This window comes from Pristiophorus japonicus, chromosome 3, assembly GCF_044704955.1.
Source record: "Pristiophorus japonicus isolate sPriJap1 chromosome 3, sPriJap1.hap1, whole genome shotgun sequence".
Taxonomy (NCBI): Eukaryota; Metazoa; Chordata; class Chondrichthyes; family Pristiophoridae; genus Pristiophorus; species Pristiophorus japonicus.
The window spans coordinates 82,524,263-82,668,441 of NC_091979.1; the positions used below are offsets into that span (position 1 = coordinate 82,524,263).

At 45.5% G+C, this 144,179-nt stretch overlaps 3 protein-coding genes across 6 annotated transcripts in view; 2 read left to right on the forward strand and 1 right to left on the reverse strand.

The window, feature by feature from the left end:
- The first annotated feature begins 28,221 nt into the window (after positions 1 to 28,221).
- On the forward strand, positions 28,222 to 39,092 carry atp5f1b (ATP synthase F1 subunit beta). The gene is made up of 10 exons (XM_070875502.1): positions 28,222 to 28,356; positions 32,895 to 33,077; positions 33,260 to 33,434; positions 34,528 to 34,649; positions 35,126 to 35,310; positions 35,743 to 35,901; positions 36,013 to 36,135; positions 36,317 to 36,529; positions 38,504 to 38,705; positions 38,847 to 39,092. The coding sequence occupies exons 1-10, from the start codon at positions 28,251 to 28,253 to the stop codon at positions 38,942 to 38,944; spliced, it is 1,566 nt and encodes a 521-aa protein (XP_070731603.1). The 5' UTR covers positions 28,222 to 28,250; the 3' UTR covers positions 38,945 to 39,092.
- Positions 33,099 to 110,480, reverse strand: LOC139259776 (coiled-coil domain-containing protein 89). Of its 4 annotated transcripts, XR_011592653.1 has the most exons (8): positions 110,369 to 110,480; positions 97,955 to 98,427; positions 66,963 to 67,093; positions 66,301 to 66,446; positions 65,380 to 65,456; positions 56,558 to 56,657; positions 33,652 to 33,732; positions 33,099 to 33,178 (listed from the first exon to the last, which is right to left on the reverse strand). XR_011592653.1 is itself a non-coding variant. In XM_070875505.1 (7 exons), the coding sequence occupies exons 1-7, from the start codon at positions 110,435 to 110,437 to the stop codon at positions 33,709 to 33,711; spliced, it is 1,020 nt and encodes a 339-aa protein (XP_070731606.1). In that variant the 5' UTR covers positions 110,438 to 110,480; the 3' UTR covers positions 33,638 to 33,708. The 4 variants fall into 4 exon arrangements, 3 of the variants coding, with proteins under 3 accessions (XP_070731606.1, XP_070731604.1, XP_070731605.1); XM_070875505.1 differs by lacking the exon at positions 33,099 to 33,178 and having other exon boundaries at positions 33,638 to 33,732; XM_070875503.1 differs by lacking the exons at positions 33,099 to 33,178; positions 33,652 to 33,732 and adding an exon at positions 54,798 to 55,559.
- A 30,632-nt stretch (positions 110,481 to 141,112) lies between these two features.
- lrp2a (low density lipoprotein receptor-related protein 2a) overlaps positions 141,113 to 144,179 on the forward strand; it is a 522,167-nt gene continuing 519,100 nt past the window's right edge. Inside the window, exon 1 of the mRNA XM_070873618.1 lies at positions 141,113 to 141,322. Within this exon, the coding sequence (XP_070729719.1) occupies positions 141,113 to 141,322 (210 nt within the window). The remainder of the gene's footprint in view (positions 141,323 to 144,179) is intronic.

Sequence of the window (144,179 nt, forward strand, 5' to 3'; positions counted from 1 at the left end):
ATTCGTAATGGTCTTTTTACAAATTGAGACGGTCCGGGGCTTTCCGTTCCCGAATTGAACGTCTCAGTTCAACTCCAGCCTTGGGCGAGCGTTCTGAGTCTGTTATGACTGGGGGCTTGTAAGCCGATTTGATGGGAGTGGTAATGACCACGGCAGGGATTGAAAGTCCAGATTCATTGACCATGTCAGTGATTGAAATTCCAGCTTCATTGATGATAGCGGAGTCCTCTGATGACTGAAGGTAGGTTGGTTGGTCACTGATTGGGTCTTCCTCAGACTGTTCCGGTTTATCTGCGTGCCGCAGCTTTATCTGATCAACATGTTTCCTGAATGTTTGCCCATTCTTGAGCTTAACGATAAACACTGTTACCCTCCTTGGCTGTAACAGTACCGGTGATCCATTGGGGACCTTACCATAATTCAGTACATACAGAGGATCATTGATAGAAATGTCGCGTGACACAGTAGCACGATCATGATACCCTTGATGACTTTGATGACTGCATTCAAGTCAGGGTGGACAAGACAGCCTGGTCTTGAGACCTCTCTTCATCAATAGTTCAGCAGGGGAGACCCCGGTAAGCGTATGGGGTCTTGTCCTGTAACTAAGCAATATGCATGACAAGCGAGTTTGCAGTGAACCTTGAGTTACATGTTTCGTACTCTGCTTGATGGTTTGGACCGCACGCTCTGCTTCTCTATTGGATGCAGGTTTGAATGGTGCTGACCTCACATGTTTGATACCATTGAGTTTCATGAACTCTTGAAACTCCGTACTGGTGAAGCAAGATCCGTTGTCACTTACAACGGTAGCTGTGGATGTGCTGGATGACATGATAATACACTCTATCCACTTGGAATAAGCACCCACCACAACTAAGAACATCTTTCCCAGGAAGGAAACTGCAAAGTAGATGTGGATCCTGAACCATGGTTAAGATGGCCACAACCACAGACTCAGCGGCGATTCCCTGGTGCTTTACGAAGCTGCATGCAAGTGTTGCACGGATGCACACATGATTCCAGATCAGAGTCAATTCCAGCCACCATACATGAGACCTGGCAATGGCTTTCATCATGACAATACTGGGATGCATGCTATGTAGATCATGCACAAATTTCTCTTTACCTTTCTTGGGCATAACAACACGATTACCTCACAGTATACAATCTGATTGAATGGATAGTTTGTCTTTGCGACGGATGTAAGGTTTGGTCTCCTCACACATTTGCTTGGGCATGGCAGACCAATCACCACTAAGGATACAACGTTTCACAACCGACAAGGTCGGAGAGGCGCGAGCCCAGGGTCGGGGAGAGGCCTATAAAGGCCGCGAGAGGCGTCGGGAGGTGCGTCGGAGAGGCGGGAGTCCGGGGTCAGTGAGAGGCCTATAAAGGCCGCAAGAGGCGTCGGAAGGTGCGTCGGAGAGGCGTGAGTCTGGGGTTGGCGAGAGGCCTATAAAGGCCGCAAGTTCAGCAGTCGGGAGGTGTGTCGCTGAGGCGTGATTCCGGGGTCGGTTTGAGGCCTATAAAGGCCGCGAGTTCAGCAATCGGGAGGTGCGTCACTGAGGCGTGAGTCCGGGGTTGGCGAGAGGCCTATAAAGGCCACGAGTTCAGCAGTCGGGAGGTGTGTCGCTGAGGCGTGAGTCCGGGGTCGGCGAGAGGGCTATAAAGGCCGCGAGTTCAGCAGTCGGGAGGTGCGTCGCTGAGGCGTGAGTCTGGGGTCGGTGAGAGGCGTATAAAGGCCGCGAGTTCAGCAGTTGGGAGGTGCGTCGCTGAGGCGTGAGTCCGGGGTGGGCGAGAGGCCTATAAAGGCCCAGCTTGTGCAGCTACAGGGAGAAGGCAAAAAAGAAGTAGAAAGAAAGAGAAAGGTGACGTCACAGCCAAGGGGGTAAGTGATTGGTTGGTGATTGGCAAGTAGTTTTTCTTTTTTCTCTTCGATATCAGCGAGTAACTTTTAGCATTGTTGTTGCCAATTGAAGTTAATCTAAGTCATGGCAGGAGAGCTCGGACACGTGTTATGCTCCTCCTGTACCATGTGGGAAATCAGGGGCGCCTCCGGTGTCCCTGAGGACTACGTGTGCGGGAAGTGTATCCGCCTTCAGCTCCTGACGGACCACGTTGCAGAATTGGATCTGAAGGTGGATTCACTCTGGAGCATCCACGATGCTGAAAATGACGTGAATAGCACGTTTAATGAGTTGGTCTTACCGCAGGTAAAGGGTCCACAGCCAGATAGGGAATGGAAGACCAACAGGAAGAGCAGTGCAAGGAAGCTAGTGCAGGGATCCCCTGCGGTCATCCCCCTGCAAAACAGATACACCGCTTTGAGTACTGTTGAGGGGGATGACTCATCATGGGGGAGCAGCAGCAGCCAAGTTCATGGCACCGTGGCTGGTTCTGCTGTACAGGAGGGCAGGAAAAAGAGTGGGAGAGCGTTAGTGATAGGGGATTCAATTGTAAGGGGAATAGAAAGATGTTTCTGCGACCGCAACCGAGACTCCAGGATGGTATGTTGCCTCCCTGGTGCAAGGGTCAAGGATGTCTCAGAGCGGGTGCAGGATATTCTGAAAAGGGAGGGTGAACAGCCAGTTGTCGTGGTGCACATTGGTACCAACGATATAGGTAAAAAACGGGATGAGATCCTACAAGGCGAATTTAAGGAGCTAGGAGCTAAATTAAAAAGTAGGAGCTCAAAAGTAGTAATCTCAGGATTGCTACCAGTGCCACGTGCTAGTCAAAGTAGGAATCGCAGGATAGCTCAGATGAATACGTGGCTTGAGCAGTGGTGCAGAAGGGAGGGATTCAAATTCCTGGGACATTGGAACCGGTTCTGGGGGAGGTGGGACCAGTATAAACCGTATGGTCTGCACCTAGGCAGGACCGGAACCAATGTCTGAGGAGGAGTGTTTGCTAGTGCTGTTGGGGAGGAGTTAAACTAATATGGCAGGGGGATGGGAACTAATACAGGAAGACAGAGGGAAACAAAACGGAGACGGAAGCAAAAGACATAAAGGAGATGAGTAAAAGTGGAGGGCAGAGAAACCCAAGACACAAAACAAAAAGGGCAACTTTGCAGTAAAATTCTAAAGGGTCTAAGTGTGTTAAAAAGGCATGCCTGAAGGCTCTGTGCCTCAATGCGAGGAGTATTCAGAATAAGTTGGACGAATTAACTGTGCAGATAGCAGTTAACGGATATGATGTGGTTGGCATCACGGAGACATGGCTCCAGGGTGACCAAGGCTGTGAACTCAATATCCAAGGGTATTCAACATTTAGGAAGGATAGACAGAAAGGAAAAGGAGGCAGGGTGGCGTTGCTGGTTAAAGAGGAAATGAATGCAATTGTAAGGAAAGACATTGGCTTGGATGATGTGGAATCGGTATGGGTGGAGCTATGGAATACCAAGGGGCAGAAAACGCTAGTGGGAGTTGTGTACAGACCTCCAAACAGTAGTAGTGATGTTGGGGAGGGCATCAAACAGGAAATTAGGGGTGCATGCAATAAAGGTGCAGCAGTTATCATGGGTGACTTTAACATGCATATAAATTGGGCTAACCAAACTAGAAACAATACAGTGGAGGAGGATTTCCTAGAGTGCATAATGGATGGTTTTCTAGACCAATATGTCGAGGAACCAACTCGGGGGAGGCCATCTTAGACTGGGTGTTGTGTAATGAGAGAGGATTAATTAGCAATCTCGTTGTGTGAGGCCCCTTGGGGAAGAGTGACCATAATATGGTGGAATTCTACATTAGGATGGAGAATTAAACAGTTAATTCAGAGACCATGGTCCAGAACTTAAAGAAGGGTAACTTTGAAGGTATGAGGCGTGAATTGGCTAGGATAGATTAGCGAATGTTACTTAAGGGGTTGACTGTGGATGGGCAAAGGCAGACATTTCGAGACCACATGGATGAACTACAACAATTGTACATCTGTGTCTGGCGTAAAAATAAAAAAGGGAAGGTGGCTCAACCGTGGCTATCAAGGGAAATCAGGGATAGTATTAAAGCCAAGGAAGTGGCATACAAATTGGCCAGAAATAGCAGCGAACCCGGGGACTGGGAGAAATTTAGAACCCAGCAGAGGAGGACAAAGGGTTTGATTAGGGCAGGGAAAATAGAGTACGAGAGGAAGCTTGCAGGGAACATTAAAATGGACTGCAAAAGGTTCTCTAGATATGTAAAGAGAAAAAGTTTAGTAAAGACAAACGTAGGTCCCCTGCAGTCAGAATGAGGGGAAGTCATAACGGGGAACAAAGAAATGGCAGACCAATTGAACAAGTACTTTGGTTCGGTATTCACCAAGGAGGACACAAACAACCTTCCGGATATAAAAGGGGTCAGAGCGTCTAGTAAGAAGGAGGAACTGAGGGAAATCTTTATTAGTCGGGAAATTGTGTTGGGGAAATTGATGGGATTGAAGGCCGATAAATCCCCAGGGCCTGATGGTCTGCATCCCAGAGTACTTAAGGAGGTGGCCTTGGAAATAGCCAATGCATTGACAGTCATTTTCCAACATTCCATAGACTCTGGATCAGTTTCTATGGAGTGGAGGGTAGCCAATGTAACCCCACTTCTTAAAAAAGGAGGGAGAGATTAAACAGGGAATTATAGACCGGTCAGCCTGACATCGGTAGTGGGTAAAATGATGGAATCAATTATTAAGGATGTCATAGCAGCGCATTTGGAAAGAGGTAACATGCTAGGTCCAAGTCAGCATGGATTTGTGAAAGGGAAATCATGCTTGACAAATCTTCTGGAAGTTTTTGAGGATGTTTCCAGTAAAGTGGACAAGGGGGAACCAGTTGATGTGGTGTATTTGGACTTTCAGAAGGCTTTTGACAAGGTCCCACACAAGAGATTAATGTGCAAAGTTAAAGCACATGGGATTGGGGGTAATGTGCTGACGTGGATTGAGAACTGGTTGGCAGACAGGAAGCAAAGAGTAGGAGTAAATGGGTACTTTTCAGAATGGCAGCCAGTGACTAGTGGGGTACCGCAAGGTTCTGTGCTGGGGCCCCAGCTGTTTACATTGTACAATAATGATTTAGAAAAGGGGATTAAATGTAGTATCTCCAAATTTGCAGATGACACTAAGTTGGGTGGCAGTGTGAGCTGCGAGGAGGATGCTATGAGGCTGCAGAGTGACTTGGATAGGTTAGGTGAGTGGGCAAATGCATGGCAGATGAAGTATAATGTGGATAAATGTGAGGTTATCCACTTTGGTGGTAAAAACAGAGAGACAGACTATTATCTGAATGATGACAGATTAGGAAAAGGGGAGGTGCAACGAGACCTGGGTGTCATGGTACATCAGTCATTGAAGGTTGGCATGCAGGTACAGCAGGCGGTTAAGAAAGCAAATGGCATGTTGGCCTTCATAGCGAGGGGATTTGAGTACAGGGGCAGGGAGGTATTACTACAGTTGTACAGGGCCTTGGTGAGGCCACACCTGGAGTATTGTGGACAGTTTTGGTCTCCTAACTTGAGGAAGGACATTCTTGCAGCGAAGGATCACTAGACTGATTCCCGGGATGGGGGGACTGACACATCAAGAAAGACTGGATCAACTGGGCTTATATTCACTGGAGTTCAGAAGAATGAGAGGGGATCTCATAGAAACATATAAAATTCTGACGGTTTAGACAGGTTAAATGCAGGGAGAATTTTCCCAATGTTGGGGAAGTCCAGAACCAGGGGTCACAGTCTAAGGATATGGGGCAAGCCATTTAGGACCGAGATGAGGAGAAACTTCTTCACCCAGAGAGTGGTGAACCTGTGGAATTCTCTACCACAGAAAGTTGTTGAGGCCAATTCACTAAATATATTCAAAAAGGAGTTAGATGTAGTCCTTACTACAAGGGGGATCAAGGCGTATGGCGAGAAAGCAGGAATGGGGTACTGAAGTTGCATGTTCAGCCATGAACTCATTGAATGGCTCGAAGGGCTGAATGGCCTACTCCTGCACCTATTTTCTATGTTTCTTTGTTTCTATGACAATATCGGGTCCTGGCTGATCCAGGTCTTAACTTGTTGGACCGTGACAGGGGTTCCTTGACTTTCAAAAGCATCCATGACTAACAGTAGGTCTGCCGGTCGTGGCATTTCCACCTCCGATGTGGGCAACGGCAGACGGCTCAATGCATTGGCACAATTCTCAATGCCAAGTCTATGGCGAATGACAATCATAGGCAGATAATGTCAGTGCCCACCTCTGGATGCAGGACAATGCATTGGTATTGATACCTTTGTTTTCCGACATCAATGAAATGAGTGGCTTGTGATCTGTTTCCAGTTCAAACCGAAGACCAAATAGGTATTGATGCAATTTTTAACCCCATACACACAGGCTAGTGCTTCTTTCTCTACCATGCTCTTGGAACACGACGGTTCTGGGGATGGACTTCAGTAGACTGTCCCTGTTCCTCTGAAATATGGCTGCAGCCGAGCGAATTCTAAAAAGGCACCTGTTGTAGATAAACAGCCTTTTATTAGTGTTGATGCAAGTAAGTTTCTTCGACATGTCACCCAGCTCCTGTGTCATGTAGGCCGATGGCAGATCCAGTTTTGTGAACGACTTCCCCCCGGCTAGCGTTGCAAACAGGTCATCAGCCTTCGGTAATGGGTATTGATCCTGTTTCGAAACTCGGTTGATCGTAACCTCTCCACAAATCCTGACAGTGCCATCACTTTTCAACACAGAAATAATGGGGCAGGCCCATTCGTTAAATTTGACCGGTGATATGATCCCTTCACGCTGGAGTCTGTCCAGTTCGATTTCGACCTTCTCCCTCATCATGTATGGAACTACCCGAGCTTTATGATGAACGGGTCTTTTATCCGAGTCCACGTAGATCTGCACTTTGGCTCCCGTGAAATTGCCGATGCCTGGTTCAAACAGCGAGGGGAACTTGCTGAGCATTTGAGCACATGGAGTATCCTCCTACGATGACACCACTTTGATCTCGTTCCAGTTCCATTTGATTTTTTCTAACCAGTTCCTGCCGATCAACGTTGCACCATTTCCTGGAACAATCCATAATGGTAAATCATAAGCTGCACCATCATACGACACCTTGATTATTGCACTGCCAATCACCGTTATGAGTTCTTTACTGTACGTACGCAACTTGGCATTGCCTGGACTTAGCTTAGGCCTCACAGCTTTAGTATCCCACAGCCTGTCGAGTATCCTCTGGCTCATTATTGATTGACTTTCACCCATGTCCAATTCCATCGATACTGGCACACCATTAAGTTTTACATTAATCATTATCGGTTGGCTCTTTGTTAGGAACGAATACAGTCCATACACTTCCTCCTCTGGTATCTCGGATTGCATATCTGGATCCGCGCTAGACTGGTCATCATCCTCCATGTGATGTGTCGCAGCATGCTTGCTCAGTTGCGGACACATGCGCTGGAGATGCCCCACTCTCGAACAGCCTTTACAAATATACTGTTTAAACGGACACTGATGATGCCAATGATTTCCCCCACAATGCCAACATGGTGATATCGGATTCATTCCCATTGGAAGACTTTGAGCAGCAACAGGTTTCGTGTACGCAGTTGGGTAGCCCCTGCCATATGCAGCTCTGCCAAACGACGATACTATCTTGTTTACAGTACTTGCCGAGTTCTAATTTTTCAATTATATTTGCTTTAAGCTTTTGTCCATCGTCATGCATGATTGGGCAATCGTGATGGCCTTGCTCAAATCTAGCGTCTCCACCTCCAGTAGCTCACGTAGGATCACCGCGTGGTTGATGCCAATTACAAAGAAGTCCCGCAGCATGTCTGCCAATGCAGTTTCGAATTTATACGGTCCAGCTAGACATCTTAGGTCGGCAACAAATTCTGATACATCCTGGCCCTCAGAACGAACGTGTGTATAGAATCGATATCTTGAGATGATGATGCCTTCATCTGGTTTCAGATGGTCACGTACCAGACCACACAATGTTTCATAGCCCTTGTCCGTTGGACTTAAGGGCAAGAGGAGATTCTTTATGAGTCCATAGATTTTCGGACCCCAAGTCGTGAGGAGGACCGCCCGGCACCGAACTGCGTCTGCCTCTTTCTCCATTTTGTTGGCCACAAAGTACTGGTTCAAGTGGGCTACAAAGTCTTGCTAATCTTCTCCCTCGAAGAATTGCTCCAGAATTCCAATCGTCATCATTTTTGCATGCGAAGGTTCTTGTTACCTCGTCGCCAAATGTTGTGTATGCAATAACTCAATAGACTGAATACTGTAAACTTCGAACAGGTATAAACCTGGCTCTACTTTATTAGGGCCCAAAGTGATTACATTACAAGATGGCTGGCCTTTTATACCTGGGCTGCACACACGTGCGCACAGCCCAATGACCTCCGACAATGGCGCCAGCTGGTGGCTAGTAAACCCAAGCATACATACATGACAAACGGCTTTCCAATTAACACAATACGCAAACAGCATGCTGGAGGTCTGTGAGTTTCTATTTTGAATCTTTCAAAACTGTCTTTTAATATAGTCTACACTTACAACATTTATACATACACAGAATCAATTTTATTACTAAACACTTTTATTCTTACATCACTGGTAAGGCCAGCATTTATTGCCCATCCCTAATTGCCCTCGAGAAGATGGTGGTGAGCAACCTTCTCGAACCACTGCAATCCATATAGTATGGTACTCCCACAGTGCTGCTAGGGAAGGAGTTCCAGGATTTTGACCCAGCAACGATGAAGGAATGCTAATATATTTCCAAGTCAGGATGGTGTGTGACTTGGAGGGGAATGTGGAGATGGCGGTGTTCCCATTCGCCTGCTGCCCTTGTTCTTCGAGTTGGTAAAGGTCACGGGTTTTGGAGGTGCTGCCGAAGAAGTCATGGTGAGTTGCTGCAGTGCATCTTGTAAATGGTACACAGTGCAGCCAAGGTAGACCGGCGCTGGAGGGAGTGAATGTTTAAGGTGTTGGATGGGGTGCCAATCAAGTGGGCTGCTTTGTCCTGGATGGTGTTGAGATTCTTGAGTGATGCTGGAGCTGCATTCATCCAGGCAAGTGTAGAGTATTCCATCACACTCCTGACTTGTGACTTGTAGATGGTGAAAAGCCTTTGGGGAGTCAGGAGTTGAGACAGTCGCCGCAGCATACGCAGCCTCTGACCTGCTCTTGTTGCCACGGTATTTATGTGGCTGGTCCAGTTCAGTTTCTGGTCAATGGTGACCCCCAGGATGTTGATGGTGGGGAATTCGGCAAAGGTAATGCTGTTGAATGTTAAGGGGCGGTGCTTAGACTCTCGCTTGTTGGTGATTGTTATTGCCTGCCACTTTTGTGGCATGAATGTTACTTCCACTTATCAGCCCAAGCCTGAATGTCATCCATGGACTGCTTCATTATCTGAGAAGTTGAGAATGGCACTGAACACTGTGCAATCATCAGCGAACATCCTCACTTTTGATCTTATGATTGAGCAAAGGTCATTAATGAAGCAGTTGAAGACACTGCCCTGAGGAACACCTGCAACGATGTTCTGGAGCTGTGATGAGTGACCTCCAACCACCACAACCATCTTCCTTTGTGTTAGGTATGACTCCAGACAGTGGAGAAATTTCCCCCTGATTCCCATTAATTTCAATTTTACTGGAGCTCCTTGATGTCACACTCGGTTAAATGCTGCCTTGATGTCAAGGGCAGTCGCTCTCATTTCACCTCTGGAGCTCATGTCTTTTGTCCATGTTTGGACCAAGGCTGTAATGAGGTCTGGAGCCAAGTGGTCCTGGTGGAACCAAAACTGGGCTTCGGTCAGGTTATTGATAAGTACCGCTTGATAGCATTGTCGATGACACCTTCCTTCACTTTGCTGATGATTGAGAGTATACTGATGATGATGATGATGACGATTGATGGGGCGGTAATTGGCTGGATTGGATTTGTCCTGCTTTTTATGGACAGGACATACCTGGGCAGTTTTCCACATTGTCAGATAGATGCCAGTGTTGTAGCTGTACTGGAACAGCTTGGCTAGAGGCACGGCTAGTTTTGAAGCACAAATCTTCAGCACAACAGCCGGGATGATGTCAGGCCCATAGCCTTTGCTTATCCAGTGCAATCAGCCATTTCTTGCTATCATGTGGAGTGAATTGAATTGGCTGAAGACTGGCTTCTGTGATGGTAGGGACATCAGGAGCAGGTCAAAATGGATCATCTACTCAGCACTTCTGGCTGAAGATACTTGCAAACACTTCAACCTTGTCTTTTGCACTCATATGCTGGGCTCCGCCGTAATTGAGGATGGGGATATTCATGGCGCCTTCTTCTCCCTTTACTTGTTTAATGGTCCACCACCATTCATGACTGGATGTGGCGGGACTGCAGAGCTTTATTGTGAGATCACTTAGCCATGCTGCTTTTGCTTTTTAACCACACGTAGTCCTGTGTTGCAGCTTCCCCAGGTTGGCACCTCATTTTTAGGTACGCCTGGTGCTGCTCCTGGTATGGTCTTCTACACTCCTCTTTGAACCAGTGTTGGTCCCCTGGCATGATGATGATGGTATAGTGAGGGACATGCTGGGCCATGAGGTTACAGATTGTGGTGGAATACAATTTTGCTGCTGCTGATAGCCCACAGTGCCTCATAGAGGCCCAGTTTTGAGCTGCTGGATTGGTTCTAAATCTATCCCATTTAGTACATAATGACTGTGCGGTGGTCACTGCTACCAATGCTGTCATGGACAGATGCATCTGCAACAAGTAGATTGGTGAGGATAAGGTCAAGTAGGTTTTTCACTCGTGTTGGTTCTCTCACCACCTGCCACAGGCCCAGCCTGGCAGCTATGTCCTTCAGGGCTCGGCCAGCTCGGTCAGTAGTGGTGCTAGTGAGCCAGTATTGGTGATGGACATTGAAGTCCCCCAGGCAGAGTACATTCTGTGCTCCTAATACGCTCAGTGATTCTTCTAATTGGTGTTCAACATGGAGGAGTACTGATTCATCAGCTGAGGAAAGACAGTAGGTGGTAATCAGCAGGGGGTTTCCTTGCACATACTTGACCTGAAGCCATGATAGTTCATGGGGTCTGGTGTCAATGTTAAGGACTCCCAGGGCCACTCCCTCCCGACTGTATACCACAGTACTGCCACTCCTGGTGGGCCTGTCCTGCCGGTGGGAGAGGACATACCCAGGGATGGTGATGGAGGAATCTGGGATATTGACTGAAAGGTATGCTTCTGTGAGTATGACTATGTCAGGTTGTTGCTTGACTAGTCTGTGGGACAAGTCTCCTAAATTTGGCACAATCCCCAGATGTTGGTGAGGAGAACTTGGCAGGGTTGACTGGGCTGGGTGTACCATTGTTGTGTCTGTAGCCAGTGCTGAGGTCGATGCCGGGTGGTTTGTCTGGTTTTACTTCTTGTTTGTCATAGACTTGTTACAACTGAATGGCTTGCGAGAGGGCAGTTAAGAGGATCAGGAGTTACATACAGGCCAGACAAGTTAAGGATGGCAGATTTCCTTCCCTAAAGGACATTAGTGAACCAGATGGATTTTTATGACAATCTAATAGTTTCATGGTCACCATTGCTGATACTAGCTTTTTATTCCAGATTCATTTAACAAACTGAATTTAAATTCCCCAGCTGCCGTGGTGGGATTTAAACTCACGTCTCTTGATCATTATTCCAGGCCTCTTGATTACTAGTTCAGTAACATTACCACTATGCTACCGTTCCCGTAACAAGTGACCTCCCTATTCTTACCACCAAAATATAATACCCCGCATTTATCTGTGTTGAACTTCATTTGCCAATTATATGTCCATTCTGCAAGTTTATTAATATCTTGCGGTAATTTGTTGCAGTCCTCCTCAGTATTGACTATCGCCCCCAATTTGGTGTCATCTGCAAATTTAGAAATTTTGTTTTGGATTCAAGTCTAAATTGTTTATATAAATTGTGAACAACAGTGGTCCCAGCACTGACCCTTGTGGAACACCACTACCCACCTTCTGCCATTGTGAATAGCTACCTTTTCCCCATACTCTCTGCTTTCGGTTTTGCAGCCAGTTAGCTATCCATTCTTCTACTTGTCCCACGACTCCGCATCCTCTGACCTTGTTCATCAGTCTAATATGGGGTACCTTGACGAAGGCCTTTTGAAAATCTAGATAAATTACATCTACCATATTACTATTGTCTACTCTCTCTGTTACCTCTTCAAAAAATTCAATGAGGTTGGTCAAGCAAGAATTTCCCTTTTGAAATCCATGCTGACTATTCCTTATTATATTTTTGGTTTCTAGATGTTCTTCTATTTTCTCTGTTAGTAGGGATTCCATTATTTTTCCTACCACCGATGTTAAGCTGACTGGTCTATAATTCCCTGGACATGTTCCAGCCCTCTTCTTAAATATAGGTATTATGTTAGCTATCCACCAGTCCTCTGGCACTACACCTTTTTCTAATTAATTATTAAATATGTGTAGTAATGCCTCTGCTTTCTCTTCCCTAGATTATTTTAAAATGCGTGGATGCAATCCATCCGGACCAGGGGATTTATCTTTTTTGAGTTTCATTAGTTCATTTAATATATCCCCTCTTTTTATTTTAAATATACTTATCTTATTACTAACCTCATCATCCAATGTCACATTCACCTATTTTATCTCTCTGGTAAATACTGAAGCAAAATAATTATTTAATATTTCTACCATCTCTCTATCGTTACCTGTGGTATTATCCTATCTATCCCTAATGGCACTATTCCCATCCCAACTTTCTTTTTTTTTAATTGATGTGTCTGTAAAATATTTTATTATTTTGTTTTATGTTCCTTGATAACTTATTTTGTAGTTCCTCTTTGCCTTCCTAATTGATTTTTTGACTTCTCGCCTAATCTTTTCATATTCTCCTGTATCATGCACTCCCCTGCTGTCTATGTACTTAATGTATGCCTCTTTCCTTACCCTCAATTGTTCCCTTACGGCTTTATTCATTCATGGAGTCTCATTAATGTTTGTTCAGCGCTCTGCCACTACCGTCCCGCTCACATACTTTAGCCCTCGAAGGGAAGTGGTAGCACTTGATTTAGTACTCCACTTCCCTCTTGTAACACTAAAGCTGAAGTTCCGGCGAGCAGGAAATCATTTTTGCCTGGTGATACTTTTGCGATTATTCAAGTTATCACCCCAAACGGGGTGCTACGCAATTTCTAGCCCTTTGTGTTCTCCTCAAAGCTTACTGTCCCATCTAGCTTTGTATCATCAGCAAACTTGAATACATTACACCTGATAACTTCATCTGGGTCATTAATCTAGATTGTAAATAGCTGAGGCCCCAGCACTGATCCTTACGGCAGGGGCCGTCGGCGGCGGATCAGGGCCATGGAAGAAGGAGCAGTGTGGCATTCCAGTAGAAGGTACAGCGTGAGGCAGTTCAGGAGGCGACTGGATTGGATGTCACCATATTCCAGGTTGCTGATTGGAGCTTGGGCAGGTACAACAGGAACGGCGAGGTCGGGGCGAAGGAGTGGCGAGAGATTGTAGAGCGACATGATCGGGGCCCAGGAGAGGCATGAGTTCAGGGCCCAGAAGAGGCGAGGGGCCAGAGATAGCACAGGCCAGCCCACACTGCAATATGTGTGCGCACAAGGTCCATGCAGCAGAGCTGGTCTCCAATTGTCTTGGTTAGTACTTGCCACTTGACCAAGACTAGCTCTGTCAAGCCTGTGTGGTGGCTGGTGTGCAACGTTCACCACACGTTAAAAAAATCCACGCACAGGCATCTTCCACCCTTCAACATGTACATAAGAACATAACATAAGAAATAGAAGCAGGAGTATTGGTGAGGCCCCTCGAGCCTGGTCCGCCATTTAATACAATCAAGCCTGATCCAATCATGGACTCAGGTCCACTTCCTCGCCGGGTCCTCATAACCCCTTAATCCCTTATCGTTTAAGAAGTTGTCTATCTTTGTCTTAAATTTATTCAATGTCCCGGCTTCCACAGCTCTTTGAGCAGCGAATTCCACAGATTTACAACCTTCTGAGAAAAGAAGTTTCTCATCTCAGTTTTAAATGGACTGCCCCTTATTCTAATATTATACCCCCTAGTTCTAGTCTCCCCTATCAATGGAAGCATCCTCTCTGCACCAACTTTGTCAAGCCCCCTCATAATCTTATATGTTTCGATAAGATCACCTCTCATTCTTCTGAATTCGAATGAGTAGAGGCCCAACCTTTCCTCATAAGTCAATCCTCTCATCTCCAGAATCAACCTAGTGAACCTTCTCTGAACTGCCTCCAAAGCAAGTACAGGGTATATCCTTTCATAAATATGGAAACCAAAACTGCACGCAGTATTCCAGGTGTGGCCTCACCAATACCCTGTATAGCTGTAGCAAGACTTCCCTGCTTTTATACTCCATCCCCTTTGCAATAAAGGCCAAGATTCCATTGTCCTTCCTGATCACTTGCTGTACCTTCATACTAACTTTTGTGTTTCATGCACAAGTATCCCCAGGTCCCGCTGTACTGCAGCACTTTGCAATTTTTCTCCATTTAAATAATAACTTGCTCTTTGATTTTTTTATGCCAAAGTGCATGAGCTCACACTTTCCAACATTACACTCCATCTGCCAAATTTTTGTCCGCTCGCTTAGTCTATGTCCTTTTGCAGATGTTTTCTGTCCTCTTCACACATTGCTTTTCCTCCCATCTTTGTATCATCAGCAAACTTGGCCACGTTACACTCGGTCCCTTCTTCCTTCTTCCAAGTCATTAATATAGATTGTAAATAGTTGGGGTCCCAGCACTGATCCCTGCGGCACCCCACTAGTTACTGATTGCCTACCCGAGAACCATTTATCCTGACTCTCTGTTTTCTGTTAGTTAGCCAATGCTCTATCCATAATATATTAACCCCAACCCCGTGAATTTTTATCTTGTGCAGTAACCTTTTATGTGGCACCTTGTCAAATACCTTCTGGAAGTCCAAATACACCACATCGACTAGTTCCCCTGTATCCATCGTGTTTGTCACATCCTCAAAGAATTCCAGCAAATTTGTCAAACATGACTTCCCCTTCATAAATCCATGCTGACTGCCTGACCAAATTATGCTTTACCAAATGTCCTGCTATTGCTTCTTTAATAATGGACTCTAACATTTTCCCAACCACAGATGTTAGGCTAACTGGTCTATAGTTTCCTGCTTTTTGTCTGCCTCCTTTTTTAAATAGGGGCGTTATATTTGCAGTTTTCCAATCTGCTGGGACCTCCTCAGAATCCAGGGAATTTTGGTAAATTAAAACCTATGCATCCACAATCCCTGCCGCTACTTCTCTTAAGACCCTAGGATGCAAGCCATCAGGTCCAGGGGATTTATCTGCCTTTAGTTCCATTATTTTACTGAGTACCATCTCCTTAGTGTTTGTGATTGTGTTCCTCCCCCTGTATAGCCCCTTGACTATCCACTGTTGGGATATTGTTTGTGTCCTCTATCGTAAAGACTGATACAAATTATTTGTTCAGAGTTTCTGCCATCTCCATGTTCCCCATCACTAATTCCCCGGTCTCATCCTCTAAGGAACCAACACTTATTTTAGCCACTCTTTTCCTTTTTATATACCTATAGAAACTCTTGCTATCTTGCTATGTAGTTCAGGATCTGGAATATTAGGTCCTTCATTGAAACTCCTGTGAACTCATCTCTTTTTGGCGTGGAATCACGACATCCTCGATACGAGGGACCGTCTAAGAGAGAGTTACAACAACAACTTGTATTTATATAACGCCTTTAACGTAGTAAAATGCCGCAAGGCGCTTCACAGAAGTGTTTTAAGATAAAACAAATAAACTTGACACCAATCCACAAAAGAGGAAATTACTGCAGATGTCCAAAAGCTTAGTCAAAGAGATAGGTTTTAAGGAGCATCTTAAAGGAGGAAAGAGAGGTAGCGAGGATTAGGGAGGGAGTTCCAGAGCTAGGGCCAAGGCAGCTGAAGGCACGGCCACCAATGGTTGAGCAGATATAATCAGGGATGCTCAAGAGGGCAAAATTTGAGGAGCGCAGACATTTCAGGGGGTTGTGAAACTGAAGGAGATTACAGAGATAGGGAGGGGCAAGGCCATGGAGGGATTTGTAAACAAGGAGGAGAATTTTGAAATCGAGGCCTTGCTTAACTGGGAGCCAATGTAGGTCGGTGAGCACAGGGGTGATGGGTAAATGGGACTTGGTGCAAATTAGGACATGGGCTGCCGAGTTTTGGATGACGTCAAGTTTACATAGGGTAAAATGAGGGAGGCCAGCCAGAAGTGCGTTGGAGTAGTCGAGTCGAGAGGTAACAAAGGCATGGATAAGGGTTTCTGCAGCAGATGAGCTGAAGCAGGGGCGGAGACGGGCAATGTTATGGAGGTGGAAATAGGCGGTTTTAGTTATGCCGCGGATGTGTGACCGGAAGCTCATTTCAGGGTCAGAGTGGGAGAGCTATAGTGATGGGGGATTCTATTGTAAGGGGAATAGATAGACATTTCTGCAGCCGCAACCGAGACTCCAGGATGGTATGTTGCCTCCCTGGTGCAAGGGTCAAAGATGTCTCGGAGCGGGCGCAGGACATTTTGAAGAGGAGGGTGAACAGCCAGTTGTCGTGCTACATATAGGTACCAACAATATCAGTAAAAAACGGGATGAGGTCCTGCAAGACGAATTTAGGGAGATAGGAGCTAAATTAAAAAGTAGAACCTCAAAAGTAGTAATCTCAGGATGGCTACAAGTGCCACGTGCTCGTCAGAGTAGGAATCGCAGGATAGCTCAGATGAATACGTGGCTTGAGGAGTGGTGCAGAAGGGAGGGATTCAAATTCATGGGATATTGGAACCGGTTTTGGGGGAGGTGGGACCAGTATAAACCGGACGGTCTGCACCTGGGCAGGACCGGAACCAATGTCCTAGGGGGAGTGTTTGCTAGTGCTGTTGGGGAGGGGTTAAACTAATATGGCAGGGGGATGGGAACCTATGCAGGGAGACAGAGGGAAGTAGAATGGGGGCGGAAGCAAAAGATAGAAAGAAGAAAAGTAAAAGTGGAGGGCAGAGAAACCCAAGGCAAAATGCAAAAAGGATCACATTACAGCAAAATTCTAAATGGGCAAAGTGTGTTAAAAAGACAAACTGTAGGCTCTGTGCCTCAATACGAGGAGTATTCAGAATAAGGTGGACGAATTAACTGCAGATAGCAGTTAACAGATATGATGTAATTGGTATCATGGAGACATGGCTCCAGGGTGACCAAGGCTGGGAACTCAACATCCAGGGATTTTCAACATTTAGGAAGGATAGACAGAAAGGAAAAGGAGGTGGGGTGGCGTTGCTGGTTAGTGAGGAAATTAATGCAATAGTAAGGAAGGACATTAGCTTGGATGATGTGCAATCGGTATGGGTGGAGCTACAGAATACCAAAGGGCAGAAAACGCTCGTGGGAGTTGTGTACAGACCACCAAACAGTAGTACTGAGGTTGGGGACAGCATCAAACAAGAAATTAGGGATGCGTGCAATAAAGGTACAGCAGTTATTATGGGCGACTTTAATCTACATATTGATTGGGCTAATCAAACTGGTAGCAATGCGGTGGAGGAGGATTTCCTGGAGTGTATTAGGGATGGTTTTCTCGACCAATATATCGAGGAACCAACTAGAGGGCTGGCCATCCCAGACTGGGTGATGTGTAATGAGAAAGGATTAATTAGCAATCTTGTTGTGCGAGGCCCCTTGGGGAAGAGTGACCATAATATGGTAGAATTCTTTATTAAGATGGAGAGTGACACAGGTAATTCAGAGACTAGGATCCTGAACTTAAGAAAAGGTAACTTCTATGATATGAGACGTGAATTGGCTAGATTAGACTGGCGAGTGATACTTAAAGGGTTGATGGTGTATAGGCAATGGCAAACATTTAAAGATCACATGGATGAACTTCAACAATTGTATATCCCTGTCTGGAGTAAAAATAAAACGGGGAAGGTGGCTCAACCATGGCTAACAAGGGAAATTAAGGACAGTGTTAAATCCAAGGAAGAGGCATATAAATTGACCAGAAAAAGCAGCAAACCTGAGGATTGCGAGAATTTTGTAATACAGCAGAGGAGGCCAAAAGGTTTAATTAGGAGGGGGAAAATAGGAGTATGAGAGGAAGCTTGCTAGGAACATAAAAACTGACTGCAAAAGCTTCTCTAGATATGTGAAGAGAAAAAGATTAGTGAAAACAAACGTAGGTCCCTTGCAGTCAGATTCAGGTGAATTTATAATGGGGAACAAAGAAATGGCGGACCAGTTAAACAAATACTATGGTTCTGTCTTCACGAAGGAAGACATAAATAACCTTCCGGAAATACTAGGGGACCGAGGGTCTCGTGAGAAGGAGGAACTGAAGGAAATCCTTATTAGGCGGGAAATTGTGTTAGGGAAATTGATGGGATTGAAGACCGATAAATCCCCGGGACCTGAAGGTCTGAATCCCAGAGTACTTAAGGAAGTGGCCCTAGAAATAGTGGATGCATTGGTGATCATTTGCCAACAGTCTACTGATTCTGGATCGCTTCCTATGGACTGGAGGGTAGCTAATGTAACACCACTTTTTAAGAGATGGAGAAAAAAAAACGGATAATTATAGAATGGTTAGCCTGACATCAGTAGTGGGGAAAATGTTGGAATCAATTATTAAAGATGAAATAGCAGCACATTTGGAAAGCAGTTATGGGATCGGTCCAAGTCAGCATGGATTTATGAAAGGGAAATCCTGCTTCACAATCTTCTAGAATTTTTTGAGGATGAAACTGATAAGAGTGGACGAGGGAGAATCAGGGGATATGGTGTATTTGGAAAGGCTTTTGACAAGGTCCCACACAAGAGATTGTTGTGCAAAATTAAAGCACATGGTATTGGGGGTAATGTACTGACGTGGATAGAGAACTGGTTGGCAGACAGGAAGCAGAGAGTCGGGATAAACGGGTCCTTTTCAGAATGGCAGGCAGTGACTAGTGGGGTGCCGCAGGGCTCAGTGCTGGGACCCGAGCTCTTTACAATATACATTAATGATTTGGATGAGGGAATTGAGTGTAATATCTCCAAGTTTGCAGATGACACTAAGCAGGGTGGCGGTGTAAGCTGTGTGGAGGACGCTAAAAGGCTGCAGGGTGACTTGTACAGGTTAGGTGAGTGGGCAAATGCATGGCAGTTGCAGTATAATGTGGATCAATGTGAGGTTATCCACATTGGTGGCAAAAACACGAAGGCAGAATATTATCTGAATGGTGGCAGATTAGGAAAAGGGGAGGTGCAACGAGACCTGGGTGTCATGGTACATCAGTCATTGAAAGTTGGCATGCAGGTACAGCAGGCGGTGAAGAAGGCAAATGGTATGTTGGCCTTCATAGCTAGGGAATTTGAGTATAGGAGCAGGGAGGTCTTACTGCAGTTGTACAGGGCCTTAGTGAGGCCTCACCTGGAATATTGTGTTCAGTTTTGGTCTCCTAATCTGAGGAAGGACGTTCTTGCTATTGAGGGAGCGCATCGAAGGTTCATCAGACTGATTCCCGGAATGGCAGGACTGACATGTGAGGAGAGACTGGATCGACTGAGCCTGTATTCACTGGAGTTTAGAAGGATGAGAGGGGATCTCATAGAAACATATAAAATTCTGACGGGACTGGACATATTAGATGCAGGAAGAATTTTCCCGATGTTGGGGAAGTCCAGAACCAGGGGACATAGTCTAAGGATAAGGGGTCAGCCATTTAGGACTGAGATGAGGAGAAACTTCTTCACTCAGAGAGTTGTTAACCTGTGGAATTCCCTGCCGCAGAGAGTTGTTGATGCCAGCTCATTGGATATATTCAAGAGGGAGTTAGATATGGCCCTTACGGCTAAAGGGATCAAGGGGTATGGAGAGAAAGCAGGAAAGAGGTACTGAGTGAATGCTCAGCCATGATCTTATCAAATGGTGGTGCACACTCGAAGGGCCGAATGGCCTACTCCTGCACCTATTTTCTATGTTTCTATATGACACCTAGGTTGCGAACAGTCTGTTTCAGCCTCAGACAGATACTCGGGAGAGAGATGGAGTCAGTGGCTAGTGAAAGCAGTTTGTGGCGGGGACGAAAGACAATGGCTTTGATCTTCCCAATAGTTAACTGCATAAAATTTCTGCTGATCCAGTGCTGGATGTCGGACAAGCAGTCTGACAATTTAGAGACCGTGGAGGGGAAGACAGAAGTGATGGTGAGGTAGAGCTGGGTGTCGTCAGCGTACATGTGGAAACTGATGCCATGTTTTCAGATGATGTCGCCAAGGAGCAACATACAAATGAGAAATAGGAGGAATGAGAAACAGCCTGCCAACCTGAAAATGACCCGTTTATCCCTACTTTTTTTTCTGTCCATTAACCAATCCATGCTACTATATTACCCCCAACCCCATGAGCATTTTTCTTGTGTAATAACCTTTTATGTAGCACCTTATCGAATGCCTTTTGGATATCCAAATATACTACTTCTATTGGTTCCCCTTGATCTACTTTGCTAGTTACATCTTCAAAAAGCTCCAATAAATTTGTCAAACACGATATCCCTTTCATAAAACCATGTTGACCCTGCTTAATCAGGTTATGATTTTCTAATTGCCCTGATACCACTTCCTTAACAATGGATTCCACCATTTTCCTTATGACTCCTGTCAGGCTAACAGGCCTGTAGGTCCCTGTTTTCTCCCTCCTTTCTTGAATAGCGGTGTTACATTTGTTACCTTCTAATCTGCTGGGCCCGTTCTAGAATCTAGCGGGTTGTGTAAAGGACACAGAGAGGCTGCAAAGAGATTTAGATAGGTTAAGCGAATGGGCTAAGGTTTGGCAGATGGAATACAATGTCGGAAAATGTGAGGTCATCCACCTTGGAAACAAAAACAGTAAAAGGGAATATTATTTGAATGGGGAGAAATTACAACATGCTGCGGTGCAGAGGGACCTGGGGGTCCTTGTGCATGAAACTCTTTTGGAGTTTACCTGAAAAACATAAACATTAATCGGTGCCCCCCGACCTGGATGACACACCAGACATTTACAAGGCCCTTTTTTTCCTTTTTTTTTTGTGTTTTTCTTTTTTTTGGTTTTTTTTTTTGAGCACTAATATCACATTTTTTTTCCTTCCAGTGCCCCCTATAAAAGGGGAGAGGGACACTAAAAGCACCGGCAATTAAAACAAATTAAACTTTAAAACGTAAAATCAAATTAAAATTTGGTTGCCGGGCGTGATGATGCACTCCAGTCCCTCCGGTGCCCACCTCTCGCGGAAGGCCGCGAGCGTACCGGTGGACACCGCGTGCTCCATCTCCAAGGACACCGTGGACCGGATGTAAAAGCGGAAGAGAGGCAGGCAGTCAGGTTGAACGACCCCCTCGACCGCCCGCTGCCTGGACCGGCTGATGGCACCCTTGGCCGTGCCCAGGAGCAGTCCTACGAGGAGGCCCTCGGACCTACCCGCTCCCCTCCGCACAGGGTGCCCAAAGATCAGGAGAGTGGGACTGAAGTGCAGCCAGAATTTCAGGAGCAGCCCCTTTAAATAATAAAACAGGGGCTGCAACCTCGTGCACTCAATAAAAACACGGAACACGGACTCCTCCAGACCGCAGAAATTGCAGGCGGCCTGGGAGTCCGTGAACCGGCTTAAAAATTTGTTGCACGGCACTGCTCCGTGCACCACCCTCCAGGCCAAGTCCCTGATGAATAGTGGGAGGACTCCCGCATAGAGTGCCCTCCATCGGGGACCCCCGCCTCCTCCGGACGGCAAGATGGTACGCCATGCCGTGTCCGGACGGCCGGCGAGGATGGCAAAGTTGAGAGTGTGCAGGAGCAGCCCGTACAGGAAACCCCTCCGCGCGGAACTGAAAGGCACGGAGGGGATTTCCCCGAGGCGGCTCAAGTTGTGAGGCGTCGGCCCCCGAGGGAGGTTCCGGGGTTTGGCGCCGATGAGGAATTCCGTCCGGACGGGGGTCAGTTCGGACGGGATCTCCCCACGTGCTTGAGCCTCCTCGATGCACCTAACAGAGTCAGGACCCAAAGCTGTTTTTAGCGACTCGATGGCTTCGGCCGCGCGGCGGACGTTGGCTGAATTTAGGCGCCGCGCCAGCATGCCTGGCGCCATCCAGCCCGCTCCTCTGCCATTAAGCAGGTCCCTGACCCTGGTCACCTCACCAGCCACAGCCCTCTCTTCCGACCGCCACATAAAACCTCGGTCGTGGAGGTACGGATTCCCGAGCAGCGGCTCCTGCAGGACAGCCGCCACTCCAGCCGGCGGAGAGCTGCGCTTGGTGGAGACTTTGTTCCAGACCCTGATGAGTTCCTTGTAAAAGACAGGCAGCTCCTGGAGGGCGGTCCTGACACCCCCCCAAGTTCACAAACAGGAGCTGCGTGTCGTAATTGAGGTCGCGCTGCTGGCGGAAGAAATACGTCGCCAGAGCACACCACCTAGGAGGGGGCTCGACGTAAAGGTATCTCTGCAGGGTCTGAAGACGGAAAGTCACGAGCTGGGCGCTGACGCACACCAACGACTGACCGCCCTCCTCAAGCGGGAGACTCAAGACCGCGGCAGAGACCCAGTGCTTCCTGTTGTTCCAGAAGAAGTCCACCAGCTTCTTCTGTATCTTGGCGACAAACGCAGGGGGAGGGGTCAAAGTGACCAGCCGGTACCACAACATTGCGGCCACCAGCTGGTTTATGATGAGCGCTCGACCCCTGTAGGACAGCACTCGGAGCAGTCCTGTCCAGCGCCCCAGGCGAGCGGCGACCTTGGCCTCCAGCTCCTGCCAGTTCGCCGGCCAGGCTTCCTCGTCGGGGCTAAGGTAGACTCCCAGATAGAGGAGATGGGTCGTGCTCCAGGCAAAAGGCCTGAGCTCCTCCGGCAGGGAGTCCACCCGCCATTGACCCACCAGGAGTCCGGAATATTTCTCCCAGTTGATCCTGGCGGAGGACGCGGCCGAGTAAATCACCTGGCACTCACGCATCCTCCGCAGGTCAGCGGGATCCTCTAGCGCGAGGAGCACGTCATCGGCGTAAGCCGAGAGGACGACCTCCACGCCCGGCCCTTGCAGAGCCAGTCCCGTCAACCTCGTCCGCAAGAGGCGCAGGAAAGGCTCCACGCAATTGGCATATAACTGGCCGGACATGGGGCATCCCTGGCGCACCCCTCTCCTAAAGCGAAGGGGCGCCGTCAAGGACCCGTTAACCTTAATCAGACACTCCGCGGCGGCATACAAAAGTCGGATCCGGGCGACGAAATGCGTCCCGAACCCGAAAGCGCGCAGAGTTCCGAGCAGATAGTCGTGATCCACCCTGTCGAACGCCTTCTCTTGGTCGAGAGATAGGAAGGCGACCGACAGACCAGCCTCCTGGGAATGATGGATGAGGTCCCGGACCAGATGGATGTTGTCGTGGATTGTCCGGCCCTCCTTGTGCATGAATCCCCCCAAAAAAAGTTATTTTTCAGGTGCAGCAGGTAATCAGGAAGGCGAATGGAATGTTGGCCTTCATTGCGAGAGGGATGGAGTACAAAAGCAGGGAGGACCTGCTGCAACTGTACAGGGTATTGGTGAGGCCGCACCTGGAGTACTGCGTGCAGTTTTGGTCACCTTACTTAAGGAAGGATATACTAGCTTTGGAGGAGGTGCAGAGGTGATTCTCTAGGCTGATTCCGGAGATGAGGGGGTTACCTTATGATGATAGATTGAGTAGACTGGGTCTTTACTCGATGGAGTTCAGAAGGATGAGAGGTGATCTTATAGAAACATTTAAAATAATGAAAGGGATAGACAAGATAGAGGCAGAGAGGTTGTTTCCACTGGTCGGGGAGACTAGAACTAGGGGGCACAGCCTCAAAATACGGGGGAGCCAATTTAAAACCGAGTTGAGAAGGAATTTCTTCTCCCAGAGGGTTGTGAATCTGTGGAATTCTCTGCCCAGAGAAGCAGTTGAGGCTCGCTCATTGAATGTATTCAAATCACAGATAGATAGATTTTTAACCAATAGGGGAATTAAGGGTTATGGGGAGCGGGCGGGTATGTGGAGCTGAGTCCACGGCCAGATCAGCCATGATCTTGTTGAGTGGCGGAGCAGGCTCGAGGGACTAGATGGCCTACTCCTGTTCCTAATTCTTATGTTCTTATGTTCTTTATCTCGGGAATTTTGGAAGCTCAAAACCAATACATCCACTTTCTCTGCAGCCACCTCTTTTAGAACCCTAGGATGTAGGCCGTCAGGTCCAAGCTGCTGTTATTGATTTACAGTTTTCGCAACAAAAAAATGGTTGGAATTACAGATCTTTGGGCTAAAAATTTGCCTATCTTGCGGCTGTTCTTTTGCGAAAAAAAACGACCGGGGAATTCGGAGCAGTCCTGCACGGCAGTTTTTAAGTACTGCTGGGGAGAGGACCACTGGCATGCAAGACTCGAAATAGCGCTTTTGCCAAAAATTTGGCTCGCAGCGCACCCGTAGTTAGGACGAAAAAAAATGTCTGTGAAAAACCTCCGTTGCAGCCCTTGGATCAGCGGTAGGTATGAAGACCTGCAAAAAAGGTATGTTAAAGTTTTTATTCTTTAATTCTTTTGCAGCAATTCGATAGTTAAGTGTCTCGTGAATGTTTTGTGATTTTTTGCAATTTTTGGGGCGGGAGGGGGGATTCCCTGCTCCCAAGGCTTCTTTCGCAGCGGTATTGGCCTCGGAGAAAAGATGGATAAAATTTGCTGTTTGCGCCATGTTTCCTCGTGCAATGCCGATTTTTACCGCTGGGCGAACTGAAGCCCGAATTTTATGCCTCGTAGCGGTAGCGGAGTCATAGCAGTATTTTTGGCGAAAAAATACCTCTACCTCCAGAAACCAAATTTCGAGCACTTAATCTGTAAAATACTGGCAAAAATTTCAGATTTATTCAGTCCCAATAATCCATTGATAATCCCTGCTCATTCGTACCCAGCTTAAATTTAACAATGACTAGTTCAGCCAGCCGCCAAACAATCCAATCATCCATACAACTATTTTAAATTATACTATTAACCAAGTGCCCCGCACAACTAGAAAACCTAACCTATATCAAAATTTGGTTTACGAGGGTGAATATGCACTCCAGTCCCTCCAGTCGGTATCCACCTGTCATGGAAGGCCAGTGAGTCATACAACTATTTTGGTAGAACGTAAAATCAAGTGCCCCCTTTTGGTAAGGGCATTCGAACCCACAAATTAACAAATAAAACTTTAACGGAAACTTTAAACGATCAAATTTAAACTTGGTTGCCGGGGGTGATTATGCACTCCAGTCCCTCCTGTCACGGAAGCCCAGTCATCCATACAACTATTTTAAGTAGAAACTAACATCAAGCGCTCTCTTTTGGTAAGGGAACGAGAACCCACGAATTTCCAAATAAAACTTTACAGTAAACCAATCAAATTAAAATGTGGTTGCCAGGGGTGATGATGCACTCCATTCCCTCCCCACCTCTCACGGAAGGCCAGTCATCCATACAACTATTTTAAGTAAAACTATAAATCAAGTGCCCCCCTTAAAAGGGGCACTAGAACCGACAAATTCACATTCACTTTGGATTGATGATGCACTCAGTCCCTCCGGTGCCCATCTCTCACGGAAGGCCAGTCATACAACTATTTTGTGTAGAAACAATCAAGTGCCCCCTGATTAAAAGTGGGGGAGTGGCGGCAATCACACTCCAAAAACTTTTCAAATGCCCCTTTTTTTTCTTTTTTTTGAGGGCACCAAAAAACACAAATTATACAAGTGTCCCCTGGCTAAAAGCCGGGGCGGGGTGTGGGGGAGGCCAGTCATGCAACTATTTTGTCGCAACCAATCAAGTGCCCCCTGGTTAAAAAGGGGGGGGGGGGCACACTCCAAAAACTTCAATCAAGTGTCCCCCTATTTTTTTTTTAGGGCACCAAAAAACACAAATTATGCAAGTGCCCCCTGGCTAAAACCGACAAACTTAGACAAATTAAACTTTAGACATTAAGGATCAAATTAAAATGTGGTTGCCGGGGATGATGATGCACTCCATTCCCTTCCCACCTCTCGCGGAAGGCCAGTCATCCATACAACTATTGTAAGTAAAACTATAAATCAAGTGCCCCCCTTAAAAGGGGCACTAGAACCGACAAATTCACAAATTAACTTTGGACTGATGATGCACTCCAGTCCCTCTGGTGCCCACCTCTCACGGAAGGCCAGTCATACAACTATTTTGTGTAGAAACAATAAAGTGCCCCCTGATTAAAGGGGGGGGGGTCACACTCCAAGAACTTTTCAAGTGCCCCTTTTTTTTGAGGGCATCAAAAAGCACAAATTATACAAGTGCCCGCTGGCTAAAAGGGGGAGGGGGAGGCCAGTCATACAACTGTTTTTGTAGACACCAATTCAATCAAATGCCCCATGATTAAAGGGGGCGGGGGGAATAATGTTTCTGCCCAGCTCTACAACTCTTGTTGTGAACAAAATAAAACATTAAATCAAGTGCCCCCCTGATTAAAGGGGGTGGGGGGGACACTCCAAACACTTTCAAACAAATGCCTCCTTGTTTTTTTTTTGAGGGCACTAAAAACACAAATTATACAAGTGCCCGCTGGCTAAACGTGGAGGTGGGGGGGTGGTGAGGCCAGTCATACATCTCCGACGTTCCTCACCAGTTGCAGTCGATTAGCAGTATATTAATTGCATGGAAATAAGGAAGAAAGAAAGAAATTGGGGGCACAAGAAAAATCAGGAGACAAAAGAAAGTTGCAGGGATCAGAGGCAAACATGAATATTGAGACAGATACAAAGATCATTACAAAGCACAAACCATGAGGCTATCCCACAGGTGATCTACACTAGTTTATTCAAAACTTTCTAAAAGAACTTGCATTTATAGAGTAAGTGCATTTCATGACCCCAAGACACCCCAAAGCGCCATATAAACAATTAAATACTTTTCAGTGTAGTTACTATAATGTTGGAAACACAGTTGTCTATTTGTGTCCCACAGCAAGGAAGTAAATGTTTTCAAAACAAAACTTACTTTTTTTTACAAACCCCTCCTTTTTATTCTCTTTCCCATGGCAACTGGTGATTATTCCATCATTCATACCCCATCAAGACTCATCTTTTGTTTCCTAACTTGTGTCATTACCATCTCATTTTTGCCCATCATCCCTTTTGTATCTTAAATCACTCGCCTTCCACCCTATTATAGAACTTCTCTTTTGTTCTTTTCTCCCCTCCTCCTTCCGGTGCCCCTGCACTTCCTTAAGAATCTGTTACATTTCGACTTAGTTAATCCTTGCCACTGGACCAAGGCCTAGCTCTGTCAAGCCCGTGTGGTGGCTGATGTGCAACGGCCACCAAACGTTAAAAAAAATCCACGCACAGGCATCTTCCATCCTTCAGGATGTAGTTCAGGACCTGGAATATTAGGTCCTTCATTGAAACACCTGTGAACTCATCCTTTTTTGGCGTGGAAGCAAGTCATCCTCATTTCAGGGACTGTCTATGATGATGATGATGTTACATTTCGAACTTTTCCAGTTCTGACAGGGTCACAGACCCGAAACATTAACTCTGTTTCTCTCCACAGATGCTGCCTGGCCTGCTGAGATTTCTGTTCTTATTTTAAATGTTTTAGGTGTTGGTTGAGAATAAATGTTGGCCAGGACACCAGGAGATCGTCCGTCCTCCTTTTTGTATAATGCCATGGGATATTTAACGTCCACCTGAGAGGGCAAGCAGGCCTTCCTCAGTTTAACGTCTCATCTCAAAAAGACAGTTGTACTGTACAGATATGCCAGCCTAGTTTCTAAGTGGTACTTGAACCAACGACCTTGTGACTCAAGAGCTGAGAGAGCTTCCACTGAGCCGACGCTGACACCTAGGATTGTTGGATTTCCCCCAAGCTTATAAAATGGTTAAACTCCACACTCCATTCATCCAAAGCTTAGTGGCTTACACAACTTACACAGCATAAAATATGTCTTTTAAGCACGTCCCAACGGCAGCTTAACGCCACATGCCTCGTAGCCGCGCCGACTGACGGGAGTGGTAGTCCGCCTCGCGGCGCTTCCTCCGCAGATGTCGGTAAACGGACTACACGTCCCAGAATACGGCGCGCGGCGCCTGCGTACTCGCGTGCTCGCTCTCTATATATAAGGCTGCTGCCTGCCGCGCGCCCTTGTCCTGATCGCCGTTCGCCATGTTGGGAGTAGTTGGACGGTGCAGCAGGGGCGTAGTGCAGGCTCTCCGGCCTGTCGTCAACTCCGCACAGCCGGTGGCGGCTGCTCCCGGCGCACTCTACTCACGTAGGTATCGCGACTCGGCGATTTCACTTCCATGTTTGCATCGGCGCCGAGTTTCCCGCCGGCGTCGAGGGGCAAAACCGACAGACGCAGGCCTCGGGTTTCCTTACTCCGAGGCCTAACCCCCCGCACACTCTGAAGTCGCGTTGTTGGGTTAATGAACGGAACTGGGGGCTGGCAGCAGTAGCGGGCAGCCAGCCGTTGGTGGCCGTGCTCACTTTGACCTTTTCCCGTCCTCCGAGCGCAGGCCTGGGGCTTGGCGGGCGGGAGTTGCCGCTTCCTCTCCCCCCACATCCGAGGCTTGGTAGGCGGCATTTAATCCCGATCCAGCCGCTCTGCGTTTATGCTGTTTGTTAGGGCTCGCCTGTTTGCATTATTTTTTAACGAATTAAATTTCGGCTTGCCGGATGTCCTTCAACTTCACCTCCATGGTTTGGGCCTTTCACCTTGAAAGTTGATCGCCTCTCTGCTCAATCTTGGGCCTAGTTTCACAGCGCATTCGAGTTGCTGCTTGCGGTTCCGTATCAATGTCCAATAGTTCGCCCCTAGCTGCAAGTGGCAAATTGCATTTTTGATTAGTAAATAATGAATAACAGACGCCAAGGATCCCATATGCATTACAACTAGTCCTGCCACCTACAAAGATTTGGGTACATAAGCCCCCAGGTTGTCTCTTGCATCCCATTTTTAAAAAGTACCATTTAGTTTATATTGCCTCTTCATTCTTAAATGTATCACTTCACAACATTAAATTGCATCTGCCATGTGTCTGCCCATTACACCAGTCTATCTACAACCTCTTGCAGTCTGTTGCTATTCTCCTCACTTTAGTACATCTCCAAGTTTTGAGTCACCTACAAATGTTGAAATTATGCCCTGTATACCCAAGCCATTAATGTACATCAAAGTTGGGCAAGTATTCTCAGCACCCATTTGCACAGCATACATGTGTACTTCAACCTTTGAGTGTTGTGTGCCTCCTTGGCTATCTGCTAAATTGTTGTGACATGTGAAAATGCTGAATGTAACACCATGGAAAATACTTGCAACATTGTATGGAGAGGGGAACTGGCATTATTGGTACCTTGATTAACTGCTCTGGGACAGCAGAAGAAATCAAACCCAACCAGTAACTAGCAGCTAAACCAGGCACATCATGGCAACAGGCAAGCATCAACCAACTTCATTCTGGGTGGAGAGCAGGAATGGGTCTAGTGCAAGTTAACATTCTTGGTAATTGCTCTGAAGTCTTAGCAAAATTAAAGCCCATGGGCTTAAAGGGACACTGGCAGTGTAGACACACAATTGGCAAGGGACAGAAAGCAGAGAGTAGTGGTGACTGGTTGTTTTTCAGACTGGAGGGTAGTATATAATGGTGACCCCAGAGGTTGGTGTTGGGACCACTGCACTTTGATGTATATTAATGGTTTGGGTATACAGGGCATCATTTCAACATTTGTAGGTGACTCAAAACTTGGAAATGTACTAAAGTGAGGAGAATAGTAACCGACTGCAAGAGGTTGTAGACAGACTGGTGTAATGGGCAGACACATGGTAGATGCAATTTAATGCAGAGAAGTGTGAAGTAATATTTTAAGAATGGAGAAGCAATATAAACTAAATGGTACTTTTTAAATGGGATGCAAGAACAGAGACCTGGGGGTTTATGTACTCGAATCTTTGTAGGTGGCAGGACTAGTTGTAATCCATATGAGATCCTTGGCTTTAATAGAAGCTTGGAGTACAACAGTAAGGAAGTTATACTAAATCTTTATAAACCACTAATTAGGCCTCAGCTGAAGTATTGTGTTCAATTCTGGGTACCATACTTTAGAGAGGATGCAGAAAGCATTTACTAGGATGGTACCAGGGATGAATGGCTTCAGTTATATGGAAAAGCTGGGATTCTTGATGCAGAGAATGTTAAGGAGGGATTTAATAGGTGTTCAAAATCATAAAAGTTTTTGATATGGTGAATAATTGAGGCCCCAGAGCAAATCCTTGTGGGAGGCAACTAGTCACTTGCTTCAAATTCAAGAACATTTTAATCATCCCTATTGTCTTCTAAGCAATCTCTGAACCAGGTCAATAATTTGCCTTCAATTCCATGAGGTTTAATTTTAGCTAACCGTCTCTTATGTGGAATCTTATTGATTGCCTTCTAGCAGTCCATATAAACTACATCCACAGACATTCTCCCACTGGATCGAATAGGCTTATATTAAATAGAATTTAGAGTGAGAGGGGATCTCATAGAAACATATAAAATTCTGACAAGATTGGACAGGTTAGATGCAAGAAGAATGTTCCTGATGTTGGGGAAGTCCAGAACCAGGGGTCCCAGTCTAAGGATAAGGGGTAAGCCATTTAGGACTGAGATGAGGAGAAATGTCTTCACTCAGAGAATTCTCTACCACAGAAAGTTGTTGAGGCCAGTTCGTTAGATATATTCAAAAGGGAGTTAGATGTGACCTTTACGGCTAAAGGGATCAAGGGTTATAGAGAGAAAGCAGGAATGGGGTACTGAAGTGCTTGATCAGCCATGATCATATTGAATGGTGGTGCAGGCTCGAAAGACCGAATGGCCTACTGCTGCACCTATTTTCTATGTTTCTTCAATTACCTTCTTAAAAAATCCAGTTAGGTTTGTTAGATATGTCCTACCCTTTATAAATCCATGTTGGTTCTCTAATCCACTCAAAATTCTTAAGTGCTCAGTCACTGTAATTCTAGATTCCAGTAACTTGCCAACAACAGATGTTAGACTTGGGTCTATAATTTATTGGTTTCTCTTGCCGTCTTTGTTTCTGTGCACACCTTCTGATAAAGCCTGCATGAATTCTGATGTTCAAAATATTGGCAATTGAAATCATAGGTGTAGTGTTAGTATACTGACTGCCTTTACAGTTTTGGATTCAAATCCAGTCCCAGAGAGCTGAAGCCTTGCTAAGTTTGGACAATCTCAACCTAATTCCTGGAGGGAGCAACGTGCAGCGGCCGGCCTGGAAATTGGTGCGGTCCTGGCCTACAAGACCATCAGCAGGCCGGGGCCATTAAAGGGAGAAGCGTGCGGTGACATACCACTGCAGAGAGCAGCGTGTGCTGCTGCAGGAGGGCGAAAGCGGACGGCAGTGCGGGCAGATACAGCAGGAGTGGCCAGGTCAGGGCAAAGGAGCGGCAAGAGTCCGTAGAGGAATGTGATTGAGGCCCAGGAGAGGCGAGAGTTCGGGGCCCAGGGGCAGCACGGGCCAGCCCACACTGCGATATGTGTGTGCACTAGGTCCGTGCAGCAGAGCTGGTCTCCAGTCATCTTGGTTGATCCTTGCCTCTGGGCCAAGACCGAGCTCTGTCAAGCCCATGTGGTGGCTCAGGTGCAACGGCCACCACACGTTAAAAAGATCCAAGCACAGGCATCTTCCACCCTTCAAGATGTAGTTCAGGATCTGAAATATTAGGTCCTTCATTGAAACACCTATGAACTCACCCCTTTTCAGTGTGGAAACAAGTCATCCTCGTTTCGTGGAATTGCCTATGGTGATGAATTCCTGGTGGCAGAAGCCTGCAACATAAAAATGGAATTGCTAGTCTTGTACAGAGAGACCAGAATAGCTACTGCTCTGAAGCTGGAGTTAGAGGTACACTTAATCATAGGTGAATTTTACTCCTGAGGGAAGTGTTGGGAACTCTTCACCTAATCTTGGAGTGTTTCATACTGATGGTGTGTGCTGGAAATAGGAAGATTCTTTCTCCATTGCTTACATCCTACACTGCTACATCAAACCCCATCATAAATGTTAATTGTTAAAATCTATATAAATGAGACTGAATATGGTACAAAAGCAAAATACTGCAGATGCTGGAAATCTGAAATAAAACAGGAAATGCTCAACAGCTCAGGGAGCATCTGTAGAGAAAGGGTTAACATTTCAAGTTGGTGACCTTTCAGTTCTGATGAAAGGTCATCGACTTGAAATGTTAACTCTGTTTCTCTACAAATGCTCCCTGACCTGAGTATTTCCAGCATTTTCTGTTTTTATCTGAATATGGTAGTCATTTTCTAATGTAACTTTCATATGAAAATTTGGAATTGTGCTGTTGCTTTTGTATGTAGTGCACCTTTGGCCACAATGCTGTAAGCTTGACTTGGGATCTAAAACTAACATAGGAATTATTTTTTTCTTTGAAAGTGTATTGCAGTTAGATTTGAGTTAGTGATGTAACCAAATTTTGATATGAAATACTCATCTAATCATTCAGTTTTGAGTCCTTTATGCTGTTGTAGCCATTCGAAAGTTCAGTTTGGGGCTTTCGCATTGAAATTGGATACGATGTTCATGTGGAAGATTTAACTGATGCTCATATATGTTGATTGAGTTCAAAATTAAGATTTCATGGTCTACTTTTGTAAATCTAAAAGATGGATTGCTACTGAAATCTGAATGCATTAATATTCAATACTATAATATTCAATACTACTGGAATAGATGGCTTGAGGTTGTTTATTTCAAATTTTAACTTGTATATTTAATTTCCAATTGCAGGGCGGAACTATGTCGCTCAAGCAAATCCTTCTGCCAAGGAAGGTGTGGCGAAAGGTCGAATTGTTGCAGTCATTGGTGCTGTTGTGGATGTCCAGTTTGATGAAGGGCTTCCTCCAATCCTGAATGCTCTGGATGTGGCGGGTCGTGAGAGCAGGCTTGTGCTGGAGGTTGCCCAGCATCTTGGTGAGCGTAGTTTGATTTAGCCTTATTTTCAAATGAGAATTCAGTGATGAGACATCTAAAAGACTTTCGTTCTTCTGAATTGTCTGTAGACCAACTAATATCTGAGAAATAAATGTAAAGAATAGATTTATACTTTTTCTCTCCTGCAGTTGAGACTAACTGTAAAACTTAAATCTGTATAGGTGAGAGCACCGTCCGTACAATTGCTATGGATGGTACTGAAGGGTTGGTACGTGGGCAACAAGTTCTGGACACGGGTGCTCCTATAAGGATTCCAGTTGGGCCAGAAACTCTTGGCAGAATCATGAATGTCATTGGTATGCCCATTGATGAGAGGGGACCGATCACCACCAAACAGTAAGTTTAGACTAAAGTTTGCTTTATACATTTATATAATACTGCACTTTCAAAGTACAACTGTAGATTTGTGAGGACCAAGTATTGGGTATTTGTCTTCCTATTGTATGGCTTTTACACAACCAGGTGAATAGCTTTATTAGAAAAGGAATAGTGTTCTATGAATGCTAAATCCTGGAAGGAACCACCCTAGCTAATCTGACTAACTAATACTTACCATGCATTTTCCACCTCTGGTTACTGGGTATTGATTGGAAGTAAAAATGGAGGCTTTTTAATTCTCCCCATTCCATCCTGGCTGAAATTGGAGCACAGCACATAATTAAAATTGGACATTCCAGTCTGATTTTTCTCTCTGCTGCTTTTATTGACCAGGTTCATATTTCATTGGTGAGACAGATCTGGAAACTGAACTTGCATTGTGATAGAATTTTGGCTGTACCACTGGATAAATACAACAAATGTGGAAAATAATTTGAATTAAAGTTTATATAGTTGAACAAGCCCTGTATCTGACCAGGTCTGAAGTGACTGACTTCAGTTAGAGTAATTGGTACCATCTTTAACTTGTCTTTTTCTTTTTGGACTTGTTAGCCTACTGAAAACTGGGCTCATTGCCATAAATTAATGTGTTGAAGGATAAATTCTAGAGCTACCTAAGATAGATCAATAAATTTGATCAGTAACTCTTCTAAAACGAGCCATTATGAATTTCCTGCAGTATTCATAAATATATATCATTACAAATAGCTGGTATAAGAAATAATACATTGTGCAGATTATTTTCTCATCCTTGACCAGCTTGGTTACAAAAGATGCTTTTATGCACTCTATGACCAACCCTGCAAATGGAAATGTACAGAGCCATGATGTTTTTCCCAGTCAAAAGCTCCTGCAATACTGGATTGCCCAATCTCTGGAAAATAACATGAAGTCCCCAATGTTTTTAAATCCAAGCTGCTGAAGCAAGTCAAGTGTTGCCCCCCAAAAATGTTAGTGGGAACATTGGTTGCCATCCATTCATCTGATTGTAGTGGTTTATTGCTATTTTTGATTCAATGCATGGAGTTTCATGAACCTTATTCACACCTAGATATGCTGCAATTCATGCTGAAGCTCCTGAATTTGTGGAGATGAGTGTTGAGCAGGAGATCTTGGTGACTGGCATCAAAGTTGTAGATCTGTTGGCTCCCTATGCCAAGGGTGGCAAAATTGGTAAGTATGGCTTGGAAATGACTTAATTTAGCTTCAATTTAATTTTTATTGGTGAAGATGTATTTTTATAAAGTAGTACTTGTTTTATAAAACCAATCTCCAAAATATAAGCCCTGCTCTTAAGTACAATTGCATGCAAGGGTGGGAGGAGGAGGAGATTGAATTGCATATATTTACACCACTGAGGCAAGTGTACCAAATTAAAGATTACTGGCTTTAATGAGGGTTGTTGACTATAAATCTATTTGCCCAAACCATATGTAGTTGAGGCTTTTGAAGTTGTGCAGCTGTACTACTGTATGCTGATTTCTGAACCAGCTAACTAGATTAGAACAATTGACCTTGTTTTTGATTTGATTTAAAGTAGATTTTAAAATTTAAAAGTCAATCCCAACCAAGGTAAATGACTCTGGCTTGCATTTTGATACAAATCAGTGGTAAATGTAGGCTAAAGCTTACTACTTGTGTCTGCATAGGTCTCTTTGGCGGTGCTGGTGTCGGTAAGACCGTACTGATCATGGAACTTATTAACAATGTTGCCAAGGCCCATGGTGGCTACTCTGTATTTGCTGGAGTGGGAGAGCGCACCCGTGAGGGCAATGATTTATACCATGAAATGATTGAGTCTGGTGTCATCAATCTGAAAGATACAACCTCTAAGGTAAAAGTGTTAACGAAAACGGTTAAAATATACCTAGTTGTAATAGTGAATGGTGCTAGAAACAGGTTATAACTGATCTATGCACAATGAGAGAATTTCAAAGTGCTGAGAATGTGGAACTCAATACCACATAGAGTGGTTGAGGCAAGTAGTATAGATGTATTTAAGGGGAAGCTAGCTAAGTACATGAGGGAGAAAGGAATACAAGAATATGTTTATGGGAGTGAGATGAAGGGGGGGAGGGAGGTGCTCGTGTACAGCATAAACACTGGCATAGACCTGTTGAGCTGAATGGCCTGTTTGTGCTGTAAAATTCTGTAATTGGGCACTGAAAAAAAAATGTCAACTGTTGTACATTTTGTGGTTCTGGATTTTTTAAGTGTAGATATAGACATCTATATCCTCTGACTTCATTTCAATCTCTCCTCTTAGGTAGCGCTGGTATATGGTCAGATGAATGAGCCACCTGGCGCCCGTGCTAGAGTGGCATTGACCGGACTAACTGTTGCTGAGTACTTCCGTGACCAGGAAGGCCAAGATGTGCTGCTGTTCATTGACAACATTTTTAGGTTCACACAGGCTGGTTCAGAGGTAAGCTTGTTTCTTCTTACAGATAAATTTGAGTGCAACAGCAGCTTCATAAAACTTGTATATGGTATTTTAAACAAATATTGCTATATTCTCCTATGATCTTTCCTTCAGGTATCTGCTCTACTTGGGCGTATTCCTTCTGCAGTAGGTTATCAGCCAACCCTGGCCACTGACATGGGTACCATGCAAGAGCGAATCACCACCACAAAGAAAGGATCCATTACATCTGTGCAGGTAACTGTAAAACTAATGTTGACTTGATTTTTCAACTTCATTGCCAGTGATGATGCAAAATAGACTTTCGTTCTCCTGAATGTCATGAAGCACAAAGTAATTTATCTGATGGTTTCGTAAATACTTTTTTATTTTTAAAAATGCTTCATGAAGGGAAATTCATTTGCTTTTCTTTTTTCAGGCTATCTATGTGCCAGCTGATGATTTGACTGATCCTGCACCTGCTACTACCTTTGCCCATTTGGATGCCACAACTGTACTATCACGTGCAATTGCTGAATTGGGTATATATCCAGCTGTAGACCCACTGGATTCTACTTCACGTATTATGGACCCCAACATTGTAGGACAGGAGCACTATGATGTAGCTCGTGGTGTGCAGAAGATCCTACAGGTTTATGACTTTTTTACTCTGAAGAAACAAAATCCAAAGTTCACTGATACAATGTGTTAATGGTGTGTATATATAGTAATTAACTTTTAAATGAAATCCATGGATTGAAAGATGAGGCGCCAGTGGATTGAGACAGAATTTTAATCAGCTGGAGTTTAGATAGGCTTGAGGGGTGGGCAGACAGGCAAAAAGGCATTTGGAAAGTCGAACCGTGAAAAGGATTCTTTTGAGGCAGAGCAGTAGGGACAAAGATGGGTGTTTTTGAGAAGGCAGAATTGTGAGATTGAACGTAGGCTTTGAAGGTCCTCTCAGCTGAGTAGGGCACCAAAGTTGCATGCTGCGAGTGGGTATCTTGCAGGGGAGATTGGATTCTGGCGAGTGTTTGACGGTAAGATTGCTCGAGCCTTTCCATTGCTAAATGGCAAGAAATTTTGGTTTGTTGACTTGTTAGGCAGTTGTGATAGTGCAGTGACAATTAGAAAATTGTGTGGTGAAGAGGTAATGCTTGGTATTGATACATGAAATCTCACCCCATGCTCAAATCTGTGCAGAGCCTGAACTGGAAACAAATCCTTGAGTTCCTTGCAACTGAGTTATGTGGGTAGAGTAGAAGAGGTCCTGGAGACAATTTGGGATTTCCCTCTGCTACATATCCCAAAGTCATATCTAGAGACATTTATTCATGCAGTCAAACCAAATAGTCAGTGGAAAATAGAGTTGGGCCAGTTGTGAATTCACTCGATGGCTTTAGAGGACAGTAGATAAAAACCTTGAAGGAGGGCTAGTGTAAGATTGTAACTAGAGGAGTTGGGGGTAAGGAGACTGATCAAGATGGAACTCTAGAACCACAATGCTGCAGAGATGGTGATTTTAAGGACTGAACTTACTTTATTGGGTCCAGGATGGCAGTGACCTCATCTAGATGGGGATGGCTTGTTTGTAATGAAGTGGGTATTCACAGGACATCCACTTTGTAATCTACCAAATAAGATTATATAGGTACCCAATCTAAATTTGGCATTTGTTATATATAAGATGTAAACTCCAAAGAACAGTACAATTATTAATGCTAAAGGCAAGCCTTTTGACTAATTTAGCTGTATGGTGCTAAAGGATGGCAAAAGCAGCTGAGTTCTTGAAAGAAGGTTGTGGAGCGTAGCTGATTATTTTTTACTTTTGTATTAAGGTAATCTGTTTGCCCCTATACATTTTCATTTGTGACTGGTTGTAAAAATGAGAAGGTATCGCTTCAGTTGCATAATTAATATCTGACCTAGAATCTTCCTTTTGCCTCAATGTCTCCAGTAAATTTTCTCAACTGCAGCTTTAAAAAAATATATAATTTTATCTTGTAAAAAATATATTGTATCTTATCCAGACTTTCGAAAACTGGCCATTTCGGCAGACATCGAGGTCAGAAATCTGGCATGGATTCGATCCTGAGGAATCCAGATTTCAGACTATTGATTTTCTAGTCAGAAATCCGGCATAACCCAAAAACCGGCACGGACTTAGTCCCGAGGATTCCAGATTTCGTACATTGTACTTGTGTTGATATTTGAATGCCTTTTTCATGGCACAAAAATAGTCAGCAAGGAAGTTTAGAAAGTTGACTTTAGGTCTGAATTATCTGGCATTATGATTGGTTCAACACTACCATCAGTTAAGGATCTAAGGTGTTCACTGGTTACCTTCTGTTCACGTTTCATAGAAAATAAAAACTTCTAGCCTGCAATAACTTTTTTTTTCACACATCTGGAGTCTAATGTGCTAATTTAAGTTTTCATTTACTTTTCCTGTAGTAAAGATCAGGAAATGAATTTGTAGACTGGCAAGTCTTTAGACTGCTTTCACCTGGATTCTTTTGGCACTTAAAACTGCTAGCTTTAGTTATAATGTATGCTTCCTATTCCATTTGTTTCTATGACCAAAAATGATTATTTTTGCTATTCTCATTAAATGTGTTTTTTTTAGGACTACAAGTCTTTGCAGGATATCATTGCCATTCTGGGTATGGATGAACTGTCAGAAGAAGACAGGCTGACTGTGGCCCGTGCTCGTAAGATCCAGCGGTTCCTATCCCAACCTTTCCAGGTTGCTGAGGTGTTCACTGGTCATCTTGGAAAGTTGGTGCCTCTCAAGGAGACCATCAAGGGATTCCAGATGATCCTTCAAGGTGAGTTCTTGTGACACTTTCCCTTTTGCATATGGACTTTAAAATGAATTTGCAGGTTGCCAACTGGTTAAAGACTGTATACTAAATACATTGTAGGTATTGGGCTTTTTCTCACACTTTATTCGATTCACTTTTTTGCAGGTGAATATGACCACTTGCCTGAGCAATCTTTCTACATGGTTGGTGCTATTGAAGAAGCAGTTGCTAAGGCTCAGAAGTTGGCTGAAGAGCACTCTTAACATTGTAACAGAAGTTGGCTGATTGTATTGTAACTTGTATGCAATGTCTTCAGATGTATTGTCTTCATGACAAAGATCAAGATGTTATTTAATGTTTCTACTTCAGAAGATGAAAAATAAAAGTTCTGTCTGAATCTCGAATACAAAACCTGGAGAAATTTTCAGTGACCAATATGGAATCTTTTAAAAAGGTGTATAATTATACCACAACAGCAATAAATTTGACAACTGCAATAATCTAAAGTTATGGGTGTTAACGGCAAGAAATATTTTTTTATTGTTGCAAGGGTGGATTACTTAACAAATGTTGGCAAATAAGTAAATTTAGTGGATAGCCAATTTCTGGTTTCAATGGCCTAAAATTTGAGTAGGGCCTTACTTTTATTTTGAGATCTAAATGATCAGTGCATAGAATAACAAAATTAAAGAAAAAATCGATTTCAAGTAATTGGTCAAGGAGGTAAAAAAAAATTTAAGATGTGTCTTAACGGAGAGGTTTAGAGAAGGAATTCCAGAGCTTGGGGGCCGAGGCAGCCGAAGGCACAGCTGGCATTGGTAGTGATTAAAATCAGAGATGTGCAAGAGGCTGGAATTGGAATGAGCACTGATCTGGGGGTTAGAGGTGTGAAGAGGCAAGACTATGGAGGGATTTGAAAATGAGGATGAGAATTTTAAAATTAAGTTGTTTGACCACGAGCCAGTGTAGGTCAGCTAGTACAAGGTTGATGGGTGAATGGGACTAGTTGAGAGTTAGGATACAGGCAGCAGAATTTTGGGTGACTCAAATTTTAGGCCATTGAAACTGGAAATTGGCTACCCACTAAATTTACTTATTTAACATTTGTTAAGTAATCCACCCTTGCAACAATAAGTTCCAGGGGTACAAGGTATCTTAAGTTATACTGTTTCACTATGATCCAGAGATGGAACAGGGCTATGCCAGTATACTGCAGGTCAAGATGGGTCTTGAAAGGGAAGAAACACAAACAGAAAATAGGTGCAGGAGTAGGCCATTCGGCCTTTTGAGCCTGCACCACCATTCACCTCTGTACCCCTTTTCTGCTTTCTCTCTATACCCCTTGATCGCTTTAGCCGTAAGGGCCATAGCTCACTCCCTCTTGAATATATCCAACGAACTAGCATCAACAACTGCGGTAGGGAATTCCACAGGTTAACAACTCTGAAGAAGTTTCTCCTCATCTCAATCCTAAATGGCTTATCCCCTTATCCTTAGACTGTGTCCTCTGGTTTTGGACTTCCCCAACATCGGGAACATTCTTCCTGCATCTAACCTGTCCAGTCCTGTCAAAATGTTATGTTTCTATGCGATCCCCCCTCATCCTTCTAAACTCCAGTAAATACAGGCCAAGTCGATCCAGTCTCTCCTCATAAGTCAGTCCTGCGAGCCTGGGAATCAGTCTGGTGAACCTTTGTTGCATTCCCTCAATAGCAAGAGTATCTTTTGAGAATGCTACTATAATGTGGAATTATCTCCTGCTGCTACCAACCTCAGTTGCATTAATGTGAAAGAAGGTAGTGAAGTCCGGATGCATATAGAAATGCAAAGCCTTTGGATGGAATATGTTCTTCCCCACTTTAGTCTTCACGTATCTAGCTTAGGATATTGCTACTATCTTGGTGAATGGCTAACGTTTTGAAATGCATATAAGGCCTTGCTTTAGGCTATAGTCTTGATTCCTCCCACCCCACAACAATAGTTTTCTCCCCATTTTTGGTGTTGGTCACATTTCCAGCTCTCCATGTGACAAAAATGACAAACTGGGCACTTTCAGTGACATATTCATTGCTGCTGGTTTGGCTATTGCATAAAATAAAACTGAAGTACACAGCAAGCCTAAGACATAGAGGTTAATATTTTGGCTGTAAATCCTTTGTCAGGGATAGATGTAATTTCCAGCATTAATTTTTTTGTTGCACATTGTGGCTTTTCTCAGATTTGCTCCCATGGGGTGTCTTGGACAACAGCTGCTACATGTGCTTCTGCCTCAGGATCTTTTTCAGTTAATTAAGTGGTTCTCAATTGGGTCTAGTACAGACTCCAGTGATGAGTTTGAGAAAACTGATGCAGGACATTAAGGTTGGAGAGACCAAGTACTGCTAGTTAGGTGCTGTTAACCATCAGTTTTTATTCATTTTTGTTAGAAGGTAAGACTGTCTTGCAGTTCTGAAAGACTGAAATAATGAGTTGGTGATTTCCATACTAGGAGGAAACATGTATAGGATGGTGTATTTAGGGCTTTGACATTTTTGTTTGGACACTAGACATAAGATCAGTAGGAAAGGGAATGATCCAGTGAGATTAAATTGCTCAGAGCTAAAGTTTTATACAATGCTTTTAGCTCCAAGATGTTCAATAATAAATTGGGTGCATTTAATGGTATACAGTTATTTAAAAGTAGAAAGCTCGTAATGTGCACTTGGATAACTAGTATTACCCCAGCTAAAGATAATGGGGAAAATTGCGGTCGGAGGCTTCCTTCGTACGAATGCCTCTGACCCGAAAAAAATCTACGAAAGTACCTGGTGGTCCCGGAGGGACGTAGAGATTCCGGTCGGAGGCCTAGATTCGCTGCGCAGCGCATGGGAAGATGCCTTTCAGGTATGTACACAGGAGCTCTGTACAGACTCCCATTACTATCAAAGAGAAAAACACAAACACTATAATAAATAAATAAAGCGCCTCACATAGTTAAAATTAAGGGCTAAACTTTCACCATCTTTGTTGATTTTCTCGGTGGTATAGCTGTTTTTGCCAGAGAAACTGCCCAACGAAAGTTTCCCCCTTAGTTTTTTAATGGTAAAGCCCAAATCTCAAAATGCCCACCAGGACCAAACTGTCGATGTGCACCCTTGAGAAAATCTCCAAGGTGTAAGTTTGGCCTCAATGGAAGCCTGTTCAGATCGCTGAGGGAACTGCCCTGTGAAAGCTGCTTAAACAGGGCAGGTGGTGAGTACTCCTGCAAAGAAAGGTAAGTTAAAGGTTTGTTCTTTATTTTTTAATTGTAAAATGGCGATTAGCTTTAAAAGTGACTTGGGAGTGTTTTTTAAAACATTTTTCGTGAAATTTTAAGTCCTCCCCAGGCCCAACCGCAACCTTGGACTAAATTTTTTTAACATTTTAAGAACCGCCTGTTTTACTTAGTTTCCCATTTAACCATTGAAAATAATGGTGCAAGATACATTTTTTTACCAGGCAATTATTTTTTAACTTAATGGAAATTTTTGCTAGTGTTACTTGCAAAACGTTATTTTTTTCTGGGCGGGCAATCGGGTGTTGAGGAGCTCTCTGGAAAGTCTTGCCCTAAATGTTTTAGGAAAAATTTTTTTTTGTGTTAAGTGTTAAAAATACTTGTGTTAATGGACAGGGTTTTTAATATAAAAATTAGTGTTTAAATTACATTTTTATGGTTTAAAACATTTTATGCTGGTAAAAGTAAGCTATGCACCTGCTTTTACCAGGCGCAAAATTTTGAATGACATGAGTAGGGCAAATAGCCCAATCTCGTGCTAATGACCTGGGATGTGATCTGGACAGATCAGAAAAAACGGTTTTTGACGTATCCGCATTGAGCCCCAAAAAACGGCTTTTGCGAGGCCTCGCCTGGTCCGTGCGCTGGAATTCCTGTGCAGTTGTACAGAGAAACCAGCATAACCTGGGTGGAGAGTCTCAGCTCACTGCTGGTATTGTCACGGGATGTTGGGTGCATAATGCATCTGCCCAAATACGGGTGGGCATATCATCTTGTGCAAATGGCAAAATATGAACTGGGCAGTTAACAATTTGTTGCTCTTCTGAAACTAGGCTTATACTGGCAAGATGCTGCAACAATTAACCTTTTCCCCCACCTGCCGTGACCGCTTCATTGAAATCATAAGTGGTGTCGGTGCCTGTCTGAAACACTTAAATGTTCCATCCTTGGGATAAGGGGCACAGGGAAATTCTATCCACCACAAGCCACCTCCCTGGTATTTCCATATCCTTTGGTAGTGTTTCACCTGTTGACACAAATCTAATGTTTGCAGACTGAATTTGTTTTCAGAGAAGAAAGAAATTACCCACAGTGGATATATTTTTTTCTCTTCCTTACCAGAACTGCCATTCTGTATTCCAAGCAGCTAGCTTGTTCTGGTGCATTGTATGTGTTTTAACAAACCCTTTTTCCGCAGGCACTGAATCATGCTGGGATAAGATTCAAGACTCCACTGGCCAACTGACTTCATGTAGGACCCTGTATTGTGATTATTGGCAAGCTATTATCATGGGAAGCAATGCAGTTGAACCCAATTCCCCCATTTCTCACAATTGCAATTTTCAGCTGACACAGCAGAATGATCAAAAACAGTGACTGATTTACCCACTCCTGTAACGTTACCACCACCTTTGCTGCCTTACGGCAACTCAGCAAAGATCTAGCCCAAATCTGAAAACTTCCTGGTTCTGCATTGGACAGTATCTACCTATTGAGACAATAGTGGAGTTTCGATATATGCTTTAAAAGTTTCTTTAGTGGCAATTTTCTTCTTTGCAGTACCTGGGCGCTACTCATTTCACAGGTGTTGCATTAGAACTCCACTTCCAGTGTATTGCCCCTGGATTTCCAATGTTTTTCCAAATGGGTAGACCGGTGTAGACCCAGTTGCTAGGGAAATGAGACAGGAGGTGTTGTTCCCTGGCCTTCTGCATGTTTTCTATATGTTCATGACATGCCCATCCACAGGATTGGAGAGTTTGAGGAGCATAAGAATGTAAGAAATAGGAGCAGGAGTAGGCCATTTGGCCCCTCGAGCCTGCTCTGCTATTCCATAAGATCATGGCTGATCTGATCATGGACTCAATTCCATTTCCCTGCCTGCTCCCCATAACCCTTTACCAAGGCATGCCACTTCAGGGAGCAGTGCGAGCTGGTGTAGTAGGGTGACGGCAGTGAAGAGTGATGTCATCAAGGTCCAGATCGGTGATTGGAGCATAGACCGATACAGCAGGAGCGGTGAGAGTGTGGAGGGATGTGATCGGGGCCCAGGAGAAGCATGAGTTCGGGGCCAGGAACAGCACGGGCCAGCTCACACTGTGATGTGTGCGCACTATGTCTGTCCAGCAAAGCAGGTCTCCAGTCGTCTGCTAGACCTTGCCACTGGACCAGAACCTAGCTCTGTTGAGCCTGTGTGGTAGCTGGTGTGCAACGGCCAGCACATGTTAAAAAAAAATCCATGCACATGCACCTTCCACCCTTCAGGATTTAGTTCAGAATCTGAAATATTAGGTCCTTCATTGAAATACCTGTGAACTCATCCTTTGTTGGCGTGGAAGCAAGTCATCCTTGTTTCGAGGGACTGCCTATGATGATGGACTCCCTTATCGCTCAAAAATCTGTCTATCTCTGCCTTAAATATATTCAATGACCCCCTCAACAGCTCTGGGGCAGAGAATTCTATAGATTTACAACCCTCAGAAGAAATTTCCCCTCATCTATTTTAAATGGGTTGACTCTTATTCTGAGACTATGTCCCCTAGTTTTAGTTTCCCCTATGAGTGGAAATATCCACTTTGCATCCATCTTGTCGAGCCCCCCCCCCCCCCCCCCCCCCATTATCTTATGGTTCAATAAGATCACCTCTCATTCTTTTGAACTCCAATGAGTATAGGTTCAACCTATCTTCATAAGTCAACCTCCTCGTCTCCGGAATTAACCCAGTGAACCATCTTTATCGCCTCCAATGTAAGCATATCCTTCCTTAAATAAGGAGACCAAAACTGTATGCAGTACTCCAGGTGTGGCCTTACCAATACCCTGTACAGTTGTAGCAGGACTTCTCTGCTTTTATACTCTATCCCCCTTGCAGTAAAGGCCAAAATTCCATTTTCCTTCCTGATTACTTGCTGTACCTGCATACTAACTATTTGTGTTTCATGCACAAGGACCCCCAGGTCCCTCTACTGCAGCATTTTGCAATTTTTCTCCATTTAAATTATAATTTGCTTTTCTATTATTTCTGCCAAAGTGGATAACCTCACATTTTTCCACATCATACTCCATCTGTCAAATGTTTGCCCACTCACTTAGCCTGTCTATAATCCCTTTGCAGATTATTTGTGTCCTCACAATTTGCTTTCCCAAAGGAAGCCTAAGGTAAAGGCCAAAGAGGAGCACCACTGCCAGTAAGTCAGAAGGCACTGAGGCTATTGGTCCTGACCACAAAATTAGTTGCAGAGACATGTAAAACCCTGCATGAGGGGTGAAAAATTGTCTTGTATTTCTTGCCATGTAAGAGTATGGCCCAGAAATTTGTGGCCGTCACAAGAGTTGCCTCGGGTTAATGGTCGTGGTGCAAGAGAAAATTTCACGCTTGCTTCCAAAGATTTTTAGTCCAGCACTGACTCACTGTAATGCTCTTCTTCGTGGCGTTAATGCAGCCATCAGAGACGAGAGTGCCGTCCAGAAGCGATGTTCCATCTCCGATCAGCCTCTGGAAGCTTGGCATTGTGGGACATTAAAACGGCAATGCATTAAAAGGACAGTGCTTTCTGAACTGATAAAAATAAAAATGAAGTAAAAAAATAATTTTCAGACCTTACTCTCTTAACCACCTCAAAGGACTCATGGCTTGGTTGGTGCGGAGGGCCACCATTTTGTATATTGGCCTCCTTTAGTTTTGGAGTGGTGTATGGGACAGCCCCGCCCTTTGTGTATGCGCCGACCGGTGGCAACTCCCTTTTGGAAATTGCCCTGCAGGAAACATAGAAAATGGGTGCAGGAGTAGGCCATTCGGCCCTTTGAGCCTGCACCACTATTCAATAAGATCATGGCTGATCATTCACCTCAGTACCCCTTTCCTGATTACTCTCCATACCCCTTGATCCCTTTAGCCGTAAGGGCCATATCTAACTCCCTCTTGAATATATCCAATGAACTGGCATCAACAACTCTCTGCGGTAGGGAATTCCACAGGTTAACAACTCTCTGAGTGAAGAAGTTTCTCCTCATCTCAGTCCTAAATGGCCTACCTCTTATCCTTAGACTGTGTCCCCTGGATCTGGACTTCCCCAACATTGGGAATATTCTTCCTGCATCTAACCTATCCAGTCCCGTCAGAATTTTATATGTTTCTATGAGATCCCCTCTCATCCTTCTAAACTCCAGTGAATAAAGACCCAGTCGATCCAGTCTCTCCTCATATGTCAGTCCAGCCATCCCAGAAATCAGTCTGGTGAACCTTCACTGCACTCCCTCAAAAGCAAGAGTGTCCTTCTTCAGATTAGGAGACCAAAACTGAACACAATATTCCAGGTGAGGCCTCACCAAGGCCCTGTACAACTGCAGTAAGACCTCCCTGCTCCTATACTCAAATCCCCTAGCTATGAAGGCCAACATACCATTTGCCGCCTTCACCGCCTGCTGTACCTGCATGCCAACTTTCAATGACTGATGAACCATGACACCCAGGTCTCGTTGCACCGCCCCTTTTCCTCATCTGCCACCATTCAGATAATATTCTGCCTTCGTGTTTTTGTCCCCAAAGTGGATAACCTCACATTTATCCACATTGTACTGCATCTGCCATGCATTTGCCCATTCACCTAACCTGTCCAAGTCATTCTGCAGCCTCTTAGCGTCCTCCTCACAGCTCACACCACCACCCAGCTTAGTGTCATCTGCAAACTTGGAGATATTACACTCAATTCCTTCATCCAAATCATTAATGTATATTGTAAATAGCTGGGGTCCCAGCACTGAGTCCTGCGGCACTCCACTAGTCACTGCCTGCCATTCTGAAAAGGACCCGTTTATCCCGACTCTCTACTTCCTGTCTGCCAACCAGTTCTCTATCCACGTCAGTACATTACCCCTAATACCATGCGCTTTGATTTTGCACATCAATCTCTTGTGCGGGACCTTGTCAAAAGCCTTTTGAAATCCAAATACACCACATCCACTGGTTCTCACTTGTCCACTCTACTAGTTACATCCTCAAAAAATTCCAGAAGGTTTGTCAAGCATGATTTCCCTTTCATAAATCCATGCTGACTTGGACTGATCAGTCGGTGCCCCCACAGGTGTTTCTATCGGTGCCCTTTTTGTGGCTGGGTGGTGCGGCCCTTTATATCAGTTCCATTTAATTTTTTATTGTTGGCCGACTGCCAGGTCGGACTAACAATTATGCCCGTGGGTTCGGCCTGCCAACAAGCAGCCTGGCACTCCCTCTTGACCCGGCCAAAACCCTCCCTGATGGCCCAGTGTTCACCAGTAAAGTGGCTGCAGAGTTCGCAGCAGCCCTTCCCTTTAACTGAAGGGGAGGAACGTTGTGATGGTGGTCACTGAGGCGTGAGTCCGGGGATCGGCAGAGGCCTATAAAGGCCGCAAGAGGCAGCGGGAGTTCGTGATCGCTGAGGCGTGAGTCTGGGGATTGGCAGAGGCCTATAAAGGCTGCGAGAGTTCGTGGTTGCTGATGCATGAGTCCGGGGATCGGCAGAGGCCTATAAAGGCCGCGAGAGGCAGCGGGAGTTCGTGGTCGCTGAGGCGTGAGTCCGGGGATCGGCAGAGGCCTATAAAGGCCGCGAGAGGCAGCGGGAGTTCGTGGTCGCTGAGGCGTGAGTCCGGGGATCGGCAGAGGCCTATAAAGGCCGCGAGAGGCAGCGGGAGTTCGTGGTCGCTGAGGGGTGAGTCCGGGGATTGGCAGAGGCCTATAAAGGCCGTGAGAGGCAGCAGGAGTTTGTGGTCGCTGAGGCGTGAGTCTGGGGATCGGCAGCGGCCTATAAAGGCCGCGAGAGGCAGCGGGAGTTCATGGTCGCTGAGGCTTGAGTCCGGGGATCGGCAGAGGCTATAAAGGCCGCAAGAGGCAGCGGGAGTTCGTGGTCGCTGAGGCGTGAGTCCGGGGATCAGCAGAGGCCTACAAAGGCTGCGAGAGGCAGTGGGAGTTCGTGGTCACTGAGGCGTGAGACTGGGGAGCGTCTGAGGCCTATAAAGGCTGCAAGAGGCAGCAGGAGTTCGTGGTCGCTGAGGCGTGAGTCTGGGGATCAGCAGAGGCCTATAAAGGCCGCGAGAGGCAGCAGGAGTGTATGGTCGCTGAGGGGTGAGTCCGGGGATTGGCAGAGGCCTATAAAAGGGCAAAAGGCAGCAGGAGTTCGTGGTCGCTGAGGCGTGAGTCCAGGGATCGGCAGAGGCTATAAAGGCCACGAGAGGCAGCGTGAGTTCGTGGTCGCTGAGGCGTGAGTCCGGGGATCGGCAGAGGCCTATAAAGGCCGCGAGAGGCAGTGGGAGTTTGTGGTCGCTGAGGCGTGAGTCTGGGGATTGGCAGCGGCGGATAAAGGCCGTGAGAGGCAGCGGGAGTTCGTGGTCGCTGAGGCGTGAGTCCGGGGATCGGCAGAGGCCTACAAAGGCTGCGAGAGGCAGCGGGAGTTCGTGGTCGCTGAGGCGTGAGAGCGGGATCGGCGAAAGGCCTATAACGGCCGCGTGAGGCAGCGGGAGTTCGTGGTCGCTGAGGCGTGAGTCCGGGATCGGCAAGAGGCCTATAAAGGCTCAGCTTGTGCAGCTACTGGGAGGAGGCAAAAAAGTAGAAAGAAAACGAAAGGTGACGTCACAGCCAAGGGGGTAAGTGATTGGCTGGTGATTGGTCAGCAGTTTTTCTTTTTCTTTTTCTATCAGTAAGTAACCTTTTAACATTGTTGTTGCCAATTTAAGTGTATCTAAGGGTTAAGTCATGGCAGGAGAGCTCGGACACGTGTTATGCTCCTCCTGTACTATGTGGGAAGTCAGGGACGCTTCCGGTGTCCCTGATGGCTATGTGTGCGGGAAGTGTATCTACCTCCAGCTCCTGATGGACCGTGTTGCAGAATTGGAGCTGACGGTGGATTCACTCTGGAGCTGAGAATGACATGAATATCACGTTTAGTGAGTGGGTCTTACCGCAGGTAAAGGGTACACAGCCAGATAGTAAATGGGTGACCAGCAGGAAGAGTAGAGCAAGGAAGGTAGTGCAGGGGTCCCCTGTGGTCATCCCCCTGCAAAACAGATACACCGCTTTGTGTACTGCTGAGGGGGATGACTCATCAGGGGAGGGCAGCAGCAGCCAAGTTCATGGCACCATGGCTGGCTCTGCTGCACAGGAGGGCAGGAAAAAGAGTGGGAGAGCGATAGTGATAGGGGATTCAATTGTAAGGTGAATAGATAGACTTTTCTGCGGCCGCAACCGAGACTCCAGGATGGTATGTTGCCTCCCTGGTGCAAGGGTCAAGGATGTTTCGGAGCGGGTGCAGGACATTCTGAAAAGGCAGAATGAACAGCCAGTTGTCGTGGTGTATATAGCTACCAATGACATAGGTAAAAAATGGGATGAGGTCCTACGAGATGAATTTAGACGGCTAGGAGCTAAATGAAAAAGTAGGACCTCAAAAGTAGTAATTTCAGGATTGCTACCGGTGCCACGTGCTAGTCAGAGTAGGAATCGCAGAATAGCTCAAAAGAATACATGGCTTGAGGAGTGGTGCAGAAGGGAGGGATTCAAATTCCTGGGACATTGGAACCGGTTCTGGGGGATGTTGGACCAGTACAAACTGGACGGTCTGCACCTGGGCAGGACCGAAACCAATGTCCTAGGGGGAGTGTTTGCTAGTGCTGTTGGGGAGGAGTTAAACTAGTATGGCAGGGGGCTGGGAACCTATGCAGGGAGACAGAGGGAAATAAAATGGAGTCAGAAGCAAAATATAGAAAGGAGAATCGTAAAAGTGGAGGGCAGAGAAACCCAAGGCAAAAAACAAAAAGGGCCACATTACAGCAAAATTCTAAAGGGGCAAAGTGTGTTAAAAAAAACTAGCCTGAAGGCTCTGTGTCTCAATGCGTGGAGTATTCGGAATAAGGTGGATGAATTAACTGCGCAGATAGCAGTTAACGGATACGATGTGATTGGCATCACGGAGACATGGCTCCAGGGTGACCAAGGCTGGGAACTCAACATCCAAGGGTATTCAGCATTTAGGAAGGATAGACAGAAAGGAAAAGGAGGTGGGGTGGAGTTGCTGGTTAAAGATGAAATCAATGCAATTGTAAGGAAGGACATTAGCCTGGATGATGTGGAATTGGTATGGGTGGAGCTGCAGAATTCCAAAAGGCAGAAAACGCTAGTGGGAGTTGTGTATAGACCACCAAATAGTAGTAGTGATGTTGGGGAGGGCATCAAACAGGAAATTAGGGGTGCATGCAATAAAGGTGCAGCAGTTATAATGGGTGACTTTAATATGCACATAGATTGGGCTAGCCAAACTGGAAGCAATACGGTGGAGGAGGATTTCTTGGAGTGTATTAGGGATGGTTTTCTAGACCAATATGTCGAGGAACCAACCAGGGAGCTGGCCATCCTAGACTGGGTGATGTGTAATGAGAAGGGACTAATTAGCAATCTTGTTGTGCGAGGCCCCTTGGGGAAAAGTGACCATAATATGGTAGAATTCCTTATTAAGATGGAGAGTGACAAAGTTAATTCGGAAACTACGGTCCTGAACTTAAGGAAAGGTAACTTCGATGGTATGAGGTGTGAATTCGCTAGAATAGACTGGCAAAGGATACTCAAAGGGTTGACGGTGGATAAGCAGTGGCAAACATTTAAAGATAACACGGATGAACTTCAGCAATTGTTCTTCCCTGTCTGGAGTAAAAATAAAACTGGGAAGGTGGCTCAACCATGGCTAACAAAGGAAATTAAGGATAGTGGCTAGAAAAAGCAACAAACCTGAGGACTGGGAGAAATTTAGAATTCAACAGAGGAGGACTAAGGGTTTAATTAGGAGGGGGAAAATAGAGTATGAGAGGAAGCTTGCAGGGAATATAAAAACTGACTGCAAAAGCTTCTATAAATATGTGAAGAGAAAAAGATTAGCAAAGACAAACATAGGTCCCTTGCAGTCGGAATAAGGTGAATTTATAATGGGGAACAAAGAAATGGCAGATCAATTGAACCAATACTTCAGTTCTGTCTTCATGAAGGAAGATACAAATAACCTTCCGAAGGTACTAGGGGACAGTGGGCCTAGTGAGAAGGAGGAACTGAAGGATATCCTTATTAGGCGGGAAATTGTGTTGGGGAAATTGATGGGATTGAAGGCCGATAAATCCCCGGGGCCTGATAGTTTGCATCCCAGAGTACTCAAGGAAGTGGCCCTCGAAATAGTGGATGCATTGGGGATCATTTTCCAACAGTCTATCAACTCTGGATCAGTTCCCATGGACTGGACGGTAGCTAATGTAACACTACTTTTTAAAAAAGGAGGGAGAGAGAAAACGGGTAATTATAGACCGGTTAGCTTGACATCAGTAGTGGGAAAAATGTTGGAATCAATTAAGGATGAAATAGCAGCGCATTTGGAAAGCAGTGACAGGATCGGACCAAGTCAGCATGGATTTATGAAAGGGAAATCATGCTTGACAAATCTTCTGGAATTTTTTGAGGATCTAACTAGCAGAGTGGACAATGGAGAACCAGTGGATGTGGTGTATTTGGACTTTCAAAAGGCTTTTGACAAGGTCCCGCACAAGACATTGGTGTGCAAAATCAAAGCACATGGTATTGGGGGTAATATACTAACGTGGATAGGGAAGTGGTTGGCAGATAGGAAGCAGAGAGTCAGGATAAACGGGTCCTTTTCAGAATGGCAGGCAGTGACTAGTGGAGTGCCGCCGGGCTCAGTGCTGGGACCCCAGCTCTTTACAATGTACATCAACGATTTAGATGAAGGAATAGAGTGTAATATCTCCAAGTTTGCGGATGACACTAAACTGGGTGGCGGTGTGAGCTGTGAGAGGATGCTAAGAGGCTGCAGGGTGACTTGGACAGGTTAGGTGAGTGGGCAAATGCATGGCAGATGCAGTATAATGTGGATAAATGTGAGGTTATCCATTTTGGGGGCAAAAACACGAAGGCAGAATATTATCTGAATGGCCGCAGACTAGGAAAAGTGAAGGTGCAATGACATCTGGGTGTCATGGTTCATCAGTCACTGAAAGTGGGCATGCAGGTACAGCAGGCGGTAAAGAAGGCAAATGGTATGTTGGCCTTCATAGTTAGGGGATTTGAGTATAGGAGCAGGGAGGTCTTAATGCAGCTGTACAGGGCCTTAGTGAGGCCTCGCCTGGAATATTGTGTTCAGTTTTGGTCTCCTAGTCTGAGAAAGGATGTTCTTGCTATTGAGGGAGTGCAACAAAGGTTCACCAGACTGATTCCAGGGATGGCTGGGCTGTCATATGAGGAGCGACTGGATCAACTGGGCTTTTATTCACTGGAGTTTAGAAGGATGAGAGGGGATCTCATGGAAACATATAAGATTCTGATGGAACTGGACAGGATAGATGCGGGAAGAATGTTCCTGATGTTGGGGAAGTCCAGAACCAGGGGACATAGTCTTAGGATAAGGGGTAAGCCATTTAGGACTGAGATGAGGAGAAACTTCTTCACTCAAGAGAGTTATTAACCTGTGGAATTCCCTGCCGCAGAGAGTTGTTGATGCCAGTTCACTGGATATATTCAACAGGGAGTTAGATATGGCCCTTACGGTTAAGGGGATCAAGGGGTATGGAGAGAAAGCAGGAAAAGGATACTGAGGTGAATGATCAGCCATGATCTTATTGAATGGAGGTGCAGGCTTGAAGGGCCAAATGGCCTACTCCTGCACCTATTTTCTATGTTTCTATGTTAACGCGGCACTGATGACTTGGAGTTCGGCCGCTCCCACCCAGCCCCACTTCTGCCCCGTTAATGGTTGCCACTCTGATCCGCCCACAGTTCCGCTCCTTTCCTGACACCAACACCGCTCCGACCGGAAACAGAAACCAAAAAGCTGAAAATCGCCCCTTCAGCTCTGAAAGCTGAACTCCATTCTGCACCCCAAAAAATGGCAAAAGTGCTTCAGTGCTAACACAAATGGCTCAGAAATCTAGGGCAGGGCCACCCAGGGTCTCACATGCAGCATCACAGCTTCGTGCAGAAAATCATTACTGCAAGAGAGGTCATCTATCTACAGGCTTCAGGAAGTCCTCCAGAAAGAACGACATGGGAACACATCACCAAGGCTGTCACTGTCAGCAATGTCGCCCCCACCACCTGGCTCCTGTGCCCAAAGAAACTTCATAACCTCAGACCACTGGTCAAGGTCAGTGGATGCATCTTCAAAAGCCATCTCCTACCAACTGAATCACTCACCTCACACCCATCTCAATGCACAACTCCCTCCCCCCCAATCACCTACTAGCAATTTGTACCAATCATGAGGCACACCTCCCATTCCTAGCCTCATCTCACCACCTTGCAAGATGTGGTGCAGGCCAGTGGCGGTGCAGAAAGAATACAAGATGCTGGTATCCTCCTTCTTGCATGCACCTCTTGCTTTCCTGCCCTCCCCTCACAACTCTCCCATTGTGCCTTCCTCATTTCAATGCAGCTGCCCAGCCAGTGGTTGGCCAAGAGGAGGGAGAGGAGAGTGAAGAAGAAACACTGTCACTCGATTTCATATTCCCACCCACCAGCTCCTCAAGGTTGACCAGCAAGCCCATTTTCAGTGTCCCCACTGAAATTTAGCAGCCTCCCACCAACCATGCTACAGCCACTGGGGTAGCACTGTGTGACATCAGTAGGATAGGCAAAGGCACACACAAGACAGTCACTAAGAGAATGCATAAGGGGGATGAGTTGATTTATTGATGTCATATTGGATTGATAGATGTATAAAGTTGGAATGGAATGTGCTTTGTGGTGACTTTTATTTCAGTATTATGGCCAAGAGGACGCTGTGATGGTCAGTAACAGAGGGAAGGTAAGGTGTGGAACAAACGTTGAAAGACGAATTAGGCTTGTGGTCGCTGGTACTGCAGGCGGATGATTCCATTCCGGATATCTTGGCCAAAAAGAGGCTGTCTAGGTTGAATCCTTCCTTCTGCTTCCTCCTCTTCAGCTTCCTGCCCTTTGGCTTCTTCCTCTTCAGCTTCCTGCTCCGGCTTCTTCCTCTTCACCATCTTTGTCTTCAGCTTCTTCCTCTTCCTTCTGCAAGCTGATGTTATAAATCTGAAATGATAGCGTAAAATGCTGGAAATACTCAACAGCTCAAACAGCATCTGAACCCGAGACATGAATTCTGTTTCTCTCTCCATGGATGTTATCTGACCTGCTGAATATTTCCAGCATTTTCTGTCTTCTCAGAGGCTTTCCTTTATCAAATATCCAGCAGCCCTCCCTACTCACTTAAAAAAAAACTATTAACCATGTAGTGCAGCAAGCCACTACTTCAATATAGCAAAAAAAATCCAATCCAAAAGCTTAAATGCAAACTTATCTGAAAGATGTGTATGTCTCTTTAAGAGATGCTGACAGCGCCTCTGTGAGTCTGCTGAACGTTGTTTTTTCCTGGCGAGCGTAGGATCCAGCGCTAGACTTAGCGCTAAGGTCCAAGTTCGCCATGGGGATGTTAAGTCGGCGTGCACCGTCACCTCTCCCTCATTTAAATCTGCAGGGCCATCGATCTTACCGGCAGCGAAGCCAGGCCTTGGAAGATGAAGGACTCCGTGGGACATGCCACCCTCTTTTCGCTATTATTTGCCGGTAATGGGTGGCTTAAAGCTCTCGAATTTTTAGCCCAAGCTTTCTCAACTAAGCATGCTGGTTAACCATGGAAAGATGGTTTTCGATCAGTAAAGCTGAAATGAAGTGTCCCTGTATAGCAGATCAACTGATTACAAAAGGTTTTTTTTTCCAGCTAGGTATGTGAGAAAGACCCTTTTCCAATTTAAAAAAAAATGAAACAGGATACAATATTTTATTGTATGCAGATAAAACACATGCAAAGTGTGACTGTATACAATAGCTACTACACTCTGAAACTGCAGATGCATGGCTCAAAATTCTTCTTGCCCTTAATGAGTATAATTTAAAACAAAAACAGAAATTGGGATGTTTGCTTTCCGATCAATAGAAACCAGAATAAAAAGACAAATATTTTTCATTTTCTACAAACCAGTGGATAAGCAATTATCCAAATGAGCAAATGTTGCTTTAAGACCTCTCATCATCTTTCCGCCTGAAAATTCTTCAGTCACTGCGTACACGGCCCACTCCTTATGATGGTATTAGTTTAGTAGCATAATACAATCTTTGTTTTTCTGAAATTTTAACTTTCCTCGCAGATTTGTTTCAGTTTTTGGTGTTGGCTTTCTGACCTTGGAATGTGCTCTGTGTTTTTCATGTTAAGTTTTTCTGTTGGTCTATGAATGGTTTTCTGCATCAAAGAACTAAGAGAAACCAGAATAAGGTCTTTTGCAGCAAAAGTGTAAGGAAACAAAAGCCCACTGCAAGCAGAAAAGCCCAAATCTGGCCTATGATTTTTCCTGTTTATGGATAATGGCCTATTTATTTTCATGGAGAGCATAAACTATTTCAAAAGCTGGTAATTAAAATGGTCCTTTTATTTGCATCTGGGTATGAAGGGTCAATTTGCAATGTAAAATATACTAATGTTGATACTAATGTTCTGGTATCAGTCAATCAGATGACGTAGTTTGGCATTCAGTTCCTTCTCTTTTGTTAGCAGGTCATTGCTGTGCTTTTTGAAAGCTTCAAATTCCTATTAATGAAAGAAGTGGTTAGCAAATATAAATTAATTTTTGACACTGAGAAATTATGTAATGGGCTAATTACATTCAGATTATAGTAATGGAAGTCATGGATGGTTGGCAGTACATAACGGAAGTTTGTAGAGTAGACCATCCTGAAAAATATTTTAATTTTCGTGCCCTGTGAATCTAAAGTTCTTGCCTCATTCCAGACTTCTACACGTTCACACCTACACCCGAGGTTTTGTGTCAAGAGAGGAGAGATGCACGTGTTCCTGCAATGATTTTGAGACCGCAGTTAGTATAAATAACTTTAACTTGTATCTGTCTGTTTACTTTCACCCATAGCATATAGATAGTAGAGACTTTCTGATTTTCTAAACTACATGTAGAAGATTTTGTGTTTTTGTGTAATCAGTGCTGCTTTAGGCCTGAAATACAAGAGATGCAGACTGAAGCTAGCAAAATATCAAAGGGATAAGTCGGGACTCTTTTGCAAATCTTTTGGCAAAGGTTTTCCTGCCTGCCTGCTGGGGGATGAGAAAAGATAGCAGAAAGGAGGGGAAATAATGTATTATATTGGGTGATACTACTTTTATGAAAGTATTTTCAGTTAACGCTCAAAACACCAATACCATACTGTACAGCTTCCAGGTTGCGTGATACACTAGAAACTCACAGCACAATTTGTCACTAATGGAAGGAGAATATTGGTGTGCTTGAAACAATGTAGAAGTAATTTTATTCTCTAATTAACGTATCCTAAATGCTTTTATTATTGAAAAGGAAATGCATTTTTGTGACTATAGAAGACAGCCACATTTCTGTTTTAAATTAGTAGGTGAGTTACTTGTGTATCTCTTAATGGTTAGTTTCAAAGTAGTATTCATATATGTCTGAGCAGGAAGCCCAACTCTTTCAAGAATAGTGCATGATATGCGATAGCCCATATAACAAAAATATGAGGGTGAGTTGTTCAGGTTTATAGCCAGAGGTTACTTTACTTTACCCTTTCCAAGTCAGTATAAAGCTGTTGAGATTTGTGATTCTGCTGCTGTAACTCCTTGACTTTGACACTTGCATTCACCACTGCAGCTTCATATTGAAATCTGAAATATAAAGCAACTGTTAATTGAAATGTGTAACAAATACAATTATTTCCACTCAAATAATCTGACAGCAATCATTCAAAGGAATGCTCCATAATAAGGCTCAAGAATAGCTTTGTATATAAGCAATTGTATGATGGATGAATAACTGACTAAAGTGAGTAATTGCATGCCATTTTCTTTCTATGCTTTCTTAACAAATTTTAATTTTACTTTGAATGCAAGACTCTTCAATTTCTTTCCTAATTCCTTATTCACTAAATCATATAGTAACTGTAGACAAGAGAGTGGACAGGTACCCTCTCAAGTCTTTGCTAGCCCTGCTGTGGAACTTTGAATCAATTTGTGAGAGTTGTACAAGAGCAGCACGGTGATGAGATTCAGTGAATACAATCAGTTTTAGGGCTCAATTTTCCTCGTTCATTTGCGCCATTTTTTTGGCGCACGTCGTAGGGTGCTGGGCAGGAGGCCTTACCCACCTTGGGTATATCGAGACAGGCGGTCGTACCTGCACCTGAGTGATGCAGACTGTGTCAGAAGCCTGCGTTTCCGCAAAGAAGTTGTAAGTGAGATCTGTGAGTTGGTCAAAGTAGACCTGTAACCTAGAAGCATCAACAGGACTGCTTTGTCAGTTGAAGTGAAGGTTACAGCTGCACTTTCCTTCTATGCCTCCGGATCGTTTCAAGCTACAACTGGGGATGTATGCGCCATCTCTCAACATGCAACACTCGTCTCCATTCGCCAGGTCACGGCTGCACTGTATGCGTGTAGGAATGACTTCAAAAAGTTCTGCATGACCGCACAAGCAATCCATGACAGGTATGTGGGCTTCTCCAGGATTGCTGGCTTCCCAAATGTACAGGGCTACATTGATTGTACCCATTTTGCCTTGCGAGCACCTTTGGAGGATTCCGAGATGTACAGGCACAGAAAAGACTTCCACTCCATTAATGTGCAGCTCGTGTGTGACGACATGCATCATATCATGTCAGTCGATGCAAGATACCCTGGCAACACCCATCCTACGCGACAGCGTTATATCTGCTTTGTTTCAGCAGCAGCAGCCAGAAGGGCAGAGCTAGCTGCTGGGAGACAAAGGGTAGGGCCTCGCCATCTGGCTCAGGTCGCCCCTACACATAACCCGGAGGGAAGCTGACCGTCAATACATGTTGCACATTGTGATGCGCAGCATCATTGAGAGGACCATTGGCATATTTAAACAGCGTTTCCGATGCCTGGACCATTCCGGAGGCGACTTGCATACTCCCCTGAGATTGTCAGTCAGTTCACTGTTGTGTGCTCATGCTGCATAATTTAGCCATCATGAGACAGCAGCATCTGGTAGTGGAAGACCCACCTGCGGTGATAGTGGCTCATGATAATGATGTGGAAGAAGGAGGTGACGAGTAGGAGGAGGAGGAGGACGATGAGGATGAGGAAGCCATTCAAGTGCCTGAGGCCGGAGCACGACGGAGGAGGAGGGCGGGCCATCGTGCCCCTTTAACGATTGCTCGAGCCTTGTGCCAGCAGCTCATCCGTGAACACTTTACTGATGCCTGAGGGCTAAGCAACAATTATTCCATATCGACATGTTTACTGTTTGGAGCTGTTCTGTAATGTTGTGTCGTGTTAATGGAACATGATTCAGTTTTAATGTAAAATATATTTTATTCAAAAGTTTACAATGTACTTAACTTGAATAAAATTATTCTTGTATCAAACTATATTTTAAGATCACTTTTTAAGATCACTTAAAAACTTTAAAATCACATAAACATAGAAACATAGAAAATAGATGCAGGACTAGGTCATTCGGCCCTTCAAGCCTGCACCACCATTCAATATGCTCATGGCTGATCATGCAACTTTAGTACCCCATTCCTGCTTTCTCTCCATACCCCTTGATCCCTTTAGCTGTAAGGGCCACATCTAACTCCCTTTTAAATATATCTAACGAACTGGCCTCAACAACTTTCTGTGGTAGAGTATTCCACAGGTTCACAATTCTCTGAGTGAAGAAGTTTCTCCTCATTTCAGTCCTAAATGGCTTACCCCTTATCCTTAGACTGTGACCCCTGGTTCTGGACTTCCCCAACATCGGGAACATTTTTCCTGCATCTAACCTGTCCAATCCCATCAGAATTTTATATGTTTCTATGAGGTCCCCTCTCATTCTTCTGAACTCCAGTGAATATAAGCCTAGTCGATCCCGTCTTTCTTCATATGTCAGTCCTGCCATCCCGGGAATCAGTCTGGTGAACCTTTGCTGCACTCCCTCAATAGCAAGAATGTTCTTCCTCAGATTAGGAGACCAAAACTGTACACAATATTCAAGTTATGGCCTCACCAAGGTCCTGTACAACTGCAGTAAGATCTCCCTGCTCCTATACTCAAATCCTCTCGTTATGAAGGCCAACATGCCATTTGCTTTCTTCACCGCCTGCTGTACCTGCATGCCAACTTTCAATGACTGATGTACCATGACACCCAGGTGTCGTTGCACCTCCCCTTTTCCTAATCTGTCACCATTCAGATAATATTCTGCCTTCCTGTTTTTGCCACCATAGTGGATAATCTCACATTTATCTACATTATACTGCATCTGCCATGCACTTGCCCACTCACCTAACCTATCCAAGTCACCCTGCAGCCTCTTAGCATCCTCCTCACAGCTCACACTGCCACTCAGCTTAGTGTCATCTGCAAACTTGGAGATATTACATTCAATTCCTTCATCTAAATCATTAATGTATATTGTAAATAGCTGGGATCCCAGAGCTGAACCTTGCGGTACCCCACTAGTCACTGCCTGCCATTCTGAAAAGCACCCATTTATTCCTACTCTTTGCTTCCTGTCTGCCAACCAGTTCTCTATCCATGTCAATACATTACCCCCAATACCATGTGCTTTAATTTTGCACACCAATCTCTTGTGTGGGACCTTGTTAAAAGCCTTTTGGAAGTCCAAGTACATCACATCCACTGGTTCTCCCCTGTCCACTCTACTAGTACATTCTCAAAAAATTCTAGATTTGTCAAGCATGATTTCCCTTTCATAAATCCATGCTGACTTGGACCGATCCTGTCACTGCTTTCCAAATGCGCTGCTATTACATCTTTAATAATTGATTCCAACATTTTCCCCACTACCGATGTCAGGCTAACCGGTCTATAATTCCATTTTCTCTTTCCCTCCTTTTTTAAAAAGTGGGGTTACATTAGCTACCCTCCAAGCCATAGGAACTGATCCAGATTGGAAAATGACCACCAATACATCCACTATTTCTAGGACAGCTTCCTTAAGTACTCTGCGATGCAGACTATCAGGCCCTGGGGATTTATCAGACTTCAGTCCCATCAATTTCCCTAACACAATTTGCTGACTAATAAGGATTTCCTTCAGTTCCTCCTTCTCGCTAGACCCTCGGTCCCCTAGTATTTCCGGAATGTTATTTGTGTCTTCCTTAATGAAGACAGAATCAAAGTATTTGTTCAATTGGTCTGCCATTTCTTTGTTCCCCATTATAAATTCACCGATTCTGACTGCAAGGGACCTACATTTGTCTTCACTAATCCCCATATCTACATAACTTACAAAAAACTTTAAATTTGAGAATAGCGAACAGTTGCAACAGTAACAATAATAATAACAACAACAATAGCAACAGCAGCAGCAAAGAAAGACTGCACACATCTCGCCTCCTCCTTATTCTAAGACCGCTTGCTGCGCTTGGACACTCCACCACCCCTGCCCGCAGGCGGTGGCGCAGTGTTTCTGGGCTTGGTACCAAGCTTATTCTTTCGAACATCTCGGGTACTGCGCACCTCTTGAGACGGGGGGTGGGGGCATGGGGAAGGCGTCAGGCAGCAAGTTGGAGGGCCCGGATTGGGGCTCTTCAGAGGCTGGTGTGGGGATTGGAGTGGGGATGGCAGTCGATTCTGTCAATGGGCGGGGTCTGGGTGTGTTCCCTTATTGCAGCAGCTAACTCTAACATGCCGTCCCTCATGCGCCCTGACAGTGTCTCAACGACCTGCAACATTCCCTCCCTCATGTTGAGCAAAACTGTCTGAACTACCTGCAACATTCCCTCCCTCATGGTCAGTGATGTGGTTTGCACTACCTCTGACATTCCCTCCCTCATGGCCACTATTCCTTCACTGATGGTCCCGGATATCGTTCCCATTTCTCGTGGCATTGCTGTTACTTCTCCCAACAGTCCCGTTAACTTTTATGACATCCAGGAGTGATCGGGTAAGGTCAATGCTCAAAATGACATCATCTGAACCACATCTGTTACATCCTGCACCTCAGGAGAGTTTAGTCGAGCTCTCCTTCCCCTTCTTCCCATGGGTGTGGCTCGCACCCTACCATTGGGACCTGCAGCCTGGGACGGTGGGGCCCTGGTTGTGCCTCGCTGCACTCCACCACTGGGACCGGCAACCTCGGAAGGTGGAGCCCTGGGTGTGCCTCGCTGCACCCCACCACTGGGACCCGCAACCTAGGAAGGTGTGAAACCATGCAATGTCCCACCAACACGCAAACCACTAGTCACGGAAGGGGCTGTCACCTCCATGAGCGGCACCTCCTCCGAAGTCAATACAACAGTGGGAGCTTTAACCAGTTCTATCCCCTCCCTCTCCCCCCATGTTGGTCTGGAGGGTTGGATTGGAAGATATTCTCCAGACTCATCCACGTCTGAATTTTCTTCTGCATCGTCAGGGTTGGCCTCAAGTTCTGCAAAATATAACAGAACAGGTGGGGGCATGAGTAGACTCACACATCAGAGGCCAGGGAGCAGACTGATTTGAAGGACCATGATGAATTTGCAGGACATAGAAACATAGAAAATAGGTGCAGGAGCAGGCCATTCAGCCTTTCTAGCCTGCACCGCCATTCAATGAGTTCATGGCTGAACATGAAACTTCAGTACCCCCTTCCTGCTTTCTCGCCATAACCCTTGATCCCCCGAGTAGTAAGGACTTCATCTAACTCCCTTTTAATATATTTAGTGAATTGGCCTCAACTACTTTCTGTGGTAGAGAATTCCACAGGTTCACCACTCTCTGGGTGAAGAAGTTTCTCCTCATCTCGGTCCTAAATGGCTTACCCCTTATCCTCAGACTGTGACCCCTGGTTCTGGACTTCCCCAACATTGGGAACATTCTTCCTGCATCTAACCTGTCTAAACCTGTCAGAATTTTAAACGTTTCCATGAGGTTCCCTCTCATTCTTCTGAACTCCAGTGAATACAAGCCCAGTTGATCCAGTCTTTCTTGATAGGTCAGTCCCACCATCCCGGGAATCAGTCTGGTGAATCTTCGCTGCACTCCCTCAATAGCAAGAATGTCCTTCCTCAAGTTAGGAGACCAAAACTGTACACAATACTCCAGGTGTGGCCTCACCAAGGCCCTGTACAACTGTAGCAACACCTCCCTGCCCCTGTACTCAAATCCCCTCGCTATGAAGGCCAACATGCCATTTGCTTTCTTAACCGCCTGCTGTATCTGCATGCCAACCTTCAATGACTGATGTACCATGACACCCAGGTCTCGTTGCACCTCCCCTTTTCCTAATCTGTCACCATTCAGATAATAGTCTGTCTCTCTGTTTTTACCACCAAAGTGGATAACCTCACATTTATCCACATTATACTTCATCTGCCATGCACTTGCCCACTCACCTAACCTATCCAAGTCACTCTGCAGCCTAATAGCATCCTCCTCGCAGCTCACACTGCCACCCAACTTAGTGTCATCCGCAAATTTGGAGATACTGCATTTAATCCCCTCGTCTAAATCATTAATGTACAATGTAAACAGCTGGGGCCCCAGCACAGAACCTTGCGGCACCCCACTAGTCACTGCCTGCCATTCTGAAAAGTACCCGTTTACTCCTACTCTTTGCTTCCTGTCTGACAACCAGTTCTCAATCCACGTCAGCACACTACCCCCAATCCCATGTGCTTTAACTTTGCACATTAATCTCTTGTGTGGGACCTACCCTGTCCCTCAAGTGTGGGCTCAGCTTGTGCAGTATTGATTGCTTTTTTCCAGGCAGGACCCATCAAAGCAGCGACCCTCTCTTCTAAGGGTGTAAGATTTGCCAGGACTACAGATGACACTAAACTGGGTGGCGGTGTGAGCTGTGAGGAGGACGCTAAGAGGCTGCAGGGTGACTTGGACAGGTTAGGTGGGTGGGCAAATGCATGGCAGATGCAGTATAATGTGGATAACTGCGTGGTTATCCATTTTGGGGGCAAAAACACGAAGGCAGAATATTATCTGAATGGCGGCAGATTAGGAAACAGGGAGGTGCAACGAGAACTGGGTGTCATGGTTTATCAGTCACTGAAAGTGGGCACGCAGGTACAGCAGGCGGTGAAGAAGGCAAATGATATGTTGGCCTTCATAGCTAGGGGATTTGAATATAGAAGCAGGGAGGTCTTACTGCAGTTGTACAGGGTCTTAGTGAGGCCTCGGTTCAGTTTTGGTCTCCTAGTCTGAGGAAGGACGTTCTTGCTATTGAGGGAGTGCAGCGAAGGTTCACCAGACTGATTCCAGGGATGGCTGGGCTGACATATGAGGAGAGACTGGATCAACTGGCCCTTTATTCACTGGAGTTTAGAAGGATGAGAGGGGATCTCATAGAAACATATAAGATTCTGATGGGACTGGACAGGTTAGATGCGGGAAGAATGTTCCCGATGTTGGGGAAGTCCAGAACCAGGGGACATAGTCTTAGGATAAGGGGTAGGCCATTTAGGACTGAGATGAGGAGAAACTTCTTCACTCAGAGAGTTCTTAACCTGTGGAATTCCCTGCCGCAGAGAGTTGTTGGTGCCAGTTCACTGGATATATTCAAGAGGGAGTTAGATATGGCTCTTATGGTTAAGGGGATCAAGGGGTATTGTAAGAAAGCAGGAAAGGGGTACTTAAGGAATGATCAGCCATGATCTTATTGAATGGCGGTGCAGGCTCGAAGGGCCGAATGGCCTACTCCTGCATCTATTTTTCTATGTTTCTAAAACAGTAAATGAGAAATAGGAGGCCTTCAAAGAGGAGATAGTGCCAGGACAGACTCGACACATTCCCATGAGAGGGAAATGGAGAGCATTGAACGCTAGAACTTCCTGATTGACTAAAGATAGAGATTAAAATGAAACAAAGAAAGGAAGCTTGTGATAAATGTTTGGATTGCAACTCAATAGAACCAAACTGAATACAAGAAGTACAGAGGAGAACTGAAAAAGGAAATAAGAGGGGCAAAGAGAGTATATGATAATAGATTAACAAGTAACATAAAAGGGAACTCAAAAGTCTTTTATAAATATAGTAAAAGGATAGTCAAAGAAAGGGTGGGGCCGATTAGGGACCAAACTGGAGATAATCTTGTGGAAGCAGATGGCATAGCTGAGTTACTAAATGAGTACTTTGCATCTGTCTCCACTAAAGAAGACAATGCTGCCACTGTCACAGTAAAGGAGGTTGTGTTCAATTCTGGGTACCACACTTTAGGCAGGATGTCAAGGTCTTTGATAGAGTGCAGAACAGATTTACTAGGAGGGTAACAGGGGTGATTATTTAACCATCTTGTGATCCTCAATGATCCACTCCCTTGCCCACTGGGAGATTGAGGATCACCATCATTGCTTAGACTAATACTGCTTCTTCCTGCAAGAAGTAACAGCAGCATACCTGTGAAACCTATGACAGTCAGAGCAAGTGATGCTCAGCTTTTGGTTTAGACTTGAAAAGGATGAAGCAGCCTTGGTCTCCATGGAAGCCTATAGAACACAACACAACACAAAATTATTGAAGGAAGGACGGACAGATAGGAGAAGGGGGCAAGATTACTAAGATAAGATAGACCCTGAGTGGTCCTGCTTTTTTTATTCATTCATGGGATGTAGGCATTGCTGGCAAGGCCAGCATTTATTGCCCATCCCTAATTTTCCTTGAGAAGGTGGTAGTGAACCGTCTTCTTCAACTGCTGCAGTCTGTTTGATGAACGTACTCCCACAGTGCTGTTATGTAAGGAGTTCAGTACGTTGACCCAGCAATGATGAAGGAAATATATTTCCAAGTCAGGATGGTGTCTGACTTGGATGGGAACTTGGTGTTCCCATGCACCTGCTGCTCTCGTCCTTCTACATGGTTATAGATTGTGCTGCAATACAATTCAGCTCACAGCGCCTCATGGATGCCCAGTTTTGAGCTGCTAGATGTGTTCTGAATCCATTCCATTTAGCACAGTGGTAGTACCACACAACATGATGGAGAGTGTCCTCAGTGTGAAGATGAGACTTTGTCTCCACAAGGACTGTGTTTCATTCCTACTGATACTGTCATGGACAGATGCATCTGCAACAGGTAGATTGTTGAGGATGAGGTTTTTCCCTTGTGTTGGTTCTCTGTCGCACGCCCAGTCTGCAGCTATGTCCGTCAGAACACAGCCAGCTCGGTCAGTAGTCAGACATTGAAGTCCCCCACTCAGAGTACATTCTGTGGTCTTGCTACCTGTGGTGCTTCTTCCAAATGGCGTTCAACAAAGACGTAGGTGGTAATCAGCAGGAGGTTTCCTTGCCTATGAAACTTCGTGGGGTCCAGTATCAATCTTGAGGACTCCCAGGGCTACTCCCTCCTGACTGTATCTGTATACCACTGTGCTGCCACCCATGGTGGGTCTGTTTCCCCCCCCCCCCCCCCCCCCCCGTTTTCCTACCTTTCTTCTGCATCTTTCTTTGCTTTTTCTGTTAATCTTAATTTCTCCTCAAGTAGCAGAATCTCCTTTTGCTTGTCCTATAGTTCAAAAAGTCACAGTGATGCAGAAATTAGACTTCTACAAATGACAAGTAAAAGTTCCCTGTTGTATCCACATATATCTCCAGAATCCCTACTAAAAGACACACAATTTTATATCCCAAGCCAAGAACGTTTGAAATGGTGGGGCTCAGCTCAAAAAGATTTGAGAACCACTTATGATACAGGAATCTATCTCTGATAAGTGATCTTCTGACTTTACTTCACAAGCACTGCAGCCTAGGGAATGAGGAGAAAAGAGAAAGACAGACAAAAAGGAAAGGAGAGGAAAAAAAGAGCTTTGGGTATGGAGAAGGAAAAATAAAAAATAATTTGTTGAAGATGGAAGGAAGAAAGAAAGAGACCGTCTTGAGGTCCCAGATGATGGAGTTCAGGAGAGAGAGAAAATGAGACACCCTGTTGTGATGGCTATGAATGAGAAAGAGACCCTACTCCGGAAAGGGAGAGAACATTTGTGGAGCGAGAGAAGAGATAATGATACTTGGATGAAAAAGATGGAGACAGAAAAGTCTTGTTAACTGGAGGAGTAGAGGGAAAATAGGAAGAAAATTCCTGTTGCAGATTTGAAGATTTCTAACTTTGGGCACGGGAAGGACAGTTGCAGAGATTAATGGGGCCATCTTATAAAAGAGTGCATCTTCTGAGTGACCAAGAGCAATGCTTCAGGATAGTACATAAGTAATTGTGTACTTTATTTTTTATAGCTTAAGCTGTTTGTTTCTCATATACAAGGAATTGAGTCAGATCTGTTAATATAATATATTTAGAAGTCACTTTTTTTTCTCTACTTAAACTGATATTCTTTTACATTGCCCAACTTAACCTGTATAATTTTTCCTCTCTGCATGCAAAGTTTCAGAAGTTCTTCCTTCTCTTGAGTCAGCACATGCAATTTGTGCTGGAGTTCTGCTTCTTTACGATTTCTAATTTCTGTAGTTTCTGCAGCTTCTTTCTGCTTCAGTTCAGCCTCTTAAAAATAGAGTGTCAGATTTATAAAGGTACGAATGTCAATGTGTCTAGTCACATTTTCAACTTGATATGTAGTTAGTATCTGTTTCTAGCTAGTTTCTTAGCAAGTTACTGTTTCTAACTGATTAGTCCCAATGAAAAGGAATAGATTTTTCAAAAGTATAAGAAAAACAGCATGTTTTGATACTACCAACAATATTATAACTATTTGTTCAATTCAGTCTAAAACTACACTGATAAAATTATTTTAGATGGTTATCAAAAGTTATAATTGTGAATGTACATTGCCACTTACATAAGCTGTTAAAACTCTTTAAAATTAAGGAACTCTTAATAGCGTGGCAAATACAAGTAAAGATTGCATGAAAAGTTTACTAATGTTTAATTAATTTCTTAAATGCTCTTATAAATATTGTTATTGTGCTCCATTGAATTTTCTCAAACTTACATTGATAAATTGGAATTACTTGTAATATTAGTAATATTGAAATATTGCATATCTCTTTGAATACATACCATTACATCTATCTTCTAATTCTTTCAGCTTTAATTTTAGAGATTGCACTTCATGCAGATAAAACCTTTCTGTGCTTGTTTGCTTCTCTAAAAACTCACTTTCTTTTGTCTGTAAATTCTGTGTCATTTGTCTGAAATATAGGAACAAGAAGTATCTATTATAGTTAACTCTTTGGCATTCAGAAAACTAGCCAAAAACATGACAAAAATTAATATTAACAGTTTCAGTCAGGAGATAAGCTTTGGTCCATCTAACGCATCTATCCACAGTACAGTATTTCCTTGGTGCATTTTGAATAACCCTGAATTTACTTATGGCAAGAACCTGTCTAATTTCTTTTTGAAACCTGTTAAAGGTTCTTGTCCCATCACCCATGTCGGTAATCTGTTCCACATATATAGGGCTAGACTTTCCACTTAGATAGCTAGTGGCCAAAAAATGGGCAATGTTCCAGTCTTAGCGATGTTTCAGCCTTCATGATCGCTGGAACATCGCCCATTTTTGGGATCGCGACTTTCGGCATTTTTTTGGAGGCGATAGCCCAGCAATGTGAAATGAGCCCTAGCGATGTGAAACAGGCCTCGGCGATATGGAAGGCGAAGCTTCCCTAGCAACGGCCTTCTGCGCATGTGTTTTTTTTTGGTAAGCAGGTTTTCCCGCGATTCTGGAGGTCAGGGGTCATCACCGCATGTGCAGAAGGTGAGAGAGAGGAGAGAGAGAAAGGTTGTGGAGAGGAGTGAGAGTATTGAGAAATTCATATAGATTCATATATAGAGTACAATTCGATTTTTTTGTGGTTTATTGGGAGAGGAGTATTGAGACTTTCATATACAGAATACAATTTCATTTTTTTGTGATGTCTGGCCATGAGTCTGACAGTGGGCAGGAGGTGGAGGGTAGGAGGAGGGCCAAACCCTTCTCCAAAGAGGCCAACAAGGCCCTCGTCGGGGAGATGCGCTCACGGCCCAATTAACCTGGGGTGGGCGTGGGAAACCTCCTCCCCGGGCCTACAGGAAGATTTAGAGCGAGATCACGAGGTGAGGGGTTCCGACCAGTGCCGGAAGCGCTGGAACAGCCTGGTTGCTTTGGCAAGAGTAAGTATAGATTTTATATTATATTGTAATGATGCAAATTGTAATTATAATTATAAATCTCCAGGATTGAAATTAAGCTGGTTATTCTTACATATATTCCCTGCTAAGATCTGGACAGGGCTATGAATCGGCGCCCTTTTTAAGTCTCTCTGGCACAGTGACTCAGCATGGTTAAGGAGAACTCTAGCGACAACCTTCCCAGTGGCTGATAGCAGGAAAATTCCCCTGTAGTTTCCGCAGTCAGACTTGTCCCCTTTTTAAAAAATGGTCACAATCACTGCATCTCTGAGATCTCCCGGCATGCTCTCCTCCCTCCAGATGAGAGAGATGAGGCCAACAGCGCCTCTCCGCCATACTTTAGCGTCTCAGCAGAGATTCCATCTGCACCCTTAGGCCCCGAGTTTCCACACGCTACAAAACGGGTGCCCCTCCGAGCTGGGCACCCGTTTTTCGCGCCGAAAACCGCGCCTGAAAAAAAACGCGCGATCATCAAGATTCACAGCGCAGCCCTCAACAACGTGGACCATTTCCCATATCTCGGGAGCCTCTTATCAACAAAGGTAGACATTGATGTGGAGATTCAACATCGCCTCCAGTGTGCTAGTGCAGCCTTCGGCCAACTGAGGAAAAGGGTGTTTGAAGACCCGGCCCTCAAATCTACCACCAAGCTCATGGTCTACAGGGCTGTAGTAATATCCACCCTCCTGTATAGATCTGGGATATGGACAATGTATAGAAGGCACTTCAAGTCGCTGGAGATATATCACCAACGATGTCTCCGCAAGATCCTGCAAATCTCCTGAGGGGACAGGTGCACGAACATCAGTGTCCATGTCCAGGCTAACATCCCCAGTATTGAAGCACTGACCACACGCGATCAGCTTCACTGGGCAGGTCACATAGTTCACATGCCAGATACAAGACTCCTGAAGCAAATGCTTTATGCGGAGCTCCTTCATGGTAAACGAGCCAAAGGTGGGCAGCGGAAGCGTTACAAGGACACCCTCAAAGCCTTCCTGGTAAAGTGCGACATCACCTCTGACACCTGGGAGACCCTGGCCGAAGACCACCCGAGGTGAAGAAAGTGCATCCGGGAGGGCATTGAGTTCTTCGAGTCTTAACGCAAAGAACGTGAAGAGGTCAGGCGCAGACAGCGGAAGGAGCCCCACCCACCCCTTCCATTGACGAATGTCTGTCCCACCTGTGACAGAGTCTGAGGCTCCCGTATTGGACAGTTCAGCCATCAAAGAACTCACTTTGGTAGTGGAAGCATGTCTTCCTCGGTTCTGAGGGACTGCCTATGATGATGACCGAGCATGGACTGGGGGAGAGCTGCCCTTGCTCATGGTCTGCCCTGGGACACTTTGGGACATTAGTTCCTGTCATTGCCGAGTTCACCAGCTATCCTGATTCCCACCACCCCCGGGGGCCCTTCAATGGAGATTATAGTCGAGAGAGATGTTTGTGTCAAGCATTAGATTCTAAACATGATCTTTGCTATAACCGTGCATTAATTGTGGATAAAAACCCTATTAGTATATAACGTTGGAGACTGCTGTCTTTCCATGACAGTTCCTAGTCAATTAGCTTATGCCATGCTCTTTTCACATTTGCAGAAGTTATCGACGAATTGGGCTGAGCGGCAGCGCACTGGAGGAGGCCCTGCCCAGCTCGCCATCCTCATAGAGTTGGAGGAACGGGTAGCGGCGCTGGTCAGAGGTCACACTCGCTCGGCCACCCGTGGTGAGGCAGAGCCCTAGCTGGCGTCACGTGAGTAATGGGTCAAGCAGTGTTAAAGTAATGTAACATAATTTCATTATAATATACGAATTATGTCATGTTATAGAAATATAGTAAATAGATGCAGGAGTAGACCATTCGGCCCTTCGAGCCTGCACCACCATTCGATAAGATCATGGCTGATCATTCCGCTTTGAGTACTGTTGGGGGGGAATGACTCATCAGGGGAGGGCAGCAGCAGCCAAGTTCATGGCACCGTGGCTGGCTCTGCTGCACAGAAGGGCAGGAAAAGAGTGGGAGCGCGATAGTGATAGGGGATTCAATGGTGAGGAGAATAGATAGGCGTTTCTGCGGCCGCAACCGAGACTCCAGGATGGTATGTTGCCTCCCTGGTGCAAGGGTCAAGGATGTCTCGGAGCGGGTGCAGGACATTCTGAAATGGGAGGGAGAACAGCCAGTTGTCGTGGTGCACATTGGTACCAACGACATAGGTAAAAAAAGGGATGAGGTCCTACGAAACGAATTTAAGGAGCTAGGAGCTAAATTAAAAAGTAGGACCTCAAAAGTAGTAATCTCGGGATTGCTACCAGTGCCACGTGCTAGTCAGAGTAGGAATCGCAGGATAGCGCAGATGAATACGTGGCTTGAGCGGTGGTGCAGCAGGGAGGGATTCAAATTCCTGGGTCATTGGAACCGGTTCTGGGGGAAGTGGGACCAGTACAAACCGGACAGTCTGCACCTGGGCAGGACCGGAACCAATGTCCTAGGGGGAGTGTTTGCTAGTGCTGTTGGGGAGGAGTTAAACTAATATGGCAGGGGGATGGGAACCAATGCAGGGAGACAGAGGGAGACAAAAAGGAGGCAAAAGCAAAAGACAGAAAGGAGATGAGGAAAAGTGGAGGGCAGAGAAACCCAAGGCAAAGAACAAAAAGGGCCACTGTACAGCAAAATTCTAAAAGGACAAAGGGTGTTAAAAAAACAAGCCTGAAGGCTTTGTGTCTTAATGCAAGAAGTATCCGCAATAAGGTGGATGAATTAACTGTGCAAATAGATGTTAACAAATATGATGTGATTGGGATTACGGAGACGTGGCTCCAGGATGATCAGGGCTGGGAACTCAACACCCAGGGGTATTCAACATTCAGGAAGGATAGAATAAAAGAAAAAGGAGGTGGGGTAGCATTGCTGGTTAAAGAGGAGATTAATGCAATAGTTAGGAAAGACATTAGCTTGGATGATGTGGAATCTATATAGGTTGAGCTGCAGAACACCAAAGGGCAAAAAACGTTAGTGGGAGTTGTGTACAGACCTCCAAACAGTAGTAGTGATATTGGGGGGGGCATCAAACAGGAAATTAGGGGTGCATGCAATAAAGGTGCAGCAGTTATAATGGGTGACTTTAATATGCACATAGATTGGGCTAGCCAAACTGGAAGTAATACGGTGGAGGAGGATTTCCTGGAGTGCATAAGGGATGGTTTTCTAGACCAATATGTCAAGGAACCAACTAGGGGGGAGGCCATCTTAGACTGGGTGTTGTGTAATGAGAGAGGATTAATTAGCAATCTCATTGTGCGAGGCCCCTTGGGGAAGAGTGACCATAATATGGTGGAATTCTGCATTAGGATGGAGAAGGAAACAATTAATTCAGAGACCATGTTCAGAACTTAAAGAAGGGTAACTTTGAAGGTATGAGGCGTGAATTGGCTAGGATAAATTGGCGAATGATACTTAAGGGGTTGACTGTGGATGGGCAATGGCAGACATTTAGAGACTGCATGGATGAATTACAACAATTGTACATTCCTGTCTGGCGTAAAAATAAAAAAGGGAAGGTGGCTCAACCGTGGCTATCTAGGGAAATCAGGGATAGTATTAAAGCCAAGGAAGTGGCATACAAATTGGCCAGAAATAGCAGCGAACCCGGGGACTGGGAGAAATTTAGAACTCAGCAGAGGAGGACAAAGGGTTTGATTAGGGCAGGGAAAATGGAGTACGAGAAGAAGCTTGCAGGGAACATTAAGGCGCATTGCAAAAGTTTCTATAGGTATGTAAAGAGAAAAAGGTTAGTAAAGACAAACGTAGGTCCCCTGCAGTCAGAATCAGGGGAAGTCATAACGGGGAACAAAGAAATGGCAGACCAATTGAACAAGTACTTTGGTTCGATATTCACTAAGGAGGACACAAACAACCTTCCGGATATAAAAGGGGTCAGAGGGTCTAGTAAGGAGGAGGAACTGAGGGAAATCCTTATTAGTCGGGAAATTGTGTTGGGGAAATTGATGGGATTGAAGGCCGATAAATCCCCAGGGCCTGATGGACTGCATCCCAGAGTACTTAAGGAGGTGGCCTTGGAAATAGCGGATGCATTGACAGACATTTTCCAACATTCCATTGACTCTGGATCAGTTCCTATCGAGTGGAGGGTAGCCAATGTAACCCCACTTTTTAAAAAAGGAGGGAGAGAAAACAGGGAATTATAGACCGGTCAGCCTGACCTCAGTAGTGGGTAAAATGATGAAATCAATTATTAAGGATGTCATAGGAGCGCATTTGGAAAATGGTGACATGATAGGTCCAAGTCAGCATGGATTTGTGAAAGGGAAATCATGCTTGACAAATCTTCTGGAATTTTTTGAGGATGTTTCCAGTAAAGTGGACAAAGGAGAACCAGTTGATGTGGTATATTTGTACTTTCAGAAGGCTTTCGACAAGGTCCCACACAAGAGATTAATGTGCAAAGTTAAAGCACATGGGATTGGGGGTAGTGTGCTGACGTGGATTGAGAACTAGTTGTCAGACAGGAAGCAAAGAGTAGGAGTAAATGGGTACTTTTCAGAATACAGGCAGTGACTAGTGGGGTACCGCAAGGTTCTGTGCTGGGGCCCCAGCTGTTTACATTGTACATTAATGATTTAGACGAGGGGATTAAATGTAGTATCTCCAAATTTGCGGATGACACTAAGTTGGGTGGCAGTGTGAGCTGCGAGGAGGATGTCATTGAAGGTTGGCATGCAGGTACAGTGGGACTGACCTATCAAGAAAGACTGGATCAACTGGGCTTGTATTCACTGGAGTTCAGAAGAATGAGAGGGGACCTCATAGAAACGTTTAAAATTCTGACGGGTTTAGACAGGTTAGATGCAGGAAGAATGTTCCCAATGTTGGGGAAGTCCAGAACCAGGGGTCACAGTCTAAGGATAAGGGGTAAGCCATTTAGGACCGAGATGAGGAGAAACTTCTTCACCCAGAGAGTGGTGAACCTGTGGAATTCTCTACCACAGAAAGTAGTTGAGGCCAATTCACTAAATATATTCAAAAGGGAGTTAGATGAAGTCCTTACTACTCGGGGGATCAAGGGGTATGGCGAGAAAGCAGGATGGGGGTACTGAAGTTTCATGTTCAGCCATGAACTCATTGAATGGTGGTGCAGGCTAGAAGGGCTGAATGGCCTGCTCCTGCACCTATTTTCTATGTTTCTATGTTCCCTCAGTACCCCTTTCCTGCTTTCTCTCCATACCCTTTGATCCCCTTAGCCGTAAGGGCCATATCTAACTCCGTCTTGAATATATCCAATGAACTGGCATCAACAACTCTGCGGTAGGGAATTCCACAGGTTAATAACTCTCTGAGTGAAGAAGTTTCTCCTCATCTCAGTCCTAAATGGCCTACCCCTTAGCCTAAGACAGTGTCCCCTGGATAAGGAGTAGGTCATTTGGGACTGAGATGAGAAGAAACTTCTTCACTCAGAGAGGTGTTAACCTGTGGAATTCCCTGCCGCAGAGGGTTGTTGTTGTCAGTTCATGCATGCAGCTATCCCGATTCCCATGCAGCCATAAACAGCCATGTACTACCGTGTGATGCGTTGTTATGTATGTCTCTTGGTCTCATTTATTGTAGTACTGCTGCTCCTCATTCGTATGCCAGTGCAGTGCAGTACAAGAATGTGTACCCTTCCGTTCTAATAAGCTCAATAAGCTCAATTGTGCTTTGCAGGTCCAACAACACCCATGCACGACCTGAACCTCTCCTGCTGCAGATGGTCCTCACCACGGGAGTGGAGGAGGAAGATACAACCGAGCCTGAGGAAGAGGAGGACGATGTGATCGAAACAGAGGAGGATGCCCCTCGCATCCCCCGGCTCTGATTGATGTACCTGTGGGACCTGCGGTCACAACATCGGCTTCGACAGAAGAAGTAGCAGGACCAAGCGGCTTACAGCCGGCGACGCTAAGGCACATGTTAGTGCTCACGCCGACCCCACGGAGGTCGGGTCAGCGAGGTCAGCACATGCCTCCACTGGCCGATCGGATCGAGGGCTTGACCAGACTGTGCATGGAGAGTGTCGCGATAAGTCGCGAGCTACTCAGGCTTTCGTGGTATACACAAGTGACATGTCTCAGGCGTCTGCTCGCATTCGGAGGATATGCAGCAGATGATTCGGGAGATGCATGCGACGACTGCCTCCATCGATGTCTTGCATCATGCAATAGTGGCGGTACACGGCACTGAACTCCAAGGTGCTGTCAGACATACCACCAGCACCATCACACAAGCGAGTCAGGAGGAAGCAGTTCCTTCTGATTTGGAAGACAATTGCGCAGCTTCGTCTTCCCCTCCAACACCCCAACAGCAGATCGAGCCATCTTCACCCCACCCCACGGCAGGATGTCTTGCCATCGCCCGCTGCACACCAGACTCGTCTCGGTACCCAGGGACCAAAACGGGTGTGTGGGGTTAAGACACGGGGGTTGGGTGGGCGGGAGGTTGGTGTTACATTTAAATAATTCTTACATTTTGTCAACTCATTAAAACATTTTATTTCACATTACAATTGTTGTGCAGTGTAAGTTAAGGTAAAACATGAAAACTGTTGGAAAACAATGGCCAGGCCAGACCAGGCAAGGATGAAACATAACGCAACTGCAACTGTTGTCTTTCCGTAACTGTAACTGTGACTGTCCCCAATGTAAGTTCAAGCAAAGCGTTCATTTATGAGCTGCTGGTGCAACTGCGTAACTCCCACCAGTCTTGTGGGGGGGAGGGGAACCATGGATTCATCGCCAGGCTGATTGTCCTTCCCGAGGTCCTCACCAGCCTCCTCCTCCTGCTCTATCTCGTCTGCCTCTTCCGCCTCCACTCCTTCTTGAGCTGGACTGGCAGCCCCATCTGTCAATTGTTGTCCTCTCATTATAGCTAGGTTATGCAGCATGCAGCACACCACAATAAACTCGGCGACCTAGTCAGGGTGGTATTGAAGGCTGCCTCCCATCATCATCATAGGCAATCCCTCGGAATCGAGGAAGACTTGCTTCCACTCTTAAAGTCAGTTCTTTGGTGGCTGAACACTCCACTACGAGAGCCACAGACATTGTCACAGGTGGGACAGATAGTCGTTGAGGGAAGGGGTGGGTGGGACTGGTTTGTCGCACGCTCTTTCCGCTGCCTGCGCTTAATTTCTGCATGCTCTCGGCGATGAGACCCGAGGAGCTCAGCGCCCTCCCGGATGCACTTCCTCCACTTAGGGCGGTCTTTGGCCAGGGACTCCCAGGTATCAGTGGGGATGTCGTACTTTATCAGGGATGTATTCAAATCACAGATAGATAGATTTTTAACCAATAAGAGAATTAAGGGTTACGGGGAGCGGGCGGGTAAGTGGAGCTGAGTCCACGGCCAGATCAGCCATGATCTTGTTGAATGGCGGAGCAGGCTCGAGGGGCTAGATGGCCTACTCCTGTTCCTAATTCTTATGTTCTTATTTAGCATTAGCTGCCATGATGATTTGGTAGTGGTCGACAACGAGCTGTACATTCAGGGAGTGGAATCTTTTTCGGTTACGAAACACCTCCGCATCCTTTAAAGGTGCTTTCAGGGCGATGTGCGTGCAGTCTATTGCTCCCTGCACCTTGGGGAAGTTTGCTATTCTCGAGAAACCCAAAGCTCTCCAAGTCTATGGCAGCCTGGTCATAGGGAAGCATATAAAGTCCATCCTACATGCGTAAAGGGCTTGAGTCACCTGTCGAATGGAACAATGTGTGGCGTGCTGAGAGATGCCACAGATGTTGCCAGCTGAAGCCTGAAAAGAACCCGATGCGTAGAAGGATAGTGCCGCAGTAACCTTTACTTCAATGGGCACTGCGATCCTGATGGTGCTGGTAGGCTGCAAATCCCCTTGATGAGCTCCTTTTGGAAACGCAGCCTCCTAAGACACGTGTTATCAGACAAGTTGAGGTAAGATTGCTTTTCCCTGTAAGTTCGTCGTGTGTACGTTCTCCTCCTCTGTCTCCACCTCTTTGATTGGGCCGTTCACTAAACCCAACTTGAGACTCCAGCTTGTGACCATTTACAAGTAATGGCAGAGAAGTTACAGACCCCGTCACTATCACTGTTGCTATAAATGACCTTTCTGCTAAAATAAATATAAATATAAATGTGAGTGGATCAATCAGTAACTATAAGGCCCTTAAATAACTCACAAATTATAAATTCCTTCTTTAAGCAGCCTCTCAATTCCTCCGACGTTCAAAATGGCGTCTGTAGTGCCGAGTTCTGTGAGGAACGCCAGGTAAAAGCAGCTTTTCTCCAGCAATGTCTAGCGATCTTCTCAGCGAGCGATCAGCCCGACGATGTGCCAAAAGTTGTGCTGGGCGATGTGTGGGCAATCACCTTGGCGATGTGACACAAAAGTTGGGCCGGCAATTTTTCAGCAATGTTCCGGCCCAACTTTCCACTATTTAAGCAAAATGGGCGATAGCCTGCCTTTTTGGGCATTATATGGGCGCTAGCCCAGCGATGTCAAGTGGAAAGTCTAGCCCTATAGTGCTCTATTAATAAAAAAGTTCCTCCTGCAATTCCTATTTTTTTCTCGTCCTTAATTTATAAATATGACCACTTCGGCTAGAAATTCATTATAACCAAGGCCAAAGCCAAAGAGAGAGCACGAGAAATTCTTGGCCAGTAAAATTAAGGAAAATCCTAAGATGTCTATAATATATTAAGAGTAAGAGGGTAACTAAAGAAAGGGTAGGGCCTATTAGAGACCATGAGGGTAATCTTTGTGTGGAGGCGGAAGATATTGGTAGGGTTCTTAACAAATACTTTGTATCTGTTTTCACAAAGGAAAGAGGTAATGCAGATACTGCTATTGAGGAGAAGTGTGATATTCTGGATGAAATAAATATAGTGAGAGAATAAGTATTAAGGGGTTTAGCAGCTTTGAAAGTAGATAAGTCCCCAGGCCCGGATGAAATGAATCCCAGGCTGTTGAGCGAAGTAAAAGAGGAAATTGCAGAGGCCTTGGATATGGGCATGGTGCCGGAGGTTTGGAGGACTGCTAATGTAGTACCCTTGTTTAAGAAGGGAAAAAGGTAGGCTGAGTAATTACAGGCCTCAGTGGTGGGAAAATTATACAAAAAAATCCTGAAAGTCAGGATAAATCTACATTTGGATAGGCAAGGATTAATTAGGGACAGTCAGCACGGATTTGTTAAGGGGAGATCGTGTTTGACTAACCTGATTTAATTTTTTGAGGAGGTAACCAAGAGGGTCGATGAGGATAGTGCGTACGATGTAGTATATATGGATTTTAGCAAGGCTTTTGATAAGGTTCCGCATGAAGGTTAAAACCCATGGGATCCAGGGCAAAGTGGCAAGTTGGATCCAAAATTGGCTTGGAGGTAAGAAACAAAGGGTAATGATTGATGGATGTTTTTGTGACTGGAAGGATGTTTCCAGTGGGGTTCAGCAGGGCTCAGAATTGGGTCCCTTGCTTTTTGTGGTATATATCAACGATTTAGATTTGAATATAGGGAGTATGATTAAGAAGTTTGCAGATGACACTAAAATTGGCTGTGTGGTTGATAATGAAGAGGAAAGTCATGGGCTGCAGGAGGATATCAATGTACTGGTCAGGTGGGCAGAGCAGTGGCAAATGGAATTTAATTCAGAGAAGTATGACGTGATGTACTTTGGGAGGGCTAATAAGGAAAGGGTATACACATTAAGCGGTAGGCCACTTAATAGTGTTGATGAACAAAGGGACCTTGGAGTGCTTGTCCACAGATCCTTGAAAGTAGCAGGCCAGGTGGATAAGGTGGTTAAGAAGGCATACCGAATGCTTACCTTTATTGGCCGAGGCATAGAATATAAGAGCAGGGAAGTTATGCTTAAATGGTAAAATACTTTGGTTTGGCCACAGCTGGAGTACTGCGTGCAGTTCTGGTCACCGTATTATAGGACGAATGTGATTGCACGCGAGAGGGTGCAGAAGAGATTTACTAGATGCTGCCTGGAGTGGAGAATCTGAGTTATGAGGACAGATTGGATAGGCTGGGTTTTTTCTCATTGGAACAGAGGAGGTTGAGGTGTACAAAATATTGAGGGGCCTGGACATAGTGGATAGTAATGGTCTGTTGCCATTGGTGGAAGGGTCTATTACGAGGGGGCATAGTTTTAAGGTGGTTGGTGGAAGGTTTAGAGCGGGGGCTTCTTTACGCAGAAGGTTGTGGGGATCTGGAACTCGCTGCCTGGAAGAGTGGTGGATGCAGAAACCCTCACTATTTTAAGAGATGGTTGGATGGGCACTTGAAGTGCAGTAACCTGCAGGGTTATGGGCCTTGGGCTGGTAATTTGGATTAGACTGGATGACATTTTGTTGGACGGCGCAGATATAATGGTAAGTACTGCAGAAAATAGAATACGGCCAGGGTGATCTCCTGGATTAGTTTCGATCGCCTGGATGGGTCAGAGAGGACTTTTCCCAGATTTTTTTTCTCCCTAAATTGGCCTGAGTTTTTATCTGGTTTTTGCTTCTCCCAGGAGATCACATGGCTCCGGTTGGGGTGGAGTGTAGATGTTTTTAGGATAAGGGGTGTCGCAGTTGTGTGAGGCGGACTGGTTGGGCTGGGTGCTATTTGCCTTTCCGTCATTGTTCATAGGTTTATATGTGACCTTTAGGGCTGCTGATCAAGGGCCGTGTGGCTCTTTGTCGGCCGGCGCGGACACGATGGGCCGAAATGGCCTCCTTCTGCACTGTAAATTTCTATGTTTCTATGAATGGGCGGTGTCAGAAGAAAAGTTGGAGAATTAGCGCCAGGCGCAAATGCTTTAGACTGCACACAAAATTCGTGCTCACTACTCAATAAAATGATTGGGGCTAGAAATTCATTTGCTTAGCGCCATCCATTAGAGCCCGAGGAGTGCTAATAGGCCACTAAACACTTACTGCCTGGGTGCCGCGCTGTCAGTGCCTCACGCAAACTTCAGTGGAGATTTAGCGGTGGCACTAACAATTAGCGTTGCGCACTCAAGCACCACCCACTTGGTGACGTCAAGAGTGTGTAACGCCCCCATAGTGCCACAGTCGCGAACTTGACTGAATTTGCCTGCCGTAGCATCTGGCGCTTCTTCCGACAGGGAAAGCAGGCATCACGTAGAAGCTGCCAGGACGATATGCCGAGGCGAAGCAGGTGGGGAGTTAAAATAAGTTTTTTCCCATTAATGCATCTCTCCTAGATGCTGGACACAGTTGTTTAGCTGCCTTGGCTTTTCTTTAGGTTTTCGGGTAGTCCAGCTGACCTCCCCTTTCGAAGCTATGCCAGAACTTGAGCAGTGTTCCTGCGATAGCACCCCAGGAATCAGGGTTAGCGCCCTAAGAGGGCTGTGGAATGCTTCCCTTAACGCTCCACTCCTCTCTTTTGCAACTAAAAGTGAATATCCCGGTTGGAGGCGGTAAATATTGCCCGGCGCTAAAGTTAGTGAACAGGTGGTGTCACCGCCTCAAACCGGGTTATACTGAATTTTTAGCCCAAGTCTTAAAACTCAAGCTCATTGGCAGTACACTCAAAAGGTGGGCCAATATCGGGTGCAGTCTAATTGCAACTCATCATTGCCACAAGCCTTTTTCACTTCTTAAAGGGGAGGTACATTGATGCTGCAGCACTTCATTCTCAGCATTGCTGGCTGTGCAATTACCTCAGCAAGTAGAAGCAGAACAAGGAGAAGTAGAAGTAGTCAGAGGACTGAACCAGAAGTGCTAATGGCAGATTCACATTACAGGGAGAGAGCCCGCAGATTCTCCGATGAAGCGTTTGAAGCATTGGTTTTCGCTGAGGAGAGACGAAGGGTAAATCTTTACCCAGCAAGTGGCAGGAGGCCCTCGCCACAAGTTTTCTGCATCATGTGGAGGGAGGTAGCGCAGCACATCTCGGGCAGCACTGCAGTCCCCAGGACCCAACACAGTGAAGGATGAAATTTAGCGACGTCACTAGGGTGGTCAGGGTGAGTGAATGCTTCAACAAATACAACATACCACCATTTGTACCACGATCTTCACACACTGCCCAAAACACCACAGCCCCAGCACTCACCTACCAACACTCACACAATGACAGCTATTCAAGCATTTCACCCAAACACATTGCTCCACACTTACTCACACAATTTCCTTTCTCCCTCGGGAACAACAACAGGATCCGGAAGGCCGATTGAGTGAGCTGCCTCCTCCTCCTCATCTTCCTTGCCCTCTTCCTCCTCCTGAAGTGATCCCACAAACCCTGCTGGCAACGGCTGGGCCCTTATGATGTTGTGGAGCATGCAGCAGACCACCACGAAATGGGATAGGACTGTTGGGGTTGCAGAGGCGAGTCATAAGCCAGCTGGAGAGCGGATAGCCCTTGTCTCCGAGCTGCCAGCCATGAACTTGACATGGTGGCTGGAAGAGTGTTGCCACACCGGTCCGGCGCAGGATGAAGGCATTGTGGCTGCTGCTAGGATAGCAGACATTGACAGTGAGGATTCGCTGTGCAGGGTCGCACACCAACTGCTTATTAAGTGAGTGGTAGCCTTTGCAGTTATGGAAGATCTCAGGATTGTTATGCGGTGCTCGCAAAGCCACGTAGGTGCAGTCAATGGTGCCCTGTACCATGGGAAATCCCATTATTCTGGTAAAGCCACATGCACGCTCGTCCTGCTCTCTCTAGTAATGGAGAAGGAAATATAATCCCTTCTCCTTCTGTAAAGAGCCTCTGTGACCTCCCTGATGCAGCAATTGGATGGCAAACTGTGAGATGTTAGCTATGTCTCCTGTTGCAGACTGGAAGGATCTGCTGAAGAAATTGAGCGCGACGGTGACCTTGACTGCCACTGGGAGAACCATGGTCGCCCTGGTCTGAGGCTGGAGGTCTGGTTGCAGGAGGTGGCAGAGTTCTGTGACCACCTCCTTGCTGAAGCAGAGGCTTCTAAAACACTGCTCCTTGCTTAATTGGAGATAGGAGACGTGCTCTCAGAATACCATCGGAGGTTAAGGTCTCCTGTTGAGAGGTCTGAAGGCCCTCCTCCTCCCTCTGGGCACATGTTCCAGTCTTTCTCGCTGCCTCCGCTCCCTCTGCCATAAATTCAGGAGAGTGAGGTCGACTGCCAGTACAGCCCCCATTAATGTTACCGAGTGTAGCAGTTTGAATCTTTGAACACGAAATGTAGCTACCTTCTAGCTGCCAGAACACTTCTCAGACAAAAGAACCTTGAAATAACTGAATGAAACTGTTGCAGTGGGTAAAACTTACAAAAAAAACTGAAACTGCACTAACCTGACAGCTGCAAATGATAACTGATGATCCCTTTAAATAATGTTCCTGGAGCCGGCTTTCTGGTGCTGCACACCAGCTCTCCCTGTCCGTGTTTACCCCAGGCAAGTGGTGCGAATCAATTTAGAAAATCGGGTGGTCAGTGAGCGTTGCACAGATTTGGCGTGCGGCGCTGGGTTCGCCTCGCCCCAGGGATACTAGTTTAGTGGTGCTAACGGGAGGCGTTAAGGGGACAGATTCCGCCCCCCCACCCCCCCAGTGCTTAGATTCTGTATATAGCAGGTAAGTTTATTTGGATACAATTTGTGCAAATCTTTTATAATTTTAAAATTACAGCAAAATTCTAAAGGGGTAAAGTGTGCTAAAAAGACAAGCCTGAAGGCTCTGTGCCTCAATGCGAGGAGTATTCGGAATAAGGTGGACGAATTAACTTTGCAGATAGCAGTTAACGGATATGATGTAATTGGCACCACGGAGACATGGCTTCAGGGTGACCAAGGCTGGGAACTCAACATCCAGGGTTTTTCAACATTTAAGAAGGATAGACAGAAAGGAAAAGGAGGTGGGATGGCGTTGCTGGTTAAAGAGGAAATTAATGCAATAGTAAGGAGGGACATTAGCTTGGATTATGTGGAATCGGTATGGGTGGAGCTGCGGAATACCAAAGGGCAGAAAATGCTAGTGGGAGTTGTGTACAGACCATCAAACAGTAGTAGTGAGGTTGGGGACAGCATCAAACAAGAAATAAGGGATGTGTGCAATAAAGGTACAGCAGTTATCATGGGCGACTTTAATCTACATATTGATTGGGCTAACCAAACTGGTAGCAATGCGGTGGAGGAGGATTTCCTGGAGTGTATTAGGGATAGATTTCTAGACCAAAATGTCGAGGAACCAACTAGAGAGCTGGCCATGCTAGACTGGGTGATGTGTAATGAGAAGGGACTAATTAGTAATCTTGTTGTGCGAGGCCCCTTAGGGAAGAGTGACCATATGGTAGAATTCTTTATTAAGATGGAGAGTGACACAGTTAATTCAGAAACTAGGGTCCTGAACTTAAGGAAACATAACTTTGACAGTATGAGGCGTGAATTGGCTAGAATAGACTGGCAAATGATACTTAAAGGGTTGACGGTGGATCACATGGATGAACTTCAAAAATTGTACATCCCTGTCTGGAGTAAAAATAAAACGGGGAAGGTGGCTCAACGGTGGCTAACAAGGGAAATTAAGGATAGTGTTAAATCCAAGGAAGAGGCATATAAATTGGCCAGAAAAGCAATCCTGAGGACTGGGAGAAATTTAGAATTCAGCAAAGGAGGACTAACGGTTTAATTAAGAGGGGGAAAATAGAGTACGAGAGGAAGCTTGCTGGGAACATAAAAACTGACTGCAAAAGCTTCTATAGATATGTGAAGAGAAAAAGATTAGTGAAGACAAACGTAGGTCTCTTGCAGTCGGATTCAGATGAATTTATAATGGGGAACAAAGAAATGGCAGACCAATTGAACAAATACTTTGGTTCTGTCTTCACAAAGGAAGACACAAATAACCTTCTGGATGTACTAGGGGACAGAGAGTCTAGTGAGAAGGAGGAACTGAAGGATATCCTTATTAGGTGGGAAATTGTGTTTGGGAAATTGATGGGATTGAAGGCAATTAAATCCCCGGGGCCTGATAGTCTGCATCCCAGAGTAGTTAAGGAAGTGGCACTAGAAATAGTGGATGCATTGGTGATCATTTTCCAACAGTCTATCGACTCTGGATCAGTTCCTATGGACTGGAGAGTAGCTAATGTAACACCACTTTTAAAAAAAGGAGGGAGAGAGAAAACGGGTAATTATGGACCGGTTAGCCTGACATCAGTAGTGGGGAAAATGTTGGAATCAATCATTAAGGATGAAATAGCAGCGCATTTGGAAAGCAGTGACAGGATCGGTCCAAGTCAGCATGGATTTATGAAAGGGAAATCATGCTTGAGGAATCTTCTGGAATTTTTTGAGGATGTAACTAGCAGAATGGACAAGGGAGAACCAGTGGATGTGGTGTATTTGGACTTTCAAAAGGCTTTTGACAAGGTCCCACACAAGAGATTGGTGTGCAAAATCAAAGCACATGGTATTGGGGGTAATGTACTGACGTGGATAGAGAACTGGTTGGCAGATAGGAAGCAGAGAGTCGGGATAAACGGGTCCTTTTCAGAATGGCAGGCAGTGACTAGTGGAGTGCCACAGGGCTCAGTGCTGGGACCCCAGCTCTTTACAATATACATTAATGATTTAGATGAAGGAATTGAGTGTAATATCTCCAAGTTTGCAGATGACACTAAACTGGGTGGTGGTGTGAGCTATGAGGAGGACGCTAAGAGGCTGCAGGGTGACTTGGACAGGTTAGGTGAGTGGGCAAATGCATGACAGATGCAGTATAATGTGGATAAATGTGAAGTTATCCACTTTGGGGGCAAAAACACGAAGGCAGAATATTATCTAAATGGCGGCAGGTTAGGAAAAGGGGAGGTGCAACGAGATCTGGGTGTCATGGTTCATCAGTCATTGAAAGTTGGCATGCACGTACAGCAGGCGGTGAAGAAGGCCAATGGTATATTGGCCTTCATCGCTAGGGGATTTGAGTACAGGAGCATGGAGGTCTCACTGTAGTTGTACAGGGCCCTGGAATATTGTGTTCAGATTTGGTCTCCTAATCTGAGGAAGGACGTTCTTGCTATTGAGGGAGTGCAGCGAAGGTTAACCAGACTGATTCCAGGGATGGCTGGACTGACATATGAGGAGAGACTGGATCAACTGGGCCTTTATACACTGGAGTTTAAAAGGATGAGAGGGGATCTCATAGAAACGTAGAAAATTCTGACGGGACTGGACAGGTTCAATGCGGGAAGAATGTTCCCGATGTTGGGGAAGTCCAGAACCAGGGGACACAGTCTTCGGATCAGGCCATTTCGGACTGAGATGAGGAGAAACTTCTTCACTCAGAGAGTTGTTAACCTGTAGAATTCCCTGCCGCAGAGAGTTGTTGATGCCAGTTCATTGGATATATTCAAGAGGGAGTTAGATATGGCCCTTACAGCTAAAAGGATCAAGGGGTATGGAGAGAAAGTGGGAAAGGGGTACTGAGGGAATGATCAGCCATGATCTTATTGAATGGTGGTGCAGGCTCGAAGGGCCGAATGGCCTACTCCTGCACCTATTTTCTATGTTTCTATGTTTAAACACTTATATCACATTCCCTTTTCCTTTTGTTTTTCAAGAGAGAAATTACCCAGAGTACTGACTCTTTTCACGTACAGGTTGAACCTCCCTTATCCAGAACTCCCTTATCCAGAACCACCCCTCATCCAGAACCATTCCTGGGCGCTCCGACATGAACAAATTGAAGTCCTTCCTCGCTGCCAACTCCCGTAATCGCTGGCCTGACCCCGCGATCCACCGCCCACCCCCCATGATCTCTCTGCCGCATTCCCAGCCCCAAGCCAGCCTGCCCCGATATCCCCTTGCGCAGTACCTGTGCCATTCAATTTAACGTGACCACCCCTTATCTGGAAAAATCCCTTATCCAGAACAGGCCAGGTCCCGAGGGTCCCGGATAAAGGAGGTTCAACATGTACATCATTTGCTGAAATCTTAAGATAAACTGTGTGGGAGGGGGCAATCCATACTGTAAATCAGGAAGATCAGCAGGACATATGGGCAAGCTGGGAACAATTAACAAGGTTCTCTACGTGAATATACGTAGCATAAGAAATAAAATAAGTGAATTAGAAGCACGAGGAGGCCATTCGTCCGTCGAGCCCGTGCTGTCTCTCTGCAAGAGCACATCAGCTGGTCCCACTCCCCCGTCCTTTCCCTGTAGCCCTGCAAATTTTTCTCCTTCAGCTACTTATCTAATTCCTTTTTGAAAGACACAATTGAGTCTGCCTCCACCACACTTTCAGGCAGTGCATTCCAGATCCTAACCACTCGCTGTGTAAAAAAGTTTTTCCTCATGTCGCCTTTGGTTCTTTTGCCAATCACCTTACATCTGTGTTCTCTGGTTCTCGACCCTTCCGCCAACAGGAACAGTTTCTCACTATCTACTCTGGTCAGATCCATCATAATTTTGAACACCTCTATGTTACACCACCATCTATGCTACAGGGAGGACAACCTCAGCTTCTCCAGTCTATCCATGTAACTGAAGTCCCTCATCCCTGGAACCATTCTCATAAATCTTTTCTGCACCCTCTCTAAGGCCTTCACATCCTCCTTTGGACACAATACTCCAATTGAGGCCGAACCAGTGTTTTATAAACGTTCATCATAACTTCCTTGCTTTTGTACTCTATGCATCTATTTATAAAGCCCAGGATCCCAATGCTTTTTTAACCACTTTCTCACCCTGTCACCTTCAACGATTTGTGCACATAAACCCCCAGGTTTCTCTGTCCACGCATCCCCTTTAATTTATATGTACTCTCCTCATTCTTCCTACAAAAATGTATCACTACACCTTCATTAAATTTTGTCTGTCAAGTGTCCGCCCATTTCACCAGCCTATCTATGTCTTCTTGAAGACTACCCCTGTCCTCCTCAATCTTCACTCTACTTCCAAGTTTTGTGTCATCTGCAAATTTTGAAATTGTGCCCTGTACACCCAAGTCCAAGTCATTAATATATATCAAGAAAAGCAGTGATCTTAGGACCGACCCCTGGAGAACACCACTCCGAAAAACAACCATTCTTCACTACTCAGTTTCCTATCACTTAGCCAATTTCATATCCATGCTGCCAATGTGCCTTTTATTCCATGGGCTTCAACTTTGCTGGCAAGCCTATTATGCAGCACTTTGTAAAACGGCCTTTTGGAAGTCCATGGACACCACGTCAATCTCATTACCCTCATCAACCCTCTCTGTTACCTCATCAAAAATCTCGATCAAGTTAGTTAAACACAATTTACCTGTAACAAATCCGTGCTGGCTTTCCTTAATTAATCAACACTTGTCCAAGTGATTGTTAATTTTGCCTCTGATTATAGTTTCAAAAAACTTCTCCACTACAGGGGTTAAACTGACTGATATGTAGTTGCTGGGTTTAACCTTACACCTTTTTTTGAACAAGGGTGTAACATTTGCAATTCTCTGGTACCACTCCTGTATCTAAGGATTTCCACCTTAACGTCCCTCAGCATCCTAGGATCCATCCCATCTGGTCCTCGTGACTTATTTACTTTAAGTAGTCAGCCTTTCTAGTCCCTCCTCTTAATCAATTTTAATCCCATCCAGTATCTCCACTACCTCCTCTTTCACTATAACTTTGGCAGCATCTTCTTCCTTGGTGAAGACAGATGCAAAGTACTCATTTAGTATCTCAACCATGCCCTCTGCCTCCATGCTCGGCATGATTGGGAGCTAAATATTCCTGGCTATGGGATCTTTAGAAAGGACAAGGAAATTAGAAAAGGGAGAGTAGTAATATTTATAAAATATACAAATACCACAGTAGAAAGTAAGGATTTCAGTAAGGGTAATCAGGCCATGAAAACACTATGGGTAGAGATAAAGAACAGTAAAGGATGCAAGACTACAGAGCTCCTGACAGTAGTAGTGTAGTGGGTAGATGTATAAATACGGCGATCAGGGAAAGCATGTAGCAACAACAATGATCATAGTTGAAGATTTTAATTTTCATAGACTGAGAGAAGCAGAATGGAGTGTATGAAATGATACAATGAACTCCGTACTGTAAGCCAGTGACTAGGTGTAACCTGGTCAGTCTTTAATGGCTTCCAGAAGTGCAGATACAAAGGTGAAGTTCAGGTTATATACTGGGCCCAGCACGAGTGTACCTATGACCCGAGGACCTCTGACGGTAGTGCCCCCTGGTGGTGGGCAGACCTTATAGACCTTATATACATACATTACATCATTCCCCCCCCACCCCCCTAATTCTTGGCACAAGTCCATATTACAAATTCAGACGGTCCGGAGCTCTTCGCTCCCTGGTTGACCGTCTCAGTACAATCCCAGTGCGTTCCGAGTCTCTCATGACTTGGGGCTGGGTGTTGACCACAGTGGGTTCTTCTGATGGCTAGACGTGAGTTGGTTGGTCGTCTAAGCTCGCGGTGTCTTCTTCCAACTGTTCCGGTTTGTCAGTGTGCCTTAGCTTGATTTGATCAATGTGTTTCCTGCACATCTGCCCATTTTTGAGCTTAACCATATATACCCGGTTACCCTCCATATCCGTAACATTGCCCGGGAGCCACTTGGGCCCTTGACCATGGTTAAGTACATACACTGGGTTATTTACAGATATGTCACGTGACACTGCGGCGCAGTCGTGATATCACTGCTGGCGTTGACGTTGGGTTTCGTTAACGTCAGGATGGACTTGAGAGAGCTTGGTTTTGAGGCCTCTCTTCATCAATAGTTCCGCAGGCGGGACCCCGGTGAGCGTGTGTGGCCTTGTCCTGTAACTGAGCAGTATGCATGACAGGCGTATCTTCAAGGAACGTGAGTTACACGTTTCAGGCTCTTCTTGATGGTTTGAACTGCCCGTTCCGCTTGACCATTGGACGCGGGTTTGAACGGGGTTGACCTCATGTGTTTTATGCCGTTGCATTCCATGAACTCTTGAAACTCCAGGTTCGTGCCACACGGTCCGTTGTAGCTGACAATGATGTCTGGCAGACCATGTGTGGCAAATATGGCTCTCAGGTTCTCAATGGTGGAGGTGAAAGTGCTGAATGACATGATCTCACACTCTATCCATTTGAAGTATGCATCCACCACCACAAAACACATTTTACCGAGGAAGGAGCCTGCAAGGTCGATGTGGACTCTAGACCACGGTTTGGATGGTCATGACCACAGACTAAGCAGAGCTTCCTTTGGGGCATTGATTAACTGCATGCAAGTGCTGCACTGATGCACGCATGACTCTAAGTGTTATGAATGCAATCATAGGCAACCTGTGTCATACCACCACCAGAGGGCATACCTGTTGGGAGTCCCAAGGGATCCCAACATCCCTTGGGAGCACTTTATATAAGCAGGCCTCCCATGCTATACTGGCACTCTGGAGTTTAATTAAAGGAGCTAAGGTCACACTTACTCATTGTCTACAGTACTCAGTTGCATTACTTTACTATGAGCGTTAACAACTGGTGACGAGATAACGAACAATCACGCGAAAATGCAGAGAACTGTTGGTATCCTGGAGAAATTCTCAGAAGGGGATGATTGGGAGGCCTTCGTGGAGCGACTCGATCAATACTTCATGTCCAACGAGCTGGAAGGGGACGAGAACGCTGCCAAACGAAGGGCGATCCTCCTCACCATCTGTGGGGCAACAACCTATGGCCACATGAAGAATCTTCTAGTTCCGGTGAAACCAATAACCAAATCGCTGGTCCGGGAGCACCTAAATCCGAAGGAACGCATTCTGATGGCAATTTTACACGTGTCAACGGTCTGAAGGCCAGGAAGTGGCGAGCTACGTCGCCGAACTAAGGCGCCTTGCAGGGCATTGCGAATTTGATGGATTCCTGGAGCAAATGCTAAGAGACATATTTGTGCTTGGCATTGGCCATGAGGTTATCCTTCGCAAACTATTGACTGTTGAAACACCGAACCTGAGCAAAGCCATAACGATAGCCCAGGCAATTATGTCCAGCAGCGATAACACCAAACAAATTTCACAGCATAAAGAGGTTTAGGCAAGTACTGTACACAAAGTAACATCATTTTGAGGCAGGAATGCATATGGCAGAACGTACACGCCTGCAGCTGCATGACCTCAGATGACCCAGAGTCCGCCATCTAATGTTAATGCGAGGCAGTTAACACCTTGTTAGCACTGCGGAGGTGATCACCGAGCCCATCAATGCCACTTCAAACACTGTGTGCAAAGGCTGTGGAACAATGGGACACCTCCAGTGAATGTGCAGACAAGCTGCAAACCCTGCAAACCACCACGTTGCAGAGGAGGATCGATCCATGGTGGAGCAGGCTGAACTAGAGACTCAAACTGAGGAGGCAGAAGTGTACGGGGTACACACTTTCACCACGAAATGTCCACCGATCATGCTAAAAGTCGAACTAGATGGAATTCCAGTATCCATGGAATTGGACACGGGTGAGAGTCAGTCTATCATGAGCAAAAAGGCCTTCGACAGGCTGTGATGCAACAAGGCACACAGGCCCAAGCTTAGCCCTATTCATACCAAGCTAAGAACTTACACCAAAGAGCTGATCCCTGTTATTGGCAGCGCAGAAGTAAAAGTATCCTATGATGGAGCAGTGCACGAACTCCCACTATGGATTGTACCAGGAGATGGCCCCACGCTGTTCGGCAGAAGCTGGCTGGGAAAAGTCTATTGGAACTGGGACGACATCCGAGCGCTTTTGTCCGCCGCCGACGCCTCATGTGCCCAGGTTCTGAGCAAGTTCCCGTCTTTGTTTGAGCCAGACATCGGAAGTTTCTCGGGGGTGAAAGTGCAGATCCACTTGGTTCCCGGTACACGACCCATCCACAACAAGGCACAGGCAGTGCCATATATGAATCGAGAGAAAGTGGAAATTAAGCTGGACAGGCTGTAGTAAGAAGGCATCATTGCGCCGGTGGAGTTCAATGAGTGGGCCAGTCCGATTGTTCCGGTTCTCAAAGACGACGGCATGGTCAGAATTTGTGGGGACTATAAAGTAACGATTAACCGTTTTTCGATATAGGACCAGTACCCGCTACCCAAGGCAGACGACCCATTTGCGACCCTGGCTGGAGGAAAGACGTTCACCAAGTTAAACCTGACCTCGGCCTACATGACGCAGGAGCTGGTGGAGTCTTCGAAAGGCCTCACCTGCATCAACACGCACAAAAGTCTGTTCATCTACAATAGATGCCCGTTTGGGATTCGATCTGCCGTGGCAATTTTCCAACGGAACATGGAGAGCCTGCTAAAGTCAGTTCCACGCACTGTGATTTTCCAGGATGACATGCTGATCACAGGTCGGGACACCATCGAACACTTGTAAATTGGCTAGATTGCGTGGGACTCAGGTTGAAAGAGCTCGAAGTGTGTTTTCCTGGCACCAGAGGTCGAGTTCTTAGGGAGAAGAATCATGGCAGACAGCATTAGATCCACTGACGCCAATACAGAGGACATCAAGAACGCATCGAGACCACAGAACGTGACGAAGCTGCGGTCGTTCCTGGGACTCAACTATTTTGGTAATTTTCTACCCAGGTTAAGCACCTTGCTAGAACCCCTACATGCGCTGCTAGGCAAGGGAGACGACTGGGTATGAAGGAAATCACAAGAGACTGCTTTTGAGAAAGCCAGAAATCTGTTAGGTTCCAACAAACTGCTTATTCTGTATAACCCATATCAACGTTTAGTGCTAGCTTGCGATGCGTCTTCATACGGCGTCGGGGGTGTGTTACAACAAGCAAACGAATCGGGAACATTGCAACCGGTTGCCTATGCATCCAGGAGTTTGTCAAAGGCCAAAAGGGCCTACAGCATGATTGAAAAAGAAGCTCTGGCATGCATTTATGGGGTGAAAAAAATGCACCAGTATCTGTTTGGTCTTAAGTTTGAGTTAGAAACTGACCATAAGCCACTCATATCGCTATTCTCAGAGAGCAAAGGGATTAATACCAATGCCTCTGCCCGCATCCAAAGATGGGCGCTCACGCTGTCTGCATACAACTATGTAATCCCGCCACAGACCCGGCACAGAGAACTGCGCTGATGCTCTCAGTCGGCTACCATTTACCACCACCGGGGTGGAAATGGCACAGCTTGCAGACTTGCTCTTGGTGATGGATGCATTGGAAAACGAAAAGTCACCCGTTACAACCCGCCAAATCAGGACCTGGACCAGCCAGGATCCTTTACTGTCCCTTGTAAAAAACTGTGAACTCCATGGGAGCTGGTCGAGCGTCCCAGCGGAGATGCATGAAGAGATCAAGCCGTTCCAGCGGCGCAATAACGAAATGTCCATACAGGCGGACTGTCTTTTGTCGGGGAATCGCGTAATTTTGCCTAAGAAAGGCAGGGAAACGTTCATATATGACCTACACTGTATCCACCGAGGCACAGTAATGAGGTGGCCCGGCATCGGCTCAGATTTGGAGTCATGTGTGCACCAATGCAACACTTGCTGTCAACTGAGCAATGCACCCAGAGAGGCATCGCTAAGTTTGTGGTCATGGCCCGCCAAACCGTGGTCTAGGATCCGTTTCTAGGCAAAATGTTTTTGGTCATTATGGATGCTTATTCCAAATGGATTGAATGTGTAATAATGTCTGTAAGCACGTCCACTGCCACCATCGAAAGTCTACGAGCCATGTTCGCCACACATGGCCTGCCTGATGTTCTTGTCAGCGACAATGGGCCATGCTTCACCAGTGCGGAATTCAAGGAATTCATGACCCGCGATGGGATCAAGCACATCACATCTGCCCCGTTCAAGCCCGCATCCAACGGCCAGGCAGAACGGACAGTCCAAACCATCAAGCAAAGCTTGAAACATGTGTCGGAAGGCTCCCTGCAGACCCGCCTGTCCTGAGTCCTGCTCAGCTACCGCACCAGACCCCACTTGCTCACCGGGGTTTCCCCGGCCGAGCTGATCATGAAAAGAGCACTTAAAACAAGGCTCTCTCTTGTCCACCCTGATCTCCATGATCACGTCAAGGGCAGGCGGCATCAACAAAGCATGTACCATGATCGCGCAAACTTGTCACGCGATATTGAAGTCAATCACCCTGTATTTGTACTCAACTATGGACATGGTCCCAAATGGCTTGCTGGCACCGTCCTAGCCAAAGAAGGGAGTAGGGTGTTTCAGGTCAAACTTGCTAATGGACTAATTTGCAGAAAGCATTTGGACCAAACCAAACTGCGATTCACAAACAGCCACGAGCAACCTGAAGAGGACACCACCAACTTCAACCCTCCAACACACACACAACTGGCAACTGACATCACGGTCAACCACGAAGCTAAACTCACCATCCCCAGCAGCCCGGCAAGGTCAGCAGCCCAGCGAAGAATCCAACCAACTCACCCACACCTGCATCTGTACCGAAATGATCGACAAGGGAGCGAAAAGCCTCAGATCGTCTCACCCTGTAAATAAGTGTACTATTGACTTTGGGAGGGAGTGATGTTATGTATGCAACCCAAGGCAACCTATATCATACCGCCACCAGAGGGCATACCTGTTGGAGTCCCAAGGGATCCCAGCATCCCTTGGGAGCACTGTATATAAGCAGGCCTCCCATGCTGTACCGGCACTCTGGAGTTTAATTAAAGGAGCTAAGGTCACACTTACTCATTGTCTACAGTACTCATTTGCATTACTTTATTATAAGCATAACACGAAGTCCGAGTTAATGCCAGGCCACCAAACATGGGACCTGGCGATGGCCTTCATCATGACAATACCGGGATGCATACTATGTAACTCCCGTACAAATCTCGCCCTGCCTTTCTTGGGCATTACAACACGATTACCCCACAGTAAACAGTCGGACTGGATGGAAAGCTTATCATTGCGATGGCTGTACGGTTTGGTTTCATCACCCATTTCCTTGGGGATGGTCGACCAGTCCCTGTTAAGAACACAACGTTTTACAACCGATAGGGTCGGATCCTGGCTGTTCCAGGTCTTAACTTGTTGAGCAGTGACAGGCGATCCTTCACTCTCAAAGTCATCCATGACCATGAGTAGCTTTGCGGGCATTGGCGTTTCCACCTCCGGTGTGGGCAACGGTAACCAGCCCAATGCATCCTCGCAGTTGTCGGTGCCTGGTCTATGGCGAATAACATAATCATAGGCAGATAATGTTAGCGCCCACCTCTGGATGCGGGACGACTCGTTGATATTGATACCTTTATGTTCCAAAAACAACGATATAAGCGGCTTGTGATCGGGTTCCAGCTCAAAGCAAAGCCCAAGCAGGTACTGGTGCATTTTTTTTACCCCATAAACACATGCTAAAGCCTCTTTCTGTACCATGCCGTAGGCTCTTTCCGCCTTGGACAGGCTTCAAGACACGTATGCAACTGGTTGTAGTTTGCCTGACACATTGGCTTGCTGGAGCACGCAGCCGACCCAATAGAACGACGCATCACAGGTCAAAACTAGACCCTTGCATGAGTCATACAGTACCAGTAGCTTGTGGGAACACAACAAATTTCTAGCCGTCTCAAAGGCTCCGTCTTGAAGTTCACCCCACACCCAGTTGTCTCCTTTCCTGAGCAGCTTGTGCAAAGGCTCAATTTGGGTAAGAAGTTACCAAAGTAGTTGAGAAGATCCAGGAACGAACACAGCTCCGTCACATTCTGGGGCCTGGGCGCATTTTTGATGGCCTCTGTTTTCATGTCTGTAGGCCTGATTCCATCTGCAGCAATCCTTTGTGTGTGTTGATGCATGTAAGTTTCTTTGATGATTCAACCAGTTCCTGTGTCATGTAGGTCGACGTTAGATCCAATTTGGTGAACGATTTTCTCCCAGCTTGCGTTGCAAACAGGTCATCAGCTTTCAGCAGCGGGTACTGATCTTGCTTCGAAACTCGGCTGATCGTGACCTTGTTGTCCCCACAAATCCTGACCGTGCCGTCGCTCTTTAACACCGGAACAATGGGGCTGGCCCATTCATTAAATTCGACCAGTGAGATGACCCCCTTGCCTTGTAGCCTGTCCAATTCGAGCTCGACCTTTTCTCTCATCAAGTGTGGGACCATCCTGGCTTTGTGATGGAGAGGCCTTGCGTCTGGGCCTATCCAACACAAAGTGAATCTGCACCTTGGCTCCCTTGAAGCTGCCAATTCCTCGTTCAAACAGTGAGGGAAATTTGCTCAGCACTTCCACACACAAATCATCATCCGCTGATGACAAAGTTTTGATATCGTACCATTTCCATTTTATTTTCTCGAGCCAACTCCTGCCGAATAACTCCTGCTGTTGCCTGGGATAATCCATAATGGTAGATCATGAACCGCTCCCTCATACGACTCTCTTACTGCTGCACTACCGATCACTGATATGAGCTCTTTGGTGTAGGTACGCAACTTCGCATTTATTGGACTCAGCTTGGGTCTCTCTGCCTTGGTCTCCCACAGCTTTTTGAAAGTCCTCTGGCTCATTATCGATTGACTCACACCCATGTCTAATTCCATGGATACCGGCACGCCATTTTATTTTACCTCCATCATTATCGGTTGGCTCTTTGTTAAGAATGCACGTACGTTATACACTTCCTCCTTGGAGCTCTGAAATGCCTCGGGCTGCATCACCAGATCCATGCTGAATTGATCATCATCCACGTGGTGTGTCGCAGCTCGCTTGCTCCGCTGCGGACACGTCCGCTGAACATGCCCCGTCTTCGCACATCCTCTGCATACATACTGCCTGAAGCAGCACTGATGGGGTCGGTGATTGCCCCGCAACGCCAACACGTTGAGCTCAGATTTGCGCCCGATGGCAGGCTTTGAGCGGCTCCCGTTCTCGCATACACAATTGAGTAGGCCCTCGATGGCGAACTTTGAGCGGCTCCCGTTCTCGCATACGCTGTCGACTAGGCCCTCGATGGCAAACTTTGAGTGGTTCGCGGTCTTGCAGACGCAGTCGAGTTGGCCCTGCCATGTGCAGCTCTGCCGACCGTCGATACAATTTTGTACACAGTACTTGCCGTGGAGTTCCTGTTTTGTCGCGATAGCTGCTTTGTGCTTTTCTGCATGGACATGCAAGTCTAGGCGATGATGATGACCTTGCTGAGGTCCGGCGTCTCCGCAGCCAGCAGCTTACTTAAGATCGCCTCGTGGTTGACCCCGATCATGAAAAAGTCACGCAGCATGTCTTCCAACGCAGGCCCAAATTTGCAAGGCCCTGCAAGACATCGCAGGTCGGCAACAAATGCCGCTACGTCCTGGCCTTCTGGACGAACGTGCGTATGGAAGTGATATCTGGAATGAGGATTCCTTCCGTGGGTTTAAGGTGCTCCCAAACTAGAGCTCACAGTTCTTTGTAATCTTTTTCTGTAGGAAGAGTGGGTGAGAGCAGATTCTTGATGATTGCATAGATTGTGGGGCCACTGACGGTGAGAAGAACTGCCCTGCGCTTCTCTGCATCCTCGTCTTTGTTTAGGTCATTTGCCACAAAATACTGGTCAAGACGATCCGTGAAATCTCCTCAATCCTCTCCCTCATTGAATCTCTCTAGAATTCCAACAGTACTCGATCGTGCTGTGCTCGCCATACTTTTGCGTGGGTTTGTATTTGCCTCGTTGCCAGTTGTAGTGTATGAAATGATACAATGAACTCTGTACTGTGAGCCAGTGACTAGGTGTAACCTGGTCAGTCTTTAATAGCTTCCAGAAGTGCAGATACAAAGGTGAAGTTCAGGTTATATACCGGGTCCAGCACGAGTACACCTATGACCCTAGGACCTCCGACGATAGTGCCCCCTGATGGTGGGCAAACCTTATGTACATACATTACACAGAACAGCTCAAATAGTAAAGGCAATGAATTTCTAAAATGCATTCGAGATAATTTTCTAGAACAATGGCCTGGCCATTTGATGGCATCACGCCCGTTTTTCAGGCACTAAACAGGCACCTAAGTCTTCAATATAGTGAGCAGGAAGCACACATTCATTTTCAGCCAGAAGTGTTCCACCCACCGTATTGGATCAGGCATCTTCATAGGCATCCAGAGCGCACAATAGAACTATGGAAAACATTGAATAATGTATTTAAATTAGGATCCTGTGCTCCTCGCAGGACTCTTCCAGTTTTGTTATGCCCCAGCTGCTGACTTGCCAGGTGACTGATGAAGGCATCTGCAGTTTGTTGCTGAACTCGTCCATAACTAAGAGACAGGAAGGACCCTTCACCAGTGCTTTTTAAAGAGATCATGCGGTACATACAAGTTAGTTATCATTTAGGGTTAGGGTTAGGGTTAATTTCTGTGTCAACAATGGCCATGGTGGTAGCCATCTGTGAGTACTGTCAGGGGAGGTTCCATAATGGTGGGCCCCACTGTCTTGTTGATGGAGTTGACTACTCGGTTGGTCCATGTGTGGACGGAATGGTTTCCATGTTCTGCACAACCCCTTGACACAAGTTGGAGCTGGACTCTTCAATGCCCTGCGATATTGTTCTCAAGCTCACTCGTTGGCTACCCTGAGCACCCAGCATTTCCTGGTATATGACCATCAACCTTCTTCAGTAGGCTAGCCCATCAAAGTCAGCCTCTGAACACTCTGCAGCAGAGCTAGTATGCATCCGGCAAGTTGGCACTTGTGGCATCCTATCCATCTGCCCTAGCTCCTGCACAATTGTGGCTGGTGATTCATCACCCCTTCTCTAGCCTAGCCTTTAAAGTACATGTGTTACCAGTATCTGAGCTGGTGCTCACGAGGGTGAGATCGTCTACGGCTTTAGGAAGGCTGGCCTCCTCTGCATCCACTGACTGGGGGGCATCCACATTTCAGCAACTGAAATGAAAGAGAAGAATAATGTTAGCTTTTAGTGTGAAGGGAAAGCAGAGAGGGACAGAGAGAAAAGTGGATGAAGGCATCTGCAGTTTGTCATGCAGAGTGTGTAGGGCGAGATAGAAGAAGGGAAAAGAGGATAAGGTGTGAAGAAACACTGCACAACGTCTCCTCCAGCATTGCCAGTTATGGCCATGATTCTCTCTCTGCCATGATGGCCAAAAGTTTTCTTTGAGGGGGGAGAGGGTTTGCACATGGGTTTGGCCCCTTGTGGTGACAGCTTCCTAGCTGAAATTTTGCATGACCTTCTGCTGAAAAAAAGGAGTAAAGACACATTCTCACAAGACTATCATGGTGTAATAGCTGGTATGCAGTGTGCAAGATGTGGGAAAGTGAGATTTGCAATAGCGGTGAGTATATGAGTAGGATAAGGAGGTGTAGTGATAGTAAGATCGTAAATGCAATTGGGGGAGGGACATATTGTGAGTAGTGAGGGCAGAGGTGTGAGCAGAGTAAGAGAGCAGTATTATTACCTTGACAACTCTGGCAGCGACTTGTTGCCTTGAGGTCTTTTTAACCTCTGGAGATAAGAGCATTTCCCTCCTCCTGTCCACTGTCTGCACCAGGACCTCCAACGCAGCATCATAGATCCTTGCTGCCTTGCTGTTGCTTGTGCTTGTTGCTGCCATTACTATATTCACAAGTCCTTCTTACCTTCTGCAGCCAGAGTGCACATTTTCTTTCAGAGGTGCTGGCTACTTTGAAGTGGCAGCAGAGATGCCCGATATCTGGCACCCCAAACAGGAGTGCAGCCAATGAATAGCAATGCTGGGTGTATGCTTGAGTCATGATAATGAGCATGCATCACGAATATTACGTGCTGCCTGAGATGCTAACAGGCACATGCAGTGCGTGCCGTGTCACCTGCTAACTGGCATCGAGCATTATTAAAATTAAATCATGATTCAGTGTGATACAATTTCACTCTAAAATTAATGTTGTAGCAAAAAATGAAATATTTGTGCTTGGTTAAATTATTAGCACACTTCACATTCTGAATTTATCATTCATGCTGCTTACTTGCATTCCTGTTCTAGCACCTTGCCTTGTTTTAAACTTTTTTCCAACTCATCAGAGAGCTTGAATATTTGTTCATCTTTCTGTTGCTGGGCTTTACAGGACATATTTTCATTCTCTCTCTGGAGTATTTCATTTTGCACTCTGAGCTCTGCATTCTGTCTCTTGTATTCATCCTTGAATTTGATAATTTCTTGGTGATTGAACGCCAGATCCATGAATCGCTCCTCTAGCTGAGCTGACTGGTTTAGTTCGCCCTCTAGTTGTTGCTTGAAGTCCTCGCACTGGTTCTCCAGCTCAGTGTTAATTGTCTCCAAAGTTTGGCAACGCAGTAAGAACTCATCTGCTCGCCGTTTTAGTATGCAGATAAGCTGTGACTGTTCATCTATTCTAGATCGTAACAAGGCATTTTCTGTTTTGTCTTCTTGGGAGAGTCCAGGTAACTTCTCTAAGGTAATTTGCACAGCATCAATTTCCTAAACAATACAAAATGGCCTGAATGTTACATATGTGCTTAACTGTAGCATTTTGAATAAAGGAGGAATGGCTTGTTAATTTTATATGCTGCCACAATAGCCTCTCTGGTCATACACTTCTTAACTGTAGCTAAGAGATGCCATTTTAGAGATCTGAGTTCAAATTCAGTATGTCGATGATCAGGTCTTCTCACTGGTGTCAAGAGACACACTTAGAATTAAAGAGGAAGGAACACATGGGGGAGATACTTCTATTCAAAGGATTTATCCTTTTTATATGAAACTATTTTTAAAATATCTGTTCTTCTGGCACAGAGACCCTTGCGTAGTATCTGCCTCCTTGGTAGGTAATGCCAATTATGGAGAGTGTGACTTTGTGTCCTAGAGTTCCATTGCAAACTCTAATAGGTGTCACTTAAATTGGTTTGAGAGTTGCTCCACAGCCACTGAACCTTAAGAAAAGACCTTAAAGGCTGCGAAACCTGCACTCCAAATCTGTAGTGGTTTCCTGAACTTGGTTGACTTGAGTGTGATCTGCAGGCTGGCTTGAAGTCAACTTCTGCCCCGCCCATCCCCCCCACCCCTCCCTTCCACCACCCCCATCCTCTGACTGTTTGCAATGGAGCTGAGGGATGAAGGGAGGGAGGCGGGAAGGAATGAACAGTTAGATAGTGCCTTTCAAGACATTAGGATGTCCCAAAGTGCTTTACGGGAAGTGAAGTACTTTTTGAAATGTAGTCATTGTTGTAATGTAGGAAACGTGGCAGCAAATTCCCACACAGCAACAAAATGTGACCAGATCATCTGTTTTTGGTGTTAGTTGAGGGTTGAATATTGGTCAGGACACTTGGAGAACATTCCTCTTCTTGTTGAATAGTTACATGGGATCTTTTAGATCCATCTGATAGGGCAGACGGATTAATGTCTCCTGCATCTCCTGCAGTGCAGCACTCCCTCAATACTGGTGTTTGTGATTTGGGTTTGGTTATCAGTGTGAACACAGTAACTTGGATTGGTGGTCCGGGTTTAGTTATTTTTTAAAAGAGAGTGAAATATTGGGTGGGATAATCATAGTAAGAGAATAAGTATTATGGGGTTTAGCATCTTTGAAAGTAGATAAATCGCCAGGATCGGATGAATAAGGGGCCGCCCATTTAAAACCGAGCTGAGGAGAAATGTCTTCTCTCAGAGGATTGTAAATCTGTGGAATTCGCTGCCTCAGAGAGCTGTGGAAGCTGGGACATTGAATAAATTTAAGACAGAAATAGACAGTTTCTTAAATGATCAGGGGATAAGGGGTTATGGGGAGTGGGCAGGGAAGTGGAGCTGAGTCCATGATCAGATCAGCCATGATCTTATTGAATGGCGGAGCAGGCTCGAGAGGCCGTATGGCTTACTCCTGTTCCTATTTCTTATGTTCTTAAATATATCCTAGGTTATTAAAAGAAGTAAGGGAGGAAATTGCAGAGGCTCTGATCATCATTTTCCAAACCTCCCTGGCAACAGGAGTGGTACCAGAAGATTGGAGAACTGCTAACGTTGTACCATTGTACCCTCGGGACCCGGTGCCTCACAACTTGAGCCTCCTCTGGGAAATCCCCTCCGTGCCTTTCAGTTCTGCACGGAAGGGATTCCTGTACAGGCTGCTCTTGCACAACCTCCACGTTGCCATCCTCATCTGTCATCCGGACACGCCATGGTGCACCATCTTGCCATCCAGAGGAGGCAGGGATCCTCAATGGAGTGCTCTCTATGCAGGAGTCCTCCCTCTATTTATTGGGGACTTGGCCTGGAGGGTGTTGCACGGAACAATCCCGTGCAATAAGTTTTTAAGTTGGTTCACGGGCTCCCACACCGCTTGTAATTTCTGCAGTCTAGAGGAATCCGTGTTTCATGTGTATATTGAGTGTGCGAGGTTGCAGCCTCTCTTCCAATATCTGAAGGGGCTGCTCCTCAAATTCTGGTTGCACTTCAGTCCCACACTCCTGATTTTTGGGCATCCTGTGCAGAGGGGAACGGGGAGGTCGGAAGGCCAACTCGTAGGACTGCTCCTGGGCATGGCCAAGGGGGTCATCACCTGGTCCAGGCAGCGGGCGGCCGAGGGGGTTGTTCAGCCCGACTACCTGCCTCTCTTCTGTGGTTACATCCGAGCCAGGGTGTCCCTGGAGATGGAGCACGCGGTGTCCACCGATACGCTCGTGGCTTTCTGTGAGAGGTGGGCGCCAGAGGGACTGGAGTGCATCACTGCCCCCGGCAACCAAACTTTAATTTGACCCTTAATGTTTAAAGTTTAATTTGTCTATGTTTGTTGGTTTTAGTGCCCCACCCCTTTTAGCCAGGGGGCACTTGTAGAATTTGTGTTTCTAGTACCATCAAAAAAAACAAGGGGGCACTTGAAAGGTTTTTGGAGTGTGACCTCCCCTTTAATCAGGGGGCACTTGTTTAATGTTCACAACTAAAATAGTTGTAGATCAGCAGGTTCTGCTGTCATTAACTTGAGTCCCGCAGAACCTGCCTTGCCTGCTCCCAGTGCAGACCCACAAGGCAGCAGCTCTGCCAATTATGTTTGAAGCAAATAAGAACAGAAAATGCTGGAAATACTTAAAAAAAAAAATTGTTCATGGGATGTGGGCGTCACTGGCCAAACCAGCATTTACTGCCCATCCCTAATTGCCCTTGAGAAGATGGTGGTGAGCCGCCTTCTTGAACCGCTGCAGTCCGTGTGGTGAAGGTACTCCCACAGTGCTGTTGGGGAGGGAGTTGTAGGACTTTGATCCACCAACGATGAAGGAACAACGATATACTTCCAAGCCAGGATGGTGTGTGACTTGGAGGGAAACGTGGAAGTGGTGGTGTTCCCATGCGCCTGCTGGTGTTGTCCTTCTAGGTGGTAGAGGTTGTGGGTTTTGGAGGTGCTGCCGAACAATCCTTGGTGAGTTGCTGCAGTGCATCATCTTCAACATCATTATAGGCGGTCCCTCATATCGAGATTGACTTGCTTCCACGCCAAAAAGGGATGAGTTCACAGGTGTTTCAATGAAGGAGCTAATCTTTCAGGTCCTTAGCTACATGTTGAAGGGTGGAAGATGCCTGTGTGTAGATTTTTTAATGTGTGGTGGCTGTTGCACACCAGCCACCGCATGGGCTTGACAGAGCTAGGTCTTGGTCCAGTGGCAATAATTAACCAAGACAGCTGCAGCGCATCTTGTAGATGGTACACACTGCAGCCACGGTATGTTGGTGATGGACGAAGTGAATGTTTAAGGTGGTGGATAGGGTGCCAATCAAGCGGGCTGCTTTGTCCTGGATGGTGTTGAGTTTCTTGAGTGTTGTTGGAGCTGCACTGATCCAGACAAGTGGAGAGTATTCCATCACACTCCTGACTTGTGCCTTGTAGATGGTGGAAAGGCTTTGGCGAGTCACGAGGTGAGACACTCGCCGCAGAATACCCAACCTCTGACCTGCTCTTGTTGCCACAGTATTTATGTGGCTGGTCCAGTTAAGTTTCTGGTCAATGGTGACCCCCAGGATGTTGATGGTGGAGTATTCAGCGATAGTAATGTCGTTGAATGTCAAGGGGCGATGGTTAGACTCTCAATTGTTTTAGATAGTCATTGCCTGGCACTTGTGTGGCATTAGAGGGAATTAGATATGGCCCTTATGGCTAAAGGGATCAAGGAGTATGGAGAGAAAGCAGGAAATGGGTACTGAGTAGAATGATCAGCCATGATCATATTGAATGGTGGTGCAGGCTCGAAGGGCCGAATGGCCTACTCCTGCAGCTATTTTCTATGTTTCTATGTTTCCATGTTTAAAAAGGGAAGAAGGAATAAACCGAGTAATTACAGGCCAGTTAGTTTAATCTCTGTGGTGGGGAAATTACTGGAATCAATTCTGAGGGACAGTATAAACCTTCATTTAGAAAGACACAGATTAATCAAGGACAATCAGCATGGATTTGTTAAGGGAAGGTTATACCTGACTAACTTGTTTGATTTTTTCTGAGGAGGTAACAAGGTCGATGAGGTCAGTGCGTTTGATGTAGTCTACATGGATTTTAGAAAGGCTTTTGACATGGTCGCACATGGCAGGCTGATCAAAAAGATAAAAGCCCATGGGATCCAAGGGAAAGGGGCAAATTGGATCCAAAATTGGCTCAGTGGCAGGAAGCAAAGGGTAATGGTTGATGGGCGTTTTTGCGACTGAAAGGCTGTTTCCAGTGGGATTCCACAGTGCTCAGGACTCGGTCCCTTGCTTATTGTAGTATATATATTAATGATTTAGAATTAAATGTAGGGGACATGATAAAGAATTTGCAGATGATCCAATAACTGACCATGTGGTTGACAGTGAGGAGGAAAGCTTTAGACCGCAGGAAGATATCGATGAACTGGTCAGTTGGGCAGAAAAGTGGAAAATGAAATTCAATCCGGAAAAGTGTGAGGTAATGCATTTGCGAAGGGACAACAAGGCAAGGGAATACACAATAAATGAGAGGATACTGAGAGGTATAGTGGAACAGAGGGACCTTGGAGCGTATGTCCACAGATGCTTAAAGGTAGCAGGGCAGGTTGATAAGGTAGTTAAAAAGGCATACAGAATGCTTTCCTTTATTAGCCGAGGCATAGAATATAAGAGCAGGGAAGTTATGTTAGAACTGTATACAACACTAGTTAGGCCCCAGCTTGAGTACTTCATGCAGTTCTGGTCACCACATTATAGGAAAGATGTGATTGCACTAGAGAGAGTGTAGAGGAGATTTATGAAGATGTTGCCAGGACTGGAAAATGTTAGCTATGAGGAAAGATTGAATAGGCTGGGGTTTCTTTCTTTGGAATAGAGGAGGCTGAGGGGAGATTTAATTGAGGTGTAAAATTATGAACGGCCTAGATAGAGTGGATAGGATGAACCTATTTCCCTTAGAAAAGGGGTCAATAACCAGGGGGCATAGATTTAAAATAGTTGGTGGAAGGATTAGAGGAGAGATGAGGACAACACATTTCATGCAGAGGGTGGTGGGGGTCTAGAACTCACTGCCTGAAAGGGTGATAGAGGCAGAAACCCTCATCACATTTAAAAAGTACTTGGATGTGCAGCAGCATAGAGTGGCATTTGTGAGTTTGGTAAGTGGGTGAGTTTTAAGAGTTATTCTCTTTAAACCATTTGGAGGCTGGAGTAAATTGTTAGTGGCAATTGCCAGTAGCTTCTAAGTAAGTAGCAGTTTAATTTAAAGGGGAAAAGTTAAATAGTTGGGATTCTTTCAGGTTTAGGCAGAGAAAAACAAGGTAACTCTCCAGTAGGAGGCAATTAGCAGCTAGTTAAAACCAATTCTGTAAACGACTGACCAGTAGTGAGTCATCTGCCCTAGATAGTTTAAAAAAAGGCAGCTCGTGCACAGCATGGAGTGCAGCAGCATAGAGTGGCATTTGTGAGTTTGGTAAGTGGGTGAGTTCGGGCAAGCGGGGGTGGCAGGTGCTGTTTTGTCTTGTTTTTCCTACCAGTGCTGACACTAGAGCAGCTGATAAGGAGTGCGAGAGTAGGAGACGGCGGCCCAGAGACCAGCCCAACCAGCTGCAGACAAAGAGAGAGGGGTGAGAAATCGAGAAGTGATGTCAGAGTGCAGGGAGGAGCAGCGTCAGCGGCAGTCCGGGGTCAGCGGCCTACAAAGGCCCAGCGGCAGTCGGTGAGCGAGCAGTGCGGGGAGGAGGGACAAGAAATGAAAAAGTGACGTCACAGCCAAGCTGATAAGTGGTTGGCTGATTGGCTGGTGAGTATATCTCTTTGATTTTGTGTTCTAATAGATAAGAGGATAAATTACTAAATAGCTGTTTAGTGTTTGTAGTGGGAGTCAGTGTTTTTGCTGGATAATTTAAGGGTAACTAGTGGGATGGCAGGGCAGCTCGTTCAAATGGAATGCAACACCTGTGCCATGTGGGAATTTCTGGATGCTTCCCGCAACGGGAATGACTCATGTGCAGGAAATGTCTCCAGCTCCTCCAACTTGAGCGCCATGTCTCGGAGCTTGAGCGAGGACTGGAGGCACTGAGGAGCATCCGAGAGAACAAGAAGTAGGTGGATAGCTCGTTTCAGGCGTTAGTCACCCCACAGATTAAAAGGGTACAGGAGGATAGGGAATGGGTGACCGTCGCACACAAGAGTATGGCAAGGCAGGTAGTGCAGAAGTCCCCTGAGGCTATCCCGCTCTCCAACCGGTACTCAATTCTGACTACGGGCAAGGGCGGTGATGCCTCTGGGGAGTACAGCCAGGGCCAAGTCCACAGCACCGTGGGTGGCTCAGCTGCACAGGGGGGGAGGAAGAAGATGGGAAGGGCTATAGTGATAGGAGATTCAATAGTTAGTGGAGCAGATAGGCGCTTCTGCGGCAGCAAAAGTGACATCAGGATGGTGTGTTGCCTCCCTGGTGCAAGGGTCAATGATGTCACTGAGCGACTGCAGGGCATTCTGGGGAGGGAAGGGGAACAGCTAGTGATTGTGGTCCACATTGGTACCAACGACATAGGTAGAAAGAGGGGTGAGGTCCTGAAAGCTGAGTTGAGGGAGCTAGGAGTACGATTGAAAGCCAGGACCTCAAAGGTGGTAATCTCGGGATTACTGCCAGTGCCACGTACTAGTGAGGGTAGAAATAGGAAGGCTAGTCAGATAAATACGTGGCTGGGGCATTGGTGTAGGAGGGAGGGCTTTAGTTTCCTGAACAATTGGGACCGCTTCTGGGGTAGGTGGGACCTGTACAAGTCGTACAGGTTACACCTCAACAGAGATGGGACCAATGTTCTCAGGGGTGGTTTTGATAGTGCAGTTGGGAGGGCTTTAAACTAGCTTGGCAGGGGAATGGGAATCCAGAAGAGGGCTCTGACCTAGTTAGAGTGGGTGAGAGCTCAGATGAACAGAACCCCAAGAAAGAATGCAAAAGGCAGGAGGCAACAGAGCAGAGTAGCACTGGGGTAAGTGTAAACCACAAGTGATAGGAAGGGACAATATGTTTGAATATAAAGGGGCTGCAGGAGGGGTCAAAACTAAAAATCATGGTTTAAAAACTAGTATTAAAACACTTGACCTAAATGCACGCAGAATTCAAAACAAAGTAAATGAGTTGACGGCACAAATCATTACAATTGGGTATGATTTGGTGGCCATTACAGAAACGTGGTTGCAGGGTGGCCAAGACTGGGAATTAAACATACAGGGGTATCTGACAATTCGGAAAGATGACAAGAAGGGAAAGGAGGTGGGTAGCTCTGTTAATAAAGGATGATATCAGGGCAGTTGTGAGAGACGATATTGGCTCTAATGAACAAAATGTTGAGTCATTGTGGGTGGAGATTAGAGATAGTAAGGGGAAAAAGTCACTGGTGGGCGTAGTTTATAGGCCCCCAAATAATAACTTCACGGTGGGGCGGACAATAATCAAGGGAATAATGGAGGCATATGAAAAAGGAACGGCAGTAATCATGGGGGATTTTAACCTACATATCGATTGGTCAAATCAAACCGCACGGGGTAGCCTTGAGGAGGAATTCATAGAATGCATACGGGATTGTTTCTTAGAACAGTATGTTACAGAACCTACAAGGGAGCAAGCTATCTTAGATCTGGTCCTGTGTAATGAGACAGGAATAATAAACGATCTCCTAGTAAAAGATCCTCTCGGAATGAGTGATCACAGTATGGTTGAATTTGTAATACAGATTGAGGGTGAGGAAGTAGTGTCTCAAACGAGCGTACTATGCTTAAACAAAGGGGACTACAGTGGGATGAGGGCAGATTTGGCTAAAGTAGACTGGGAACACAGACTAAACGGTGGCACAATTGAGGAACAGTGGAGGACTTTTAAGGAGCTCTTTCATAGTGCTCAACAAAAATATATTCCAGTGAAAAAGAAGGGCGGGTAGAGAAGGGATAACCAGCCGTGGATAGCCAAGGAAATAAAGGAGAGTATCAAATTAAAAACCAATGCGTATAAGGTGGCCAAGGTTAGTGGGAAACTAGAAGATTGGGAAAATTTTAAATGACAGCAAAGAATAACTAAGAAAGCAATAAGGGAAAGATAGATTATGAAAGTAAACTTGCGCAAAACATAAAAACAGATAGTAAAAGCTTTTACCGATATATAAAACGGAAAAGAGTGACTAAAGTAAATGTTGGTCCCTTAGAAGATGAGAAGGGGGATTTAATAATGGGAAATGTGGAAATGGCTGAGACCTTAAACAATTATTTTGCTTCGGTCTTCACAGTGGAAGACACAAAACCATGCCAAAAATTGCTGGTCACGGGAATGTGGGAAGGGAGGACCTTGAGACAATCACTATCACTAGAGGCGTAGTGCTGGACAGGCGAATGGATCTCAAGGTAGACAAGTCCCCTGGTCCTGATGAAATGCATCCCAGGGTATTAAAAGAGATGGCGGAAGTTATAGCAGATGCATTCGTTATAATCTACCAAAATTCTCTGGACTCTGGGGCGGTACCATCGGATTGGAAAGCAGCTAATGTAACACCTCTGTTTAAAAAAGGGGACAGACAAAAGGCAGGTAACTATAGGCCGGTTAGTTTAACATCTGTAGTGGGGAAAATGCTTGAAGCTATCATTAAGGAAGAAATAGCGGGACATCTAGATAGGAATAGTGCAATCAAGCAGACGCAACATGGATTCATGAAGGGGAAATCATGTTTAACTAATTTACTGGAATTCTTTGAGGATATGGTGGATGTGATGTATTTAAATTTCCAAAAGGCATTCGATAAGGTGCCACACAAAAGGTTACTGCAGAAGATAAAGGTACGCGGAGTCGTAGGAAATGTATTAGCATGGATAGAGAATTGGCTGGCTAACAGAAAGCAGAGAGTCGGGATAAATGGGTTGTTTTCGGGTTGGAAATCGGTGGTTAGTGATGTGCCACAGGGATCGGTGCTGGGACCACAACTGTTTACAATATACATAGATGACCTGGAAGAGGGGACAGAGTGTAGTGTAACAAAATTTGAAGATGACACAAAGATTAGTGGGAAAGCGGGTTGTGTAGAGGACACGGAGAGGCTGCAAAGAGATTTAGATAGGTTAAGCGAATTGGCTAAGGTTTGGCAGATGGAATACAATGTCGGAAAATGTGAGGTCATCCATCTTGGAAAAAAAAACAGTAAAAGGGAATATTATTTGAATGGGGAGAAATTACAACATGCTGCGGTGCAGAGGGACCAAAAAAGTTAGTTTGCAGGTGCAGCAGGTAATCAGGAAGGCGAATAGAATGTTGGCCTTCATTGCGAGAGGGATGGAGTACAAAAGCAGGGAGGTCCTGCTGCAACTGTACAAGGTATTGGTGAGGCCGCACCTGGAGTACTGCGTGCAGTTTTGGTCACCTTACTTAAGGAAGGATATACTAGCTTTGGAGGGGGTACAGAGACGATTCACTAGGCTGATTCCTGAGATGAGGGGGTTACCTTATGATGATAGATTGAGTAGACTGGGTCTTTACTCGTTGGAGTTCAGAAGGATGAGGGGTGATCTTATAGAAACATTTAAAATAATGAAAGGGATAGACAAGATAGAGGCAGAGAGGTTGTTTCCACTGGTCAGGGAGACTAGAACTAGGGGGCACAGCCTCAAAATACGGGGGAGCCAATTTAAAACCGAGTTTAGAAGGAATTTCTTCTCCCAGAGGGTTGTGAATCTGTGGAATTCTCTGCCCAGGGAAGCAGTTGAGGCTAGCTCATTGAATGTATTCAATCACAGATAGATAGATTTTTAACCAATAAGGGAATTAAGGGTTATGGGGAGCGAGCAGGGAAGTGGAGCTGAGTCCACGGCCAGATCAGCCATGATCTTGTTGAGTGGCGGAGCAGGCTCGAGGGGCGAGATGGACTACTCTTGTTCCTAATTCTTATGTTCTTATGCACTTAAAGAGCCGTGACCTAAAGGGCTACGGATCTAGTGCTGGAAGGTGGGATTAGGCTGGGTAGCTCTTTTGCGACCGACACGGACACGATGGGCCGAATGGCCTCCTTCTGTGTCGTAATTTTCTATGACTATAATTCTATGATCAGTGTGAACACACTGACTCGGGTTTGGGAAAGGAAAACTTGCAATGATATAGCTCTTTTCATGACCATCGGATGTCCCAAAGCACTTTACAGCCAATTAAGTACTTTTGAAGTGTAGTCACTGTTCTAATGTAGGAAACACAGCAGCCAATTTGCGCACAGCAAGCTCTCACAAGCAGCAATGTGATCATGACCAGATAATCTATTTTAGTGAAGTTGGTTGAGGGATCAATATTGAACAGGACACCGGGGATACCTCCCCTGCTCTACTTCAAAATAGTGCTATGGGATCTTTTACGCCCACCTGTGAAAACAAACAGGACCACGGCTTTATGGCTCATCTGAAAGACGGCACTTCTGACAGTGCAGCACTCACTCAGTACTGCTCTGGTAATCCGGGTTTAGTTATCAGTGTAAACACACTGACTCGGATTGGTGATCCGGGTTTAGTTATCAGTGTAAACGCACTGACTCAGATTGGTGATCCGGGTTTGGTGATCCGTGTGTGAACACACTGACTCGTGTTGGTGATCTGGGTTCGGTTATCAGTGTGCACACACTACACAGGTTTGGTGATTTGGGGTTAGTGATCCCAGTGTAAACACACTGACTCGGTTTGGTGATCCGGGTGTAAACACACTGACCCTGGTTTAGTGACCCAGGTGTGAACACACTGACCCTGGTTTGGTGATCTGGAAGCAGAGAGTCGGGATAAACGGGTCCTTTTCAGAATGACAGGCAATGACTAGTGGAGTGCCACAGGGCTCAGTGTTGGGACCCCAGCTCTTTACAATATACATTAACGATTTGGATGCAGGAATTGAGTGTAATATCTCCAAGTTTGCAGATGACACTAAACTGGGTGGCGGTGTGAGCTGTGAGGAGGATGCTAAGAAGCTGCAGGGTGACTTGGACAGATTAGGTGTGTGGGCAAATGCATGGCAGATATAGTATAATGTGGATAAATGTGAGGTTATCCACTTTGGTGACAAAAACACGAAGGCAGAATATTATCTGAATGGTGACAGATTAGGAAAAAGGGAGGTGCAACAAGACCTGGGTGTCATGGTTCATCGGTCACTGAAAGTGGGCACGCAGGTACAGCAGGCGGTGAAGAAGGTAAATGGTATGTTGGCCTTCATAGCTAGGGGATTTGAGTATAGGAGCAGGGAGGTCTTACTGAAGTTGTATAGGTCCTTAGTGAGGCCTCACCTGGAATATTGTGTTCAGTTTTGGTCTCCTAATCTGAGGAAGGACGTTCTTACTATTGAGGGAGTGCAGCGAAGGTTTACCAGACCGATTCCAGGGATGGCAGGACTGTCCTATGAGGAGAGACTAGATCGACTGAGCCTGTATTCACTGGAGTTCAGAAGGATGAGAGGGGATCTCATAGAAACATATAAAATTCTGACGGGACTGGACAGGTTAGACGCAGGAAGAATGTTCTCGATGTTGGGGAAGTCCAGAACCAGGGAACATAGTCTTAGGATAAGGGGTAGGCCATTTAAGACTGAGAAGTGGAGAAACTTCTTCACTCAGAGTGGTTAACCTGTGGAATTCCCTATCGCAGAGAGTTGTTGATGCCAGTTCATTGGATATATTCAAGAGGGAGTTAGATATAGTCCTTACAGCTCAAGGGATCAAGGGGTATGGAGAGAAAGCAGGAAAGGGGTACTGAGGGAATGATCAGCCATGATCTATTGAATGATGGTGCAGGCTCAAAGGGCCGAATGGCCTACTCCTGCATCTATTTACTATGTTTCTAAATTGGTGATCTGGGTGTAAACACACTGACCCGGGTTTGGTAATCTGGGTGTAAACACACTGACCCGGGTTTGGTGATCTGGTGGGAACACACTGACTCCGGCTTGTTATCCCGGACCTACCTGTTTGCTATCTTGTATCAACTGGCGGTAATCGCGTGGCTCGTGCTCGGCGGCAGCTCGCGGCTCCATCACTCCGCGTGTCCCCGCGTCGCGCGGCTCCTCGCCGCTTCCACTGTTGTCAGTAGCAACCCAACTCCGCACTACGGCGGCTGTGGTTGGTCCAAATATCTCGGTCAGTTCAAAACGCCATACAGCATCCTACCTTCCTCCTTCAGTTACAAGAGACCTGTTCGGCTGAAGGCTTCTGTAAATCCGCCCCCTGCAGAACAAGTGCAAAGTCTTTTATCCTAAAATCACTGCCAAATTATTGTGAGTTTCCAGCTTGTGGCAATAACAATGGCATGAAATATAGATGTATGTCATATAAATGGTACCGAGTTTGGTCCATTTGCTGCGGAATGTTGTATCACCTTCGTGGTTCTTTATTGGTAGTTGTTTTCATTTAAAATATACCGTTTGTGGGCGGTGGCACTCACTAGCTAGCGCCTTGCCATGGTGTCTCATGTAATACCACTTCTGTTCCACTGTATGTCACTAGTACACCTTGTCAATTGGAAGGAATGAACATAAGGCCGGAGTCGACGAGACAAGACCATTTGCCCCATCGCACTCATTCTTCAGTACAATAACACTCCCAACACGCCATTTATTTATTTTTGCTTTTATTATCTTGCATGGTAGATTTTTTTCACACACTGATCCTTCTTGAACTCACATTTTTCTGGATACTCGAAATGTATTTTTAATTTATATTCTTTGGTCTTTTTGAATTGCCTGATTATTAGTAGAGAAAAAGCTGATAAATCCCCAGAGTACTAAAAGAGGTAGCCATGGAAATAGTGGATGCATTGGTTGTCATCTTCCAAAATTCTATAGATTATGGAACAGTTCCTGCAGATTGGAGGGTGGCAAATGTAACCCCACTATTTAAGAAAGGAGGGAGAGAGAAAATGGGGAACTACAGACCGGTTAGCCTAACATCAGTAGTAGGGAAAATGCTAGAGTCTACTATAAAGGATGTGATAACGGCACACTTGGATAATATCAACGGGATTAGACAAAGTCAACATGGATTTATGAAAGGAAAATCGTGTTTGACAAACCTACGGCAGTTTTTTGATGATGTAACTGATAGAATAGATAAGGAAGAACCACTGGATGTAGTGTATTTGGATTTTCAGAAGGCCTTTGATAAAGTCCCACATATGTTCATGTGCAAAATTAAAGCACACAGGATTGGGGGTAATATACTGGCATGAATTGAAAATTGGTTAACGACAGGAAACAGAGAGTAGAAATAAACGGGTCTTTTTCGGGGTGGCGGGCAGTGACTAGCGGGGTACCACAAGGATCAGTGCATGGGCCCCAGCTATTCACAATATATATAAATGATTTGGATGAGGGAACCAAATGTAATATTTCCAAGTTTGCTGACGATACAAAACTAGGTGGGATTGTGAGTTGTGAGGACGGTGCAAAGACGGTGCAAGGCGATTTTGATAGGTTGAGTGAGTGGGCAAACACATAGCAGTATAACATGGATAAATATGAAGTTATCCACTTTGGTAGGAAAAACATAAAGACAAAATATTATTTAATGGTGATAGCTTGGGAAATGTCGATGTACAAAGGGACCTGGGTGTCCTTGTACACCAGTCATTGAAAGCAAACATGCAGGTGCAGCAAGCAGTTAGGAAGGCAAACGGTATGTTGACCTTCATTGCAAGAGGATTTGAGTACTGGAGCAAGGATGTCTTCTACAGTTATACAGGGCCTTGGTGAGACCACACCTAGAGTATTGTGTGCAGTTTTGGTCTTTTTACCTAAGAAAGGATACACTTGCCATAGAGGGAGTGTAGCAAAGGTTCACCAGACTGATTCCTGGGATGGCAGGACTGTCTTTATGAGGAGAGATTGGGTCGACTAGGCCTGTATTAACTAGAGTTTAGAAGAATGAGAGGGGATCTCATTGAAACGTATAAATTTTGATGGGGTTGAACATACTGGATGCAGGGAGGATGTTTCCCCTGGCTGGGAAGTCTTGGACAAAGGATCACCGTCTCAGGATACAGGGTAGGAAATTTAGGACTGAGATGCGGAGAAATTTCTTCACTTAGAGGGTGGTGAACCTGTGGAATTCTCTACCACTGAAGGCTGTGGAGGCCAAGTCACTAAATATATTTAAGAAGGAGATAGATTTCTAGACACAAAAGGCATAAAGGGGTATGAGGAGAAAGCAGGAATATGGTGTTGAGATAGAGGATCAGCCAGGATCATACTGAATGGCGGTGCAGGCTCGAAGGGCCGAATGGACTACGACTGCTCCTAATTTTTATGTTTCTATGATTTGTTTAGGGCTTTGCTTCTATATAATTAATACTTTAGATATTTTGGTGAGCTCCATTCTTTAACCAGACTTAAAGGGGGTCAAAGGGATATACTTTTTCTTAAAAGGATTGACCTTTTTATGGAGGAAAATGATAAATCCACTTAAATTTCTATTTTTTTCAAATGTACTTTTTCCTTCCTGCACAGATATCATCAAGTTGACTTTCTGTCCCTGTTCTTAACTCAGCCATCCACTGGCAAAACTCCTATCCATGTTTATGAAACCTCCAACGTTGATTACTTTAATGCTCTTGATGATCTCTTGTCCTTCATTCTTTACATTCCAACTCTTTCAAACTCTAATTTGTCTAAAGCTTAGTGCACGGCCTGATAAAAGGGTGGCTAACTCCTAATCATTATTCCATCCTCACTGACCTAAGAGTGTAGATCAACATAAGAATATAAGAAATAGGAGCAGGCGTAGGCCATATGGCCCCTCGAGCCTGCTCCACCATTTAATACAATCATGGCTGATCCGATCATGGATTCAGGTCCACTTCCCTGCCTGCTCCCCATAAACCCTTACTCCCTTATCGGTTAAGAAACTGTCTATCTCTGTCTTAAATGTATTCAATGACCCAGCTTCCACAGCTCTCTGAGACAGCGAATTCCAAGTCTCTGAGAGAAGAAATTCCTCCTAATCTCGGTTTTATCCTAAGATTATGCCCCCTAGTTCTAGTCTCTCCTATCAGTGGAAACATCCTCTCTGCATCCACTTTATCAAGTTCTCTCATAATCTTATACATTTCGATAAGATCACCTCTCATTCTTCTGAATTCCAATGTGTAGAGGTCCAACCTACTCAACCTTTTCTCATAAGTCAACCCCTCATCTCCGGAATCAACCTAGTGAACCTTCTCTGAACTGCCTCCAAATCAAGTATATCCTTTCGTAAATATGGAAACCAAAACCGTATGCAGTATTCTAGGTGTGGCCTTACCAATACCCTATATAACTGTAGCAAGATTTCCCTGTTTTTATACTCCATCCCCTTTGCAAAAAAGGCCAAGATTCCATGGCCTTCCTGATCATTTGTTGTACCTGCATACTAACCTTTTGTGTTTCATGCACCAGGACCCCCAGGTCCTGCTGTACTGCAGCATTTGTAATTTTTCTCCATTTTTTTCTGCCAACATGCATAACCTCACATTTTCCAACATTATATTCCATCTGCCAAATATTTGCCCACTCATTTAGCCTGTCTATGTCCTTTTGCAGATTTTTTGTGTCCTCCTCACACATTGCTTTTCCTCCCATCTTTGTATCGCCAGCAAACTTGGCTATGTTACACTCGGTCCCTTCATCCAAGTCGTTAATATAGATTGTAAATAATTGTGGTCCCAACACTGATATCTGCGGCACCCCATTAGTTACTGATTGCCAGCCTAAGAATGAACCATTTATCCTTACTCTCTGTTTTCTGTTAGTTAGCCAATCCTCTATCCATGCGAATATATTACCCCCAATCCCGTGAACTTTTATCTTGTGCAGTAACTTTTGCACCTTGTCAAATGCCTTCTGGAAGTCCAAATACACCACATCCACTGGTTCCCCTTTATCCACCCTGTTCATTACATCCTCAAAGAATTCCAGCAAATTTGTCAAACATGACTTCCCCTTCATAAATCCACGCTGACTTTGCCTGACCAAAATTTGCTTTTCCAAATGTCCTGTTACTGCTTCTTTAATGGACTCCAACATTTTCCCAACCACAGATGTTAGGTTTCCTGCTTTTTGTCTGCCACCTTTTTTGAATAGCAGCGTAAAAGTTATAAAACATAACATTTCAAAACACATTATGTTAAAAGCCCTGTCCTCAGGAAATTTATTTTAAATCCTAATTAAAACACTTTAAAACAAAATCCCCAAAATATATATTTTTTCTAAAACATTTCCATTAACTTTAATTTCAATTATTATTAAATATGTGAGATTTAAAAATTTTTTTTTTAATGTTGTGTTTGGGTGTTGGGGAGGGGGGGGACAGGGTTCTCCTTGATAATAAATGTCCTGCTACTGCATCTTTAATAATGGACTCCAACATTTTCCCAACCACAGATGTTAGGCTAACTGGTCTATAGTTACCTGCTTTTTGTCTGCCTCCTTTTTTAAATTTACATTTGCAATTTTCCAATCTCCTGGGACCTTCCCAGAATCAAAGGACTACTGACTATTGAGCACCACGCAGAAGATGTCACAAAAGGCTTCAGTGTCACAAAAATGTAACTCATTTATTTATAGTAACATCTATTACTATAATGTGTTCTTCCTACCTATGCATTCCTTCACTTTGCCTTTATCATCCCATGAGCGCCCATTATGCTGCACTTTGCACTTTTGAGCGTATCTCCTGCCCAGCATGAACTCCTTCAGTAAAAGGTTACAGAGGACAACATGTTGCTAATTCCTTCCATGACCAGCACAAGTATGCTGCATATTTTTGTCTTCACAGTACCTATGGAAATCACCTTAACGTGGGTGTAGACAGATTCCTGCCACCAATATCAGCTAATCAGTGCATGCTTCTGTTTTAATCAGAGAAGATTGTGAAAGTTACACTAAAAGAGGAGAGGGAATTTATGGACAAGGGTAGAGCTAATAGATAGAGAGGATAATAGATACAGATGAATTACTAAAAAGATTAGCATTACTGAAAGTTGGTAAATCACCTGGTCTGGATGGAATGCATCCTAGTTGCTGAAAGAAGCAAAGGTAGAAATAGCAGAGGCATTGGTTACAATCCTCATAACAATTCAATGTCATCTAACAAGGAGAGGTTGAATACTGGTGCAGGTATATCTGCTATGCAACTGGCATTGCAGCCATAGGCCTGAACAGTCTGAGCAGAAAGGCTTTTGCAGTACGAGGCTGCACTGAAGAGTTCACCTTGCATCCTTTGAGGAGCAGGTTTGCCAAATCAATTGATGGTATTTCGATAAAGAAGCAGGCGATGGACAAGCAGGAGGCATGACCCCAGCTCAGGGTTTGTACAACAGATATCTTTTCATCCTACTCTGTTACACAATCACAAACAAATTTGTGCAGGCCAGTAGCTCCATGCCAACTCTTTGACAAAGGCTACATGACAACGAATTGTGATGAGGATGTGTTGCTAACACTTGCCAATTTCTTTGTCTGAATGTATGGCAGAAACGAGCTATATCAGATCAATTATCTGTTATACAACTCGCCGGAATTTACTTTCCTTAAAAAAAATTATCTCGACCGGTCTCCTTATTATGGTGTCTTCAAATTTGATCAGTTTACAACTGTTATTTATATACAGGTACAAGGTAACTTATTTATGTTAGGGGCCTAAGCACTGACCCTTGTGGCAGCCCACTCAACAATCAAACTTATATCTTTAATGAACGCATTATTTCCTTTTTTTGAAAGAGTTTCCTTTCTCTTGTTATAGCTGGTTACTGGCAAGAGTCCCATCTCCTGTCATTAACATTCTTCTATTATGCCACTCAGGTTATTGTGACCATGCACATTTGGCACTCCAGCTCCTTTGAAATTCAGAGCACAACCAGGCAAGACCAGGCAAATGCAGACTGCATCATCTGTCACAGTGCTATTCAAAATGTCATATACATGCCTGTACATGCTTGTTACTTTTGGAGGAAGATGGAACAATATAGTGCGTGTAACCTAGCTGATATATAATTTGTACCTGATGGTGAATTGTCAGTTGACCTAAGCAGTTCAACTCCTGCAAGTAAGTATGAAGCTTGGTTACCCAAAACAATGGGCTCAATTTTCCTCAGTGATTTGCACCGTTTTTTTGGCGCGTGCCGTTTATTTTGACGTAAGTTAAAAAATTAAAGTTTCCCCAATGAATGTGTGCCAGCATACCTCAGTTAGTTACGATTTTTTTAGGTTAGTTTTTTTTTGAGTCATAGGAACATATATAAGAACATAAGAATTATGAACAGGAGTAGGCCATCTAGCCCCTCGAGCCTGCTCCGCCATTCAACAAGATCATGGCTGATCTGGCCATGGACTCAGCTCCACTTACCCGACCGCTCCCCATAACTCTTAATTCCCATATTGGTTAAAAATCTATCTATCTGTGATTTGAATACATTCAATGAGCTAGCCTCAACTGCTTCCTTGGGCAGAGAATTCCACAGATTCACAACCCTCTGGGAGAAGAAATTCCTTCTCAACTCGGTTTTAAATTGGCTCCCCCGTATTTTGAGGCTGTGCCCCCTAGTTCTTGTCTCCCCGACCAGTGGAAACAACCTCTCTGCCTCTATCTTGTCTATCTCTTTCATTATTTTAAATGTTTCTATAAGTTCACCCCTCATCCTTCTGAACTCCAACGAGTAAAGACCCAGTCTACTCAATCTATCATCATAAGGTAGCCACCTCACCTCCGGAATCAGCCTAGTGAATCATCTCTATAACCCCTCCAAAGCTAGTATATCCTTCCTTAAGTAAGGTGACCAAAACTGCACGCAGTACACCAATACTCTGTACAGTTGCAGCAGGACCTCCCTGCTTTTGTACTCCATCCCTCTCGCAATGAAGGCCAACATTCTATTCGCCTTCCTGATTACCTGCTGCACCTGCAAACGGACATTTTGGGATTCATGCACAAGGACCCCCCAGGTCCCTCTGCACCGCAGCATGTTGTAATTTCTCCCCATTCAAATAATATTCCCTTTTACTGTTTTTTTTTCCAAGGTGGATGACCTCACATTTTCCGACATTGTATTCCATCTGCCAAACCTTAGCCCATTTGCTTAACCTATCTAAATCTCTTTGCAGCCTCTATGTGTCCTCTACACAACCCGCTTTCCCACTAATCTTTGTGTCATCTGCAAATTTTGTTACACTACACTCTGTCCCTTCTTCCAGGTCATCCATGTATATTGTAAACAGTTGTGGTCCCAGCACCGATCCCTGTGGCACACCACTAACCACTGATTTCCAACCCGAAAAGGACCCATTTATCCCGACTCTCTGTTTTCTGTGAGCCAGCCAATTCTCGATCCATGCTAATACATTTCCTCCGACTCCGCGTACCTTTATCTTCTGCAGTAACTTTTTGTGTGGCACCTTATCGAATGCCTTTTGGAAATCTAAATACACCACATCCATCGGTACACCTCTATCCACCATGCTCGTTATATCCTCAAAGAATTCCAGTAAATTAGTTAAACATGATTTCCCCTTCATGAATCCATGTTGCATCTGCTTGATTGCACTATTCCTATCTAGATGTCCCGCTATTTCTTCCTGACTGATAGCTTCAAGCATTTTCCCCACTACAGATGTTAAACTAACCGGCCTGTAGTTACCTGCCTTTTGTCTGCCCCCCTTTTTTAAAACAGGCGTTACATTAGCTGTTTTCCAATCCGATGGTACCTCCCCAGAGTCCAGAGAATTTTGGTAGATTATAACGAATGCATCTGCTATACCAGGGGACCAGGGGACTTGTCTACCTTGAGTCCCATTAGCCTGTCCAGCACTACCTCCCTAGTGATAATGATTATCTCAAGGTCCTCCCTTCCCACATTCCCATGACCAGCAATTTTTGGCATGGTTTTTGTGTCTTCCACTGTGATGACTGAAGCAAAATAATTGTTTAAGGTCTCAGCCATTTCCACATTTCCCATTGTTAAATCCCCCTTCTCATCTTCTAAGGGACCAACATTTACTTTAGTCACTCTTTTCCGTTTTATATATCGGTAAAAGCTTTTACTATCTGTTTTTATGCTTTGTGCAAGTTTACTTTCATAATCTATCTTTCCTTTCTTTATTGCTTTCTTAGTCATTCTTTGCTGTCGTTTTAAATTTTACCAATCTTCTAGTTTCCCACTAATCTTGACCACCTTATACGCATTGGTTTTTAATTTGATACTCTCATTTATTTCCTTGGTTATCCACGGCTGGTTATCCCTTCTCTTACCGCCCTTCTTTTTCACTGGAATATATTTTTGTTGAGCACTATGAAAGAGCTCCTTAAAAGTCCTCCACTGTTCCTCAATTATGCTATCGTTTAGTCTGTGTTCCCAGTCTACTTTAGTCAACTCTGCCCTCATCCCACTGTAGTCCTCTTTGTTTAAGCATAGTATGCTCGTTTGAGACACTACTTCCTCAACCTCAATCTGTATTACAAATTCAACCATACTGTGATCACTCATTCCGAGAGAATCTTTTACTAGGAGATTGTTTATTATTCCTGTCTCATTACCCAGGGCCAGATCTAAGATAGCTTGCTCCCTTGTAGGTTCTGTAATATACTGTTCTAAGAAACAATCCTGTATGCATTCTATGAATTCCTCCTCAAGGCTACCCCGTGCGATTTGATTTGACCAATCGATATGTAGGTTAAAATCCCCCATGATTACTGCCGTTTCTTTTTCACATGCCTCTATTATTCCCTTGATTATTGTCCGCCCCACCATGAAGTTATTATTTGGGGGCCTATAAACTACGCCCACCAGTGACTTTCTCCCCTTACTGTCTCTAATCTCCACCCACAATGATTCAACATTTTGTTCATTGGAGCCAATATCGTCTCTCACAACTGCCCTGATATCATCCTATATTAACAGAGCTACCCCACCTCCTTTCCCTTCTTGTCTATCTTTCCGAATTGTCAGATACCCCTTTATGTTTAATTCCCAGTCTTGGCCACTCTGCAACCATGTTTCTGTAATGGCCACCAAATCATACCCATTTGTAATGATTTGTGCCATCAACTCATTTACTTTATTTCGAATGCTGTGTGCGTTTAGGTAGAATGTTTTAATACTAGTTTTTAAACCATAATTTTTAGTTTTGACCCCTCCTGCAGCCCCTTTATATTCATACATATTGTCCCTTCTTATCACCTTGTGGTTTACACTTACCCCAGTGCTACTCTGCTTAGTTGCGTCCTGCCTTTGGCATTCTTTCTTGGGGTCCTGTTCATCTGAGCTCTCCCTCACTCTAACTAGCTCAGAGCCCTCTCCTGGGTTCCGAATACTCCTCGCATTGAGGCACCAAGTATTAATGCTTGCCTTTTTATTACACTTTGACCCTTTAGAATTTTGCTGTACAATGGCCCTTTTTGTTTTTTGCCTTGGATTTCTCTGCCCTCCACTTTTACTCATCTCCTTTCTGTCGTTTGCTTCTGTCTCCATTTTGTCTCCCTCTATCTCCCTGTATTGGTTCCCATCCCCCTGCCATGTTAGTTTAACTCCTCCCCAACAGCACTAGCAAACAATCCCCCTCGAACATTAGTTCCGGTCCTGCCCAGGTGCAGACTGTCCGGTTTGTACTGGTCCCACCTCCCCCAGAACCGGTTCCAATGCCCCAGGAATTTGAATCCCTCCCTACTGCACCACTGCTCAAGCCACGTATTCATCTGAGCTATCCTGCGATTCCTACTCTGACTAGCATGTGGCACTGGTAGCAATCCCGAGATTACTACTTTTGAGGTCCTACATTTTAATTTCGCTCCGTGCTCCTTAAATTCGTCTCATAGGACCGCATCCCTTTTTTTACCTATATCGTTGATACCAATGTGCACCACGACAACTAGCTGTTCACCCTCCCTTTTCAGAATGTCCTGCACCCGCTCCGAGACATCCTTGACCTTGGCACCAGGGAGGCAACATACCATCCTGGAGTCTCAGTTGCGGACGCAGAAACGCCTATCTATTCCCCTTACAATTGAATCCCCTATCACTATCGCACTCCCACTCTTTTTCCTGCCCTCCTGTGCAGCAGAGCCAGCCACGGTGCCATGAACTTGGCTGCTGCTGCCCTCCCCGATGAGTCATCCCCCTTAACAGTACCCAAAGCAGTGTATCTGTTTTGCAGGGGGATGACCGCAGGGGACCCCTGCACTACCTTCCTTGCACTGCTCTTCCTGCTGGTCTTCCATTCTCTCGCTGGCTGTGGATCCTTCACCTGCAGTAAGACCAACTCGTTACACATGCTACTCATGTCATTCTCAGCATTGTGGATGCTCCACAGTGAATCCACCCTCAGCTCCAATTCCGCAACACGGACCGTCAGGAGCTGGAGGCGGATACACTTCCCGCACAAGTAGTCGTCAGGGACATCGGAAGTGTCCCTGAGTTCCTACATGGTACAGGAGGAGCATATCACGTGTCCGAGCTCTCCTGCCATTACTTAACCCTTAGATTAACTTAAATTGGCAACAACAATGCTAAAAGTTACTTACTGATCTAGAAGAGAAAAAAGAAAAACTACTTACCAGTCACCAGCCAATCACTTACCCCCTTGGCTGTGACGACACCTTTCTATTTCTTTCTACTTCTTTTTTGCCTTCCTCCTGTAGCTGCACAAGCCACGCCTCTCGCCTACGCTGCCCGACTCCTGATCTCGCGGTCTCTCGCCAACTCGCTGACCCCAGACTGTCGCCTCTCGTTGACACTGCCCGACTCCTGATCTCGCGGTCTCTCGCCGACTCGCTGACCCCAGACTGTTGCCTCTCACCGACGCTGCCCAACTCCTAATCTCACGGCCTCTCGCCGACTCAGTCACCCCAGACTGTTGCCTCTCGCTGACGCTGCCCAAACTCCTGATCTCGCTGTCTCTCGCCGACTCGGTGACCCCAGACTGTCGCCTCTTGCCGACGCTGCCCAAAATCCTGATCTCATGGCCTCTCGCCAACTCGCTGACCCCAGACTGTCGCCTCTCGCCGACGCTGCCCGAACTCCTGATCTCGCGGCCTCTCGCCGACTCGCTGACCCTGGACATAGGGGCGTAGCCTGATGTCTGCGCCAGTTTTTCTCAATTATGTAAGTTTGCTCCCAAAACAATTCTCCTCGGTCGGCGTATGTGACCACTCCCGAAAAACCTTCTGGTGAGTTAAGAAAAACCAGTATGCATTGAAAAATCGGCGCAGAAAGACGCCATTGTTTTTCAACGAAGTTTTGGAGGGAGTGACGAACACTTAAATATGCATAATAAAGATTTTTTAAAACCTTAAAACGCAGTAAATGGAAGTTTGCTGGAATTCTATAAGTTTTCATTTTTTTTAAACTGACACACCACCACCGAATGCCTACAAACAGGGATCGAGGGTCGGAGCGTCGACCAGTGGAATCTGATACTCACCTGGACACAGGGGCTCAGGGCTCAGCTTCAAAAGAAGTCCGAGGGAGGAGGGGGAGCTGTGGAAGGCATATGGAAGGCATCAGAAGCCTGCACTGTTCATCAAATCAAGCCCGGGTGGGTGGGGGCTGTGGAAGGCATCGGAAGCCTGCACTACACATCAAATGTAGCCCTGGAGCCGGGGGGTTCATGATCACTGCACCTGCTCAGACTTGAGTGTGGTCCATACAGGCCTTGATGGGAGAGAGAACAAAGAACCTTGTCCTGCCTGCCTGCCGTTTTGAGCTTCTTTAATTATGGGAGAAATACTGACAATACCATACCTTGTGCAAGCCTTCTGCATGATGGTGCTGCGGAAGAGACAATTGATTTAATGTCATCGCGTGAGGAACCTCCAAGCATGTAGGGTGATGGGCAGGAGGCCTTACCCATGTCAGGTATATTGAGACAGGCATTCATACCTGCACCTAAGTGATGATGTAGACTGTGTCAGAAGTTGTAACTGAGATCTGTGAGTTAATAAAAGCAGAACTTGCAACCTAGAAGCATCAGGAGGACTGCTTTGTCAGTTGAAGTGAATCTGGATCATTCCAGGCCACAACTGGGAATGTGTGCTCCATTTCTCAACATGCAACACATGTCTGCATTCGGCAGGTGAATGCTGCACTATATGGCCAGAGGAATAACTGCATAAAGTTCCCCACGACTGCCCAGGCAATGAGTGACAGAGCTGTGGGCTTCTCCAGGATTGCTGGCTTCCCAAAGGTACAGGGCTGCATTGATTGTACCCACATCACCTTGCGAGCACCTTTGGAGGATTCCAAGATGTACAGGAACAGAAAAGGCTTCCACTCCATTAATGTGCAGCTCGTCTGTAACGACATGCATCGCATCATGTCAATTGATGCAAGATACTCTGAGAGCACCCATGATGAGTTCATCCAACGCGAGAGCGCTATATCTGCCATGTTTCAGCAACAGCCAGAAGGGCAGAGCTGGCTGCTGGGAAACAAAAGGTACTGCCTCACCACCTGGCTCAGGATGCTCCTACCTGTAACCTGAACGGAAGCTGACTGAGAATACAATGTGTCGCACATTGCGACACCCAGCATAATCGAGAGAACCACTGGCATTTTGAAACAGCGTTTCTGATGCCTGGACCATTCCGGAGGCTACTTGCAATATTCCCCTGAGATTGTCGATCAGTTCACTGTTGTGTGCTGCATGCTGAATAACTTAGCCATCATCAGGCAGCAGCAGCTGGTAGTAGGAAACCCACCTGAGGTGAGAGTGGCTGATGATAATGATGAGGAAGATGCAGAGGAGGAAGAGGAGAATGAGGAAGCCATGCAACTACCTGAACTCAGAGCACAACGGCGAAGGAGGGCCGCCCTTTTAACGATTGCTCGAGCCTTGCACCAGCAGCTCATCCGTGAACGCTTTGCTGCCTGAAGGCTCAGTGGCAACTATTCCACATGGACCATGTTTACTGTTTGGACCTGTTCCGTAACTTTGTATTGTGTTAATGGAGCAAATGGTTGAAATGATTCTTGTTTACTTCAAAAAGTTGTGTTAATAATTGAACAAATAATGGAAATGATTCTTTGAGTTCCAAAAGTTGTGTTAATAATGGAACAAATAATGTAAATGATTCAGTTATAATTTAAAATATATTTTATTCAAAAGTTTAACAAATATTTGTTTGTACTTAGTGTAACTTTAATAAAATTATTCTTGTATCAAACTTTAAAGTTTTCACTTAAGAACACTTACAAACTTTAAGATCACTTACAAACTCTAAGATCACTTAAAAACTTTAAGATCACTTACTAACTTTTAAATTGTAAAATTACATAACTTACAAAAAAATTTTAATTTGCGAACAGTTACAACAGTAACTTCATCATCATCATAGGCAGTTCCTCGAAATCGAGGAAGACTTGCATCCACTCTCAAAGTGAGTTCTCAGGTGACTGTACAATCCAATACGGAAATTACAGTCTCTGTCACAGGTGGGACAGATAGTCGTTGAAGGAAAGGGTGGATGGGGAGCTTGGTTTGCCACATGCTCCTTTCGCTGCCTGCGCTTGTTTTCTGTATGCTCTCAGTGACGAGATTTGAGGTGCTCAGCACCCTCCTGGATGCTCTTCCTTCACTTAGGGCCGTCTTTGGCCAGGGATTCCCAGGTGTCAATGGGGATGCTGTACTTTATCAAGGAGCGTTTGAGAGTGTCCTTGAAACATTTCATCTGCCGTGTAAGAGTTCCGAGTAGAGCGCTTGCTTTAGGAGTCTTGTGTCGGGCATGCGGACAATGTGGCCCACCCAACAAAGCTGGTCGAGTGTGGTCAGTGCTTCGATACTGGAGATGTTGGCCTGATCGAGAACACTGATGTTGGTGTGTCTATCCTCCAAGGAGATTTGCAGGATCTTGCGGAGACATTATTGGTGGTATTGCTTTAGCGATTTGAGGTGTCTACTATATATGGTCCATGTCTCTGAGCCATATAGGAGGTCGGGTATCATTACTGCCCTCTAGACCATAAGCTTGATGCCAGATTTGAGGGCCTGGTCTTCGAACACTCTCTTCCTCATGCGACCGAAGGCTGCGCTGGCGCACTGGAGGCGGTGTTGGACCTCGTTGTTGAAGTCTGCCCTTGCTGTCGACGACATCGACGAACAGTAACAACAATAATAATAATAACAATAGCAGCAAAGAAAGGCTGCACCCATCTCTCCTCCACCTTATTCTAAGACCGCCTGCTGCGCTTGGTCTTGGTGACTCCACCAGCCCTGCCCACAGGCGGTGGCGCAGCATTTCTCGGGTAATGCTCACTTCTTGATGTGGAGGGGCAGCCGGTAATGGGGAAGCCCGGCTTGGGCCTCTTCAGAGGCTGGTCTGGGGATTGGAGTGGGAGTGGCAGTTGATTCTTTCAATGGGTGCGGGGTCTGGGCATGTTTATTTATTGCAGCAGCTAATTCCAATGTTCCCTCTCTGATGTGCCCTGACAGTGTCTCAACTACCTCGAACATTCCCTCCATCATGTTTGCCGACAGTGTCTCACCTACCTTTGTGCCACATTTGCAACTGAATTGGCTTGAATGCGATATGGAAAACCTACTATAACCAGCATGAGAGGAGCTAGGACAAATGTGGAAAGGCTTAAATTTTTGTCTTCACTTGTGTATATATAGGACATGGGATACAGACAGGAAGGTTGTCTGTTGTACCCACACACACACACATACACACACACAGAACATCAATATCCTTCAAAGGGCAAGAGAAGCCATTTCATAATTAAGTTACCCAAATGGTGTAAAAACTTTTGTTTTTATTCTCCTTTGCCCAATCATTGTTTTGGTCTGTTTTTGGGCCCATACTCTGTTTTGCACGGGCAACCAAGAGGCCAGAGGCTGGCCCGAAATTGGGCCTTAGACACCCTCCAAGCTGCTCACACCTGTCACGCTTCCATAGGCGACTCACCATTAAAATGGATTGTGTTTTGGGGAGCCTGCGTCAATATCAGCAGCCGGAAGAGAGGGGGTTGTGGGGGGTGAGTGCGGGTAAGGGGAGGCGATCATGGCCATCAGATGTGCTGTGGAGCATTCCTGCTCCTCCTGGTTCCACATTAAAAATAAAACATTTCTTTTTACATAACTTTTTGCTGAGGTGCAGCCACGCCAGAAAAACCTGAGTAGAGCCTGCTTCGCTCAGAGCAACCCAATTCCTATGAGTGGTCCTAAAACAGGCATTAGGCCCCTCATTAACATTGGCAATGGGTCTAATACCTGTTTTAGGTGGATAAGCTAGATGCTTGAAAATGACGGCCAAATGTCCTGCGAAATTAATGATAAATGATTTAGACGAGGGGATTAAATGTAGTATCTCCAAATTTGCGGATGACACTAAGTTGGGTGGCAGTGTGAGCTGCGAGGAGGATGCTATGAGGCTGCAGAGTGACTTGGATAGGTTAGGTGATTGGGCAAATGCATGGCAGATGAAGTATAATGTGGATAAATGTGAGGTTATCCACTTTGGTGGTAAAAACAGAGAGACAGACTATTATCTGAATGGTGACAGATTAGGAAGAGGGGAGGTGCAATGAGACCTGGGTGTCATGGTACATCAGTCATTGAAGGTTGGCATGCAGGTTAAGAAGACAAATGGCACGTTGGCCTTCATAGCGAGGGGATTTGAGTACAGGGGCAGGGAGGTGTTGCTACAGTTGTACAGGGCCTTGGTGAGGCCACACCTGAAGTATTGTGTACAGTTTTGGTCTCCTAACTTGAGGAAGGACATTCTTGCTATTGAGGGAGTGCAGCGAAGGTTCACCAGACTGATTCCCGGGATGGCGGGTCTGACATATCAAGAAAGACTGGATCAACTGGGCTTGTATTCACTGGAGTTCAGATGAATGAGAGGGGATCTCATAGAAATGTTTAAAATTCTGATGGGTTTAAACAGGTTGGATGCAGGAAGAATGTTCACAATGTTGAGGAAGTCCAGAACCAGGGGTCACAGTCTAAGGATAAGGGCTAAGCCATTTAGGACTGAGATGAGGAGAAACTTCTTCACCCAGAGAGTAGTGAACCTGTGGAATTCTCTACCACAGAAAGTTGTTGAGGCCAATTCACTAAATATATTCAAAAAGGAGTTAGATGTAGTCCTTACTACTAGGGGGATCAAGGGGTATGGCGAGAAAGCAGGAATGGGGTACTGAAGTTGTATGTTCAGCCATGAACTCATTGAATGGTGGTGCAGGCTCGAAGGGCCGAATGGCCTACTCCTGCACCTATTTTCTATGTTTCTATGAAATTGGTTATTTCTGCCACCACTTTCCTCCTGGAAAATGGGCGCAATGTTGCCCAATTTCTACTACCCCTTTGAGTATCATCCAAATTAGAAAATTCTTGAGTGCTCATCTGCGATGAACTATTCATTATAAAAGTTGCAAAGTACATTTATCACATTCTGGTCGAGATTTGGCACTTATAAACAAAATACTGTTGTACCTTTGCATTGCACGTTGTAAAACTGCTGACAGTGACACAAATATCAACTGGATTGTACTAGTTAGAAGCAGTTTCATAAATAATGGGTAGCTTTAAGTAAAAAGGATGGATAATTATTAGTAATTAATATAAATAAATTTATGAGATACCGGATCATTTCTAATGATAGTTATTGTTTCCATAAATAAAACTTCTTGCATGTTACTGTGAAAATAATCAATGAATAAATACTTTCAATTTAATTCACCTCAGTAGTTTTGCAATTTATATCACTGTTTCATATGAACATGCAAACAATGTCGGATAGGTAAAGACCATTTAATCCACAGAACTTGTCCCACACAATTGCGATACCTTGTGTATCATAACATATACACTCCACCTCACCCAAAACTATGCAATCTCCTGGGCGAGGCAAAAAACAGATAAAACCCAGGCCAATTTGGGGAAAAAAATCTGGGATATTCCTCTCTGACCCATCTCGGCGATTGAAATTAGTCCAGGAGATCACTCTGGCCCTGAATTCCCTGCACTACTTGCCTTCTGTAAGAGATGATCTCCGCCCCAGCCAGAAACAAATCTAATTCTCACTTGAAGGAATTCAGCGGGTCCGCATCCAGTACACGAGATGGCAGCCTGTTCCAGAGGTCCACTATTCTCTGGGAAAAGTACCACCTCCTGATATCTAATCTAGATCAAGCTTTATACAGCTTAAATTTGCGACCCTGGTCCTTCCTAACCTGTTTAATTGAAATAGACTGTCAGCTGGAACACAAACTATTTGGTTCATTATCTTATAAACCTCAATCAGGTCCCTTCTTCCTCTATGCTTCTCTAAGGTATAGAGTTCCAACTCTTTTAGCCTTTCCTTTGCACAGGCTGACCTCTCTGTATGGTACCTGATTGAATCCAGTCTCAACTGTAATCAGATCCTAGTAGCTGGTGAGGAAGAAATTTGTTGCTTTCTAAAAGATTGCTAAGGTAAGTGTGCTCATATTTTGCCTAATTTTACAATGTCACCGTACAATGTATCTTACAGCTCTTCAGTGTAAGCTTAGTAGAGCATCACAGAGGGAGAAAGCAAGCTGCTCCAGCAACTGTTCACCTACTTTTCACATGCATAGTTCTGCTATATTTTAGAACTGCAGTATGGATTACTGCCATGCCAATGTGTTTGCTCTGTGGACTATGTACTATGGTAAGGAACAAACATCAATCTTGCAGTTAGCTGCAATTTGCATGTTCACATGCTCTACTAAGCTTACACTGAAGTGCTGTGTAAGGTGGCTGAAGGCCAGAGTTCTCTTCTGCCGTTGGTTGAGGCAGGTCCTCTAATTCTCCACTTGTTTTATGGCATTGGCCCATGGCAGGACAAAGTTGTGTAAGGGACATAAAGTTGCAATTATCTTGGATATCTAGGTTGACCTATACTGCATGTCTACTCTAATCCTAACTTTCCTCCTCCAGAACTAACAGATGGAGAGGGTTGGCCAATAACAACAACCTGTATTTATATAGCACCTTTAACATAATAAAACATCCCAAGGCGCTTCACAGGAGTATTATGAGACAAAACATTTGACACCGAGCCGCATAAGGAGAAATTAGGGCAGGTAACAAAAAGCTTGGTCAAAGATGTAGATTTTAAGGTGTGTTGTAAAGGAGGAAAGATAGGTAGAGAAACAGGGAATTTCAGAGCTTATGGCCTAGGTAACAGAAGGCATGGCCACCAACAGTTGAGTGATTATAATCAGGGATGAAAAAGCGGGTAGAATTAGAGGAACGCAGATATCTCGAGGGATTGTGGAGCTGAAGGAGATTACACAGATAGGGAGGGGTGAGACCATGGAGGGATTTCAAAACAAGGATGAGAATTTTGAAATCGAGGCGTTGCTTAACCAGGAACCAATGTAGGTCAGCGAGCACAGGGGTGATGGATGAGCAGGACTTGGTGTGAGTTACAGACAGTCGAGTTTTGGATCATCTCAAGTATACATAGGTTAGAATGTGGGAGGCCAGCCAGGAGTGTGTTGGAGCCCACAACCTTCTGACTCAGAGGCGACGGTGTTACCCACTGAGCCGCAGCTGACACTAAAACAATGTGCTAATGCAGATATAATCCAGTAGTGGGGAATGACACAAAGTAGATACTTGTGTTTCTCACATACCGTATCAGTTTGAGACAATGGGGATAGATAGTATATTGAAGAGAGGAAATGGGATGTAATTTTAAATTGGCATCTTGTTGAGCACACTGTGAAGTCTTAGTTGAACAGGCCATGAGGAGCTAGATTTCTGATTCAAAGAATCATAGAAACATAGAAACATAGAAAATAGGTGCAGGAGTATGCCATTCGGCCCTTCGAGCCTGCACCGCCATTCAACCAGTTCATGGCTGAACATGCAACTTCAGTACCCCATTCCTGCTTTCTCACCATACCCCTTGATCCCCTTTGTATTAAGGACTACATCTAACTCTTTTTTGAATATATTTAGTGAATTGGCCTCAACAACTTTCTGTGGTAGAAAATTCCACAGGTTCACCACTCTCTGGGTGAAGAAGTTCCTCCTCATCTCGGTCCTAAATGGCTTCCCCCTTATCCTTAGACTGTGACCCCTGGTTCTGGACTTCCCCAACATTGGGAACATTCTTCCTGCATCTAACCTGTCTAAACCCATCAGAATTTTAAACGTTTCTATGAGGTCCCCTCTCATTCTTCTGAACTCCAGTGAATACAAGCCCAGTTGATCCAGTCTTTCTTGATAGGTCAGTCCCGCCATCCCGGGAATCAGTCTGGTGAACCTTCGCTGCACTCCCTCAATAGCAAGAATGTCCTTCCTCAGGTTAGGAGACCAAAACTGTACACAATACTCCAGGTGTGGCCTCACCAATGCCCTGTACAACTGTAGCAACACCTCCCTGCCCCTGTACTCAAATCCCCTCGCTATGAAGGCCATTTGCTTTCTTAACCGGCTTCTGTACCTGCATGCCAACCTTCAATGACTGATGTACCATGACACCCAGGTCTCGTTGCACCTCCCCTTTTCCTAATCTGTCACCATTCAGATAATAGTCTGTCTCTCTGTTTTTACCACCAAAGTGGATAACCTCACATTTATCCACATTATACTTCATCTGCCATGCATTTGCCCACTCACCTAACCTACCCAAGTCGCTCTGCAGCCTCATAGCATCCTCCTCGCAGCTCACACTGCCACCTAACTTAGTGTCATCCGCAAATTTGGAGATACTACATTTAATCCCCTCGTCTAAATCATTAATGTACAGTGTAAACAGCTGGGGCCCCACCACAGAACCTTGCGGTACCCCACTAGTCACCGCCTGCCATTCTGAAAAGTACCCATTTACTCCTACTCTTTGCTTCCTGTCTGACAACCAGTTCTCAATCCATGTCAGCACACTACCCCCAATCCATGTGCTTTAACTTTGCACATTAATCTTTTGTGTGGGACCTTGTCGAAAGCCTTCTGAAAGTCCAAATAAACCACATCAACTGGTTCTCCCTTGTCCACTCTACTGGAAACATCCTTAAAAAATTCTAGAAGATTTGTCAAGCATGATTTCCCTTTTACAAATCCATGTTGACTTGGAGCTATCATGTCACCTCTTTCCAAATGCGCTACTATGACATCCTTAATAATTGATTCCATCATCTTACCCACTACCGATGTCAGGCTGACCAGTCTATAATTCCCTGTTTTCTCTCTCCCTCCTTTTTTAAAAAGTGGGGTTACATTGGCTACCCTCCACTCGATAGGAACTGATCCAGAGTCAATGGAATGTTGGAACATGACTGTCAATGCATCTGCTATTTCCAAGGCCACCTCCTTAAGTACTCTGGGAGGCAGTCTATCAGGCCCTGGGGATTTATCGGCCTTCAATCCCATTAATTTCCCCAACACAATTTCCCGACTAATAAGGATTTCCCTCAGTTCCTCCTCCTTACTAGACCCTCTGACCCCTCTTATATCCGGAAGGTTGTTAGTGTCCTCCTTAGTGAATACCGAACCAAAGTACTTGTTCAATTGGTCCGCCATTTCTTTGTTCCCCGTTATGACTTCCCCTGATTCTGACTGCAGGGGATCTACATTTGTCTGTACTAACCTTTTTCTCTTTACATATCTATAGAAACCTTTGCAATCGATTTAGCAGGTTTATTGGCAGCTCAACAGCCAATCCACAACACAAAGCTTCCTTCTTACGAGCAGCTACCCTACCTGCCCCATTCTACTCTCTTGCTGAACTTCCCACCCAGCGCACCCAATGGGGGCTAATCTTTTCAGCCTCCTTTCCATGCCACTCATCCCTCCAATGCTAACTTTGTGTCTTGTGTCCATTTACAATTGCCTGTGGATCGACTATTGCCACCCCTCTCCGCATCTCCCTCTAGAATGTCCGTTCACTTGTGAATAAGGCCCTTGCCTTCCATGAGCTTATTGTGGATGACTGCACGGCACCTTGCTGATAGGTGATAACACCTTCCCCCTTAATGAAGCTTCCTCTCCTGGCTATACCTTCCACCACTTGCCCTGTCCAAACTGCTGCGGTGGCAGTGTGGCTCTTATTACCAAATCAAAGCTTGGTCTGTCCACCTAATCCTCTGGCACTATCTCCCCCTTTGAGCTTCTCACTTTGTTCCACTCTTCTCACCTCTCATTTAAAATCCTCGTTCTCCAGCGCACTCCCAAGTACCATGATAAGTTTCTCACTGAGATATCTTCACTGCTTTCCTCCCTCAGCCTCTCTACCGAGTGACTTCTCATCCTCGGCGATTTCAACCTCCATCTCAACTCATCATGCTCTCTCTCTTCTGAGTTCACTGCCCTCCTAACCTCCCTTAATCTCTCCCAGCATATAAACTTCCCTACCCACATTCACGTGACCTCGCTACTGCCATCGTGTCAATCACAGATAAGGCCATCTCTGATGATTTCCTTGTATCAGTTTCTACCCAGATCCCCCTTCCTCTTCCCAACTCTGCTTCTTTCTGTGTCCGTCCCAGGAAAAAACATTCCCCCAAATCACTTACAATTGCACTTTCAAATTCTCAACTGTCTAGCCTTTGGCCCTTCATTCACCACAACATTTCTACAGCTACCGATCTGCTCAATCATACCCTCACCTCACCTTTGATGCCCTTGTCCCCATTAAATCCATAATTCTCTCAAACCCTGGTCATTCCCATTTGGCCCTCATCTCTGTTCCCTTAAGTCCAAGGGATGTAAACTCGAACGTTTATGGCCAACAACTGGTTTAAGCATTCATCGCCAGATCTTGCTGGGCCACATAATGCTTTATTGGGTCATGCTCTCCTCTGTCAAAACTGCTCACTATTCGAGAATCATCCTAGAATGTAAAGATAACCACCGGCTTCTCTTCTCCACTACAAACCATCTTCCTAAATACCTGTCCCCTGCCTTCTCCACAATCCCCTGTCTTCCCCACCTTCACCTGCAACGACAAGTGCGAGAAGCTCATTGTAAAGTCCTGTCCCCTCAGTACAGATTCACATGAGGCATGTAGTGAAGTCAAGGTCACTCTGGACCTGCACCTTTATTTCACAAGCTCTGGAATGCTGCACTTGCCTGAGACCTGTCCTTATATACCTGTCTCTTGCAAGTGCACCCCTGGTGGCAAGGTATGCTGGTGGTTACAGGTCATATCTTATTACAGTCATGTATAGCATGTGAGGATACAGTTATATATAATAATGTAAGATACATGACATCACCCTCCCCCAAGGTCTTATTGTCTTTATAGGTTCAGTCTCTCAGGTGGTCTAGGCTCTCGCGTGGAGTGTCTGAGTTGTGGTTCAGTTGTTTGCCTTGGTGTCTGTTTTTCTTTGGGTGTGGTTCTGGTATCTCTGTCTGTTTCGATTAGTGTGATTGTTGTTGACTTGCCTGGGCTGTCTGTTGGGATTGCCCTTTCCTCAGGTTGTTCCCTCTGTCTGTCCACCAGGTGTGGTGCGAGTTCCACATTGTAGTCTGCCTCTGGTTCTGCAGTGTTATTGGTAAATCTGCTTTTGACTTGGTCTACATGCCTCTGGCAGGTTTTGCCATTGTCCATTTGTACTATCAGTAGCCTGTTTCCTTCCTTGCCCGTTACTGTCCCTGCAAGCCATTTGGGACCCCTGCCATAGTTTAGTACAAACACTTTGTCCCCTATCTCATTCTATCTCCCCCTCGAATTTCTGTCATTGTACTCAGTCAGCTTACAGCGTTTTGCCTCAATGATTTCGTGCATGTCTGGGAGGATTAATGAGAGCCTTGTTTTTAAAGTCTTTTTCATCAACAGTTGCGCAGGGGGATCCCAGTCAGTGAGTGTGGACGAGATCTGTATGCCAGTAGCAGTCGCGACAGGCGACCCTGCAGCATGGGACCTTGGATTTTAAGCATGCCTTGTTTAATGATTTGCACTGCTCTCTCCGCCTGGCTGTTGGAGGCCGGTTTGAACGGTGCCGTCTTGACGTGATTTATGCTGTGGTCAATTATAAAGCCTTGGAATTCTGCACTGGTGAAGCACAGACCATTGTCACTGACCAATATGTCAGGGATTCCGTGCGTTGCAAACATGGTTGCGAGGCTCTCCACAGTGGTGGAGGTTGTGCTTGAGTTTAAAATGGTGCATTCGATCCACTTTGAAAATGCATCTACAACTACAAGGAACATTTTGCCCATGAATGGGCCCGCATAGTCTACGTGCACCCACGACCACGGTTTGGTAGGCCAGGGCCAGGGGCTCAGTGGAGCCTCCCTGGGGGCATTGCTGAGTTGGGCACAAATGGTGCACCTTCGGACGCAGAGCTCCAAGTCCGCGTCAATACCAAGCCACCAGACGTGGGATCTGGCTATGGCCTTCATGAGAACGATCCCCGGGTGCTCGCGGTGGAGTTCCCGGACAAATGCCTCTCTGCCTCGCAGAGGCATGACTACTCAGCTGCCCCACATCAGGCAGTCTGCTTGTAGTGATAGCTCATGCATGCGCCTGTGAAAGGGTTTTAATTCCTCAGGGCAGGCATTGCGAGCCTCTGACCAGTCACCGGTTCGGACACATCTTTTTACGAAGGATAACATGGGGTCGCTGGCCGTCCAGGCTCTGATTTGTCGAGCCGTCAGGGCGAACCTGTGGACTCAAAGGCATTTATTGCCATGACTATCTCACAGTCCTGTTCGTCAGACCCTTCTGTGGTCGCCAGGGGTTGCCTGCTGAGCGCCGAGGCGTTGGCGTTTATTGCCTTGCTCTCAGATAGGAGGGACGTGAGGGGCTTGTGGTCGGTTTCTAACACGAACTTGGCCCCGAAAAGGTATTGGTGCATCTTTTTGACACCGTACATGCACGCGAGCGCCTCCTTCTCTACCATTCCGTACCTGCGCTCCGCCCGTGAAAGTGACCTGGAGGCATAAGCTATGGGTTGTAATTTGCCCGCACTATTGACATGTTGCAAAACGCACCCAACCCCATACGCTGATGTATCGCATGTGAGAACTAGCTTTTTACCTGGGTCAAAGAAAGTCAAAACACTGTTGGAACACCGAAGGTTGCGTGCCTTATTGAAGGCGCGTTTCTGGGCATCCCCCCAAAACCAATCACACTCCTTCCTGAGTAGCACATGGAGAGGTTCCAGCAGTGTGCTTAAGTTCTGCATAAAGTTCCCGAAGTAATTGAGTAGCCCGAGAAAGGCGCACAGTTCTGAGACATTCCGGGGCCTGGGTGCCAGGCGAATTGCTTCTGTTTTGGACTCTGTTGGGTGGATTCCATCAGCGGCAATCCTTCTGCCCAAAAATTCAACCTCGGGTGCGAGAAACAGGCACTTGGATTTCTTGACTCGTAGGCCTACCCGATCCAACCGCTTTAGTACTTCCTCCAAATTACGGAGATGGGAATCGGTGTCCCTGCCCGTGATAAGTATGTCGTCTTGAAATACAACTGTCCCCGTGATGGACTTGAGCAGACTCTCCATGTTGCGCTGGAGTATGGCAGCTGCCGACCTGATGCCGAATGGGCATCGATTGTACATGAAAAGGCCTCGATGTGTGTTGATGGTGGTGAGTAGCTTGGATTCCTCGGTCAATTCTTGCGTCATATACGCAGATGTGAGGTCTAGTTTTGAGAAAAGTTTACCTCCAGCCAATGTGGCAAATAAGTCCTCCGCTCTGGGCAGCGGGTACTGGTCCTGTAGGGAGACTCTGTTTATGGTAGATTTGTAGTCCCCACAGATTCGTAAGGATTCATCAGGCTTCATGACTGGGACAATGGGACTTGCCCAGTCGCTAAATTGCAAAGGTGATATAATGCCTTCCCGCAGAAGCCTATCTAGTTCATGTTCAATCTTTTCTGTCATCACATAGGGTACAGCTCTGGCCTTGTGATGGACCGGTCTAGCATCCTGTGTGATGTAGATTTTGACTTTGGCCCCTTTGAAAGTGCCCACACCTGGCTGAAAGAGATGTTCAAATCGCTTTATAACTGTTGAGCAGGAGGTCCATTCCTCTAATGACATGGCATGGACATCATCCCATTTCCAGTTTAGTTTTTCCAGCCAGCTTCTCCCCAGCAGTGCTGGGGGGCCTCCGGGGACAATCCACAGGGGAAGTCGGTTCACTGTCCCTTTGTGTGTGACAGAGAGCATGGCGCTGCCGAGGACTGGTACGATTTCTTTGGTATAGGTCCTTAGTTTGGTGTCCTTGTGAGTTTTGGTCTGTCTCTTTTATGCGGCCACAGTTGTTCAAATTGTTGAGCGCCCATGAGAGATTGACTCGCTCCCGTATCCATGTTGACAGATATCCCATGGAATAGGACCCTCATCATTACAGGAGGTGTCCTGTTGTAGGAGCAGCGGCCATTGATCGTGTTGACCCGCTGTACATCGGTGTCCTGGGTACTGTCCCCACCATCTTCTGGTCCGCTTTCCGACCCATCCGATTCGTATACCAGCCGAGCTGCCGTTTTTTTGCACATGCGGGCCAAATGTCCTGTATATTCACAATTTCTGCAAACAGCCTGCTGAAATCGACATCCCCTTGATGAGTGCCCACCCCCACACCTCCAGCACAGACCTGTTCCATTGTTCAAAGTGTTCCCAAAGAATGAGCTGCGTCTGGCTGATCTCTCTTGAGCTTCTCTCAGTTTGTAGTTGATTGCTCGCATTGTGGGTTGATGAGGTGTGAACGGCCGTTCCTGTGGCCCTTGATGACTTCTGCCTGCTGTTGAGAGCGTGTTCTCCCGGTTTTGTCTGTGTGTGGGGGTAGCAGCTTGTTTAGTACTGTGAAGTTCTTGTTCCGATGTTTCGTTAGTTGTCGTACCTGCATTGTAAATCAACCTCGTTTCATCTTCCCCTACCAAGAATGTCTGTGCAACCAGTGCTGCTGCCTCTAAGGTCAGGTTCTTGGTCTCTATGAGCTTTCGGAATATGCCTGCATGGCCTATTCCTGCAATTAAAAAGTCTCTCAGCATTTCGCTCTTCAGATCATCGGAGAACTCACATAAACTAGCCAACCTCCGAAGTTCCGCCACGAAGTCGGGTATGCTCTGGCCCACACAGCGTCTGTAGTTGTAGAACCTGTGTCTGGCCATGTGTAGGCTGCTCGCTGGCTTCAGGTGGTCTCTTACCAGTGTACTCAATTCTTCAAATGACTTGCTTGCTAGTTTCTCGGGTGCCAACAGATCCTTCATTGAAGCGTATGTTTTCGAGCCACAGCTGGTCAAGAGATGGGCTCTTCTCTTGTCTGCCTTATCGTCGCCTAACCAGTCTTTGGTTACAAAGCTTTGCTGGAGCCTTTCTATAAAGTTCTCCCAATTGTCTCCCGCATTGTACTTTTCATCTGATCCGTTGTTCGCCATTCTGTGGATTCTGTAATCCCGTAATTCGTCGCCACTGTAAAGTCCTGTCCCCTCATTACAGATTCACACGAGGCATGTAGTGAAGTCAAGGTCACTCTGGACCTGCACCTTTATTTCACAGCTCTGGAATGCTGCACTTGCCTGAGACCTGTCCTTATATACCTGTCTCTTGCAAGTGCACCCCTGGTGGTAAGGTATGCTGGTGGTTCCAGGTCATATCTTATTACAGTCATGTATAGCATGTTAGGATACAGTTATATATAACAATATAAGATACATGACACTCATGGACTTCAGAAGGTGGCTTCAAAAGGTGAGAGTACTTGTAGTAGTGAAACCATGTAATATATAATGAAATCACTGGGTCAATATGTAGCTACTTGATGCTGCTACCAAGCAGTTTGCTTTTAAAGAGCAGAAACTAAAATGCCCATTTTTTATTGCCACTCATCATAGGCAGTCCCTCGGAATCGAGGAAGTCTAGCTTCCACTCTGAGCATGAGTTCTTAGGTGGCTGTGCAGTCCAATACGAGAACCACAGTCTCTGTCACAGATGGGACAGATTTTTTTATGGCCACTATGTAGATGCTAGGACCACATTATGAAGGAAGAACCTCATTAACATTTTTTGAGGCCTTAATGAGCCTAGTGCATAGGTCCACAGCGCCACATGTGTTTACCTGCAGGATTATCCTGTACGATGAGCAATGGGCACAGCAGTGCCCGATAACACATGTCAGCTGCTCATGGTGAGCATCAGTGCTATCAACACTAAGCATTGTATTATCAGCCCCTGTAGCTGCAGAAAATTCAGAAGAGGGGAGGAGAGAAACTGGTGGAAAAAGACAAGGGGAAGAAATAAATAAACAAAGACCTTGATTAAATTATTTACCCATAATAACAACTGAGATGCTAAATGCCATGGCAAAGGGACTAAGGAATAATTGGAAAACCATCATGAGGTAAATGCAGAGAAATGTGACTATGGTAAGAAAATCAATAGTTCTGGCACTGAGATTTCGCTCCTCATTAAAATATGGATATCAAAACTCATACCTCTAAGCTGTGGACAAGTCAACCAAAAATCATTCAATAGACTCCTCAAACTTTCAAAGATGAAAGAGCCAGTGACAGGCTCTAGAAAATGCATGTTACTGCTATCAGAGAAAAGTGTTATCTTTGTCCTTTTTTATCAGATAATGGCCCAGAAATCCCGGCCTCCCCGGGTCCGTACAGAGTTTCTACGGACCCGGAAAGGCATGAGAAAAGCCGGTTTTCAGCCCACAATGCGCATGACATATGAAGAAAGACTGGATTGACTAGGCTTATATTCACTGGAATTTAGAAGAATGAGAGGAGATCTCATAGAAGCATATAAAATTCTGACGGGATTGGACAGGTTAGATGCAGGAAGAATGTTCCTGGTTTTGGGGAAGTCTAAGTATAAGGGGTAAGCCATATAAGACTGAGATGAGGAGAAACTTTTTCACCCAGAGAATTGTGAACCTATGGAATTCTCTACCACAGAAAGTTGTTGAGGCCAATTCGTTGGATATATTCAAAAGGGAGTTAGATGTGGCCCTTACGGCTAAAGGGATTGGGGGTATGGAGAGAAAGCAGGAGTTGGGTACTGAAGTTGCATGATCGTAGATACGGAGTTGTCAGTGCTATTAATTGAGAATACTTTTACCTGATTGGTTGAGCAGTCACACGTGACTGCACATTCTACATGGGAACCTCGAGGATGGGAGCACGCTTCGCAGCGCAGGAAGAGAAGGCCTCCCCACTGGAATCCGACACTCCTCCGGGACCACCAGGTACTTTTGGAAAAATTCTCCGGTCGGAGGCAATTGCCCGCAGGAAGCCTCCGACCGGAATTTCAGGGCTATTATAAGATAAGCAAATTTTATTGGTAGATCATGGTTTCCTGACTACATTCATGTTTTGTGCAGTCATATTTTTGATTTTAATGGGCTTTATAGTGAGGTGGCTACATAACATTTCAAAATGGAAAGTTTGTCTATAGAAGAGGTTGATGCATATCAATATACTAGTAAAATTATTCCCAATTATAGCAAAATATTAGCGTGGAAAATAATGTTACAGAGGTGATTGTGAGCAAGAAAATCATATAACCTTTGAACCAGATTGCAAAAGGAAAAATATTTTAATAAACTGAGATTTGACAAGCTGAACATGGGTCACAAATTTTAAAAGCAGGTAAATTGGCTCTAGTTGCTAGAAGAAGTGTAAGGACTGCCCCTGTTTTCCTAATATGTTAGCAAAGGATGAATAACATAATCCGCAGGTGATGGGGAAAAATTGCACATTTGGGGAGCAGCCCAGGCAGTTACAATACTGACTTTACCAGACTACATTAACTATGCTGAGAATCACAAGACCCACATTTAAGTATTTCTACCACATTACAGATAGATTCACCTCTCACGTCCTGGTACCTTAGATCTTGGTATGATTTGACCCGTTAGTTTTTTATTACATGAAACAGACTCTCACCCTTAACTAAAGCAAAGATAGTGCTGGTGCGATTTGGAATTTTAACCTTTATTACACTGCCCAGATCTCAGTTCTTAATAGTCAGTATCTCCACTAGCTTATCAGTTTAAGAAAAGGAGTTTATATGACACAGAACAGATACTCATGCAGTCTTTGTAACTTGGTAAGTTATCATTCTGGTACAATTTGGAGAACAGTTTTTATTCTGTATAAAATTGTCTCTTAACAGTTGCGTTCTCTATTCACACTGTTACCAACATGTAATTTTCAGTATCAGTAATAGAGCTGATGACTGTTAAAAATTGTGATTGTATAAGCATTATTAAAAACTAAAACTGCATCACCTCTCCCCACAAATCCAACAATTGTCTGAGCAGTGATAACAATGTAAATTTTAACCTGATGATCCTTTCTTGCTATATACACAAGAGAAAGATTGCTTTAACTGGACAGAAGCTATATAGGATGCAAGCCTTTTAAAAACTGAGTTTTAGCCTTGTAAAAAAGAAACCCATGATACTAGAGGCAGTATAAAGATGTAGAAAAATAATGCAAAGCAGCAGAACAGAAACTTCTTGTGTAGCAGGTGAACCCAGGCTAATACTTGACACAGAGAAGCTAAGAACTGTCCCAAAGCAAAGGCATGGCACTGGGATGTTATGCAGACGCCCTATTCTTTATCAGGAGAATCATTCTCAGACGTTCTGACTCCTTGTTGGCTTTTGAAAACTCTTTTTATCTCTGTATATCACTAATTTCAGTTGTACGAGAGAGGCATTAGTGACAAGGAAGAATAGAGGGAAAATATTTCTAAGTTTCTAAATAGGGAAGTATAGAATCCTTGCTAACTGGGAATGTGGAATGTGCTTTGGATAAACTTAATGTAACTATGTTGTTAGGAAATTATAAACCCAAAGCATTGAAAATGATCATGTACAGACCTACAAGGTAGTTGCAAATCAGAAAGAATTTGGACATTTCTTCTTAGAACTATATCTAGCTCCAGAAATGTACATGTATAAAATGTATTGGGAAAGATGTTTTTTATAATTTACTTGTCAATCTCAATTGCACACAGGGAGTTAAATGCAAGTAGAGTCTTCAAGTGAAGCAAGTTTAGAAGATGGGAAGATAATTTGTAATTTGACCACAGCTCACAAACATAACTCAATCCCCATTTTGAAGTCATACATACTGTTCTTATTCTTATATTTCCATTATGTGTTCCGATGTCCACATTTGCAATGGAAACTGCTTGTGTAAATTTATCACAGTGTAATTGCACCTCCTGCAATTGGTGATGCAGCAGTGCCTCTACTGCCAGGACAGTGTAATTACAGCATGACAAGTTTACATAAGTATTAACCATTATAAATGCGAACATAGGAATTTGTAATTGAAATGTTGGCAGGACGTACCTGTGGACTTAATGGGGGAAGAATTCATGGCCGCCGGCAACTCTGGTTAACGACCGCTGAAAATGGATGCAGCACCATCTGAGATAAATTTGTACTGGGGGCTACAGACTTTTAGACCAACGTTACCTTACTGTGTAATGCCCTCCTGGTGGTGTTAGTACAGACATGCAAGTCGAAGTTCCCATCCGGAAGAGGTGTTCCAGCTTCTAACAGTCTCTGGGAGTGAGGCTGTGGAGTTTGCAAGAAATTGTGGGCAATTAAAAGGCTATGAATTAAAGGGGAAATGCCTTCAGAACTAAGAAAAATTAAGATGAAGTGAAAACATTTAGTTTTCAGACCTTACTGCCTTTTAAAAATAAATTAACATTAAAAAAGAAGTTCAAAATGGGAGTCTTCAGCCACTTAAAGCTGAATTCCCTTCTGTACCTCTAAAAATGGGAAAGTGCTCCAACACTAACACAAATGGCTCAGCAAGCAAGGGAAGGGGGCACCCAAGTTCTCATGCAGCATTCCAGCATTGTGCAAGACATCAACACTGCAAGAGAGGTCCTCTACCCACAGGGGCCAAGAGGCCCTCCAAAAGAGATAATGTGGGACTACATCACTAAGGCCGTCACAGCCAGCTGGCTCCAGTACCCAAAGAAGCTTCATGCTCTCAAGCCAGTGGTCAAGGTCAGTGAATGCATCTTCAAAAGCAATCTCCTACCAACTGAATCACTTGCCTCACACATTGCTCAATGTAAGACTCCCCCCCTTCCCCCACCCAAACACTCATCTACCAAAAATCTGTACAAATCACGAGGCACATCTCCCGTTCCTAGCCTCACCTCACCCCCTTGGAGGAGATAGTGCAGGCTATTCTTGGCAGGAGCGTGGCTGAGCCCTTTGTTAAAAATTTGTTCCTGGGATGTGGCCATCACTGGCAAGGCCAGTATTGGCCATCCCTAATTGCTCTTGTGAAGGTGGTGATGAGTCGCCTTCTTGAACCACTGCAGTCCATGTGGTGAAGGTACTCCCACATTGCTGTTAGGGAGGGAGTTCCAGGACTTTCACCCAGCAACAATGAAGTCAGGATGATGTGTGACTTGGAGGGGAATATGGAGGTGGTGGTGTTCCCATGTGCCTGCTGCCCTTGTCATTCTAGGTAGTTGTCATGTATGTACATTCTGTTTGTAGCCACCAGACAGCGTCATTGTTGGAGGCCACTGAGCAGCATGCATATGGTGTTGCTCAGGTATAAAAAGACCCGTTACCAAAGGCTGATGACTTGTTTGCATTGCTAGCCGGAGGTATGTCATTCACAAAACTGGACTTGATGTCGGCCTATATGACACAGGAGTTGGTCAAGACGTCGAAGAGACTTACGTGCATTAACACGCACAAAGGACTGTTAATTTACTACAGGTGCCCTTTCGGAATTCGCTCGGTTGCAACAATATTCCAGACGAATATGGAAAGTCTATTGAAGTCTGTTCCCAGAACCATCATGTTCAAAGATGACATCCTGATCACCGGTCGTGAGTCCAAGGAACATCTGAACAACCTGGAAGAGGTTCTACTGCGTTTGGATAGAGTGGGACTCCGACTGAAACGCTCAGACTGAAAATCGCCGCTGATGGCATCAGACCTACTGATGTGAAAACCAAGGCCATCAAGAATGTACCCAAGCCACAGAATGTGACGGAGCTGCGTTCGTTCCTGGGTCTACTCAACTACTTTGGTAACTTCCTACCTAAATTGAGCACCTTACGAGAACCACTGCACATGCTATTGAGAAAAGGCGACAACTGGGTGTGGGGCGCATCGCAAGACAGAGCTTTCGAGAATACCACCAATCTGCTTTGCTCGTACAAGCTGCTGGTACATTACGACCCATGTAAACGTTTAGTTTTGGCCTGTGATGCATCGTCATATGGAATTGGTTGCGCACTCCAACAAGCCAATGAGTCGGCGAAACTTCAACCTGTCATGTATGCATCCAAAAGTTTGTCCAAAGTGGGAAGAGCCTACAACATGGTAGAAAAAGAAGCTTTAGTGTGTGTGTACGGTGTTAAAAAGATGCATCAATACATGTTCGGTCTGAGGTTCGAATTAGAGACTGATCACAAGCCGCTCATTTCATTGTTTTCCGAGAGCAAAGCTATCAATACCAACGCTTCATCCCGCATCCAAAGGTGGGTGCTGACATTATCTGCCTGCGATTATGTTATTCACCACAGATCTGGCACAGAGAATTGTGTCGATGCTTTGAGTTGGTTGCCGTTGCCCACACTGGAGGTGGAAACTCCACAACCGGCAGATCTAATGTTAATCATGGATGCTTTTGAGAGTGAAGGAAACCCTGTCACAGCTCAACAAGTTAAGACCTGGACCAGCCAGGACCCAATTTTATCGATGGTAAAGGGTTGCATCCTCAAAGGGGATTGGTCTGCCATACCTAAGCAAATGTGCGAGGAGGCCAAACCGTACATTCGTCGCAAGGACGAACTGTCTATTCAAGCAGATTGCATATTGTAGGGCAATCGCATTGTAATGCCCAAGAAAGGGAGAGAGAGGTTTGTGCGTGAGTTACACAGCACACATCCGGGTATAGTGATGATGAAGGCCACCGCCAGGTCCCATGTATGGTGGCCAGGAATTGATTCTGAGCTGGAAGCATGCATGCATCAGTGCAACACTTGCATGCAGTTTAGCAAAGCACCAGTGGAATCGCCGCTGAGTCTGTGGTCATGGCCATCCAAACCTTGGTCCAGGATCCATGTAGATTTTGCAGGTCGCTTCCTGGGCAAGATGTTTTTAGTGGTGGTGGACGCTTATTCGAAGTGGATAGAATGCATAATCATGTCATCCAGCACATCCACGGCAACCATAGAGAATCTCAATGTCATGTTCGTGACACATGGTCTGCCTGACATAGTGGTGAGCGACAATGGGTCGTGCTTCACCAGTCAGGAGTTTCACAGAAACATAGAAAATAGGTGCAGGAGTAGGCCATTCGGCCCTTTGAGCCTGCACTACCGAGGCTGATCATGTACCCCATTCCTGCTTTCTCTCCATACCCCTTGATCCCTTTAGCCGTAAGGGCCACATCTAACTACCTTTTGAATATATCTAACGAACTGGCCTCAACAACTTTCTGCGGTAGAGAATTCCACATGCTCACAACTCTCTGAGTGAAGAAGTTTCTCCTTATCTCGGTCCTAAATGGCTTACCCTTTATCCTTAGACTGTGACCCCTGGTTCTGGACTTCTCCAACATCAGGAACATTCTTCCTGCATCTAACCTGACCAATCCTGTCAGAATTTTATATGTTTCTATAAGATCCCCTCTCATTCTTCTAAATTCCATTGAATATAAGCCTATTCGATCCAATCTTTCTTCATATGTCAGTCCTGTCATCCCGGGCATCAGTCTGGTAAACCTTCGTTTTACTCCCTCAATAGCAAAAATGTCCTTCCTCAGATTAGGGGACTAAAACTGTACACAATATTCAAAGTGTGGCCTCACCAAGGCCCTGTTCAACTGTAG

Excerpts from the sequence above, each read along its gene's own strand:
- atp5f1b (XM_070875502.1), top strand. The coding sequence starts at position 28,251 with ATGTTGGGAGTAGTTGGACGGTGCAGCAGGGGCGTAGTGCAGGCTCTC. Across the intron at positions 35,311-35,742 it reads TGAAAGATACAACCTCTAAG|GTAGCGCTGGTATATGGTCA; the intron begins GTAAAAGTGTTA and ends CTCTCCTCTTAG. Across the intron at positions 36,530-38,503 it reads GTGTGCAGAAGATCCTACAG|GACTACAAGTCTTTGCAGGA; the intron begins GTTTATGACTTT and ends TGTTTTTTTTAG.
- LOC139259776 (XM_070875503.1), bottom strand. The coding sequence starts at position 110,437 with ATGGAGCCGCGAGCTGCCGCCGAGCACGAGCCACGCGATTACCGCCAG. Across the intron at positions 98,428-110,368 it reads TGATACAAGATAGCAAACAG|GAAATTGATGCTGTGCAAAT; the intron begins GTAGGTCCGGGA and ends TGTATTGTTTAG. Across the intron at positions 65,457-66,300 it reads AGAGAGGAAAAATTATACAG|GACAAGCAAAAGGAGATTCT; the intron begins GTTAAGTTGGGC and ends TTTGAACTATAG.